At 46.4% G+C, this 124,292-nt stretch overlaps 4 protein-coding genes across 11 annotated transcripts; 3 read left to right on the top strand and 1 right to left on the bottom strand.

Moving 5' to 3' along the window:
* Positions 1-18,570: 18,570 nt before the first annotated feature.
* NQO2 (N-ribosyldihydronicotinamide:quinone dehydrogenase 2) lies at positions 18,571-26,346 on the top strand (the record flags this gene model as incomplete). Of its 3 annotated transcripts, none has more annotated exons than XM_080710023.1 (5): positions 18,571-18,625; positions 21,031-21,131; positions 22,482-22,595; positions 23,855-23,956; positions 26,054-26,346. In XM_080710023.1, 5 exons carry the CDS (start codon positions 18,586-18,588, stop codon positions 26,228-26,230), a joined length of 534 nt encoding a protein of 177 aa, XP_080566149.1. In that variant the 3' UTR covers positions 26,231-26,346. The 3 variants fall into 3 exon arrangements, with proteins under 3 accessions (XP_080566149.1, XP_080566148.1, XP_080566147.1); XM_080710022.1 differs by having other exon boundaries at positions 21,031-21,161; XM_080710021.1 differs by lacking the exons at positions 22,482-22,595; positions 23,855-23,956 and having other exon boundaries at positions 18,586-18,625; positions 21,031-21,161.
* Positions 26,347-50,588: 24,242 nt separating this feature from the next.
* On the top strand, positions 50,589-73,228 carry RIPK1 (receptor interacting serine/threonine kinase 1; the record flags this gene model as incomplete). The annotated part of the gene is made up of 10 exons (XM_080710320.1): positions 50,589-50,740; positions 52,045-52,201; positions 54,107-54,244; positions 56,140-56,368; positions 58,523-58,672; positions 61,408-61,484; positions 63,685-63,775; positions 65,437-65,991; positions 70,149-70,301; positions 72,918-73,228. 10 exons carry the CDS (start codon positions 50,589-50,591, stop codon positions 73,226-73,228), a joined length of 2,013 nt encoding a protein of 670 aa, XP_080566446.1.
* Positions 73,229-76,395: 3,167 nt separating this feature from the next.
* Positions 76,396-110,192, top strand: BPHL (biphenyl hydrolase like; the record flags this gene model as incomplete). 2 transcript variants are annotated; one of them, XM_080710724.1, is made up of 7 exons in its annotated part: positions 76,396-76,493; positions 83,425-83,528; positions 86,480-86,646; positions 89,831-89,984; positions 97,151-97,282; positions 102,171-102,294; positions 110,105-110,192. In XM_080710724.1, 7 exons carry the CDS (start codon positions 76,396-76,398, stop codon positions 110,190-110,192), a joined length of 867 nt encoding a protein of 288 aa, XP_080566850.1. The 2 variants fall into 2 exon arrangements, with proteins under 2 accessions (XP_080566850.1, XP_080566849.1); XM_080710723.1 differs by having other exon boundaries at positions 83,425-83,537.
* Positions 110,193-111,551: 1,359 nt separating this feature from the next.
* LOC308273009 (tubulin beta-2A chain) lies at positions 111,552-115,198 on the bottom strand (the record flags this gene model as incomplete). Of its 5 annotated transcripts, none has more annotated exons than XM_080710092.1 (4): positions 111,552-112,612; positions 113,393-113,503; positions 113,829-113,937; positions 115,142-115,198. In XM_080710092.1, the coding sequence occupies 4 exons, from the start codon at positions 115,196-115,198 to the stop codon at positions 111,552-111,554; spliced, it is 1,338 nt and encodes a 445-aa protein (XP_080566218.1). The 5 variants fall into 5 exon arrangements, with proteins under 5 accessions (XP_080566218.1, XP_080566219.1, XP_080566220.1 ...); XM_080710093.1 differs by having other exon boundaries at positions 113,892-113,937; XM_080710094.1 differs by lacking the exon at positions 113,393-113,503.
* Positions 115,199-124,292: the final 9,094 nt, after the last annotated feature.

The raw sequence follows: 124,292 nt of genomic DNA, 5'->3' as shown, positions 1-124,292 counted from the left end.
TTCCATGGGAAGAGACCGGCAGAGCCAGTCTTGTAGAGCACTGGAGAAACAACCGGGAAGAAGGAGAGCGAGACGGCTAGCCAGAGCTGGGCTGGAAGCAGGATTGAGTTTCAAGGACACCATTTGCCTTTTCAAGAGTGACAATCGGAAACAGCAAAATAACAGGGAGTGAGGAAATTGTAGGATTTGAAGGAAAACCTAAACTGAAAAAAAAAAACAATTATTTTCTCAGAAGACAATAATAAAGCAGAGCCATGCTACTTATTTCTACCCAGATTTTTGTTTTTGTTATCATTGATCTTTTCTTTCCTTTATTTATTAGCCATGCTGGAAATCAAACTCGGGGCCTTTCACAGGCTTGGCAAGTGCTGCGCCTCTGAGCTACATCCCCAGCCCCTCCCCGCTTTGTTTGTTATTCTAGATCACCTGGACCGCAAAGGCTCAGGTAACATTTGTGCTGGTCAACCCAGCATTGTCACCGAGCCCCCGGAAGCCAGGTGCTCAGAAGAGGGGCCACTCACAGGTGGCAATTCACATCCAAACAGCGATGCCACAAATATGTACTGTGGTTTTTCATGATGTGGGTTTCAGTTCTTTCTCTTCCTTTCAAATTATGCTCTTCCATTTAAAATCTAAATTAAGCTAGGCGTGGTGGCGCACGCCGGTGCTTGGGAGGCGGAGACAGGAGGATAGCGCAGGTCCGAAGCCAGCCGCGCGCTGGCTTAGGAGACCCTGTTTCCAAATAAAAATGTAAAAATAGGTCTGGGAGTGTAGCCCAGAGGTAGAAGGGCTTCCACAAACTCCAGTACCACAAAAAAATTAATAATAATAAATAAAATAAAATCTAAATTAAATTAAGGGAATTTTGTTACAGTTTTTTTTAAAAAATCTCTCTATTTATATTTAAGAAACAGCTAAATAAAGAGGTTGCATACAGCCTCTGGGTTCGCTTGCTTTTAGCTACTTGCTTTCAATTGGCTTTAAAAACCATGAATTTTGAAGGTCACATAGCTGAGTGATACACTATTATATATTGCTAGGTGTAGTTAGCACATCCTACAGGTGGGTTTTGTCATTGTAACATTGAAATTGAGTTGGGGGTCGCAAAGGAGGCAAGAACCAGCCAAGTTATTAATGGCCTCTAATCAACCGGCACCTTTGGGCGAGGTTTGCCTACCGTCGGGGGAAAGGACCGATGACTGGGCAGCAGAGTCAGGGTCAGCAAAGTCACACCACAGAGAGGAAGTGAGGGTATTTAAGTAGCTTGGTCTTGGGGTATGGCTATAATGGCCAGTCCTCTCGTGACCTCTGGATGTCTCCATTTCTGGCTTCTGGTGTTTCACCTCCTGTCCCCTGTGTGGGGGTCCCTTGTGGGGAAAGGAGGGACCTGACCTATCAAGTCATGTTGATAAAAGTTGTTTGGGTTGCTTTTCAGTGACTTGAAGGATGCTTTTGTTGAAACCACTGACCTTTCACGTTATCCCAAACAGGTGGTTAGTGGACAAATTCTCTTTCTTTCTTTCTTTCTTTCTTTCTTTCTTTCTTTCTTTCTTTCTTTTTGTGGTACTGAGGATGGAACCCAGGGGCCTTCTACCTCTGAGCTATACCCCTAGACCTATTTTAATTTTTATTTGGAAACAGGATCTCACTAAGTTGCTGAGAGCCTCATAAATAACTGAAGCTGGCCTTGAACCTGTGATCCTCCTGTCTCAGCCTTCCAAGTACTGGGATTATAAGTGTGTGCCACCATACCCAGCTAGTGGGCAACTTTTTTGATGTCCGGGACTGAAACCCCACCCTCAGGTCATGCTAACGCCACCATCTTCTGAATATGCATCCCGTGCAAAGCCGTGAAGTTTGATTGTGCATGCTCAGACCACTGGTTACCTCAAGTCACCTCTCCCCATGCTTCAAGCCACCCTGTTTCTTTGTCCCAGATACCCCTAAACTCTATCCCCAGGAAGGCAGATTTGAAACGTGGGTCTTCCTGTCTAGCATTCTACCTCCTAGCTACATCCTCAGCCTATTTCCCTTTTTGTTTAGAAACGGGGTCTCACTGTGTGGCTGAGTCTCGTTACTTGCTGAGGCTGCGATCCTCCTGCCTCTGCCTCCCAAGTCCTAGTATTTCAGGCCTGTGCCACCACGCCCGGCTCAACCACTTTTTGAACAAACTCTCTTTTGCCAAACTCATTGTCTCGATAGTTGGCATATTGTACAGCAAGGCAAACACCGGACCTGGTTCAGTAACGTGCTTCTCCATTGCTTTGTTTTTTCCATAACAAAAGAAGCCCGTTTTCTTATCGGATCTAGAATCACTAGGTGATCTATTTCAAAGTGCAAATGAAGAACCATGTGAGCAGGTGTCCCTGGTGTTGTGACAGGGACTGGGCACAGCTGACTCTGGCCAGCCTGCCCTGAGGTCCCAGGTTCTTGCCAAAGGGAATGGGGGCAATTTGCAGGAGGAGCTGGAGCTCTTTGCGAGAGAGATCTAGCATGCTGGACTAGAGCACAGCGTCCTGTGACAATCCCACTCCTAGAGCTAAACATGATGGTAATGATAAAGGAAGCAAAACTGTTGCGAACAGGGCTCAAGGAGTCTGAGGCTGATTTCCAGCAGCCTGTGTCTGGTGCCAGGAGCACCAGCTGGTTCAGACCTTGCTGTTCTGGCGCTGGGGTGCTCTGGGAGGCAGGAGCTAAAACTGGGGTTTGCATTTCAGCAAGGCGGCCTTGGAGAAACCTAAGGGTGCCTCCTTGGTCAAACTTAATGCTCCTCTGGCAGGAATTTTCTCTAAGTCTCTTCTGGATTTACACAAAAGGCAAGCTATTTAATTCCAAAATTATTACATTTCATATTTAATATTCCATCTAAAATATTAAATTTTATATTCAATAGAGGAGTGCATATTCTGTTTAAAATGATCACATTTTATATTTAATATTCCAAAAATATTACGGAGTGGAAGCAGAAGGGAGCACAAGATATAACGCGTTCCTTGTTCCTCCCTGGTGGGGAGCGGTCAGAATATTTTCATTCTTTTAAACAAAGGTGGATAGCTCACTTTCTCAGTGCCTACCTATCCTCGCCCACCATTTTCTATTGCTATAACTAAACGTCTGAGTCTGGGTATTTCATAAAGAATAGCTCAGAGTTCTTTAGGCTGAGAGGTCAAGGTCAAGGGTCTTCGTGAGGGTGGGGGCTCTGCAGAGCCCTGATGAGGCCCAGGACATCACATGGTAAGAGGAGTGTATGAGACAGACAGACAGACAGATTGGCTTTTAGAACAGATAACCCATCAGCTCATCAATTCAAGAGTCAATGAATCCATTTATGGTAGATCCTCATGATGCCCTTAAAGGTTCCACTTTTTTTTTTTTTTTTTTTTTTTTTTTTGCGGTACTGGAACCCAGGGGGATTGATTCTACCTCTGAGCTATACCCCCAGCCCCATTTTTTTATTCTTTATTTTGAAGCAGGGTCTCACTGAGTCGGAAAGGGCCTCACTAAATAGCCGAGGCTGTCTGCGAACCATGATCCTCATGGTTTAGCCCCCCAAATACTGGAATTATAAGCGTGCGCCACTATGCTCGGCTGGAGTTCCACGCCTTAATACCTCACATTGTGGATTCACTTTCAGCCTAAGTCTTGGTGGGGGCATTCCAAGCACAGCACCACCCCACCCTAAAGTAGAGAGCCCCAGCTCCTCATCGGGAAGGTCTCTGTTCCCTGATTTCCAGGACACAATGGTTAGGGTAGAGCGAGGGCTCTGTTGTCTGGCCACCACTTGATCGTTCTTCCCCGGCGCCCCACCCTCAAGCATCCCCCCCCAGTACACAGTGTCTTCTGTTCGCCAGGGCTATGGCCACTTCCAAAGGCAATAGAAGATCTTAAGAGGAACTGGGGAGTTTCTATCCTGTGAGTCATCCAAGTAATCCGACGGGCAAAGTCCTTTAGCTCATTGCAATTGTTTTCTGTGGGTAACCTGGCGTTTGCTCGGGGGCATTAATAACTTCATTATGTGAACTACCTGGCACGGGGCCATGGTACCCATGACTCACTGAACGTCATCTCACAAGGTGCCATTCATTCCATAGGCTTTTAATGAGCATTTGCTACGTGAACCAGGAACCAGAGTAAGAGCTGGCAGAGGACGAGAGAAGACACAGTCGCTGGCCTCAGGATAGCAGACAAAAGAGATGGGATGACGTGGTGTGTGCAGTCAGGGTGTTGAAACCAGGGGGCAAAAACGGGAGTCAGAGCATCAGTAAACCTGACTGGGGGATCAGGGTCCCAAACACTCGAGCTGAGGCCTGAAGAATGAGCGTGAGCTGGCCGGGGACACACTGCAGGGAGGTGTCCCAACCCAGGGGACTGGGAAGCAGGCAACCGCATAGGTGTGCTTAAGGAGACAAATACCTCTCACTCCGCACCAGGAGCAGTTTAGACTGGACAGCTGTAAAGAGCCTGGCAGTCGATAAGCCATACCAGTAGACTTTTGCTTTATCTTACAGGTAGTGGAGGGTCTCTGCAGAGCTGGGTGGTCACATCGCCGGAGTTAGGGATTGCAATAAAAGATGGCGCTGCAGGAAAGTGGACGCGGTGGGCTGGGAGCAGATGGGGGAGCAGGGAGAGCAGAGCTGAGATGCTTCAGATGAAAGGCACCAAGAACCAGGCAGTGGCGGAGAGATGAAGGGCATGGATGGAAGACTGTTTAGAAAGAAGGATAAAGCAGGCATGGTGGCGCACACCTGTGATACCAGTGCTTGGGAGGCTGAGACAGGAGGATCACGGGTTCAAGGCCAGTCTTAGCAACTTAGTGAGACCCTTAGCAACTTATGGAGATCCTGTTTGAAAATAAAAAGGGCAGGAAATGTAGCTTGGAGGAAGAATGCCCCTGGTTCAATCTCTAGTATGAGAGAGAGAGAGAGGGGAGAGAGAGAGAGAGAGAGAGAGAGAGAGAGAGAGAGAGAGAGAGAGAGAATGAGAATGAAATGAATTGAGCAGGGCGTGTTGGCACAAATCTGTATCCCCAGTACTTGGGAGGCTGAGACAGGAGAATTGCAGGTTCAATACCAGCATGGTAACTTAGTGAGACCATGTTTTAAAATAAAAAGGGGGGATATGAATGGGGATGGGGGTGTAACTCAGTGGTAGAATGCCCCTGGGTCATCCAATCCCCAGGACTACAAAAAGTAAATAAATGAATACAATTTAAAAATAAAAGGAGGGTAGAGAGGCTTAGGGATCCTTAGATGAGCAGGTAAGGAAGAGATCCTGCGTGTGCGTGTGTGCGTGTGTGTGTGCGTGTGTGTGCGTGTGTACATACTTTATGTATATATGCCTCATATATTATATATAAACATATATAGATGTATACATCTATATATACATATATAGATATATACATTTATATGTGTATATCTTTATATGTTATATATTTATATTATATTATTTTATATATTATTTTATTTTTAAGGGCGGGGGGCAAGGTGTAGCTTGGAGGTAAAATGCCTCTGGGTTTGATCCCCAGTACCAAAAAGAGAAAAGAAGGAAAAAGGCGAGAAAAGGACAGAATGAGGAGGGAGAGTGTTAAAGGAGGGGCCGAGCAGTTTGGCCTCTGAAGCTCAAGCGAGCAGGAGCGGGAGAGCTGCCCGGGCTTTTGAATGGAGGGCTGGAGTTACTGTGTGCCTCTCTGAGGACCTGGTGCATGGATGTTCCTGGAGCGAGAAACCGCACGAAGCTGAGTCAGAGGCTCAAAGTCTCCATCCATGGGTCTGAAACGCCGAGGCTTGGAGAAAGAAGGTGGAGAGGAGGGCGGAGGCCGCTGTCGCCAGGTGGCCGGGGAGCAGCAGAGACTGTGCCTGCGACCTGGATGACAGCGAGCAGATCAGGCTCCCGCACTGACAGCGCTGCCCCGAAGCGGGTGAGAGCGCGGGGTGCGGAGTGAGTCACTGGGAGGAGTCCCGGGAGGGCCGCAGCGGCCCTGCCAGGTGAGCCTGAGAGCAGAGCTCCCAGACACCGTGCGCCACGCCCTCCTCCCTGGGAGACTAACCCCATCCGGACCCCAGTCCCGGAGCCGCCCTGGGTGCGAGGAGCTGGGCGGAGACTCCAGAGCCGTCGGCCGACGCCCACTCCCAGAGGGCGTCCCTTCTCCCCGCGGTGCAGCCGCCCAGCCCCGCAGGAACCGCGCTCTGGCGCCACACCCGCAACTGCAGTGAGATGCGCTAGGGCGCGCTCCACGCGGTCAGCATCCGGTGGTCCCCGCGCAGGGCATCACCAGGACAGGAAGTACTCCCTCACCAGCCGGGGGGATGGGAAGGACCAAGGCAGACAGGGCTACGGACTGGGGAATCACTGGACTGAGGCCCGGGGTGGGGGGCAGGACTGGGAGCTGGAGAGGACATGGCTGGGGCCTTCAGGGATGGGGATGGGGTGCGCTTGGTGAGGGGACACTAGGCTGAGACCCAAGGCCTAGAGTTGGGTCCCTGGATAACTGGGCTGAGGCGAAGAGGGGATGAGGATGAGTCAGAGGTTCGTGAAGGCTGAGACTTACAGGAGGGGACTCTGACCCTGGGACACCGCCCTGGGGGATCCCTGGGCTGGGGGCTGGACCGTGGTGGGCGTGGTGATACTGAGCTACGCACTGTGGCTAGACCTGAGAGGATAGCTCGTGCTGAGTCACCCAGAGCCAGGTAGTGAAGAAGGGCATCAAGAGGCACCTAGTCCAGTCGAAGGCCCCATTCTTCTGGTTCCTAACCAAGCGCCCTGGGTTTCTTCACAATACTGGCTGTATCTATCAACATTTTTATCTGTTAATTATCGCTTTCCAAATAGATGAGTGATTTCCGGTAGAGGGGCCAAGGTTTCTGATGCAGTGTCTCTAGGGAGGGCAGAAGGTCAAGACCAGGAGAGAGAGCGGGGAACCCAAGGAAAAGCAGGGATTTGCACTCAGGGTGAGACCCTTTGCACAGCGCCTACCCAGGCCCAGGTCAGCGTGGGGTGCTGGCACCATGCCCATGGCCCAGCAAGAGGAAGGACTGCACCACGGCACGTCTGACCTGCTGGTCCACCCCAATGCCACTCAGACCACTCACTGCCAGAGACCCCCGGCTCTGCCGAGGTGATACCCTGGGATCCGCTAAAGTCTCACTGTGGGGAGTCTGTGCTCGCCTGTCCTGAAGCCCCACTCTCTATGCCACTTCAGATTTTCACCAGATATTTGAGATCTTTTCTTCCACTTGGGCCCCTCTTTTTTTTTTCAGCAGCAGTTTCCAAAATTATACAAGATATACACATAACCTATCTTCACCAGGAAGAGTTTTCATTATCCTATGCAGAGCCTTAAAACCCCATATGCATCCTGTGGTATGGCCAGCCAGTTACTAAAGTATACTCTTTTCAAAGTGGGCCAAATAAATATGGTAAAGTTTTAGTAGTCGTGATGGTGGGGAAGCAGAGCTCATATTCCAAAGCTGATCTTTCTGTCTTTACCTAACTTATCACCCTGAGTGCTAAGTGCTGTGGCCTGCAACCTGTACAGGCCCAAGGTTTCCCCAGAGCTGTTCTCATCTGTGTGTGCACGCACAAGTGTGCACACATTCCTGAGGACTGAACCCAGAAGAGTTTCCGTCTCTGAGCTTTATTTCCAAACAAGGTCTCGCTAAGTTGCTGTGTCTGGCCTCGAACCTGCCATCCTCCTGTTTCAGCCTCCCAAATATTGAAATTACAGGTGTGTGCCACCGGACCTTGCTGTCTTCCTATCTTTTATAGCAGTCTTCTCTTGTGAATGTTTGGATCAGTAGTACAATTCTTTGAGTTGATTCCAGCTTTTCATAAAAAAAAAAAGACTGTTCCTTCTTGAACAACCTTAGGTATCCAGGAAAATTAAGAAGGTTAAACAATTTTCCACACACACATACTTGGTCTCCATTGTCAATGTCCCCTGCCCCCGAGTGGCACATTTCTCACAATGGATGGACCTACACTGATACATCACTGTCCACCAGAGTTCGGAGTGGGCTGCCATAGTTTCAGTGCTCACTGAGTTTTCCTGGCCTACCAAAGTTTCCCTTCTTGCTTTCCAGTGGGATTAGCATTTGTCTGTGTTTAAAAATATTTTGTCTACTTCAAGGAACGTGGAAGGAAAGGCTTTGCAAGAGCTCAGTTGCCGCCTCGCAGCAGAGTGTTTTGATGCTTTTTTAATTCTATAGATGTAAGCCTCTCTCCTTCCGCTCCAAGCTCAGCCCAGAGGACCGCTCTGCATATATTTCCCTTTAAAAGTGTTGCAAACACAATATGCATCCTTGTAATAATTCCAAACAACCCAGAGTTATAGCAAGTAAAGACAGAAAAAGGCATCTTCTTTCTCCCCAAACAACCCTGTGTACCTGAAGATATGTGTATGGAGAAATATCTACATTTATATTATAGTTTATAAAAATAAGATGAAACTATCCATAAAGGAAAATTTGTAAACAAACAAAAACAAACCAAAAGAAACAACAACCAACAAGAACAGCTACAATAAGAATCCTGACACTAACCTGAAATAGTTTTATTTTTCTCTGACAAAAAAAAAAAATGAGGATAACAGACCATGACTATCATCTCTAAGAAAGGAGAAGAAGAAGAAGGAGGAGGAGGAGGAGGAGGAGGAGGAGGAGGAGGAGGAGGAGGAGGAGGAGGAGGAGAAAAGGGAATAAGAAGAGGAGGAGGAGGAGGAGAGGAGGGAAGGAAGGAAGGAAGGAAAGAAGGAAGGGAGGAAGAGAATAAGCCAGGTATGGTGGTATATGCCTGCAATCCAGTACTTGGGAGGCTGAGGCAGGAGGACTGCTGGTTCAAGGCCAGCCTTAGCAATTTAGCGAGATCCTTAGCAACTTAGCAAGACTCTGTTTTAAAATAAAAAATAAAATAGGGCATGGGGTGTAGCTCAGAAATAGAATGCTCCTGGGTTTCATCCCTAGTCTCTTCTCTCTCTCTCTCTCTCTCTCTCTCTCTCTCTCTCTCTCTCTCTCTCTCACACACACACACACACACACACACACACACACACACACAGCTAAAACCATAAAACCCTTAGAAGAAAAAGTTAAATTTAATTTCACTAAAATTTCATATTTTGAGTATCAAAGGACATTGCTGTAGTATGGTTCTTAAATGGCCCCAAGGGCCCATGTGTTAAAGACTAGGCCTCCAGAGTGGGGCTACTGGGAAGTGACAGAAAGCTGGCTAGTAGAGGCATTATCAAGAAAGTGAAGGACAATCTACAGAATGGGATAAAATATTGGAAGATTACATACCTGGCAATACCAGGGTAAGTAAGAAACTCCTGCAAATGACCAACAGACACTCAATCCAGTTCGGCATTGGGCAAGGAACTTGAATAGACCTTTCTCCAAATAAGGTATGCAAATAGCCAATAAGCATTGACAAAAAGATGCCTAGAATACCTAGTCCTGCCCCTGCATTTCTTCAGACCTAAAGACGAAACGAAAAGTGCGAATCAGGAAGTCTCTGGTGCCGCTATTTTATCTTATTTTAATAGCGTGACTTCCTCCTCAAACTCAGACTATAAAAGGGTCACGCCTCGTTTGTTTGCAGTAATTGCAACAATACCAGATTACCAGGAAGTTCAACGATTTCCTTTTGACTATGAGATTCTACTAAACTGTCCTAGAATCAGCCATCATTCAACGTACAGTGTACAAAAGACCGAGATAGTAGGCTTTCCAGCTTCCGGTCCATCCCAAGCACAGAACTACACGCCGGATCTACTGTTGCCATTTCTCCTGCCTGCCACCAGGTGGCGGTGTTGTGCCACCGTCGCGCGTGGTCCGCGCTCTCTGCAACTGCTCTTCAGTTCCAAAATCAAATTGCCTCTAGCATTTGGGCTCACAGGATGAGTCGGCCCTGTTTATTGACACCCCTCCCCCGCAACTTGAGATGGTGGGGTGCCATTGTAAACAAGCAGCCCAGACAAACGACAACAACCCCACAAACCATAAATCTAAGCAGGAAGTCCCAACAACCAACACGATGTGCAATCAGCAGCTCTGGTCATTTTCACTAGGAACGTTACAAACGCAGGCAAAAACTTCCTTCTGCTCTCCCTCTGAACAGGGCCTTCCAGACATCAAGGCACGCGCTTGGGGAGGTCGCATGGAAAGGCAGGTTCCCAATAAGGTGGCACAAACCAGAAAAAGCTGGAAAGGGGGAGCGATTAGACCAAACTGTTCCCCGGTACTCCGCTAACATTTCAAGACACCCTACCTTCTGGAGGGAGTCTTTAGGCTTTATCCTTTCTGTTTCAATTAAAAATATTTTTTTAACCCATATGGCTTGCTTTGTTGTTGTTGTTGTTGTTGTTGTTGTTGTTGTTGTTGTTGTTGTTTTGTACCGGGGATTGAATTCAGGGTCATTCTACCTCTGAGGAATACCCTCAGCCCTTTTTATTGATAATTTTGAAAGCCAGTCTCACTAAATTGCCGAGTGTCTCCCTAAATTACAGAGGCTAGACTTGAACCTGCGAGCCTCCTGCCTCAGCTTTTCAAGTACTGACCCATATACCTTTTATTGTTTCTCCCAGTGCAATAGCACAAGCAGTGGCTGACACTGACACAGTGGCACCTTACCATCAGCGCAGCCACCTCCCTCCCTAAGACCTGGCAGCTGCCATCTTTCCTTCTTTCTTACTCCACCCTTTTAAGAAATGGAATCATAAAGTACGTAGCCTTTGGGTTTTGGCTTTTTTCATGCAGTATAATCTGCAGATTCAAGCAGGCTGACGGCTGTATCCACAGCACATTCCTTTTTATTGCTAAATAGCATACTATGGGCCCGAGTTGTTTTTAACGTGTCTACACGCCAGGGATGTGGGAGCAGGCCTTAGGGCGGGGTTGGGGGGGTCACCTCTAGCACGGATTCCAGCTCAGCCTTCCGGCCTAGCTTTCATCTGTGTAGAGAGCCGGGGTCCTGAGCCAGGATCAGAACTACTGGCGGGTCACCGGGCGGAGCCAGGACTTGGGCGGGGCATCCGGGGCGGAGCCAGGGCTTGGGGAGAGCTGGGGGCGGAGCCAGGGCTTGGGGAGAGCTGGGGGCGGAGCCAGGGCTTGGGGAGAGCTGGGGGCGGAGCCAGAGCTTGGGCGGGGCGATCCGGGGCGGAGCCAGGGCTTGGGCGGGGCGATCCGGGGCGGAGCCAGGGCTTGGGGAGATATGGGGGCGGAGCCAGGTCTTGGGCGGGCGATCCGGGGCGGGGCCAGGGCTTGGGTGGTCGATCTGGGGCGGAGCCAGGGCTTGGGGCAAGCTGGGGGCGGAGCCAGGGCTTGGGGCGAGCTGGGGGCGGAGCCATGGCTTGGGTGAGCGATCCGGGGCGGAGCCATGGCTTGGGCGGGGCGACTCGGGGCGGAGCCAGGGCTTGAGGCGGGCGTGGGCGGGGCTTAAGCGCCAGGCAGGAGGAGCCCTCGGCCCTAAGGATCGCAGCTGCGCGCTGCAGCCCAGCCTCCCGCGTCCCGCGTCCCGCAGTGCGCGGCGCGCGGGCCCGAACCTGGCACCGGCGAGTCCTGCCCTGGGCACACGTGCTGGTCCTTCCGCTGCTCCTCCCGGCGGGCGGGCCCTGACCGGAGGGTGAGTGCTCCACAGTCCGGGGACCTGGGGGCTCGGGCGGGACTGCAGGGCCAGGGAGGTGTCCTTGGATTCTCTCTTGCCAGCCAGAGACCGAGGCCACGTGTCCTCGTGGTCTTCGCACCCTGGGCCGTGGCCCCGGTTGAAAATCGCCTCCTCGGCTCCCACCGAGCGCTACCGCCAGCCAGGCACCGCTAGCGCTTCATGAGAGGGCTCTCCTTAAATCTGCGAGCAACACTATCTGACAGATAAGGAGAGGGAGCCAGATTTTTGCAAATTTTGCAAAGGGGTGCCATCGTTTACCCAAGCGCCACCGCGCTGCTGTATGTTGGCTCTGCCTTCAAGGTAGTCTGGAGGGAAAAAAAAAAGGAAAATAAAAAATCTTTTCCCCAGCCATTAGTATCTCTGAAACTAAGTTTGTGTAACCTCTAATTTTTTGAAATCTCAGCCAAAGAAAATACATAAAAGTTTCTATACAGTCTTCTAGTGGTGCTGTAAAAGTTTCTATACAGTCTTCTAGTGGTGCTGTGTATACTTTTTTGGGGGGATAGTGGGAATAACCCAAGTGCCAAGAATAGGAAAATGGGCACAAAGAGACAGGCAGACAATGGTGTTGTAGCTACACAATAAAATGTCTAGCTGTCAGAATGACCCAACGTGGGGCCTAACTGTAGAAAGAGGCCCAAGCGTCTATGTGGTGGCACATGCTTGTAATCCCAGCATTCGGGAGGCTGAGACAGGATGATCCCGCTTTGCAGACAGCCTCAGCTACTAACTGGCCCTTTGCAACTCAGTGAAACCCTGATTCAAAATAAAGGGGAAAGAAATAGGACTAGGGGGTGACACTGGGAGGTTGAATTCTCCTGGGTTCCATCCCCAGTACCCCCCCAAAAAAAGAGGCACAGGAAATGATTAAGTGAAAACATCTTAAAAGAGTTTCTGGATGCTAAAATGAAATTATGTAGGTCAAAAAAATAGCCCAGCATGTTTACAGACCCATGCCTGTAATCCCAGTACTTGGGAGGCCAAGACAGGAAGGTTGCGGGTTCAGAGGCCAGCCTCAACAACTTAGCAAGGCTCTCAGCAACCTAGTGAGCCCCCGTTTCAAAATAGAATAGGTTGGGGGTGGGTCAGAGGTAGAATACTCCCGGAATTTAGTTCCCAGTACCAAATAATAACAACCATAACAACCACAGGCACCACGTGGTTCTCTTTTTCTTTGGACCTGGCCAGTGCACGGTTTCTAACAAGGGAATGCAGTTCCCGCTGCAGATGGGGTTCCAAGGCTCCTGCTTCAGGACGGAAAGCTCTAGACTGTGAGCAAGGAGCCTGCTTCTTGAGCCTCGGTTTCTTAGTTGGTACCACTAGGAGAATTGGATGAGATGGAGTCGGGAACTCAAAGGACTCACGTAACTATTGAGAGGATGAAGCCTGGGATGTAACTATGTAAAGTAGGCCAAGCAAGACAATAGGGAGTGGTGAGGCTTGGGGATGCTGGGGGTTCTGGTCCTGGAATTATTCAAATGAAAGCATTTGACCCAAACCAAATTGTGTCTGTGCCCTCACTTTGGGAGGCTCAGGGTGAGGATTCCTTGCATTTGCAGTGACACTGGGAACCTTTCAAAAAGTAAACCAAGCCATATTCCTCCCCTGCTTAAGAGGGCCCAGTGGCTTTCTTTGGGGTTTAGGATAAAATCTTCATCCCTGCCCAATGAGGTCAGCTTGGTTGAGCCCCATTCAGCCCACCACTGCTTCAAAAAACAGTAGCTGGGCATGGTGATGCATGCCTGTAATCCCGGTACCTGGGAGGCTGAGACAGGAGGATTGCAGGTTTGAGGCCAGCTTCGGTAACTTAGCAGGACCCCCAGCAACACAGCTAGAACGTTCAGAATAAAAAAATTAAATAGGGCTGGGGGTGTTGCTCAGATACAATGTTCCAGCCCGATCCTTCCAACACACACAGACACACACACAATGAAAATTCCACCATCCCCCAAAACAAAACAAAACAAAAAACACCACAGTCTGACCGAATTTCTTGTCTTGCCCTTTCTCAAATCCTTCAGGAGAGTTCCCACCTCAGTCTTTCCTTGCTATTCTCTCCGCCTGGACCCCAGATCTTTACCTAGAGGCCCCTTCTTGGCCTAAATCTAAAATAGCAAGCATACCCCACCCTTTAGTCCACTAGAGACGCTTCTTTTCTTAGTACCGTTGCTGTTGCATATCATCGCTGGCACCTGCCATCATCAGGAATTCCGTGCTCTCTTTGCCGGCTAGTTCAGTATCGATGGTCTCTACCCCCCTCCCCAGAGTAAGCAGTGCTGGTCGCCTCTCTGTTGTTCAACTCTGCAGCCTCGGCGCCCAGCCAGGGGGTTTCTTCCACCTTTTGGCTATTGTGAACAACACTGCTAGGAACACAGATGGACAAGGGCTCTTCAGACTCTGCTTCGGTTGTCTTGACAATACACCCAGAAATGAAGTTGCTGGGTCACATGGAAAGCTCCCGTTTAATTTTTTGAGTCACCTCTGTGAATGAGAGGGCCGAGGCACTGAGAGGTGCAGGGACCTGCTGCAGGTCCCATGGTTACACATAGCAGAACTGCGATCTGGACCAGGTACGTCTGATGTGGAAATCTCTATGGGCCTGGGCTCCCTCTTGGAGGCACTTTTGGGATCTCAGCTCTAAATCAACTCCCTCCAGCTGTACCACTCCTGAGTATGTCTCCAAAGGCACTGAAATCAGAGCGTTACAGTAATAGGTGCATATCCATGTCCGTAGCAGCACAATTCACAACAGCCTAATTATGGAACCAACCTAGGTGTCCATCAACAGATGAATGGATTACAGAATTGTGGGATATCCACACAATGGAATTCTACTCCCCACAAAAGGAGAACAGAATTATGTCATGTGCAGGAAAATGGAAGGACCTGGGGAACATTCTGTTAAGTGAGATTAGCCAGTCACCGAAAGCGAAGGGTCTTATGTTTTCTCTAATAAATGGTAGCTAGGGAGTAAGTGGGATGCCAGAGAGGCCTCAGTGGAGCCAGGGACGTGGTCTAGGGGGAAGGATCCACCTAGAGGGAGAGGGGGGATCAATGAAAGGATTACTTCCATGGACATTACGTATGGGTGTTAGAATACCAATGCCAGTCTCAATGTCTTGTATGGGGAAAGGATAGATGGGGAGGAAGCCCACCAAGTGTTGTGTGCATTATAATGCCACCATCACTATAATTTTTATTATGATGTGAGACCATAATGTACTAATAAAAGTATATAAAAAATTAAACAAAGCAGCCCCCTTTATCTCAAATAGGAAAAGACCCAGAATAGCACACAGTCCCACCCACACAGCATCCCTAACACCAGCTGGGAATTCAGCAGTGTGACGCCTACCTTAAGGGGCCCTCTTGGTGAGGCAGGGAGGCCAAGGAGGCCCAGCTCCGACTTCATTCCCCAGGTCTTCATCCTTTCAGCTCCCTTCCTGAAGGCCCTGAGTGCTTCAGGGAAAAAATGCCCCTAGGATGGATTTGACATTCCGCAGGACTCGTCCCCGAGGCCCGCTCTGCCTCTTTCCTTCTGATACATTTGCAGGTCCTTCCTGGAGCAGCAGTCGGACCTCCACTTTGTCCCTCTGCATTCTCCAGCTTCCCACACTTTCTTTTCTCTTCCAGATCGTTGGGCTCACCAAGGCGAGCCGCTGCGCCTGGAAGCCTGGGACCCCCGCACCAAACCACAGCGAGACTCGTCTCCCTCCAGAATGGCAGGTGACGACTCCTTGTGGGGAGTTAGACCTTGAATCAGAAATTGAATTTATGTCACTTGTTATAAAAAAGATCCAACATAGACGTGTATAAAACCCATTTGGATAACATGGGTTGTTATCTGTAATTGTCTTGTTTTGTGTTTTCTTATTTTTCTTGTTCACTGTGAGTAAGAACTCACCAAAGTGGCGGCCACGCCTACGTTAACTCTATCCTGCCTCCAGCTCCTGAAATCATCCCTGTGACACAGTAGGTCCTCCAGAAATAGTCATTGAGCAAATGAGCCACAGCTTAAAATGGTATATGATTCCATCTTTATTTTTTTATTTTATTTTTTGCTCCATGGAGGATTGAACCCAGGGCCTCGTGTGTGTTAAAGACCATGCTTTACCACCGAGTTACGCCGCCAGCCCCATCTTTATTTTTGTGTCTGCTTATCACACACACACACACACACACACACACACACACACACTCACTCACACACACTCACATACACACACACACAATTTTGCAACTTATTTTCACTCAACAATAAAACATGAAACTTTTTTTTTTGGTACTGGGGATTGAACCCAAGGACTTTACAACCCTGAGAGCTACAGTACCCCCCCCCCCAGCCCTACTTTCTCTTTTACTTTGAAACAGGTCTTAGTAAGTTGCCAGGGCTGGCCTTGATCCTGTGATTCTTCTGTCTCAGCCTCCCAAGTACAGGAATTATTGGCAGGCAATATCACACCTGGCTCTCCATTTTAGAATATACAGATTTACCTTATACTATAGATTGGGAGGTTTCAACCTTGGCATCATTTGGGATCTGATAGTGCTTTTGGGGAGGATCTGCCCTACCTTTTAAGATGTTTAGCAGAATCCCTGCACTTTACCATTGGATGTCAGTAGCAGCCCTGCCCCCACCAGTTCTGACAACTGGAAATGACTGTAGTGCTGGGAAACTTCCCCTAGTTAAGCAACACTGGTGTTGGTTTTTCATTAGCACCATTCTCCTTATAAGCCCTTAAGAAGAGTTCCTTTATAACACTGGGGCCTGAGAAAGAAAAATAAATTAAAATCAATAATTAACCTAACTCATGGAATTCAACCCTTACAGTCAGCTGAATACTTTGAAACTGTTTGCTGTGAGCAGCCAACATGTATATTTTTTTCTTTAAAATCCTAGATTGAGATTCTTAAATCAAGAGTTTGACATCACTAGGCATGGTGTTACATGCCTGTAATCCCAGAACTTGGGAGGCTGAGACAGGAGGATCACAGGTTCGAGACCAGCCTCAGTAACTTAGCGAAACTCTCAGCAAACTAGTGAAACCGTTTCAATACCAGAAATAAATAAATAAATAAATAAATAAATAAATAAATAAAAGCTGGGGGTATAGCTTGAAGATGGAATGCTCTTCGGTTCAATCTCTAGTACCACACACACATACACACACACAAAAAAACAGTTTTAATATTTTAGTCTTAGATGTTAGCAGGCAAATCATTAAGCTGCCTTCTAGAAGAATTCAGTGCCTAATGCCTGAGGCCCTTTTGAATGAGGACGACACCGCATGGGGCCTCTGGTGTTCATGAGAAGCCGGTGCCTGTGAGACCTACTCTTAGATCCTTTGTCCCAGCCTCACCACCAAAAGATGGCCTCGGGTACAGCCCTGCCTTCCTCAAGGGGCCAGGGGCCGGCTGGCTCCTCGGCTCCTCAAGCGCTTCCAGGGTTCCGAGGAAGATGGAAGCAGATGTGCCAGGCTAAAAGGTGGCATGCCAGTGTCTGTTTGGCACAAAAAGGTTAGTTCCAGTAGCTTTTTATTTTGATGTTAGGGAGGAAGGCTAAAAAATTTCTCATTTTAGCCGGGTGTGGTGGCGCACGCTTGTAATCCCCGCGCTTGGGAGGCAGAGACAGGAGGATCGCGCAGGTTCGAAGCCAGCCGTGCTGGCTGAAGAGACCCTGTTTCCAAATAAAAATATAAAATAGGTCTGGGAGTGTAGCCCGGAGGTAGAAGGGCTTCCAGGAACCCCAGTACCACCAAAAAAAATTTCTCATTTTAGAGGTTATCCAAGTTGGATCAGACTTATAATTAATTTAATTATGTCTTTAGGGTTGTTTTTTTGTTTTTTTTTTGAGGAGACATAATTTGGCCCATTGTCTTTGTGTATGCAAGTTGAGTATCTGTAATACAAAGATCCAAATCTTTTTTGAGCACCTGACTCCGAAATACTCCAAAGTCCAAGCGGCACGTGTCTGTAATCCCAGTACTTGGGAGGCTGAGACAGGAGGATCCCAGGTTTGAGGCCAGGCTCAGCAACTTAACAAAACCCTGTCTCCAAATAAAAACAAAATAGCGCTCAGGGTTGTTTAGCTCAGAGATAGAAGGGTCTTGCATTCAATCCTTAGTACGAAAGGAAGGAGAAGGAAGGGAGAAAAAGAGGGAGGCAGGCTGGCTCCACATTCTAAAATCCTTTGAGCATAAACCTTTAGATTTTGCAGTGTTTCTGATTTGGGATTTTCATATTAGGGGATGCTCTACCTATAATGTCTATCCACGTATTCCAAAATCTGAAAAAAATTAATCTGAATTCTAAAACACTTCTGGTCCCAAGCACTTAATGAGATAAAGGAGGCTCAACCCGTATTTGTAAACCCCGGTAATGATAAACTTTGATATAACTGGATAAAAATAATGTTCATTATTTTAAAACTCACCCACTAAGAATGTCGCTATTGCTTAGATTCAACAACATAATGCACCTAAACGGTTAATTTTCATCTTGGTCTACACTGATTTTGACAAAGGGTATGGTACCATTTCAGTCAGGTGTGATGGTGCACACCTTGTAATCCCAGTATTGGGGAAGTGGAGACAGGAGGATCACAGGTTTGAGACCAGCCTCAGCAACATAGCAAGATTCTCAGTAACCTAGCGAGACCCTGTTTCAAAACAAAAAAATAAAAAGAAAATAAAAAGAGCTTAGGAAAATAAAAAGAGCGTGGAGGTAGATACCCCTGTGTTCAGTCCCCAGTACCACCACCACCAAAAAAAAAAAGGTACCATTTCTTCTCCTGCTGTAGGCAAGAAAGTGCTCATTGTCTATGCGCACCAAGAACCCAGGTCTTTCAATGGATCCCTGAAGACAGCAGCCATGGATGAGCTGAGCAGGCAGGGCTGCACGGTCACCGTGTCTGATCTGTACGCCATGGACTTTGAGCCGAGGGCCACCAGGAAGGACATCACTGGTGAGTTACTGCATAAATGCTCTTTCTTTAGCTTACTTTTTTGTGTTTTCTAATTTTTTGTCTTAAAGCCCATCATGGCGCAAGTTATACGAGCGTCAACTCACAAGAGTCCACGGGCCGGTCTCCTCCCCGTCCCTGTCTTCAGCCAACCCAGTTTCTGGGCTTCTAGGGTCTCCAGGCTACGGTTTTCTCTAGATCCTTTCTGAGATGTCTGTGTTGTGTGAGCGATGATGAGGGTGCTCTCCATTTTATCTCTGTGTTTTACAAAAATGGTAACATTTTTGTTTTGCCTCTGTCTTTCTTCCTGTTGTAAAAGATATGCCGTTGCATGACTGTGTCCTGATTTAAGTAGCTCTCCACTAAAGGGCATTTAGGTGGGTTTTTTTTTGTTTTTTTTTTGTTTTTTTTTTGGTGGTACTGGGGTTCCTGGAAGCCCTCCTACCTCCGGGCTACACTCCCAGATCTATTTTATATTTTTATTTTGGAAACAGGGTCTCTTAAGCCAGCTCGTGCGGCTGGCTTCGAACCTGCGCGATCCTCCTGTCTCCGCCTCCCAAGCGCGGGGATGACAAGCGTGCCCACCACGCCCAGCAAGGGATTTGATCTTTTGATACCATTTTCTCAACAGTGCTGCAATGAATAACCACCGTCAGGTGCGTCTCCCCGGGCGTGCGAGTTGATGTAGAAGTGGAATTGCTGGCCCAAGGGAAGGTGCACTTCTGGTTTCCATAGAAACCATCAAGTTGCGTTCCCTTGATCTCATTCCTGCTCACTTTCCCTTCAGCAGTATTTGCCCAATGCCTATTTCGTCACTCTTAACAATGGCATTGCCAATTTTTGGATACTTGCCAATCTAACAGGCAAAAAACTAGTCGCCCTCTATAGTTCTATTTTGTCCTGCTCTGACTATAGGTATGTTTAATATCTTAATGCTTTATATTTATGTTAATATTTTAATAAAATACTAAACTTTATCTCCTGTGAATTCTTTCTTCACGGTCCTTGTTCATTTTTCTATTAGATGGTTTGTCTTTTTCTTATTGATTTTAAGGAGCTCTTTATATATTAAAATTTAGCCTATAGTATGGGATATGAATTGCAAATACTTTTTACCTAATTTTTTTTGTTTCTTTTTATTTATTTGACTTTGCTTATGGTGACTTCTTTTTCCAAGAAGGCTTTTATTTTATTTAGTTGATCTTTGACCATTCTTTCTCTTCTCTGACTTTGGTATTTTTCATCATACTTACATGCTCTAAGATTATTTTAAAAACTAAGTGGCCAGGCGTAGTGGTGTACACCTATAATCCCAGTACTTGGGAGGTTGAAACCGGAGGATCACAGGTTCGAGACCAACCTTGGCCATTTAGCAAGGCCCTCAACAATCTAGTGAGGCCCTCAGCAATGTACTGAGACCCTCTTTCTGAGGGGAAAACAAAAAGGGCCGGAGGGATGGCAGAATGCCCCGGGTTCAATCCCCAGTACCGTATACATAAAGTATACACATATATTGGGAAAAAATTGCATCTGTACTGAACATGTGCTGACTTTTCTATCTACATAGTTTTTACCTTGTATTAGGTATTAGAAGCAATATATAGGGATGACTTAAAGTAAGCAGGAGGATGTTTGTAAGCTCTATGCAGATCCTATATCATTTTATGTTAGGGATTTGAGCATCCGTGGGATTTTGGTATCCCAGGAACTCCTGGAACTGATCCCTGGATACTGAAGGACAATTATAGATGTAAAGGGCCCAAGGGGCCTGGGGTTGGACATAATTCGGTGGCCGCCACCCATCTGATTACCTCCCGGATGCAACACAGCCTCTTGCCGGCAGCAGTGAGCCTCTTAGACCTCCCGAGGAACAGGGTTTTCCACATAGAAGCACTCATTGTGTGCACCCTGTGAATGAAAATCAGATACAAGCGGGTTAAAAGAGGAAGCCAAGAGCACTCAGAAGTGACTGAGTGAAGGGCCGCCAGCCCCTCCCACTGAGGCCCTTCTCCCAGCAGCTTTGGGTTTGCACATGATAGAGCAGAGCTGGCCACACTCAATCCCCCGATCACCCCACCTCTGCCACTTACGACCCGTGTGGCACTGAACACACTGCCTAGCCTTGATTCCTCGCTATTAGAGAACTCAGCGACCTCGTGGGTTGTTCTAAAGATACGGAAGGCGATGGGTGTAGGGCACAGCTCTTGGTAGGTAGGCACTGCGCTGGCAGTGCGCTCCCAGGCTTTATCTCCTTCCCTAGCCTGGCCCAGCGCCCAGCTCCTGCTGGGCAGCAGCAGATGTCTTTGACTGGCCTCGAGGCGACCAGGCACACACAGGGCTGGTGGAAGGGCTGGGACAGGCCTGGCTGCCTACCTGGGAGTGAGAAGGCTTGGTTTGCTTCCCCCCAGGTCCCCTCTCCAGCCCTGAGGTCTTCAATTATGGGATGGAAGCCTATGAGGCCTTCAAGAAGAGGAGTCTGACCAGCGACATCGCAGATGAGCAGAAAAAGGTGCAGGAGGCGGATCTAGTGATATTTCAGGTTCGTTTTTCCTCTGATTCGGGTCCTGAGTGAGATCCATCCTGAGTCTAGAGTGCAGACTCTCCAGATACTGTGTTTGGGGTTCCTAGAAGTGATTTCAAGGTACACTTAGTGGGTAAGCGCTGTGACGTAGTTCTCCAACACTTAGTTACAGTACTTTATCTAGTTAAAACACTTAGTCGATTAAAGAGATGCATGCAGCCATTTTTACTCACTCACAATCCTGACCTGAGTAAGTAGGAATGAAGGGTTTTTTCTGTTAGCCTGGTGGCTCAAGAAACACGTGGATCACGCAGACCTGCTCTCCCAGTCCCCGCTGTCGTAGGTTCCAGGCCCCTTGAGGGCCAGATTTCTCTACACAAGAGTTTATCAAGGTAATTTGGGCCAAAGGCCTTAAATCCTCTGATCATTAAGGAGAAAATCTTTTGTTCTATCTTCTCAGTGTTTGCTACACACACACACACACACACACACACACACACACACACACACCTGCCACTTCACATATATTTGTCCCAAGGCGGTAGTAATGGTTCCTTCCTGGCACTGCAGAAAGAGCAGGCCCCACAGAACAGCCCCTAGGAGCATCAATTCATTAGGGCTTCTTCCTGCCACCTCTGGGTAGGTAGAGAAACGTGAATATACCTATAAACCCCGCAGCCAAGTAAACACCTGTGCTTTGGGGGAATTGACGGACTGACAGAAATCAAGTCAAAGCAGACAGAAAGCGGAGTTTGTCATAAGGATTCTGGCCACTTGGGTCTCCTGAACCACAGGCACGGAGCCGCGGCTGGGCTTCGGGGACACAGGGCCCCAGGTGGAGCACCTCATTTCGTCCCCAGAGTCCTCTCTGCATCTCTCTACACCTCAGGACTCGATTCCTTAGACCCAGAATTCCCAAGCAAGGAGTATCCACTGATTCTGATCGACTCCCAGATGCTCAAACTCACCCCAGATATGGAGAGGGCAAGCTCTGGTCCACAACCTTCCTCCTCGTCCCCTTGATCAGCTTGGTCACAGGGACTGCTGCCCCAAAGCCAGTGAGGTTTTCACCTCCTTCCTACCTGCCTGAGACCAGCCTCAGGGCTGTCACTGGGGGACACAAAGCCAGCATAACAGCAACTCAGAACATCATCCACTGTATCCCTGATCACTGTCACCACGCCTATCCTGCTCACTCGGGCTAAACTGTCGGTCACTCGCACCTGCCCAGCCATGTGGAAGGAGGACAGTGGGATTTGTTCCAAATATCCAGATAGACTAAAAGAGAATTCTGCAGCAAGCGCTAGCATCCATTTCTCCTTGATGTGCCACCTCCAGTTCCCGCTTTACTGGTTCAGCGTGCCAGCTATCCTGAAGGGCTGGATGGACCGGGTGCTGTGCCAGGGCTTTGCCTTCGACATCCCAGGATTCTATGATTCTGGTTTCCTCAAGGTATGTGTTCTGGGGGTCAGGGTTGATGCAGATTCTCAGAGTGGGAGGAAGGGGCAGTCATCTATCGAGTTATAGTTCTAGCTTGCTTCCTTTTTTTTTTTAATAAACCTTGAGAACCTACTGTGTGCACAACACTAAGTGCTAAACACAGATGAGAGAAGCATTATTTCTGAGCTGACAGAACGTTCTTTCTAGCAGGAGATGCAGATAGATTTGCAGCCAACTATAAAGAAGGGATCCCACCAAAGTGGGACAGCTACATTGCAGGGCAAGAAGTAGATGCATGATGTGTAGTGGCTGTGAACTTCTTACTAAGAGAATTTCCCATGAGCCAGGCATCATGGCACACGCTTGTGAATCCCAGTACTTGGGAGGCTGAGACAAGAGCATTGCAGGGTCAAGACAAGTTTCAGCAACTTAGCAAGACCCTATTTCAAAGCAAAAAATAATAAAATAGGCTGGAGGTGCAACTCACAGGTAGAATGTCCCTAGTACCACCACTGGGGGGAAAAAAAATCCCCAGTACCATCACTGGAAAAAAAAAAATGTCTCCTACTGAAATAAAGGTTTTTTGGTTTTTGTTTGTTTGTTTTTTTTTTTGCGGGTCTGGGGATGGCACCCAGGGGCACTGGACCTCCAAGCCACACCCCCTGCCCTATTTTTATTCTTTATTTTGAAACAGGGTCTCACTAAGTTGCCAAGGGCCTCACTAAGTAGCTGAGGCTTTCTGCGAACCACGATCCTCCAGTTTTCAGCCTCCCAAATGCTGGGATTACAAGCATGCGCCACCATACCTGGCTCACAAATGACTTTTTAAATTCTAAAAACCTCAGAAAATGAGTGCATGTGAGGAAAGTGGACCATGTAACCAAGATCTGTCTTGGACCGTGAGTGGCACTGCCATTTACCAGTGGCTGGAGTGGTGCTGAGCCCGCACACCTCCTCCTCCACCCTGGAGTCAGAGCCTCCGCCGAGTCCATTCACCCGTGGCATCTCCGGAACTTGGCTCCTGCCTGAAGTCTGGGCATGTCAGAGCCTGTGCATTCACTATTTGCCGATCGTCTCTTTCCCCCTCCTGTTGGGATGTGGCTGTTTCTGTGGATGGGCCAGCAGGAGGTGGGAGTAGACATTTATCTAACCCTGGAGGAGACTGACTGCAAACTCTCTCACTGTCCATTATGAGCACTTGAGCTGGTCTCATGGTAATACTTACACCTCTTCTGGCATCTGCACAAACGTATTTGCTTTCTGCCCTGCAGGACAAATTGGCCCTGCTGTCCTTGACCACAGGAAGCACCGCCGAGATGTACACGAAAGGAGGGGTCAGCGGAGATTTCCGGTACTTCCTGTGGCCACTCCAGGTGAGCAGGTGTCCGGAGACGTCCTTGCTGCACTGGCCCGTTGCACATCCCACACTTCCCCAAGGTGTAGGGCAGGATGGGACGCGAGCCTGACCCCCCATGCCGTTTTCCCTGCATCTGGACTCAGAAAATGAGAACTTTGCCCTGGTGAATTTTTTACTTGGGAGCCCTGAAAAGACTGTCCAGTAAGAAAACGTTTACTATAATTACAGCCTTTGAAGTCTGTTTGGCCCAAAGCTAAGCCAAATCTGAGTGGGGCCCTGAACTCAAACAGGCTGGAGTGTCCATGTTTAAACGGCTCCCTGGCGAGGACACGGCCCAGGGTCGGGATGGGGGTAGCAGGCTCCAGTGAGGGACCCTGAGGAGACCCAGAAACCTGAAGGGAACCGCTCTTCCAGAGTACGAGGGATGTCTGTTGAGGTTGGAAGTGCCAGCTTTTACTTCTATACTAGCCAAAAACAAGAACCCACAGTGATCCTAGTAACAGTAAGAGCACATGCTTAGCATGTGTGAGGCCCTGGGTTTCATCCCCAGCACCACACACACACACACACACACACACACACACACACGAAATTGTCCCTTTTCTGTGACTTCTCTCTAGGCTCACATGCTTTGCCCGTGTGTATGTTACGGCATTGCTATTTTTTTTATTTGTCTGCGTTCTATATGTTAGTGAAATTGTCTTTTCATAACATTAAGATTTTTCTTTTATCTAGATAGCACACATTTTTTAAAGTTCATCTCTTGCCTTTTTCTTTGCTATCATCTTTATGTCATCTAACACTTTTTTTGTATTTATGAAGGATATGGATTTCTGAATATTATTTTCTTCACCTAAACCACCTACTGATTTCTCCTACTAATCATAATGGTGTCTGTTGTTGTTTTTGATTTTTTATTTTTAGCTGATTTTCAATAATAAAATAATGTCATCTGAGAAAAAAATAATTGAAAAATAGTGTGTGGGCCGCTTACCCCCTACCTACACCTAATGGGGCAGACCTAGATCAGGGCATGGGTTTTAAAGAAAACCATAGAGGGCTGAGTATAACATTTTTAAGGGGTTTTAAAGAAAACCATAGCGGGCTGAGTGTGACATTTCTAAGGGGAAAAATTGATCGTTTTTGAAAGGAGAAAGTATGATGATTCCATTTTTAATGCTACACTAAAGAACACAACAGTTGCCGGGCGTGGTGGCGCACACTTGTAATCCCCCCGCTTGGGAGGCAGAGACAGGAGGATCGCACAGGTTCGAAGCCAGCCGCGCTGGCTTAAGAGACCCTGTTTCCAAATAAAAAGTATAAAATAGGTCTGGGAGTGTAGCCCGGAAGTAGAAGGGTTCCATCCCTAGTACCGCCCAAAAAAAAAAACAAAAAAAAAAACAGAACACAACAGTTAATAAGCCTGAACTTCCGTCTCCACAGGCCAACTGTCTCTTTTGTGTTATCAGCCAAGCTTAAATTCTTGATTTTTTAAAAGTCCTTTTCTTTTTTTAGTTTGCAAAAATATGTTAGAAGAAAAAGGGAAACAATGTGGAAAATAAAAATATAAAGATCATTTTAATTCTTACCCCCAAAATAATCACCTTTAATAAGTTGGCATATTTTTATGGCCCATATACATTTTATATTTAATTGCTATTATTAAATGTATGGTTATTATTCTTTTATGTAAATGGCATACCACTAAAACTGCTTAAAATTTATTATTTTCATTTAACAAATATATTTCACAGCCTTCTACATTTAATTTTCATTACAGTAGCACATGACAGCTAGAATAACTTTACTCTAGAATGTTCCATTTGAATGTTCCAGGTGAATGTACCATAATTTGCCTAATCAATCGAAAGCACAATGTTTAGAGTTGGACAGAGTAGCAGCGATCACAGATGAATATCAATCTGGAAATTCTAGCCTCTCCAAGTGTTTCCCTCACTTACAAAGCCCCACATCCTAGACTTAAAAAGGAAGCCAGGTGTTTTCAATTACCTCGTGGTATTAAAGTCATTTATAATTTTATTTCTTACTATTTCTCACCTTTAATTATCTAGATTATGTGCTTTCTGATTTTTTTTTTTCTTTGTGGCTTTAGCATGGCACCCTGCACTTCTGTGGATTTAAAGTCCTCGCCCCTCAGATCAGTTTTGCTCCTGAGTTTTCATCCGAAGAAGAAAGAAAAGCAATGTTGGCATCTTGGGCCCAGAGACTCAAGGGCATTTGGGAGGAAGAGCCCATCCAGTGCACGCCCCCTTGGTACTTCGGACAGTAACACTTCGTGCCCCATGGACATCATACTGAGCGACACACTGAGAGGCCCAAACACACGCGAGGAGAAGATGGTGCTGTCATAAAGTGAAATGATAACCGAGCGAACCAGACAGTCAACGATGCCTATGAACACGTGTCTTCAGAGCTTCCTCCAGCCAGAGCAGATATTTCAATAACCGGCTTATTTTACTAACCAGATATTTCAGTAATCAGCTGACTTTACTGAAGCCTGTGGACTTGATCAGTATTCACCCAAGTTTTCGTTCCTTTAATGTTTGTCTAATATCTGTCTCGCTGTGTTCAGATGGTTTTCTGGGCAGGGAGCTGAATTCCTTTTGTTTGGTTTTATTTTATGACTCTAATGAAGAGTTTGATTTTTTTTTCATAGAAAGTTTTTGTGTGTGTGTGGTACTGGGGTTCCTGGAAGCCCTACTTCCTCCGGGCTACACTCCCAGATCTATTTTTATATTTTTGAAACAGGGTCTCTTAAGCCATCGTGGCTGGCTACGAACCTGTGCGATCCTCCTGTCTCCACCTCCCAAGCGCGGGGATTACAAGCGTGCGCCACCACGCCCGGCTCATAGAAAGTTTTAATCCATTCATAGCTAATGTGTTAGTTCTGCGTTTGGACTAATTTCTTCTATCTTTTTTTGTTTAACTTAACATTGTGACTATGAAGTATTCATTGAACGGCTGGCTAACATGAATTTAAAATTATTAAGTGCTGGTTACAGTAAAAATTTCAAAGCATTAATCTAATGGCTGTGCCCATGGTCATGTCACACTAATACCCTGAAGCCTAGGTGAATGCAGATGAAAGATCTCCCTGAATGCAAGTTAAAGGGATCAGATATCATTGTCATCGTCCTCACTGGCATCACAACTGAGGACAGAGCTGCAGCTTTGCCCAGGGGCCCCTTTTCTGAACATTCCCAACACCCTCCCAGTGTCCCTCATCAGACTCCGCACACAGCTTCCTTATGTAACCATCGCCTCCATAGCTTTTCATCTGCATCTTCTTCATCTTCCTTTTCACCTGCACCCCCTTCTCTTCAGCAGCATCTTTGCTTTTCCCTCAACTATATTAACTTTCTGCATCCTCCTCTTCATGCAACTATCATCAAATGTTTTTCTGATATTTTCAGATATTTTTCTCTTTCTTTTCTTCTGAGTTTTCACTCTCCTCCAAGCCTTCCTCATCCAGGTTTTCTCAGAGCCATCATCTTCAAATTCTGATTTTTCAGAGCCATTTTCTTTTCCTTGTTTTCAAGACCTTTTTTTTTTCCTAATTATTTTTAAACCATTTTTAAGCTGCTTTTCAGAAGAGTCTTCAGAATCTCTGAGACATCTTTAGACTTTTTTCAAAGCCCGTCTCTGAATTGCCTTCATGACCCACTTTTTGGGGACTGACTTTTTTTTTTTTTTTTTGGTGGTGGTATTGGGGTTCCTGGAAGCCCTTTTACCTTAGGGCTACACTCCCAGACCTATTTTTATTTGGAAACAGGGTCTCTTAAAGCCAGCGCGGCTGGCTTCGAACCTGCGCGATCCTCCTGTCTCACCTCCCAAGCGCGGGGATTACAAGTGTGTGCCACCACACCCGGCTGGGACTGACTTCTTTAGTGTCTTTTTTAAAAGCATTTTCTTCAAAATCTCATCATTTTCTTCTTTTTTTTTTTTTTCATGTATAGGTTCTGTGTATGCCAGCTCTTTATCTCTGACCAAAATACCCAAAAAGAACCACTTAGAAGACAAAACGTTTATTTAGGATCAATACTTTTGAAGGTTCAGTCCATGGTTGGCTGGCTTCAAGGCAGAAATATCATAGTGGCAGAGCATGGTGGAGGAAAAGCTACCCAGCCCATGGCAGCTGGGAAGCAGAGAGAAAGAGAGAGAGAAAGGGACTTGGGACATAAATAGTCCCTGAGGCCACGCCCTCCAGCAAGCCTCCTCCTCCAGCCAGGCCACCTAGTATTTTCATTCAAATGATTAATCTGTCAAATGGATTTATCCACCATTGCGGTCAGAACTCTGATGATTCAACATAGCACGTGAAACTGTGCAACACAAAAGAGAAATGAGATTTCCGCGCATGGTGGCTCACGCTTGTCATCCCAGTATTTAGGAGGCTGAGACGGGAGGATTGCAGGTTCTCGACCAGCCTCAGCTACTCAGGCCCTCTGCAACTTAGTGAGACCCTGTTTCAAGTTTAATAATAATAATAATAATAATAATAATAATAATAAAGAACTGGGGGTATAGCTCAGAGGCAAAACACTCCTGGGTTTAATCCCTGGTGCCACCCCCTTCTACACACACACACACACACATGCACACACACACACAATAGGTGAAAAAAATAAAAGAGGTACAGAATATCCTTTAGACTAAGAATAAAACATGCCAAAGAAAAAGTCACTGAAGAATACATGCTCATGTTGTAAAATTATAATTTAATATTCAGAATAGTAATGTGATGGGAGGGAACTCCTGGGCCTTTCAAGTGTTATCAGTGCTCTGTTTCTTGAGCCAGGTGATGAGTACTCAGTATCCATTTTACTGTTCTTTGTGTCATCTTTTTATAACATTTACTTTATACCTGTGAAATCATTTGCAATAAGTAAAAATAATAATAAAATATAGATATACATGGCTTTTGTGTGTGTGTGTGTGTGTGTGTGTGTGTGTTACTGGGGTGGAACCCAGAGGCTTTCTACCTCCGGGCTATACTCCCAGACCTATTTTTTTATTTTTTTTTAATTTGGAAACAGGGTCTCACTAAGTTGCTGAGAGCCTCACTAAGTAGCTGAGGCTGGCTTCGAAACTGTGTGATCCTCCTGTCTCAGCCTCCCAAGCGCGGGGATTACAAGTGTGCGCCACCACGCCCGGCCTAATACACATGGCTTTTTTTAAAAAAAATTGTGGTACTGGGAATTGAACCCAGGGGTGTTTGGTTTTTTTTTTTGTTTGTTTGTTTTTTCTTTACCTCAGCCCTTTTCAAAACACATTTTTTATTTTAAAACAGAGGCTTGCTAAGTTGCTGAGGCTGGCCTTGAATTTGTGATTCTTTTGTCTTGGCCTCCCAAGCACTGGGATTATAGGCATTTGCTATTTCACCCAGCCCCATTCATCCATCCGTCTTTCTTTCTTTCTTTCTTTCTTTCTTTCTTTCTTTCTTTCCTTTTTCTTTCCTCCTCCTACTCCTCCTTCTTCTTTTCTTTCTTCTTATTTTTGCAGTACCTGAGATTGAACCCAGGGGCATCCTACCTCCAAACTACACCCCCAAGCCCTATTTTTAATTTTTTATTTTGCAACAGGGTCCCACTAAGTTGCAGGAGTCTCACTAAGTAGCTGAGACTGGCCACAAACCTGAGATCATCCTGTCTCAACCTCCCAAGTACTGGGATTACAAGTGTGCACCACCATACCAGGCTTTTTCTTTTTTCTTTCTTTCTCTTTTTTGGGGGGTAGAGGTGTATAGCCTCGAGCGTATGAAATATTCACACTAGCACTGATAAATATCTCCAGCCTTAGATGTGGTTAATTTTACTAAAACTCTCTAGGTGCCAAGGCAGGATTCTGTGCTTCCTGGACAAGGCTAAGTAAATGTGAGCTAAGAGTTACATTCCTGGGGTGCACAAGGGCGCCCTCTATGGGGTGGGAGGACTCTGAGCCACCTTGGCATCCGCATCCCTGTGGACAAATTACCTTGTAGCCAGGCAGGACTTAAACCCAACAGTGGCCCCAAGACAGCAGCGTCAGAAGAATGAGTACTAGTGAATAATCAGACCTTCCAATCACTTGAGGTTTTGAAAGTAAAATCCCTGAGAAAACCCCAAGGAGCAGAGGGGGGAGCCCAGGTAACGAGGGCATTTGGGGGATACATGGAATTAACTGGGGAGAGTAAAGGCTTTGATTCTTACACTGCTGCTGTCGATGACATCGGATGCTTTGATATGAGGTTGTCTTGGCTGTGCCACTGCCGAGGACAGGCTGCAGGTGGGAGCAGGGTCCTGTGATAACCCCAGGGGCACTGGCTCCTCCTCTGGAGGTGAGAACAAGCCTTGCCCCTACCAAAATGCATCCTGGGAGAAAGGGGATATGGGGGCGGGGGGGGGGGTGTCCAGAGCTATCAGAAGTTTCCTCTTGCAATCCTCTAAATTGGAGCCATAAATAAAATCTTCAGAGGGGGGAAAAAGAAAAGCAGAAGAAAACACTCTTCTTCCAATTCAAGAAACATGGGCTCTGGAGATTCGGATTTAAAACCATTAACATTGTGTGTACATGCTCGGGGTTTAGAGCGTTTCCGGTTTAGAATTTTCGGATTAAGAATACTCATGCATTGTGAGCCTGCAAAAATGGGGGTGGGCTCCCCAGGGCGCTCTGGAACCTAGACTGACCCAAAACGGGTCTAATCGGCCTGATTGGCTTGGGCCTGATTGCCTGGAGGAGGGGGCTGGGACTAGAGAGCAGGCGGCGTTTGCTGCCCTCTGGTGGCGGATTCTGGAAGGAGCCTACATTTCTGGATAGCCTTCTAATTATGGGTTGAATGGGGAATGCTTCCCTTTGCCTCCAAATCCACTCCTACAATGTTTCTAGACGCCCCGTGCTGAAGCCTACCTGATGTTTCACGGACCACTCATTATGACAACAGCTAATGTTGATAACATGCTTACTGTGTCCTCTGTGGCACGCTCTGTGTGAAGTGTGTCACTTAACCCTCACAAGGCTATAAAATAGGGGCCAGTGGCAGGTTAAACATCTCTAATCTGAAAATCCAAACTCTGAAATTCTCCAAAACCTGAAACTTTTTGAGCACCCGCATGACATCACAAGTGGGAAGTCCCACACTCAACCTCATGTGACAGGTCACGGTCAAAACGCAGATGCACTGAAAGTATTATGTGTATAAGATGTACAAGAGACATAAGTGAATGTACTGCTTAGACGTGGTCCTTCCCCCAGATATCCCTTTATTTCTATGCAAATATTCTAAAATCTGAGAACATCCCACATCTGAAATACTTCTGGTCCCCGGGCATCTTCGATGAGGGATCCTCAACCTGTGGTATCATTCCCGTTAGAAGAGCAAATGCAGGCGTGCCGGGAAGTGAGAACTGTGGGGTTATGGGTTAGCACTAAACCCCAGGTCCGCCTGCAATCAGAGCCCAGGCTCTTAACTTTTTTCTTTTCTTTTCTTTTTTTTTTTTTTTTTTTTTGCGGTACAGGGATGGAACCCAGGGACATTTTACCTCCTATTGACACCCCCAGCCCTATTTTTTTTTTATTCTTTCTAATTTCAAAACAGGGTCTCATTCAGTCTCGCAGGGCCTCGCTTAGTAGCAGAGGCTGTCTGTGACCCGCGATCCTCCGGTCTCAGCCACTCTTAACCTCAGCGTTGCACTGCCTCCCACGCTACGGTTGAGTTCCAGATCTGCTAAAATTGCACACACAAGGCTCCCCCTCGTGCTCGGTCTACTTTGGCACTGAAGCTGTTGGGCAGTGATAATAATACATAGGTGGAGGTGAGGAGGTAGAAAGGAAGTAGACAGATAGGGAAAAGGCCTAGGTAGAAAAAAAGCTAATTTCCTGAGTTTCCTGAGGGGCGACAAGTGCCTGAAACTCCAAAGGCTCAGAGATAAGAAGGCCAGAGCTTCACAAAGCCATCCTGAGTTTCCTAATCAACAAACCCACCGAGCAAGTCTGGCATTCCTGAAAGGAGACCCTTCAAAGGACTTACAAATGCCCTATGCAAATTCTCCTTGGAATCCCCAAAGTCACCCTAACCACAAACGGACTGGCATCGGCCAGTAAGATGGCAAAAGCGGGGACTTTCCCGCTCGGGACCCCCTCCCCTTCTGGGGAGCTGTTCTCTCTCTCTCTCTCTCTCTCTCTCTCTCTCTCTCTCTCTCTCTCTCTCGCAGGTCGTGTTGGCCCTGAGAGAAGGCAGAGTGCATCTGAGGGCACGTGGCTCGGGCGACTCTTGAGTAGTGACCCTGAAGGCAGCTACTGGACCCCGGAGTTCCGACCGCCCCTATGGGGTGTTCGGCCACTTCTCTATTCCCTTCTGGCAGATCGCGTGGACTCAGGAAGAAAGCAGCCTGCACCTGAAGGCAGTTCGGCTTGGGCTACTCTCAAGTATTGTCCTGAAGGCAGCTGCTGGACCCAGAGTTCCAGCCCCTTTGGGGGTGTTCAGCCACCCTTACTCCATTCCCTGCTGCTTCCAATAAACCTTTTACTCCCCTTCCTGAGGTCTGCGGGTGTCATTCTTCGCACACCGTAGACAAGAACTCGCCGGGGTTTTCTCTCAAGAAACCCCCGTTTCAGAGGCATCTCTGAACATTCAAACAAAATCTAATAAGCTACATAAAACCAGCATAAACCGGGCGTAGCAGCTTAAACATGATGCTGTGATGGTCCACGCCTGCATTCCCAGTACTTGGGAGGCTGAGACAGGAGGATTGCAGGCTCAAAGACAGCCTCAGCAATTTAGTGAGACCCTGTTTCAAAATTAAAAGAAAAAATCAGAGGTAGAATTCCCCTGAGTTCAATCCCAGTAACACACACACACGAACAGCACAGGAGCACAACCTTTAGCATGGGTTAAAATTCTTAACAACCCAGACCTTTACTCAGATCAAATCAAAGAGGGCCAACAGTCTACTGTTCCAAGCAGGAGACTTGGAAAAGCATAAAAAAGGCGAAGGGCGCTTCTATGCCTTGTCCTAGGTCTCCTTTGACTGGCTCCCCAATGTGGGCCCCGTGTGGGGAGGGGGCGACCCCAACAGGGCCCTGCCCAGCATAGCTAGCATCATTCCTGAGCACCAGTATAAAGAGCCCCTGGCCAGGGGATCCCATTACTGCATCCATATCAGGTACACCTCACAGAATGGGAGGAGGGACAGAAGCCCACTTTATGGACAACTGTCTAGCATTCTGGGTAAAAAGAGGATGGCTGAATTCATTCTGAGTAATTATCAGTTTGGCTTTTCATAGTAACTTATCAACTTAGCTACAAGATGAGCTCTGGGAACATATTTTCCCATCAAACTGAAGCATTTGTTTTATTTTATTTTTTGTTTATTTTTTTCATTTATTTCTTTTTTAATTAAAAATTTAAAATAATAATAATCCTTAACTGATACCTAAAGAGTGTACATATGTTTGGGGTACCATGTGATGCTTCAACATAGGTAGGCATTGTATCATGTTCAAATCGAGTTAAATGCATCTGTCTCCTCAAACATTTATCATTTCTTTAAGATGAAAATATTCAAAATGCTTCATTCCAACTTTTCTGAAGAGTTTGTTTTCTCTTTGGCTAACTGGGTCTCCTTGGTATGCCTTGCCACTGTACTGGTTAGGTGTGCTAACTACCACATGGGGTTGCTATGCCAACAGTTTGCTTTTAAGCGACAAAACTACTAGAAAACTGGTATTTCCTTCCAAATTGTGCTTGGGAACAGATTTCTTGGGCTTATCAAGAAAATTTCATGAAATTTTAGGCTTCCTATTTTTCCATCTTGTCAAGTTAGATTTCTAGTCTACTAGATATTAAGCAAATATGGGCAAAGCAGGGTACCTCAAATGGAAATACACAAGGAAAAACGTGTTCTAAATGCATTATTAAACTTAGAAGAGACACAAACTTAGAAGACACACAAATAACTGTAATACATGACAGGGGATATTAGTTTCTACCTCTCATTCATTGCTACTCAATGGCTTGAAGCTTCACTCCCAGGTTACCATGAGCACTTCCTAGGAGCGTCCCTCCTTCAGCTCCTCATCTGATTGGTCCCTGTTCCCAGGATAAATTAGCTCTCCTCTTGTCTACCATGAGGGTCACAGCAGAGATGTCTCCCCGAGCAGGACCCAGTGGAGATCACTGTTACATCCTGTGACCTCTGAACATATTTAAGCCAAGAATTTCCTTCGGCAGCTGTGTGTTCTGGAATCTGAATCTGGCCCTTTCTTGACCCTGGAGAACAGCAACCATGAGTGTGTCCTTGGTGACTATTGGGTAGGTGTTAAGAGCTATTTATGAACACAGAAATAAAACCAGGACTGGGAGACAATAGCATATGCTTTCCTAATTGTTCTCTCTAGAAAGATCTCCATACTATTGTGACAGTGTTTAATGACTGACAAGGACTTCTAGGGAAGCTGAGAGTTGCCTTCTAAGAAGACTCAAATCCTTAGAGTCAGAATCGAAGGCAAACCTCTTGCCTTGTGTTTCCTGCTCTATGGCAAATTATCACCTCAGCATTGGTGACAAATGCCAGGAAAGTTCTTTATCTCAGGGTCTGGGGGCACCTAGAATTGCTTCATGAAGGATGGGCTTGAAGGAACCCAAAGAAGAAGAAAGGCCTGTGGGAACAGGCATCTGCTTGGAAAATAAGCATGGCTCATGGTTCTAAGAAGTGATGTTCTGGAGGAAGTGAGGAGCTCCAGGCTTCCTCATCTCAGGAAATCCCCCTTTTTATGACCGCCAGGATGTGAACCTGGTAGACCATCGGAAAAGTTGTGTCTAGTTACAGGACACATTTTAATATCCTGTGCATTTTGCCCTTACGTAGAAGGGTTTGTTTTTTAGTTAAATGGTGCTTAATCCTCTCTTAAGAGACATCTGGAATTCCACCTACACATAGGGAGTGATTTCTAATTAACTCCAGAGCAGCTCCAGCCTGAGCAACACACTGTGGGCTGAGACACACCTTTCCCAACAGGTTGGATCTGTCCGCCCTTATCTTTTCATAGGTGCTTCCCCAGCCTGGGGAAACTTACAGACTTCTTTGTGTCTGATAGGTGCTCTCTCATCAGTTAATTTTTTACATTAAATCCTGTTGGAGCCGGGCATGGTGGCACATGCTTGTAATCCCAGTATTTGGGAGGCTGAAACAGGAGGATTGCAGGGTTGCAGCCAGGCTCAGCTACTTAGAGAGGCCCTCCGCAATTTAGTGAGACCCTGTTTCAAAATAAAGAATAAAAAATCAGCCTGGAGCTGGGCGTGGTGGCAGACGCTTGTAATTCCTGCGCTTGGGAGGCAGAGACAGGAGGATCACACAGGTTCGAAGCCAGGGTCGCTGGCTTAATAGACCAGACCCTGTTTAAAAAAAAATTATATATATACACACACACACACACACATATATATACATATACATACACACACACACACACACACACACACACACACACACACACACATATATCTGGGAGTATTCCATCCCCAGTACCACCAAAAAAAAAAAAAAAATCAGTCTGGGGATGTAGCTTGGAGGTAGAATGCTACTGGGTTCAATCACCAGCAAAACACACACACACACACACACACACACACACACACACACACATCTTGTTTAACTTTTGTTGGTTTCTATATCCTAATTGGATCCAAAGTGCTCCTTTCAGTGATTCATATCCCCATGACACAATCTGTGTTTTCATGAAGGGTATTTTCTACTTGTAATTATTTTATCATTGGTATGATTATAGAGCTATATTTCCTTCTACTATTACTTATTTTTCTTTCAGAAAGTACTGAGACAATTTACAAAAAAGTTTCATTACATACATTTAATATTTTAACTTCATTTCTGAAAATTTATCCTAAGCAAAATCACCAAGTCCCTGGCCATAGTGAAACATGCCTGTAATTCTAGTACTTGGAAGGCTGACACAGAAGGATCACAGGTCCAAGGACAGCCTCAGCAAGTAGTGAGACTCTCTGCAACCTAGTGAGCCCTGTTTCAAAATAAAAATTAAAAAATAGTCCTAGAGTTCTAGCTCAGAAGTAGAATGCCCCTGGGTTTAATCCTCAGCACCACACACACACACAAATAAAATAAATAAATAAATAAATAAAATCACCAAGTGATAGTTTTTCTTTAACAAAAAACTCCAAATATGGCAAAATTTACCAACATCAGGTAACAGTACAAACTTAATAGAAAAACAGTGTGGTTTATATGTAACGTATAAAATACTACCACAGAGAGGACACCGCCTAGTAGGGTATTTAGAACTACACAAGGACTATGCAGGTTCTAGGCTTCGATGCTACTTACAAGCTAGGCTGGTGCATCCTTTTTCATGGATACTAGTCGGAGTCAAGATTTCTGGCTTAGAGACAAAGGGCTTTAATACTGGGGGCCAGGTCATAGCTAGAGCTCGTCATATTCTCTTGTGTCGGTTCCCCAGGCTTCTCAAGCCAAAGGCTCATCCTAGACACATGTATAGGAGGATGACTGCATTTCAGGAAGAGGACATTGAGACTGTAGGGTCACTGCTTTTTGAGAAAGCAGGAGCAAGCTGCTATTTGCTGAGAAAAAAAAATGTTGACTCCTCCCTTGAAGTTGCCCTTTGCAAACCCACCCTGAGAAAAGGCCCAGGGAAAGCAGAGTCAAGTATTCCTGGCGTACCCAAAGCGCTTGCAGGGAGGCGCGGGGTTGTGAACTGTCTTCCCCCCAAACAACGTAAAACCTAGGTGGGAAATATGAAGGCTAAAAGTATGAAACAAAAACATAAATAATTTTGTCAATGTAATAAAACTAATTCTTTTTCTTTAGCCACTGTCTTGGTTTTTGTTTTGTTGTTGTGACAAAATACCTGCAGCTTGGTACTTAAAAAAAGACAAAATGGGTTTATTTAGATGCTAATTCGCGGGGCTAAAAGTTGAAGATTGGGTGGCTCCATCTGTTGGGCCTTCCGGTGAATGTCCTGTGGCCGATGGCATCACAGAAATGAGCACTGTGGGAGGAATCATACGGGATGACAGTAAGCCAGAGAGATTTAGGACCGGGCTCTTTTTCTAATGCTCAGCTTTTGAGGGAGCCGGGGCCCCGTGAGAACTCCTTGAATCCCTTCCAAGGGCAGCACCTCTGATGACTTGACCTAATTAGCTTGCACTAGGCCCCGCTTCTTGAAGATTCCCCCGCTTCAGCATCGCCGCACTGAGGATGAGGCTTCCGGCACGTGAACTTATGGGGGACACGCTCAAACCATAGCCCAAATAATGGTATCCCTGCTTTTTGCTCTCGTCGTCCAACAGAAGTAAATACAGACGCATTTATATTTACATCCAAGCTCTGGGCCGAGAACACTGTCCAATATCAGTGTTCAGACAACTAAGCACGGGAATTGTCTCTCTTCCCGCTGCTGCAATCTCTATACCCTTCCTTTGAGATGCCCCTGAGTGTCTCTATTTTTTTTTCTACAGATCATAGAAAGCTAAATTCAGCCCTGAATGTTCCATGAGACAGCTGCGGCTCTGTACTTCTCCACGGGGGTCCCTGAGACCTCCCAGCTCTGGGAACTTGCATGGCTGCTAAGTATTAATTGTGAATAATGATGGTTTTATTTCTTTGTATCTTACTCTTGCACTTTTTTTGTGGTTTTAGAACTTTGTGTACAATGGTGATGGGTAGCCTCATTTAGTTATCTGATCTTGTAGAAGTGAAAGCTTTTAAGAATCCACCATTAGCATGATGAATAGTTCCTGAACTTAATGAACAAATATTTGAAAGGCTATATCTAGGTAGTCATGTTTCTAACTTTAATCTGTTGGTATAATAAATTTTATTGACCTTACTAATTTAATTGTGGCACTGCGGATTGAACCCAGGGCATCCTACCACTTAGTTACACCCCCAGCCTACTTTATTTTTTAACTTTTGAGACAGAGTATCACTAAGTTGCTGAGGCTGGCCCCAAACTTGAGATCCTCCCATCTCAGCCTCTCAAGTTCTGGGATTATAGGCATGCACCAGCATGCCCAGATGCTTTACTGATTATAAATGAACCTGTGTTCCTGGGAAGCATACTTTGGTCATTTTATCTTTCCTACATCCTGGTGAATTCTATTTTCTAACAGCTGGGCTAAGAGTTTTATATGGATGCTGAGGTAGATTGGCCGCCTATAATTGTCTCTTGCTGTCCTTGTAAAATTGTAATGTGAAGTTTAACCTCAAGCAATGAGTCGAGGGGCATGGCCTCATTCTCTATACTCCCGGTTAACTTGAGAGTGAACCCAATCACTTGTTTCTTAAATGCTTGGTAGCACTCACAAGCAAAAGTATCAAAGTATCTGGAAGTAAAGTCTTGATTGATTTTACAGAAATAAAAACAAAGTCCCGGTTCTGGTTCTGGATTAGGTGGGTAAGTATGATTCCTCCTGTCTAAAAGCAGACCCTGAAAGCAGCTATAACATCTGGACGAAATGCTTAGAGCAGCTATTTCAGGAGTCTGCAAAGTAAATATCTGCAGGTACACTGTGCGAGAACACCAGAATTCAGGGTATTGACCTGGCAATGAGCTTACCATATTTTTTCCTCTCCAGTATCCCTTAACCGAATGAATTCAGCCTTGCCCCAAATTCAGAAGCACATGGACCGAGGAAGGAAAGAACTCCATGAAAAGCCCTCTAGTTCTGGCCTGAGCGGCAAGAATGCAATCCTAATTACTATGGAGAATGCAGGACACTCCAGTTTTTCTTTGTTTTTTTCTCTCCCACTCCAATCTGCAAAGAACCCTGCAGTGGCAACGAATGGAGTCTGCTAGAACCGAAACCCTAAAGAAGGAAAACCTTCCTGTCCACTCAGGGTCACTCATCCCACGGGGTGGATCCAGATGGTGATGCTTGCCCCCCATCCTCCCATCTCTTGGCTCCAGGTGGAGGCGCTCTCCTGGAGGTATGCGACCAGCAAGCAGGTAAAGTCCAAGCTTTCTGTCTGCAGACTGAGAAGTACACAGAACTGGAATGCACTGGGGAGACCATAAAGGGGAGAGAGGGAGCCCAGGGAAAGAACACCAGAAAGCTGTGAACACACCACCTGGGCTGACAGCCTCACACGTGTGGCCCTCATCCCACGCAAGGAGGTCTAAGCCAAAAGAAAGACTGCTGCTGAGCGACACACGGGGCAGATGCAAACAGCACGGCTTTGTGAACCCCAGCCTACAGTGAATGCATGCTGGAACTTAGAGCATCGACTCACCAGGTTGGTGGTTCAGGCCATCACAGGTGTGGAGGCACACGCCTGTAGGTCCAGGACTTGGGAGGCTGACATAGAAGGTTTGCAGGCTTGAGGCCAGCCTCAGCAACTTAGTGAGACCCTCTTTCAAAATTTAAAAAAATAAAAATAAAAAGGGATGGGGGTATAGCTCAGAGAAAGAATCCCTAGTACCCTAGTACTACAAAAGCAAACAAACACCCCTGAAAACGGAATAGAAAGCCTAACTGAGTTCTTTGGAAAGATCAATAAAATTAATAAATCTTTAGATAGACTAACAAAGCAGAGAGAGAGAGAGAGAGAGAGAGAGAGAGAGAGAGAGAGAGGAAGAAGAAGAAGAAGGAGGAGGAGGAGGAGGAGGAGGAGGAGGAGGAGGAGGAGAAGGAGGAGGAGGGAAGAGAAGAGAAGAGAAGAGAAGAGAAGAGAAGAGAAGAGAAGAGAAGAGAAGAGGAGAGGAGAGGAGAGGAGAGAAGTCACATTTTTGGGGGGAAGGGCAGTACTGGGGATGGAAACCAGGGGCATTCTACCTCTGAGCTATGTCCCCAGCCCTATTTCTCATTCTTTATTTGGAAACAAGGTCTCACTGAGTTGTGGAGGGCCTCACTAAGTAGTTGAGGCTGACCGAAAACCTGGGATCCTTCAGTCTCAGCCTCCCAAGTTTTGAGATTACAAGCATCCGCCACCACACCCCACTGGGTCTGAGGTCATATGTTATTAATACATTAGTCCCTCCTTATCCATGGGGAATACATTTCAAGACCCCCTTGGGGATGTCTGAAATTGCAACACAGACCTCTATAGATACCATGCTTTTCCCTACATAGTCCATAAATATCTATGACAAAGTTTAGCCTATAATTAATAAATCAGGCACGGTAACAGATTAGCAACAATAATATAATACAGCAAATTACACCATCAGGCTCCCTAGTTTTGAGGCCTGGAGACATGGACAGAATCGTGTTACCAGCATCCCAATGTCCATGGTTTGTAGCCAGAGTGGGACTTAGCCTCCATAACCACAGGAGGCAATTCCCCTAGCAAATCTTGTCTCATACGTCTCTCTTTATATATGTGTCCTACTAGTTCTGTCTCATGTGAAAGATTGGCTTCTTTCACTTAGAAACAAGCAGTTGCTTCCTCCATGTTTTTTAGAGACTTAACAACTCATTCCTTTTCTAGGGCTGAATAGTATTGTTCCATTGCGTGGAGGTGCCACCGCTTTTTTATTTTCCACCCATTCACCTACTGACAGACATCTCTATTGCTTGTAGGTTGTAGCAATTATGAGTAAAGCTGCTGTAAGAATTCCTGTACAGGTGTCTGTATGGATGTGAGCTCTCAATTCATTTGAGTAAATACTATGTGTGCAATTGTGGAGTCATACAGTAAGACTATTTAGTTTTGTAAGAAACTGCAAAACTCTTTCCTAAAATGGCTGCAACATTTTGTTTTCCTACGAGGAATAGGTACATTTGTGTTCCTTCACTTCCTCATCGGCATTGATTGCCAGTTTTTTAGATTTTAGCCCTTCTAGTAAGTATGTAGTATTGGTTCAAAGTTGGTTGCTATTGTTGCTTTGGTACTAGGATTGAATGTAGGGGCACTATCTCCAAGTACACCCCAGGACCTTTTTTGTTTCCTTTTCTTTTCTTTTCTTTCTTTCTTTCTTTCTTTCTTCCTTTCCTTCTTTCTTTTTAAGCAGGGTCTTGCTCAATTGCTGTGGCTGGCCTGGAACTTCCCATTCTCCCTCTCAGCCTCTGAAGTACTGAGATTACAGGCACGTGCCACCACTCCCTAATGCCTTATGATGTTGAGCATCTCTTTGTGTGCTTATCTGTAGAGCAAGGTGTCTGTTCAGATCTTTTTTTCACTTTAAATCAGATTGTGCATTTTCTTCTTGCTTTAAACAGTCCCCCCCTTATCAGATGCCTTTTGTAAATACATCTCCCCAACCTGTAGCTTATCTCATTCTCTTAACATATCTGTACGAGATACTGTATTCTTTTACGGTATGTAATAATTGTGCACACAACGGTATAACACGTGTTTGCCAATGGGGATCCAATCCAAGGCCCAGGGCATACTAGGTAAATGCTCTACCATGAGCTGCAGCCCAGCCCTTATAAATTTTTAATTTAACACTAATAGCAAGCATTTCCTATTTTGCTCAACACTTCGCAATTACTATTCTAAAGGGCTACAAAATAATTATTTCTTCCTCGACAGCCCCACTTTGCAGACGAATGGTAATTTGCCCACGGTTCTAGCACCGCTGCTAACCAACACCGCTAAGAAGCCCCCCGTGTGGGGTAACCTACTTAGTACTTTCCTCTCTAAGAGTCTAGGCCCAAACGTCTCTGCAGTGGCAGAGGTTCCGATTTCACACTTTCTTTTAGGTGTCTCTCCCCAGCTAGCCTGCAAACGAAGTGAATTCGCGGTGCTTTGGCTGGCAACCCGCCAGGACTTCGGTTCTGGGAACAGGGCCGGCCAGCGGCTGGGCAGGCGCTCTCCCTGCGCGGGACGGGGCTGGGGGCGGAGGCTCGGAGCCGTCCACGCCCTCGCGCGGCTCACTTGCAGCCGGGACTGCGCGGCCATCGGAGCTGTCACGGGCACGGCCGCCCGGAGCGCGGCTGTCAGGCCGGCCCTGGGCTCGGGCGTCGGAGCAGGACGGGACCGGGGAGTGCGGCTGGGCTCAGCGGGACGGCGGAACCCTCGGCCGGGGCGCGGGCACCGGGGACGCTGCGCTCCCGACCGCCGGGCACTCGGTCCCGGCCGTCTTCCTCGTCGCGGCTCGGGTGCCCGGCCTGGCCCTCCGCGGAGAGGCCGCGGCCAAATCAGAGTAACTCCGGACTCTCCCACCGCCGCTGCCCGCCGCTCTCGGGCCTGCAGAAATTTGCCGCGGAAACGAAAGTCAGTAACAGGTACGGCTGCGCAGCGGCCCCGCCGCCACTAGGATGCGCGGAACCGGCTTTCCCGGAAGGGGCGTGGCCTCTGCCCGGGCCGGAGGGGGCGTGGCCTATGACAAGGCTCAGACGGGGCGGGGCCACGAGCGCTCCCGGAAGTCGGTTGCGGGGCTGATCCCGGAACCCAGCGGGTGTGGCTGCTGGAGCCTGTGTTCTCACCGGAGTTTCACTCTAAATCGCTGTGGCCCCAGAGCTCTGCTCTGGGTCTACGACTGTGGGAGAGTCGTGGAATAGAGGCGGCGTTGTTATCGTTTAGTAGGGGTGGGAGGTGTTGCAGTATTATAAAATCTTGTCGTCAAAATAAGGTTGGGGCTTCTTACCAACCCTTCCTAGAGGGCCTTTCACTGCGGTGCTTAGGGTCGTAGCAGGTTGCGAAGGCAAAAGCCATCAGAAGCATTTTTTTGTGTTCTCTCAGACGTGAGCTGTCAAGTGGGTGAGAGGAGCGGTCAACAACCTCAACCACAAAAGGGACAAATGTCATAACTTTCGTTGGCTGCTCTGGTCGTCGGTGCCCTTGGCTTTTATGAAGTGCTCCAGGCGCTCTCCCGGCTTTGGAAAGGACCGGCTGCGTCCTCCGAAGCATTTGACGGAGCCTCGGGAGAACGAGGGAGGGGTGTCCGGTGTGACTCATTCTTTGTTTCTTGCTGATCGCTGGACTCTGCTCAGAAGTCGTGTTTTTCTGGGGCAATGCATAAAGCTGCTTTTTTTTTTTTTTTGTGGTACTGGGGTTCCTGGAAGCCCTCCTACCTCCGGGCTACACTCCCAGACCCATTTTTACATTTTTATTTGGAAACAGGGTCTCCTAAGGCAGCGCACGCGGCTGGCTTCGAACCTGCGCGATCCTCCTGTCTCTGCCTCCCAAGCGCGGGGATTACAAGCGTGCGCCACCACGCCCGGCCTAAAGCTGCTTTAATCAAGGAATCTTGCAGATATTCTTTAGGCCACTATTGATTCTTCCCTGATTTACACCAAGGCAGCGAGTGAACTTTCAAATGTAGAGCGACTTGGTATCTATTGGCATTTTGTAATCGCTAGAAAGGCACCTTGTGCTAGAGCAAGGGGGAGATAGTGATGAGTTAGAAGTGTGGGATACTGTAGCTCTTCTCTCCACAAAAAGCGAAGACTGGGCTTGTTTAGAATGAAATTTGAAGCCGGGCTTGGTGGCGCACACTTGTAATCCCCGCTCTTGGGAGTCGGAGACAGGAGGATCGCGCAGGTGCGAAGCCAGCCGCTCGCGCTGGCTTAAGAGACCCTGTTTCCAAATAAAAATGTAAAAATAGGTTTGGGAGTGTAGCCCGGAGGTAGAAGGGCTTCCAGAAACCCCAGTACCACCAAATAAATAAATAAATAATAAAAATAAAATGAAATTTGGAGTGTTTCATCATTGTTAATACTGGTAAAACAGAAAAAAAAAAAAAAAACAATAATGTTTGCCTTCCTCTATCTGCACTATACTGAGCTCCAGATTTATACTTTCAGGATTGTGAACACCGAGTATTAAGAAAGTGCCTAAAATATCAACTTCCAAACTGGGAGGGGTACTATTTGGTGCCTATAAATCCATAATTTGTTAATAGCACCGATATAACCTGGGAATTTGAAAGAAATTATAGCTTCCCATACTTTGTTTGGATATTATATTTGGCAGACATGGTTAACTGTATTACTGTGTGGAATACTGACTTTTGAACCCTATTTTTCATACCTTTTTGAAATTTAGTCTGTACATTCCCTTTATTTTTAACTGTAGCACACTCATTTAATATAGGCAATATAAAATATAGGCATATAATATATAATATAGTCATATAAAAAGGTTGTAAGATTGGATCTTTGCATTTGGTGTTTTCCAAAGAAATTATTGTTTGCCTGTCTAGGGTAGTAGCAAGCTTTGAGAACTGATAATGGAAGTTTGAGAGAAGGGACAAGGTTTGGTTCCCGGTTCTGCTACTCCAGGGGCATCCTGGAGTCCTTCAGTCGTAAACGTGTAACCCGATTTCTTCATTTGTAAATTGAAGCGATGATGATAATAAAATTCACTTCTTGCGTCCTAAGGTGCTAATGAGATGATCGTGCATGATTAAACTATTTCAGTCTTGTTTCCTCATGGTCACTTGGCTCTTTCTTTCTCAGAGTTCTGTTTCTAGGCAACACAGAGAACCTTGGAGACATCCTCTGCCCAGGTGGAATGCCTGAGTAGATTCAGAGTCCTGTGAACAGAGAGGGTGCTGGCAGGTAGCCTTTTCCATCACTCTGCATTACGGATGACCATCACTGAAAAGTAGGAGGGAGTTAACTAGATTCATACAGTGGCCCAATCATTAAAAAGCAAATATGCAAATTTTGTTAGACTTATTCTGCCTTAGAAAGTAAGTTGTTTGAGAAATTTCTGGGGAATTTCCATTCAGTTCCCTGAATTTCTGGATTAATATGCTTTTCTCTAAATACATTAACAAATCCCCTAAAAGGACACAATTATACGATTAGTTGAAATTATAATATGATATGACAGACCAGTTTGCCTTCATTAATTACTTTTTTTTTTTTTTTTTTTTTTGGTGGTACTGGGGTTTCTGGAAGCCCTTCTACCTCCCGGCTACACTCCCAGACCTATTTTATATTTCTTTTATTTGGAAACAGGGTCTCTTAAGCCAGTGAGGCTGGCTCCGAACCAGCGCGATCCTCCTGTCTCAGCCTCCCAAGCGCGGGGATTACAAGCGTGCGCCACCACGCCCGGCCATTAATTACTTTTTAATATGACTTTCCATCCTAAATTGTGTTTTTGTGGCCCTTAAGTGTCCCTGACTATACTGCTTATAAGGCTTTTATAAATATTTGATGCTTATAAACTTGAATCAGGGTAGAGGGTATGGCTCAGTGGTAGTGTACTTGCCTAGCATGTGTGAGATCCTGGATTTAATCCCAAGCATTGCAAGAAAACAACAAAGTATAAAATTGAATCATTCATGGACCAGAGAGGGGTGGGGGGGGGACAGTAAAAAGAAAATCAACCAGGTGTGGTGGCACACACTTGTAATCCTAGTACTTCAGAAGCTGAGACAGGAGGATCTCAGATTCAAGGCTAGCCTCAGCAAATGAGTGAGAGCCTGTTTCAAAATAAAAATTAAAAAGTGCTAGGGGTATAACTTGGAGGGTGAAATGCTGCTGAATTCAATCCATAATACATGAAAGAAAGAGAGAGAGAAAGACCCAGCAAAAGATGCTTAAGATTAAGATCATGTTGAACTAGCAAACCACAGGACTAAGGAGAATGACTTGGGCCAGGGGCCAGGCTCACAAAGTGCAGTGGGCCAGCCTGGAGGCCATCCCCAGCTCTACTGTGCATACAGGAGGCCCTGGAGATCCTAGGCAGTACTGGCAAGTTTAAGGAAAAATGGCCTAGGTTGAAGGAGAGATGACAAGTAGAACTCATAAAGCTGAAATCTTACACCAAAGCGGATATACCTTAGAACATGATTGCAGTTTCTTTACTGTCTCTGAACATTTTTTCAGTTAGACTTTCTTATACAGCATGGTTTTGAAAAGTGTTAGAAATATTTCAGAGTGTGGGTACATTTATAGATATATTATTATATAGTATAGATATAATGCATATATTTATTATGGATATATTTCAGAGTGAGGAGTGTTCTCTCCCCGGTACATATAAATTGCTTTGCACGCTTGTATATAATTTTATCAGCATCTCAGAATTGATTCCTCAGAGTCAGTAACTACTGAGTCAAGGAATTATTCCTTTTAAAGGATCATTTTATTATAAATGTAATTTGTGTTTATTGTAAAAAATACTATAAGAGAAATACTATAAAGGTAGAAAGTAAAAAATTGCCCTACCATTCAGATACAATTCTTGTTAATATTTTGGGGTGTGTGTGTGTGTGTGTGTGTGTGTGTGTGTGTGTGTGTGTGTTTACAGATTTACGTATTGAAGCCAGGTATGGTGGCACACACCAGTAATCCCAATACTTAGGAGACTGAGACAGGAGGACTGTAGGTTGGAGGCCATCCTCAGCAACTTAGTGACACCCTGTTTCAAAATAAAAAATAAAATCTGTCTGGGATTTAGCTCAGGGATAGAATGCTCTTTGGGTTCAATTCCTGGTCTGTCTCTGTCTCTCTGTGCCTGTCTGTCTGTCTGTCTCTCTCTGCAGGGAGTTAGGTTTTACTGCCAGATGAGCAAGTCAGGCAAGAGCCGGGGAGAATGCACCTGAAAGGTGTAGCCCAAACAAGGTTTTTTCTGTTCAGTTTCCATCTCCGCACCCCTCACCCCCAGTCTCATTTTCACCAGGCCTGGCCAGCAGGGACCTGTGAGCGGCACCTGGTGTCAAGCTGCCATTCTCAAATCCCAGCAGAAGGGAGCCATGCGGATGGACCTATGTGGGCAGCCATGCTAGCCAGACCCAGAGGCATAACACAGGCGCCAGATGCGTTTCTGCACATTAGTTCTCCTGTCAACCTTACCAGCCCTGCCGGGGTGTCATGATTTCCTTCTGCAGATGAGGAAGTGGGGCTGAAATTCCCCAAGGTCACCTGACTAACAAATTAAGGAGCCGGAGTTCACAGAAGAGGGAGGTCCCTGCTGCGAGCCTCACCTCACCATGGCTCCTGCTCCCTTACCTTGGGCCTCACCCCTTCCGCTCACCCTGCATGCTCCTTCTGGGCATCTTCCCCTCCTCCCTCCCGTCCCCGCTCCACCCGTGTGCTCTTTTGCCCCCGGACATTTCCTCCTGCTTGGCAAGCCAAGGAGACGATGCCCCTACTGTTAGTCTAATGTACCGATATGCGGGCATCCTTTGGGTGGCCTTTGTACAAGGTGTAAAAGGTCACCTGCCTGAGCTGTGTGCAGCAGGCCACTGGACAAGACTGTAGGCAGGCTGGGCATTTTTAGAATGCCCCTCTCCCCAGCTCCTGCTCTCCAGCATTCTATTTTGAAAAACATCAAAGTGCAAAGATTTTACCGTGTACTCCCGTACGTGGCCATCAGTACAGGTTTGCTCTTCTTGCTTTATCAAAGGGCCGACCATCTTCCATCCTCTGCCTCTATTGTCCACCAGTCTGATATTTGGTTTTTTGAGACATGGTCTTGCTATGTTGCCCAGGCTGGCCTTGAACTCACGATCCTCCCCTACCTAGTCCCCTGAATTGCTGAGATTTCAGGAGCATGCCACCATGCCCAACTCTATGATTTTTTTTTGGGGGGGATGCATTTTATTTATTTTATTTTATTGATATGGCACTGGAGGTTGAACCCAGGGGCATTCTAACTCTGAGCTATATTCCCAACCCTGTTTTATTTTTATTTGGAAACAGAGTCTCGCTAGGTTAATGAGAGTCTCCCTACTTGCTGAGACTGTCCTTGAACCTGAGATCCTCCTGTCTCCGCCTCCTAAGTACTGGGATTATTACTGTGAGCCACCATGCCTGGCTGGGGATGCATTTTAAAGTAAATTGCAGGTGTCAGTACACCTCTCCTTACATACTTCAGCATGCATACCACAAACTAGAGTTCAATATATTTTTAGATTTTTCTTCTCTCTCTCCCTCTCTCTCTCCCTCTCCCTTTCCCTCTCCTCTCCTCTCCCCCTCTCCCCTTTCTTTCTTTCTTTCTTTCTTTCTTTCTTTCTTTTTTTTTGTGTGTGTGTGAGTGGAAGGGTACTGGAGATTGAACTCAGGGGCATTCTATCTCTGAGCTATACCTCCATTTTTTTTATTTTTTGAAACAGGGTCTTGCTAAATTACTATGCACTGCTGGTCTCAAACCTGTGACCCTCCTGTCTTAGCCTCCCAAATAACTAGGATTATAGGCATATGCCACTGTGCCCAGCTGATTTTTTCTTTTGATATAAAAGTCATCTGCAATTTTTAAAACTACAGTCATCTCTAAGTATCCTCAAATGCCAGGTGTGGTGGTGCATGACTATAATCCCAGTACCTGGGAGGTTGAGACAGGAGGATCGCAGGTTTGAGGCCAGCTTCAGCAACCTCGAGATACCTCAGTATCCTCAGGGAACTGGTTCCAGGAACCACTTGGATCCAAAATCTGCAGATGCTCCGAGTCCTTTTTATAAAATAGCAGAGTATTTACATAGAACCTGTGGAACCCTCCAGTATACTATCAATCATTTCTAGATTCCTTATAATACCTAATATAATCTAAATTATATGTAAATCATTGCTATATTGTTTAAGGAGTAATGATAAGAAAAAAAAATGCCTGTACGTGTTTAGCACATTTGCAGGCTTTTTAAGAATATTTTCTTTTGGCAGAAACATCCATGGCTGTTACATCGATGGATATTCCATCCATGGATGCAGAACTCATGAACATGGAGGGCCGAGTACATGTGCTGAGTACATGTATTGGCAAATACCTATTCCCATGCCCCTCTAACCTTGTCAATATACTAGAACATTACCATCACCCAAGAGACTTCTTTTACGCCCTGTCCCACTCACTCCCCAACCTACCCCAGGCAACAAGTGTTCTTTTCCACCGTAGACTAGCTTTGATCGTTCTAGAACCTTCTGTAAAGGGAATTGCACAGTATTTAGTCTTCTTTTACTCAGCATCATGTTTTTGCATTTCACCCGTGTCCCCTTGTATATTAGTGGTTCAGCTCCTTTGTTTTGGTACCGGGTATTGATTGACACAGGGGCATTCTACTTCTGAGCTACACCCCCAGCCCCTTTTTAAAAATTTTTTATTTTGAAACAGGTTCTTGCTAAGTTGCTGAGACTGGCCTCGAACTTGCAATCCTCCTGTCTCAGCCTCTCAAGTCATTGGATTGCAGGAAAGGGTCACTGTGCCTGGCCAGTAGTACAAGTCCTTTTAATGCTGAGTAAAACATTACATTGTGAACATACCACAGTTTGTCTCCCACTCTTGTCTTGGTCCTCTTGGAATAAATCTGCTAGGGACATTACACAAGTCTTTTTGGACATGTGTTTTCATTTCTCTTGGGATAGGATCGCTTGGTCATAGTATAGAGGTGTGTCTTTAATTCTATAAGAAACTACCAGACCTTTTTCTGAAACGTTTATGCTGATGTTTACCCCCACCAACGTATTGGTGGAATTCCAGCTGCTTCACATCAGCTGGTATTTCGGCAGTGTTAGGCTTTTGAGTTTTGGATGTGCCCGTAGGGATGTATTAGTATCTCACTTATCCTCTGTGGAATTTGATTCTTCATGTCAGTCCAGGGATGAAGGGAAGAAAAGGGAAGATGGATGAAGCCAATTGTTCTGCGTTGACACCTGACCGAGCACTGGTGGACACGTTCCCGAAATCCCGATTCTTTTCCACCTCTTTCTCTTCAAGCAAATGAATACAATCGCCTTTTTCTTTGTAGAGTCGCCCAGTTCCTTCTTTTGCTCATAATTACATTAAGCCTCTTTATTTTCAGTGATTTTCAATAGTTTAGCTACCTGAACTTGCCTAAGTCTTGTATTGCTGTTTGTTGTACTTCAAGATCTGGCTCATAGAGGATTTCTTCTTCTGTGATTTATAATTTTGGAACTGGAGCTCCTGATAAATTAAGCTTTTCTTGTGGGGATCCTATCTGGCCCGCCTTTGGGGTGTTTCATCGGCTTTAGTCATACCTGAGGATGTCATCAGCCTGTGACCACTTTCTACAGAAAAGATCTTTGTTTGGGGGATCCTGACCTGAGAAGATGGCCAGGATCCTCTAAATTTAAAGCCCCAGACTTTTGGAAGACAAGCCCAAGGTTATGGATTCACATAGAGACTTTTTACATACCCATGCCTGGTGCTAGCCAGTTGTATCCATTTATTAGTGGGCTGTTTTTTCTCCATCCTTCCCTGAGGAGGTCAGATTAAGGGGGAATCTTCATTCCAGCCCTCTTTTTTACATGCCCCCGTCTCAACTCCAGTCCCTGTGGGACTTTGAACTCCAGCGACTGGATGGTGAGCTTGGCAGTGCACAGCCTGCAGGACCACGGTGGGGGCCACTGCCCCCAATCCAGGGCTCCTTTTTATGCTGGCCCTGAATTTCTTTTCCTTTCCACTAAGCTCAGTTATACATTTGAATGGATCTTTGAATTGCATCACAAAGCATAAGTTTTTTTGTAGCCAGCAGCTTTTTTTTTCCAGTCTTCCATTATTGCCAGAAATGAAAAGTCTGAGGGAATAAAAATTATGTTCTTCTGTGATTCTTAGAAAAACAGCTCATTTTACAGGTTTATGTCTGTTTCCCAAAAAACAAAAGCACACCCAGCGTGTCATTTTTTGAATTATGATCTTTTTCTCCTGAGATGTCTTCTCTGTTTTCGTTACAGGGCACGACACTGAGAATTAAGCAGATTGGTGTATTTTGGGATATTCTGAGCATTCAGAAGGCAACCAGACATGTCGCTGGATGATATTAAGATGAACTCCAGTGACTTCCTGGAGAAGGAAGATCTAGACAGCGGAGGCTTCGGGAAGGTGTCCTTGTGTTTTCATCGAACCCATGGATTTGTGATCCTGAAAAAGGTGTACACAGGGCCCAACCGCAACGAGTAGGTTAGGGGCAGAGGTGGGTGGGTCACACTCCCCACTGGCCACAGAGAAAGGTTATCATGGACCGGGCGTGGTAGCACATGCTTGTAATCCCAACATTTGGGAGGCTGAGACAGGATGATCAGGGTTCTTGGCCAGCCTCAGCTACTTAGTGAGGTACTTTGCAACTCAGTGAGACCCTGTTTCAAAATAAAGAATAACCCGGGCATGGTGGCACATGCTTGTAATCCCCGCGCTTGGGAGGCGGAGACAGGAGGATCACACAGGTTCGAAGCCAGCCGTGTGCCCTGGCTTAAGAGACCCTGTTCCAAATAAAAATATAAAATAGGTCTGGGAGTGTAGCCTGGAGGTAGAAGGGCTTCCAGGAACCCCAGTACCACACACACACAAAAAAAAAAAAAGAATAAAAAATAGTGCTGAAGGTGTATCTCAGAGGTAGAATGCCCCTGGGTTCTATCCCCAGTACAGAAAGAAAGGAAGAAAGAAAGAAAGAAAGAAAGAAAGAAAGAAAGAAAGAAGAAAGAAAAAGAGAAAGAAAGGGTCACGGACCCTGTGTAAATAGGAGCAGCCCAAGTTTCAGGCTGAGGCAGAACCTGGTGGAAGTCTCAGTATACTAACTATGTCAAGGTTAATGATCACTCTTATTAGGGTCATTTTTTTCTAATAAGGATTATGAAGCTAGTTCATGAAAAGTTAGAAAATAACGGGAGAGAAATGCAGGTGAAGGAAATTGAGAGAGAGAGAGGGAGATGAGAGTGATGAGGGACATAATGTATATGGTAGATGTGTTAGTCAGCTTTCTGAACTGTATCAAAATACCCAAGAAAAGTAAACTTAAAGGAGAGAAGATTTATTTTGGTTTTCGGGGTTTCAGTCCAGTGTCAGCTGGCTCCTTTAAGAGTTCCAAGGACCCTTTCATTAGAGCAACTGGTGGAGTGGATTCACCTCTTTCTTTCTTGAAGTAGTTATACGAGGGCTCCCCCTTCTTTTTTCCATTGCAGCAGCCAGCACGGTCTTTTTTTCTAGGCTGTGTTGCTGTTTCTCATGTACTTTCCCTTCATTGCTTCCCATGCCTTGGGTACCACGTGCAGTTACTGGGAAGGAAGGGTATAAAGATGAAGGAGGAGTCCCTCTGCCTTCTACGACTCATGGTCGATGCCCGAAAGACAGGTGTCAGTGGGGTTCCAAGTGTGACAAAGGCGTCTGAGATGTGACGTGTTGCAGGTTCACGTGAGGCCCCTGGGCTCCGAGGGAGAAGGGCCTGGCTCTGCCCCCCTCAGCATAGCGCCTTCCATGCCCACAGGTACAACGAGGCCCTCCTTGAGGAGGGCAAGATAATGCACAGACTGAAGCACAGCCGGGTGGTGAAGCTCTTGGGCATCATCATGGAAGAGGGGAACTACGCCCTGGTGATGGAATACATGGAGAAGGGTAACTTGATGCAGGTGCTCAAGACCCAGGTAGGCACAACTTTGCCACCGCCAGGGTGTTCATGCGCGGCTTTCTGACATAAAATAGTCCCTTTGTGAATTGCTCCGCGGTTTGGATTAGCTGAAGTCATTCCCTGCCCAAAGCCTTGTCCTCTCAGTCCTCCCCAGAGGACTCAGAAGGCCCCTCTGTGTCTTGGCGATGGGATTGGCGTTTTATCAGACCTGCCAGCCTCTCTGTGAGCCACAGCCCCTGGGGTTTTAGTGCGACAGATGACAAGTATGGGGTGGTGGATGAAAGCACGCACCCTCTGACTGTTAAAAAAGATAGAATATTCACAACTGTACTCTGAGACCATTTAAGATACATTTCTTACGGGTTAAATATAGAAGATAAACCACAGCAACAATGGAGAAAGATTTAAAACAGGAAAATAAAAACTTGTTTACCAAACCCTTATACTCACACTGATATTGATATGTCCAGAATATAATTTGAAGAGTGGCCTGAGGCTCTGCATAGACCTGGAGCGCCTGATCCCAGATCACCGAATAGACGTTAATTCTCCAGCATAGTCTTAGAGTTACGTGGATCACGTAGATTTTTTTTTTCATGGTTGTAACCCGCGTGAGCAAACTTCTTTTCCTTTTATCTGTTAACGTTATTTCACACACACACTTTCATGCCACCATTCATGTATTCGGTGTAAGTAACAGTAGGACATCATATTATATGCAGTAAAAAATGTTAGTGACGTGTACTTGTTGATTCATTTAGACATTCTAGGCACTGGTCTAACAATCTTAAGTAACTGTATAAGGATCCAATCCTGAATGTAAGAACATGCCTTTTTCTCAAGGAGTTCAATCTAGACTTGCTTCCTCTACCAGATTGGCATGGATATTCATTTATTTATTTATTTTGGCATGTGTGTGGTAGTGTTGGGGATCGAACCAGGGGCATTCTACCTCCCAGCTACACCCCGAGTCCTGTTTCATTTTTATTTGGAAACAGGGTTTCCTGTTGAGAGTTCTCACTACTTACTCAGGTTGTCTTCAAACCAGACATCTTTCTATCTCAGCCTCCCAAGTACTGGGATGTGCTACCATTCCTGGATTGGTTTGGTTTTGGTTTTGGGGTTTATTTTTGTTTGTTTGTTTGTTTGTTTGTTTTTTTTTGGTGGTACTGGGATTCCTGGAAGCCCTTCTACCTCCGGGCTACACTCCCAGACCTATTTTTACATTTTTATTTGGAAACAGGGTCTCCTAAGCCAGCGCGCGCGGCTGGCTTCGAACCTGCGCGATCCTCCTGTCTCTGCCTCCCAAGCACGGGGATTACAAGCGTGCGCCACCACTCCCGGCTTGTTTTTGTTTTTGAAAACAGTGTTGCTAAGTTGCTGAGGCTAGCCTTGAACCTGCAATCCAACTGTTTCAGCCTCCCAAGTGATGGGATTACAGGGGAACACAATCATGCCCAGCTGGAATTTTTGCTTTTGCACTGCCATAAGACATTAAGCCAGGCATGGTAATGCATGCCTGTAATCCTGGTACTTGGCAGGCTGAGACAGTAGGGTTGCAGGTTTGAGGCCAGCCTCAGCAATTTAGTGAAACCCTCAGGAATTTAAGAAGACCCTGTTTCAAAATAACAAAGGGCTGTGGGTATAGCTTGGAGGTAGAATGCTCTTGGATTCAATCCCCAATACCACATCACACACACACACACACACACACACACACACCCCGAAAATTCTTTCTTCCCGGAATGGAATCTTTCTTGAAAGGAAGTTTGTGTCACAGTGACAGCAGTACTGCGGAGCATCTGCTAGGAGGAGACCCAGTGACTGTCCTTAGGCTCAGATCCCTCCACTCTTAATGGAATAGTTGTCTTGGCCGGCTTGATTACCTTCCACCCCAAAGACTTAATATCACTTGTTTCAGATCAGTATCCCCCTTTCCATAAAAGGAAGGATCATTGTGGAGACCATTGAAGGAATGTGCTACTTACATGGAGAAGGTGTGATACACAAGGACCTGAAGCCTGAAAATATCCTTGTTGACAACGACTTTCACATCAAGGTAAACCGCAATCTCTAGGCCTCAAAAGGTTGAGTAATTTCACTTCCCATTATCCACTGTAAATCCCTTCTTGTTAATGGAAAAAGGAAGTCGAGTTTTTTTTTTTTTTTAAGGCAGATGTAAGTAAACAAACAATAAATTAAGCTGAATTTCAAAGAAAATGTTTTGATGCCCCAGGGGCCAATTTGCTGCTGGTCCGACTCTCGGGCCTTGTCTGAGTTCTAAGGATTTTCCACAAACACCTCCACATCCTACTGCATTTCCAGAGAAAAAGATTCCAGGTCACACAGATGTCATGGGGAAAATGAGGAGGCACCTTGTTCCTAGGTGAACAAGGGTGAAAGTTCCCATCTCAGAGTCTAACAGAGGGAGAAAGCAGAACCTAGGAGGGCAGTAGAGGAAGGCTGGCTCAGCCTGGTGCTCCTGCGGGCGCTTCCAGACGTCTCCACCAGGGATTGAAGGACGGATGCGGCGTGATGGGGTTGGGGGAACAACTGTAAGGGAGTAACTGATGTTGTTGGGAGTAATGTCATTCAATGATGAGAAAAACTCATCCCGGGGTTTTGCTTTCTTCCTCTGTTGGACTTTGAGATGCACACGTTCATTCACCCTTGGATGGGCCTTCAGCCTCATTTTTCCAGGAAATCCATGTGACGGAGACTCCGCTCCTCTGACGATACAGGAATGTGGAGGCGTGGTGGAGAATACCTATGACTCAGACATGGCCTGAGAGATCAGTAGCAAATCGACCATTTGGTCATCAAAGCCCTCTGCTTTGAATTTAGCTGTTTTACATTTTTTATCTATTTGTTTGCTTCTATCTGCATTAATTTTCTTTTGATTCCTCTAAGTAAAGGGAAGAACGAAAGGGATCTTTGTTATGATCAAAATTTAACTAAGGAATCTGCACATCTGATTGGTTTTGGCAACTGGAATCCGAGTGCAAGAACCTGAAAGGGGTCTGATGGTGTCGCTCAGTGGTAGAGCATTTGCCTGGCATGTGTAAATCCATGGGTTCGACCCCCAGAACACCACCAGAACAAAACCCAAAGAACCTGGGAGGGAATGCAATAGTGGGAAAAGAACTTAATGCCCACAGCATCCTGCTTTTGATACTGTGAATCTTGGACAGATTTTTATTTCAATGTCTTTAAGGTTTTTTGAAATTAATAGCTGATCTCTTATATCATGGATTAAAAATCTGTGAGGTTTGGGTAAGCCCATGCCATGATCTACCCCCAAGTACTTGCTTGTATTTATAGAGACGAAAGTGAAACTGTCCCCTATGAGTCTCCGATTCTTTCTTGCGTGTAATGTTCTGTTATTTGCCCTGTCACTTCCTGCTTTGCTGTGTCTCACCATGGTGTTTTTCTCTGCTTTTCTGTCTTTTTTTCCCCCTCTCCTACTTCCTCTATCATCTCCTCTTAGGTTCAGGCTACCAACTCAGAACAAGACCACAGTGCTTCTCAGTACGCCTTTGGATCCTAGGAAGCTCACATCCATGGGAAACAGAAGGTGCAGTAACTAGTTTCCATCTGCTACCTAAGTCCACTAAGAAGAAAATAACATTATTTTTCCCTCTAGCCCCAGAAACAGCTGAAAACATATGCAGACTAATGCAATTAGGTGTTGTCAGAAGTGTCTTCTGCTTTTCTCTTCCCTTTCATTGCATAAGAATCAAGAGACCATGATTTCGTGTGAACATTTCATGGGACAGATTTTCTAGATGAATGAGGAAATACTTAGTTTCTGAGTCTGTTCAGAAGCTCTTTTCAACCTGTGCAGAGCAACCACTCTGTGCCTCACATCTGTTGGATAAGCCCCAGGTTTCAAGCCAAGTCGGATTTGCCCGCAGCCTTGATACAGCGATCTCACTGGTATAATCTCTTTTGCAGATAGCTGACCTTGGTGTCGCTTCCTTTAAGACGTGGAGCAAACTGACTAAAGAGGAACATAACGAGCAGAGGAAAGCGAACAGCACCTCGAAGAAAAATGGGGGCACGCTGTACTACATGGCCCCCGAGCACCTGCACAACATCAACGTGAAGCCCACGGAGAAGTCGGATGTCTACAGCTTTGGCATACTACTCTGGGCCATATTTGCAAATAAGGAGCCGTATGAGAGTAAGACGTCTGTAGACGACTGGGGTTTTGATAATAGTCAAAATGGGGAAATGAAATATGGCCTTCAGGGAGATGAGTTAAGATTTAGAATTGTTTGTTTATTTAATGGCAGACTCACCTGCTAGACTTCAGTAAGTTTCATGAAGGTTAGTGCCACGTCTGATTTATCCACTACCATCTTGTCGGCAGCTCCACACACCCTTCCTGGAACGTAGTGAATACTCAGCAGATTTTTGTGGAATGAGTGAGCTATTCCCGTTTAGGAATCAGAGATCCTCAGGTGACTAGGAGTCTTGATAGTGTCTCTAACCATGGCTAGTGCTGTACAATTCCAGGTTCCTTCCTGGACAGGAAACTCTGTTCATTTCTGCTTCTGAGGACTTAGCCTTTCATACTATAAGGCATGCAATTCATGCTTTAGTCCATCCACTTACTGCTCACTCAGTACCCACCCTGGGTACTTGAGTCAGCGCCGGGAACACAAAGATGGGTGCATCGTGGTCCCTGCAGGAGAACAGTTACATACGCAGTCATCCTTCAGTTTGTTAAGGAGGTGAAATGGACATTTTCACACACATTCTTCCTGGGCGGTTATTGGCGTCCATGGCTTAATGATCATTTCTTTTGATCGTGCCTCTGAAATGTCTTTCTCCGGCTGTGGCGTAGGTATCCATCTGCTTGTTATGGAAATCCATTAAATATGCCACAGGAACTTCTAAATTAACATTCCACAAAACAGATCCCTAAGTTCACAGATTTTTCCCCCTGTAGCTCTCCTACCTTTGCTCTTCCTATAAAGCCAGAGAGTGGTGACGCTGCCTGTCTGCTGAGTCCCCCACCGGCAACCTCAGAGTCCTCCCAGACCCAGCTTGCCCCTCGGCTCACATTCAGTAAGACTTCAGAAGCTATGAATTTGAGATACACACATGAGCTGAGATATATCTATTGGGGGGGATATTTCTTTGTTTGGTACTGAAAATTAGACCCAGGGGTATTGTACCTTCAAGCTATTGGTACTGTATACCCCTGATTTTTATTTTTTCTTTTGAAATAGGACCTTGCTAAGTTGCTTCAGTTCAGACCCTACTCATCTCTGATGCAGGTTCCTCATGCATCCCTTCAGCCACATGGCAGCCAAAATAGTAACCCTAACAGGCAAAAAATTTAAATATTTAAAAATCCTCTGACACCCCCCCCCCGCCATGGCCTTCAAGATAAAGCTCAGATTCCTCAGTAGAGAACCTGAGGCCTTTACGAGCTGACCTTTGCGTCTCTCCCTCACCTCATGCCCTGCCTCTCCCTTCTTTGGCAGTCTGCCCAGTTGTACCCAACTAGGAACTGCAGGCATGCATCATGATTTTTGTAACCCCCATTCTTTTCAGAGCCTTCTTCCTGGTCCCGGAATTCTCCTCCCCTATTCTTTCCTGGATAGCTCTTGCTTCGTTCTCTGGGCTTAACAAAACCTTCTCAGATCTTCTAGTCATGACTGTGTTACCAGAACCCTCTTGTCCTACTTTGAGAATATCAACTATTGCTCTATTTTTTAACTTGCCCTCATTAAACTAGGCTTTGTAAAGGCAAGGCTGTTCTGTATTTGCCTTTGCGTTAAAATCTGGGGACTGTCATTGACTTTATGCAGCATATAATCCTTTTTTTTTTTTTTTCCCAAGAAAGTAGCTTTAATTTAATTTTTTTTTTTTTTTTTTTTTTTTTTTGCAGTACTGGGGATTGAACCCAGGGGCATTCTACCTCCAAGCTATCCCTCCAGCCCTATTTTTTTATTCTTTATTTTGAAATAGGGTCTCACTAAGGTGTGGATGGCTTCACTAAGTAGCTGAGGCTGGCCATGAACCCGCAATCCTCCTTTCTCAGCCTCCCCAGTACTAGGATTACAAGCGTGTGCCATCACACCTGGCTTTTGACTTGAATTTCATCGTTCAGAGGCAGAAAGTAAAATGTTCGATCACTGCTACAGTGACATACGTCGCCTCCTTGTCATAGGCCGTCAGGCCCCTACGGAATGAGGCAGCTATGCTCAGAGCATACCCTAGGCAGAGACCAATTAGCAGTATTGCCCACGTTCTGTTGTCTTCCTGCCTGAGAGAAGAGCAGGACCAGAAAGGCCCAGCTGAAGGGCTCCTCTTGGTTTTATAGATGCCATCTGTATGGAGCAGATTTTAATATGCATAAAAGCTGGGAACAGACCAAATGTGGATGACATCATTGAGCACTGCCCAAAGGAGATCATCAACCTGATGGAGCGCTGCTGGGAGGCCAGCCCGGAAGCGCGGCCAACGTTTCCTGGTAAGAGCATCTTTTATGACTCCGTAGGACACAACCCACGGGGTGACTTTCCCCAGTAAGAGGATCTCAGGAATATGCCGGAGGTTTCAGAAGACCACGCACATTGTACTTGTGGTTGCAAACTGACTTTCTAGATTTCAAATATTTTGTCCAATGAAAAGATGCAGCCTGTGACCCCACTACCTGGGAGGCTGAGACCAGAGGATGGCAGGTTTTAAGCCTCCTTCAGCCATATAGTGAGGTCCTCAGCAACTTAATGAGAATTTTTTTTTTAATTTTAAAAATAATAAGCCGGCCGTGGTAGTGCACGCTTGTAATCCCGGCATTTGGGAGGCTGAAAGCGGAGGATCGCTGTTTGTGGACAGCCTCAGCTGCTTAGAGAGGCCCTTCGCAACTCAGTGAGACCCTATTTCAAAAAATAAAAAAAACTAAAAAATAGGACTGGAGGGGGTGTGGCTCGGAGGTACAATGCCCCTGGGTTCCATCCCCAGTACCCCAGTACCACAAAATAAATAAATACATAAAATAAAATAATAAAAAGACAAAAAAATAAGGCTGAGAGTGTAGCTCGGAGGTACAGTGCCCCTGGGTTCCATCCCTGGTACTACAAAATAAATAAATAAATAAATAAATAAATAAATAAATAAATAAAACAAAAAATAAAAAAGCACAAGGACATATAAGATCTTCTCGTTTGTTTGTTTGTTGTTGTTGACCTTCTTCTTTTTCTCCTCCTCCTTCTTTTTAATTTATTATTTTGTTGTGTTATAATTTGCATAACGCCGGGTGTGGTGGTGCACATTTGTAATCCCAGCGCTTGGGAGGCTGAGACAGGAGGATCGCCCAGGTTCAAAGCCAGCCTCAGCTACATAGTGAGGCTCTCAGCAACTTAGTGAGACCCTGTTTCCAAATAAAGTATAAAATAGGTCTGAGAATATAGCCTGGAGGTAGAAAAACTCCTGGGTTCCACCCCCGGTATCACCAAAAAAAAAAAAAAAAAAAAAAATTTGCATAACATGAAGTTTAACATCTCAGCTCTTTTTAGTGCAATGGCGTTAAGTCCATTCACACTGTTGTGTAGCCGCCGCCACCATCATCCATCTCCAGGAATTTTTTTTATCTTTCCAATGGAAGTATAGCACTAACTCAACGTTCCCCTCTGTAAACCCTGGCAACTGCCATTCTGCTTTCCGTTTCTGTGAATTTGACTAGTCTGGCTACCTCATACAAGTGGAATCCTAGAGTATTTGTCCTTTGTGTCTGGCTTATTTCACTGAGCAAGATGTCTTCAAGTTTCATCCGTGTCGTAGCACGTGTGTGCTCCACACTGTGTTTGTCCAGACAGCTGGTGGTGTAGCTCAGAGGAAAAACACCCTGAGGCTCAGTCTTCCAGGAGAACAGAGTAGAATAGTGGTCACTAGAGTCTGGAAAGAAAGGAGAGATGGGAGACAAAAAGTATTTTAAGATGGAGAGGAGGAATTAGTTCCAGTTTTTTATAGCACAGGAGGGTAACTATGAGTTAAAATGATCAATAATATATTTCCAAAGGACCAGAAAAGAAGAATATGAAATTCCCAATATATAAAAATGACTAGTATTTAAAGAGATGAAAGTTCTTATTGCCCTGATTTGCAATACTATATTCATGTACCCCATAAATACATATAGATATTATATCTCAATACAAATTTAAAACAAAGTTCTTATTTTGGGATAACTGTAAATTCATACACAGTCATAAAAAGTAAGAATGAAGAGATCCCATATATACTTTGCTCGTTTCCCCCCAATGATAACATCTCACACAACTACAGCACTGCATTTCCCGAGATCTCAGCACAGACGCTGTTAGATTCAAAGCATCTCTATCACAAGGCGTGGCCTTTCTACAGCCACACCTGTTTCTCCCCAGCCCCACTTCTTTCTGCACCTCTGGCAAACCCTAATCTATCCTCCATTCTTAAATTTTTTTTTGTTTCAAGAATGATATAAATATAACCACATATATAGCCTTTGGGGACACCTGTTCTCCACTTGGCATAATTCTCTAGAGATTCATCCATGTCTTTGTGAGTATCAACAGCTCATTCCGTTTTTACTGTGGGGGAGTTTTCCCCAGTGTGATTCACTACAATTTAATTATTCACTCTTTGTAAGACTTGCTTCCACTTTTCGACTATCGGGACTAAAGCTGCTGTCATGTTTTCTCAAGCCCCGAGGTCCCCAGCTGGTCTACCTTTCTCTCTCCTCCTTCCAGAGGATCCATATATTTGTCTTCCATATAATAGCCAGGGTTTTTTGTTATACTCAGCAGAAGAAATAAGAAAAGGAATATCTACTCTGTTTTTCTAGAATTGGAAGTTAAATTTTCTTTTAAGGCTAACAGCTTTAAGCCTTTACCCCCAACTCTTATTCTGAGAATCCCATCTTATCAGAGGGACAGAAAGATGGAGTTCACTCATTCCGGTCAACTTGGAGGTCAGCACCAGCCCGGGCAGGTGCTCGCCATCAGGAGGAGACCGTGCTAGTGTTGTTCTAACTCTTGTTTCTGTCTGCTGGTGTTTGCTCATTTTTGTAGTATCTTTGTTAGAGTCAGTGGTTTGGAGTTTCTATTTTTATTTTACCACTTTGCCCACAGATGGAGGTAAGTAATTCAAAGACAATAGATGGCTAATATTTTGGTTATATTTCAGAAAATGCTTAAGAAATTTAAAGGACTATTTTTTTTCATATAGGCATTGAAGAATTGTTCAGGCCTTTTTATGTAAGTCAATTAGAAGAACGTGTAGAAGAAGATGTGAAGAATTTAAAGGTAGGTAATATAGTCGATGCTCAACCTATTAGCATATCGATATATTATCAGTCACGAAAACCAAAGCAGTGTGATTTATTAATGAGGTTTGGGGTAAAGTAGGTTATTGAACACATTATTAGCTCTATGCAGATATTATGTTGGCAAACGGGACCCATTCTTCCATTAAAACTCATGAAATGAGAGAAAATATGTATAAGAATATCGAAACAAAAATACATCACTCGAAGAGAAAAGAAAGTACCATAAGTGGGTCAGACATTTTGAGGAATTCTTAGAAAGCAGAAAAGCAGCAGAATTTATCTGCTGAGTCATATAACAGGAAAAAGCAAATTCCAACCCCAAACATAATGCTGAGGGAGGAGTGTGGGAGGAGCAGGTGGACACTGATGGGAGAGTCATTTGGGAACCATATTTCTGCTCTCTAGAAAAGCTGGCTCCTCCCTGTCCTCCCTTGTGCTGAGTGACAGACGGCAGCGCGTCGAACGCTGCAGGAGTGCTTGGTGCCTGGGGTCAGAGAGGTGTGTGCAAGTATAGATCCTCACATAACTCACAGAGATGGTTTGAAGGTTCATCCATTTTCTAGCATATATCAAAATGTTATTTCTTTTATGGCTGAATAATATTCCATCGTATGGACACAATGCACCTTGTTTATCCAGTCATCTGTTCGTAGATGTTTGGGTTGTTTCTGCCTTTTGGCTCTTGTGATAATGCTGTGAACATTGTCATACAAATGTCTGAGTTGCTGCTTTCAATTCTTTGGGGTATATACCTAGGAGTAGAAATGATGGCCCATATGTAATTATATGTATAACTTTTTTTGTGGTACTGGGGTTCCTGGAAGCCCTTCTACCTCCGGGCTACACTCCCAGACCTGTTTTATATTTTTGAAACAGGGTATCTTACACCAGCGCAGCTGGCTTCGAACCTGCGCGATCCTCCTGTCTCCGTCTCCCAAGCGCGGGGATTACAAGCGTGCGCCACCACGCCCGGCCCTATGTATAACTTTTTAGGAGCCATCAAACAATTTTCTAGAGCAGCTGCACCATTTAACCCTCTGTACCAGCAATGCACAAGGATTCTAACACTTGTATTTTTCATTTGTTTTATTTTGGCCATTCTAGTAAGTGTAAAGTGGTATCTCGTTCGGGTTTTATTTACATTTCCCTAATAATGATGTTGAGCATTCTCATGTTCTTAGTAGTCATTTGTACACATTCTTTGGAGAAATGTCTATTCAAGTGCTTTTCCCATTTTTGAACTGGATTGCTTGTTCTTTGTTATTGAATTGTAAACGTTCTTTAGAGAGTCTGTAGGTTCATCTCTGATCAATTATATATGATTTGCAAAAATTTCCCCTATCTCTGGATTGATTGTCCTTTCACTTTCTAGACATTATCTAGAAAGTGAAAAGGTTTAATTTTGGTGTGGTCAAATTTATCAATTTTCACTTGTGGTGCCTGTGGTTTGGGTGTCTCATTCAAGAAGTCACTGCCAAAACCGACATCATGAAGCTTTCTAGGAGTTCTCCTCTTCTTTTCCCGACCCCCAACCCTGGGTACTGGAGACTGAACCCAGCATGCTCTACTCCTGAGCTACAGCCCCAGCCCCTTTTATTTTATCTTGAGATAATACCTCACTAAGCAGCCCAGCCTGGCCTTGAACCTGTAATACTCCTGCCTCAGCTTACCAAGTAGATGGGATTCAAGCAATGTCATGGAGCCTCTTGGTTTTTCTCTAAGAGTTTTTAGTTCTCACATCTCAGTTTAGGTCTCTGATCTATTTTGAGTTAATTTTTGCATATGGTATAAGGTAAGGATATATATATATCCTCTTTGAATAGTCCTGGAATTCTTGTTCCAAATCAATTGTCTATATATGAGAGGGTTTATTTCTGGACTCCCTAATCAGTTCCATTGATTTTTATGTCTGTGTTTATGCCAGTATCACACTGTTCTAACTACGAAAGCTTTGTAGTAAGTTTAGAAGTCAGGAAATGTGAGTCTTCCAACTTTGTTCTTTTGCAGGGTCATCCTGGCTATTTGGAAAAAAATGTTCATTTTTTAAAAAAATGTCTATTGTTAATAAGATTTGTGTGAAATTTCTGTCCTCTGAAAAGTTCCACTTTTCTCATAATTATTTTCTGGAACTGAGTATTTTCTGCTGTTTAAGTGTGTATTTGTGCTCTTGATTATAGAAAGAGTATCCACACAAAAATAAAATTTTGGAGAGAATGCAGTCTCTCCAGCTTGACTGTACGGCAGAACCTCCAAGCAGGTCCAATTCAGGTAACTTACCTTGTGGCTGAAATATCTATTTATGTGTTTATTTGTTTACTCATTCATTCATTCTGTTCTCTAAAATACTGCACAGACCATGTAGGGAAGAGGAGAAAGTATACAATTAAATACCTGCCTTAAGGGAATTTATAATATATCTGGGGGTCTAATTACATATCTTTGAAATGTTAAGCAACATTGTGCTTGCCAAAATCATAGAATGTTCTGAACACAAGAAGCCTGATAGGTCTGATAGGAGGAATATGACAGTTCAGGAGAAAGAAAGGGACACGAGTGGGAGAAAAGACAAACTGATTTAGAGTACGGAGAGGCTGGTCTCAGGTGGCACCTGCCCGTAAGCCCAGTACTTGGGAGGCCGAGACAGGAGGATCGCAGGTTCCAGGCCAGCCTCAGCAACTTGGTGAGTTCCTCAGCAACTCGGACCCTGTTTCAAACTACAAAATCAAATGGGCTGGAGGTGTAGTTCAGAGATAGAATGTCCCTGGGTCTAATCCCCAGCACCAATAAAAGCAAAGGGCGGGGGGGGGGGGGAGAAGAGAGGAAGGCCTCAGATTCAAGCAGGAATACTTCTCCCATGATGCCAAAAAAGAAGGCAGAATATAGTAAAGCAGGGTATGAAACTTCTGTCTCTTCTGGGGCAAATTATTTAACCTTGTATAAACCTTATCCATCAAATAATAATAATTGCTCCTATTTCCATGGGGCTTTTACATAATGACAGAATCCATGGGGAGAATTCAGGACAAAGCTGCCATCGGTCTCCACCCTCACTTGGTCTATGGCGGCCACTGCGTTCTCTCTCCAACCCGAGTCCCTTTCATCCCAAGATTATGGCTTTCTTGTTTTGCTATAATATCCATGTTGATCACCTGTAAAACTTACAGAGAGAGGACAATCCACCAAATGTTTGTTTGTTTTCCCAGTACTAGGGATGGAACCCAGGGGCATTTGCCTCAGAGCTACACCCCCAGTCCTATTTTTTAGTCTTTTTTTTTTTTTTTGGTGGTACTGGGGTTCCTGGAAGCCCTTCTACCTCCGGGCTACACTCCCAGACCTATTTTTACATTTTTATTTGGAAACAGGGTCTCCTAAGCCAGCGCGCGCGGCTGGCTTCGAACCTGCGCGATCCTGTCTCTGCCTCCCAAGCGCAGGGATTACAAGCGTGCGCCACCACGCCCGGCTTTAGTCTTTATTTTAAAATAGAGTCTCACTAAGTTGCAAAGGGCCTCACTAAGTAGCTGAGGCTGTCCACAAACCACAATCCTCCTGTCTCAGCCTCCCAGATGCTGGATTACAGACGTGCACCACCATTCTCGGCTTACCAAATGCTTTTTACTTTTCTCTCCCTGGTTTTTAGTTTCTTTTGTTGCTGTTGTTTTGTTTTTTGTTTTGTTTTTGTTTTACTTTTTTTTTTTTTTTTTTTTTTTTTTAGTGGTACTGGGGTTCCTGGAAGCCCTTCTACCTCTGGGCTACACTCCCAGACCTATTTTTTATATTTTTGAAACAGGGTCTCTTAAGCCAGCGCAGCTGGCCTCGATCCTCCTGCCTCTGCCTCCCAAGCGCAGGGATTACAAGCGTGCGCCACCACACCCAGCTTGTTTTACTTTTTAATGTTTCATGAAACTCGCATTGATTCTTCTCTGCTATAGAACAGCCTGGTTCGCTGCACAGTTCCCAGGGACTCGACATGGGTCCTGTGGAGGAGTCCTGGTTTTTTTCCTCCCTGGAACACCAAGAAGAGAATGAGCACATCTTGGAGCGCAAACTGCAGGAGGAAGCCAACTACCATGCTTTTGGCAGCCGTATGGACAAGCAGGTGAAACAGCAGCTCTCACGGAATGTGGCTTACAACAGAGAGGAGGAAAGGAAACGGAGGGTCTCTCATGACCCCTTTGCACAGCCGAGACCCCAGGAGAATCTCCAGAATATGGGGATAAAAGGTCCTGCTTACCCCAGCACGGCCAGTCGTGATAATGGAGTACACCAACCAGTGGGTCTAACCAGCCACCCCCAAGTACCACTCTGGGACAGTGTATTACATCATCTGCCTGGGTTTGGAGTGAGATCATTGGACCCAGGAGCAGCAAGGGTTCAGTATGGGTCGAATCCAAGCCAAACCCCAAGTTTCTACAAAACTCCAGTGCCTGAGACCAGCCTGCCAATAGGCATGAGCACCCTTCCGTTCTGCTCCTTACCGTCAACAGGTAAGCAGATCTTTAACACTCACAGTCTGCTGGGCGTGGTGGCTCACGCTTGTAATCCCCGCGCTGGGGAGGCGGAGACAGGAGGATCACGCTGGTTTGGAGCCAGCCTCACTGGCTTAAGAGACCCTGTTTCCAGATAAAAATATAAAGTAGGTCTGGGAGTGTAGCCCTAAGGTAGAAGGGCTTCCAGGAACCCCAGTACCACAAAAATAAATAAATAAAATAAATAGCACTCACAATCTTACCTTTTTTACTTTTCTGAAAATGAAATCGCCATTGTTAGCTTTGTTGAAGACTGTAAGTTATTGATGGGGATGAAGGACTCTTCAGCTGCCAAATACAACTTGCCACCTCTGGTCTCTTCAGAACACTTGGTCTGGAAATATTTCATTTTGAGCTTGGGGATATAGGTCAGTGTATAAAGTGTTTGTTCAGAGTGCATGAGTCCCTGGGTACAATCCCTGACATGAAAGAAAGAAAGAGAGAAAGAGAAAAAGGAAAGACAGGGAGAGACAGAAATAAAGAGAGAAAGAAAGAGAAGGAAGGATGGAAAGAGGGAGGGAAGGAGGGAAAGGAAAGGGAGGGATAGACACACATAGAGCCTTGTTATATTTTCTTTCAAAAGGACAGAGTCTCTAAAAATTTCCTATGGAAACATCCTAGGTTTTTTTTCTTCCATGGGTTTTATTCATGGAATATAAAGTCTATGGAATTCAAAATACTGGATTAAGCATTAATTGGGATGTATGTCATATATAATTATATAAGTGACATATATTTGCTTCCTTTGTATCTGCAACGAAAATATTTCATAAGTATCTCCTTATCACTTCATTCACTCATAATTAATTCAATAAAAATTTCTAAAGCACTTCCCACTTGGCCTGGCAGTTTTCTAGGAGCTGGAGAGGGCTGACAGCTCACAGACAGCTTGCGCCCCTCCTCTCAGGGAGCTCCAGCCCTGTGATGGAGGAAGGCAGGCCGGAAGCCAGCATTTCATGCGTCTCTGTTTGAGTAACCCAACCTCACCAGCTTGGTGCCAGAAAGCCCTTTCTGCTGTCACATCTGGTCCTGGTTCTGGAGCAGTAGGCTCCGGCTCCGCAATGGCTCTGAGCTGCTCTTGAGCAGGGGAGGAGGACCTCGGTCTGCAGTCAGGAATGCAAAGACCTGCACTGCTGCCCCTGAGGATGATCCCACAAAGTACTGACTTAGTCCACTGCAAAGTTAACTGATTATTCTATTTGCATTTGTTATCACCCAGTAGACTTAACTCTGCACCAAATCTGAGTTTTCCAATTTGCCTTGCCATATAAGGAGGGCATGTCTGAACCATTAAGTGCAAGAGGAGAATAAGTATTTCTTCATTTTGAGGATAGTTCTCAGGACCTTTTTATTCAGCGTACTACGTGTGTGTGTGTGTGTGTGTGTGTGTGTGTGTGTGTGTGTAGGGGGGTGGTACTTGGGATTGAACCCAGGGGCATTCTACCTCTCTACCTCCGAGCTATACCCCCAGCCTTTTTTATATTATTTTTTATCACTAAGGTCTCCCTCTGTTGCTGAGGCTGTCCTTGAACCTATAGTCCTCCTGTCTCAGCCTCCCACGTACTGGGATTACAGGCATGCAGCACCCCACCAGCTTCGGAGCGCCGCTTTAAGTGAGGTTAGGAAAGGCCTGCTCGACTCAGGGGCCCCGCGCTCTCGCCCTGTCGGTGCCACTCACCGTCTATGCGACTTTGGACAAGTCGTACAAGTCGTTTTGCCTCTCCAGGGCTCGTGACCCTCAATTGAAAATGAAAATGCTGCTTTGGGAAGTCCACCTAATGCCTGCTCTCCTGTGTCTCTAATAGCACATCAGTGCTGCATTTGCGACTTTTATGGGTTTTCTAGTAGCCAGACTTGGGCAGGAAAGCAGCAGAGAGCTGATTCAAAAACAGGCTCCAGGGTGGATAAGTGCAGGGTAAAATGCTGGCACTGAGGGTTCACAGGCCCTCTGACTTAGCCTCTCTGGAAGTCAGAGGTTCATACAGGCCGTTAGTTACCAGAGTGTCCACGTAAATTGGGACAGTGTGCTCCGAGGACCGAGTGAGATGAGACAGTTTAACACTGTGCCTGATATTGTATACAATAAGCGGCCAGTAAATGGTAGCTGCCATCAGCAGCACCATGGCTATCATTACTAGTAAACATCACTTATGCTTGGAGTGGTGGCACGCAGTGCTTGGGAGGCCGAGAGGAGGATCGCAGGTTTGAGGCCAACCTCAGCAACTTAGTGAGACCCTTTAGCAACTTGGTGAGGCCCTGTCTCAAAATGAAAAGGGCTAGGAACGTGGCCTGGAGGTAGCCTGCATCCAATCTCCAGTACCAAATAAATAAACAAATAAATAACTATAAACATGATTTACAAAAGATGCCGCCTTTAATACAGCAGAGACGGTAGCCACGGATCATTTAGTAGGATCCCAAGAACCTCAGCCTCAGTACCTTCCAAATGCCTGGCAGGTACCGGGCGTGTACGCCATATGTTCCTTTCATCCGTCAGTAGAGAAGATGTCTAGTTTCCTTGGTTTCACTGGACAAATAACAGTGGATTGGCGCCTCCCTCAGTGTTGGGCCAGATCGCTGTGTGAGGTGCCTGGAGCTAAGGTGCACTGACCTCCGTCCTTAGCAGGTGCTCCCCAGCAGCGAGGGCGGGGTGCTGAGGCTGGGTTGGGATTGCGGGACAGGCTCACGGAAGGGTCTTTGTTACAGTAGAGAGAACAGGGTGGGAGACGGCGGAACAGGCAGAGACAACTGGAGCAAAGGCAGGATGGCCAGGATGGGGGCGGGGAGCTGGCAGGACTGGACTCCAGACTGGAGCGAGGGAGGAGGAGACGCGGAGAGCTTGGGTCAGGGCCAGCGCGCCTGGAACGCTGAGCCAGAGGTTTGAAATTGTTGTAGGAAGGAGCAGGAGGAGCCCTTACGGATGTTTGGGTGGCGGCCATTCCCCTGGGAGCGTGGCGGAGCCTTGTTCTGTTCTGCACCCGCCTCTGCCTTCTGTTGTGGTGGTCCCACATTGTTTTTAATTGTGGCAGAATTCCTCAGATTCCTAATACATCCAATTCACCCTCTTAGTGGTTTCGAGGTGGGCAGTTCAGAGACACTGAGGATGTCACGCTGTTGACAGCCTTCCCGACCACCCGCCCCCAGAAGATTCGCATCCTCCCAAGCTCCCCATTAAGCTCTAACTCCCACTCCCCACCGCCATCCCCGGCAACCAGCCGACTACTTTCTATTTCTGTGAATTCCACTAGATATCTTTTATTTCCTTTTTTTTGGGGGGGTACTGGGAATTGAACCCAGGGTCATTCTAGCTCTGATCTACACCCTCCGGCCCTTTTTATTTTGAAACAGGGTATCCATAAGTTGCGGAGGCTGACCTCAAACCTGCATGATCCTCCTGTCTCAGCCTCCCAAACACTGGGATTACAGGCGTGTGCTACTGCATCTGGTGGCGAGTTGCCTCTTAAAGTGGAGCCTTATGTTGTTTGCCTCCTTGTGACTGTATACTTAACTTAGCAAATGTCTTCAAGGTTCCTGTAGTCCCAGCATTCAGGACTTTGATAACAGCCTGGGTAACATAGCAAGACCTTGCCTCATTAAAAAAAAAATTACTTTTATTAAAGCTAAGAGTCTGATGAATGTATATATTGTATTCTGTTTATCCATGCCTATGTTGATAGGCATTTGGGTTGCTTCTATCTTTTAGCTATTGTGAATAATGCTGCTATGGGTATAAAATATTTTTGCATTTAATCCTTTTAGGATAAATATCCAGAAATGGAATGACTGGGTCATATGGTAATTCTACATTTCGATTTTTGTGGAAACTCCATACCGCTTTCCACTGTAGCTGTGCTATTTTATGATCCTCCCCAACAGTTTACAAGGGCTCCATTTTCTCCACATTTGTATCGACATTAGTTTGTTTGTTTGTGGTAACCATCCTAATGGTATGAGGTAGAGTAGCCACATTTTAAAGAATAAAATGTTGAAGCGTAGCATAGGACAACTAGTTTAACTTAACATTTGGAGTAAAGCCCTGTTCCTTTACCATTGCCGTATTTTTTTCTCTTGCTCTCAGTCCTGAGGTACTTACCTGCGTGTTTCTCTCTCTTCAGATGAGCCTATTAAATATGTCATACACAATAGTACTGGTGTTCAGCTTGGAGAATACAATTATATGGATGTCGGTGGAATGAGTTCACAACTTCTAGATCACACACGCACACATCTGAAAGAAGAGTTGCCTTCCAAGTACCAAGCTATCTTTGGTAAGATGCTCTTTAAGGACCCTGTGTTGGGCTGGATATATAGTTCAGGGTAGAGTGCTTGCCTGACATGCACAAGGGCCTGGTTCAATGCCTAACACATGTGCATGTGCACACACACACACACACACACACACACACACACACCCCAGTGTCTAGCAACCTTGGATTTTCTTACTTGAGAGATGCAGTAGAATCTTAAAATTTGTCTGATGATTCTCCCCGAATGTCTACTGTAATTGCCACATAATTCCTTTGTTATTTATTTGTTTCTTCATATGGGGTTAATCACAGTATCTAACCCGTGGCTTTGTTATGCAGATTACATGAATCAATATGTGTAAAGAGCTTAGAATACTGACTGGCTCATAGGAAGGTCTATAAAAGTGTTAAACTTTGATCATCGTTAAATATCACTGTTCCACCTAAGAGAAGCAGCTTCCTGGGGTCCTGCATTAAAGGAGATTTTGTAAAAAACAGAAGCCTATGCCCTTCACAGCACCTCTAGATCAAAACAAGAGGGCCTTTTCTCATTGGGGTCTACTATCCAGGCCCTAAGGTTAACCCTAAGGGTACAGCTGGGACCACAGCCGTGAGGGTAGACAGTGAATAAGAACCCAACTTCCTGACTAACTTTGTGGTTGTCAGGTGTTGTTTTTTTCTATAAAGGGCCAGAGAAGCCAGGCATGGTAGTGCTACCTATAATCCCAGTACTTGGGAGGCTGAGACAGGAAAATCACAGGTTCAAGGAAAGCCTCAGAAACCCAACAAGGTCTGTTTTCAAAACAAAATATAAAAAGGGCCAAGGGTGTAGCTTGGAGGTAGAATGGCTGTGGGTTCAGTCCCCAGTACCACAATAAAATAAATAAAAGGGCCAGATAGTAAATATGTTAAGCTCTCTTGGCCCTGAGGTTTCTCTTGGAACTATTAAATTCTATTACTATACTACACAAAAGCAGCCACCGACAATACATGAATGATCATGGCTGTTTTTCAATAAAACTTTATTTATAGCTGGTTGTGGTGACACACACTTGTAATCCCAGTACTTGGGAGGCTGAGACAGGAGGATCACAGGTCCACAGCCAGCCTCAGCCACTTAGTGAGGCCCTTTGCAGCTTAATGAGACCCTGTTTCAAAATAAAGAATTAAAAAAAAATAGGGCTGGGAATGTAGCTTGAAGCCCAAATACCTTTGGGTTCCATCCCCAGTAACACACACACACACACACACACACACACACACACACACACACACACTTTATTTATAAAAACTAAAAACAAAAATATCTACAGAGATTCTTACCCTTTTTTTTTTTTTTTGGTGGAACTGGGGCTTGAACCCAGGGACATTCTACTTCCAAGCTATACCCCTAGCCCAACTTTGTATTCTTTACTTTGAAACAGGGTCTCACGAAGTTGCAGAGGGTCTCACTAAGTAGCTGAGGCTGGCTGCGAACCTGCGATCATCCTGTCTCAGCCTCCCAAATGCTGGGATTACAAGCGTGTGCCACCATGCCTGGCCTTAGAGGTTCTTAACTTTTGAGGGCCAAAGGTACCTTCGAGAATCTGCTGAAATCCAGGGTTCCTCTCCTAAGAGATTGACAAGATTTGCCAAATATCTTGGGAGGTTCTTGAACTGCTGACATCCAGTGGCGGGAACGGGAACCACATTGCTGTGAGCTGTGAAAAGAACGGAGGATGAGGGGGAAAAACGCGATGACTTTTTCTTTGTTTTCAGCTTCCTGAGGTAGGGTGAGGATCCAGAATATGGTTTGCTTATGATGGTGATGGTATATTTTTGTTTCCTTGATTATTTTTTGTGAAGGAGTCATGAGATGAAACCAGTAGAAAGAGAGAGTTAATAACTATAGGAGAAGAAGGAAAATAAAGGCAGAGATGGGTCTAAAAATGGATCTTGAAGAGTATAGATACTTGCTAGGCGTGGTGGCGCACACTGGTAATCCCAGCGTTTGGGAGGCTGAGACAGGAGGATTGCGGTGCACAGACAGCCTCAGCTACTTAGGGAGGCCCTTTGCAACTCAGTGAGACCCTATTTCAAAATAAAGGATAAAAAATAGGGCTGGAGGTGTAGCTTACAGGTAGAATGCCCCTGGGTTCCATCCCCAGTACTGCAGAAAAAGAAAAAAGAATATAGATACTTCATCCCTGGAGAAATCAGGAGAGGCACTGTAACTGAGAGAGAGCTTCAAGGACACTTGAAGGTCTCAGTGTCCTTAAAGAAAGTGTTGAGTGAGGAGGGCCAGGAGTGGAGTGGCCTTGAAAACCTCCCAAAGGAACAAAAATTTTTCTCTCCCCATTATATCCAGTCTATCTTAAACAGGGCTGTGGTCTAGGGTTGACTTGAATACCCTGCCTGGTAGGCACTTAAGGGTTTGGTTCACAAAGCCACGAGCTGTGGCTTGGATGCACCTGCCTCAAGGAAGGGGTGCCCTACTCTAAGTCACTCAGAGACTCCACCCGGGCCAGCAGGCATGGCAGGTGTCACTCAGTGAGTCAGTAACTCTGTAATTAAGAAGTCATTGTTACCTTCACTTTACCTGGGGTTTTCAGCAAATGGGTGATAGCCTGATCCCGTCTTCTCTTTTCCATTTGGCAGATAATACCTCTAGTCTGACTGAGAAACACTTGAACCCAGTCAGGGAAAACCTGGGAAAGCAGTGGAAAAGCTGCGCCCGTAGGTTGGGCTTCACCGAGTCACAGATCGACGAAATCGACCACGACTATGAGCGGGACGGACTCAAAGAAAAGGTCTACCAGATGCTTCAAAAGTGGCTGATGAGGAAAGGCATCAGGGCGGCCACCGTGGGGAAGCTGGCCCAGGCGCTTTACCTGTGCTCCAGAATAGACCTTCTCAACGAATTGATACGCATCAGCCAGAATAACCCCGGAGGGGCTTCGGCACCATGACACAAACCCCTGGCTTAGCAAGCTGCCCCCCGCAGCGTTCAGAACCCAGCCCTCGCCAGGATGGGTTCCGGGTCTGCCTCAGTATTATCTTCTACATTCCAGAGCTGGAGAATGCAAGAGAAATACCTGCAGCCAACAACCCGCTTTCGGGAAAGTGTAAGCAGAAAGACCTCTTAAAGCCCAAAAAATCAGTCCAAAAGAAATCCTAACTGGTTCAAAAATGGGAGAAGAGAGGTATTCTCATCTCAGAAGATCATTTTCTTACCACTCATACCATCACCTTCCTTCATGCTGTTTATTCAGTTTTCTCAGGTTTGTGCTCAGTGAGGAAAACAAAGAGAGAAATAAAGTAAAACAATTTTCTTATTTTGTGTTCTCTTCGACAGATAGGCTTGTAACCAAAGTACAGAAAAAATTTAAGTTCTGTTCTTTTTTTTTTTTCTTTCCTTTTTTGTGATACTGGGATTTGAACCCAGGGCAGTTTACTTCTGAGCTACACTCTCAGCTCTATTTTATTATTATTTTTGTTTTGTTTTTGGTCGTACTGGGGTTTCTGGAAGCCCTTCTACCTCCGGTCTACACTCCCAAACCTATTTTATACTTTTTTATATTTGAAAACAGAATCTCTTAAGCCAGCGTGGCTGGCTTCGAACTTGTGGGATCCTCCTGTCTCTGCCTCCCAAGCGCAGGGATTACAAGCGTGCACCACCACGCCTGGCTTATTTAATTAATTTTGAAACAGGATCTCACTAAGTTGCAGAGGCCTCACTAGGTTGCTGAGGCTGGCTGTGAACCCCTGATCCTTCTCTGTTTCAGCCTCCCAAGTACTAGGATGACAAGCGTATGCCACCACACCTGGCTCAGATAGACTTTTTTGTAAGACAAATAAATTGTCCCATAGTTAGGGGATCTGGTAACTCCACTATTGAATACTATATCAGTCAGCTATGGGCTGAGAATTATGTGCAATCCCACTCTATTATATTAGACTAAAAATTAATTTAAGAGACTTTAAGGGATGCTAAAAACGAGCAAATAAATAAAAGGAAAAAAAAATCACTAGATTTTCCTGGCAGTTGTTACAAGGAACTGCTACTAATTATAACTGCTATAAAACTTGTTTAATTTTTTAAAAAGTACTTTCCTACCATTCTGGTACTTGCTGCATGCAGTTTCCCATCCTGTGTGCCGTAAAGAGGGAACAGGAAAGTAGGAAACATCGATCCCTTCAGCCCCACGTACGACTAACCCTCGGTGCTGATCACTGCCAAGTCGTTTCCTCAGTTTACCCTGTGTGCCCTAGTGTAGAGATATGTTCATTTGTTTATATGTGCCACAGTGTTAAAGAGAGAAACAGAGAACAAACCTCAGAGCCCGATCATTGTCCTTCTGGCACACAGCCTTCCAAAGCCCACCTGAAATGCAGGAACAAATGAATGGACCCTGGAACAGGACACTGAAGCCCACGCCAGCCATTGGTCATCCTGCAGGCACTTTGCTTCCTGCAGGATTGTCATTACACTTAACTCTCCAAGTAGGGAGGGAGAGAAGGGCACAGTCATGGTCTGTCAGGGGTCAGAGAATCCGGTGTCTAGGTCTGATAACAGTATTAACGGTTCTGATCTCGACTTTCCTCCAGCCTCAGCAGACAGATAACACAACACAAAGTGAAGCCGCAAACCAGGGCTGGTCAGCTTGGGGTCTATTGGCATCTTGAGCCAGCCAATATGGGGCCTGGGGGTTGCTGTCCTGTGCCTTGTAGGATGTGTGGAAGCATCCCTGGCCCCCAACCACTGAGGGCCAGTAAGTACTAGTTTCCCTCTCCTCTTGCCCCCGCCCCAGGCTTGATAAAATGTCCCTAGACACTGTCACCACTTCCCTGGACGGGCAGTCAGTTGTGAATAGTACAGATATGAAGTGCCATGATCTCTGGCCAAATGTGCCCAGGCTCTCTACTGAGCCGCCACACAGCATTAACTCATGAAGACTATCAGGGAAGGGTGTGGGATGATTTCTAAATGGGGTTTTGTGCTTCCTTTCTAACGCTATTCTAAATTCTCTTAATTTCCAAAGAAATTTCATGATGGGTGTTCAGAGATAAAAATAAAATGCAGTTTGATTTTTAAATAAAATGTGACTGTTTGACTCTTAACAATGCTGACTCATAACAATGCTGTTACGAGCACTGATGTACAAATATCTGGAGACCTTCCTTTCTATTCTTTTGGATGCATATAAAAAATCAATTGTGGGATCACAGGGTAATTCTATATTTAACTTTTTTTTGGGGGGTGGGTAACTGGGGATTGAACCTAGAAGCTTTTTACCTCTGATCTACACCCTCAGCCCCTGTTTCTTTTTTGAAACAGGGTCCCACTAAGTTTCCCAGGCTGGCCTTGAACCTGTGATCCTCCTGTCTCAGCCTCCCAATTACTAGGATTACAGGTGCACCACCACACCTTGCTTATTTTTAACGTTTTTTAGGAACCAACATGCATTTATCCACAGTAGCTGTGTCATTATTATTCCCACTAACAGTACAGAAGAATTCTAATTTCTCAACAGCTTGACCAATACTAATTTCTGGGTCTTTAAATAGTAACTATCCTAAATGGGTATAAAGGGTATAAAGAAGAAAAAATAGATTCCACTGCCCCTAAATGAGAATGTACTTCATCCCAATCAGCCACAGAGCACGAATTTCACTTATCCCTTGGAGGCCCCACCTGAATGCCCACCCAGTGAGGGCAGGATGCCCCTCCCCAGTCTCACCTCCCCAGGGGCTTTGGTCACCATGGTAACCTGCAAAGACTGGTCGGTGCTGGCTGGAATTTCTGCCCTGGAAGCCAGAGCTATCACTAAGAGGATGCGATCTCCCCAGGGTGCTGGCGGGTTTCAAGGCGAGATGGGCCTGGGGGTCAGCGGTCCAAGCGGTGAGAAGTGACGTCTAGAGTGGCGAGAGGTGGTTTCCAAGCTGGGAAGGTCTGGGGCAGGGCCTGAGCCAAGACTAGGCTGGACCTCGGGGGCGGGGCTTTGACGCGAGGCGGAGTGGGCGTGGCTTTGATGAAGGCGGGGCTTGTGGTGGAGGCGGGGCGGGGTGGGGCGAGCCTGGAAGGACGCGTAGTCCGGCGCATGCGCGTCCCCGGCTGCAGCAGCAACCTGGGACCATGGCGTCGGTGCTGTGCGGCCGAGGCGGGCTGCTCCCGCGGCTGCTCCTCTCGCCTCTGAAGCCCGGGATTCCCGTCACCCTCGCGGCCGCGATCGGGTAATGGCGCCCTCCCGCGATCGCGGAGCCTCAGCGTGGTGCGCTTGGGGACCCAGGAGGGGCGTGCTGCCCCAGGTGGGCCGGGCGGTGGGCGCGGCCTGGCCCTCATCCCCCAGACCCCGCACTGGGAGCTCCTCCGCCAATCCTGCGCCCCAGCTCTGTGACTCCAGAGCCTTAGGGGATTGGGGCAGCCAGTGTGATCTGAGTCATAGCTCAAATCAATGATGGAACACAAAGTGTAAGCCCAAGTCCTTTATTTCTAGCGAGTTTCTCTGTCCGGACTCTTCACACCATAAGGACGTGAGAACAATAATCACTCCAGCTTCTTATACCAGAAACCAGCCTGACAGTGCCCGTGGCCCATGAGCTGTCACAGAACTGATCAGGCATAATGTCGAACTTTAATGTTTTCTAATGTTCATCTTGGGCCTCTGCACCAGAGGTTCTGAGCTAGGTGTGTGGAGATATTCAGGAATCTGCACGTTCCGATTCTGCATTCTCCTCCCTCCTTCCAGATTAAACAGTAACTATCCTAACAACAAAAACCTGGATGAGTCTTGGACCTGCTGTCTTGAAAATAAGTGCTCATGGTCCCAAAGAGATTCTGGGCAGAAAATGTGGTTCAAGCAGCCTGAAGTTTTCTTTACTGTATTCTTGGCATAAGGTGCCTACCCAGATATGTGCACACGCATATACACAAACATATACAATGCATGTAATCAATTAACTGTTGATGGTGGATCCCATTAATGGCTAGGGGAGAAAAAATGAAATCCTAGTTAGGTACCTGCCATTTAGAACTTTACTTGCTCTAATGTGGAAACTACTAATTTGAAAACTTAATCTGGAAGAAGAAAAAGGAGGGCAAATCTGAGCTGCTGTTTGCCTTTTCATAGTGTCATTGGCTTTTGAGTCTCATATTTGATTTAGGTTTATTATTTCAGAATTATTAGATTTGCAGCGCTATTTTGATACGGATGGAAAGAACAGGGCAGCAACTGCAGCTACATAAATCAGCAGTGAAAAGTGGGCATTTTATCCAGATTCCTGTTTACAGAAAGGGCTTGAGATGAGGCTATTGGGATTACACCAGTATCATAGCTCTGATAGGTTATATAGTGGTTGCAAGAAGGCCTTACCCACCTAGCTTCTCTGTGGGTTATTCTTCTTAAAATAACTGAAGAACAGGTTCCCCTAGATTTTGTAGTGACATTATATAAATGTAGCTGCAACCCGATATGAACAAACAAGCAGTGATCTAGGTTAATCTAGAAATGAGGTTGCACCCCCATGGAAATCAATAAAAACATTCCTATAAGAAACTGCTTCAAGCCGGGCGTGGTGGCGCACGCTTGTAATCCCCGCGCTTGGGAGGCGGAGACAGGAGGATCGCGCTGGTTCGGAGCCAGCCTCGCTGGCTTAAGAGACCCTGTTTCCACATAAAGTTAAAAAATAGGTCTGGGAGTGTAGCCCGTGGGAGTGTAGCCCGGAGGTAGAAGGGCTTCCAGGAACCCCAGTACCACCAAAAAAAAAAAAAAAAAGAAACTGCTTCAGAACAGGCAGTGTCCACCCTCTAACTGAGTTACGTGCCAACACTTGCCTACAAGTCTGTTTGGAACCTTGACCTGTATTTTATAATCTCTGAGTTCCTGGGTCAGGTAAAAAAAAAAAGTATTTTCTATCTGAATTGTATGTTACATACAGTTACAATATTAATCATTTACAACACCTAAAATTTGCCTGAAGATAAGTATTTTTTTGAGTTCTGCATTGGGATGCTGCCCCGGAGCCCACCCTCCCTCTGACGTCTGCCACTGTCCCCTCTCTATCTGACAGCCATACTGGCTGTGGCCCCCGTGCCTGAGCCCTGCAGGTGACTCTGTTCCAACATGAAATTAGAAAGTTTAGCCTCTGGAGTTCAAATAGGTGCATTGCTACCACTTCCAAATTATTTTTTAATGGGGGTTGGGTACTGAACCCAGGAGCATTCTTCCTCCTGAGCTACAGCACCAGTCCCGTTTTTTGTCTGTGTGTGTGATAGCGTGAATTGAACCTAGGGGCATTCTACCTTTGAGCTACACCTCCCAGTCCCGATTATTATTATTTTTTTTGAGACAGTTTCAGTAAATTGCCGAGGGCCTAGCTAAGTGCTGAGGCTGGTCTTGAACCTGTGATCCTCCTGTCTCAGCCTCCCAAGTACTGGGATTAGAGGCGTGCGTCATTGTTTTTTGAAGCAGAGGCTCACTAAGTTACTGAGGCTGACCTTGAGTTTGCAATCATACTGTCTCAGCGTCCCAAAGTACTAGAATTACAGGAATGTGCCACTCTGCCCAGTAAGCATAAGTAGGACTTTTGAAATGAGGTTCTTATTAAGTGCCTCCCACTCGCAAAGTGCTGAGGCCAAGGTTCTGGGGTCAGACCTGCAGACATTCATGTTTGGCTTGGCGGATCACGAACAGCGCGAGTGGGGAACATTACCTTCTCTGCTAATCCTCAAATTCCTCAATGGTAAGATTAGGTTAAGTGTAATGGTGCCTCAGAATGAAATGGGGATATAGGCAAAGCTCTTAGCAGACAGAATGCTGACCACATACATTTAGTTTAATTATCTGCCTTCCGGGACAGTAATCTTCCCTCCAACCCTCTCAGTTCGGTTACTATTTCTTTACCTCCTTACCTTTCACAGAATTGCCTGTCTGGCCTCTCAGAAATGGGAGTCCAAGACAAATAAGAGGCGGAAGGGATGCTCTGAGAAGGAGACGTAGGATTTTTGCCCCTTCAGTAACTCACTGTACTTGTTCTCGCTCTTAGTTGCCTGTTGGAATCTCCTGGGGAAATTACAAAATAGAGTCGCCTAGCTCCCACTCCAGAGGTTTTGATGTAATGTAGCCTAAAGGTCAGAGGTTTAGAAGCTTCATAGATGGTTCAAGTTGCAGCCTGAGTCCCACTAAAGTAGTGGGAGGCAGGAAGTGTTCTTGTAAGAAGGCGCCGAGTGGGCAGCCAAGGATAAGTTGGTCTGGGGGGTTGACCTCGGTGACTTGCCCCACACCCCGGCGTCTCCCCCAGCCTCTCTTCCACATGACCCCCACACTGCAGAGTAAAGGCCTGTATTGGTTATTACCTGCCTCCCGCCGCCCTCCAAGCCACATGAGGGCCTCAGTGCCCAGCACGGAGCGCATCAGCGAATCTTACAGTAGATGTTGGTGTTTCTGAAAGAAGTTACCAAAACTCTGCTGCAGGTATTGAACGTTTCTCAGGATTGTCCTAGGCATGTGTGATTTTAAATCTCCAGAGGTGATTCTAATAAACAGTCCCGCTTCAGAACATCTGGTGTAGAGAAGAGATTATTAGGAGGGAAGGGGGGTAGAAGAGATCAATTGACAGCCAGAGGGAAAGTGATTCGATTTTTGCTATTTATTTGTTTATTTATTCTGCAACGCCAGGGGTTGAACCCAGCGTCTTGTGCATGCTCGGCGAGCACTCTGTCACAGAGCTACACCCCCAGCCCCTTAATTTTTATTTGTTGCCATTTTCTAAAGTTTTCTGAGAGTTTGGGATTTGGTACCTCAAACATGGTTCAAGGGATAAGCACTTGGTAGTGCCACTGAAGGCCTGATTTTCTTAGAGCATACATGTAACTATTTTTTTTTTCAGTACTGGGGATGGGACCCAGGGGCATTCTACCTCCAAGCTACACCTCCTGCCCTATTTTTAATTCTTTATTTTGAAACAGGGTCTCACTGAGTTGCAAAGGGCCTCACTAAGTAGCTGAGGCTGGCCGCGAACCACAATTTCCTGTCTCAGCCTCCTGAATGCTGGGATTACACGTGTGCCACCACGCCTGGCTTTGCATGTAGTTATTAATCCAGGGACTGAACGTTGTTCTAAGACCTCTTGATAAGCTGGAGTAAAAGCATTCTACTCACTCCAGTTAGTTACCTTGTCTTTCTTTTCTTTTTTGATAGTGGAGATTAAACCCAGGGGTATTCTATTCCCTAAGCTATACCCCTAACCTTTTTTTTAGTTTTTATTTTGAAACAGGGTCATGGTAAGACGCTGAGGGTCTCACTAAATTGCTGACACCAGCCTCAAACCTGCAATCCTCCTACCTCAGCCTCCCAAGTCCCTGGATCACAGCTTTGCACCACCACACCCTGATTCAGTTGTCTTGTACTGTGAAGATGAATCAACATACAATCACTCTGTAATAACTCTAAAAAAATGCTTTCCCTTACATCCAAAGTCAACTTGCTTTGTTCATAAATGGTCCCCTGTCTTTTTCCCCCTACATGGAGATTTATGGTAGGTCCTCAGTGGCTTCCATCAGCCCCACGGGGGGGCCGGATGTGACAGTGCAGGACGTGTGGTGTGACGCTGAGGACAAAGCTCTCGGGCCACTTTCTTTTCTTTGAGCCCAGCTGCAGAACTTCACCATTTAGCCTCTCCGCAGCTCACTCTGCCTCCGTATTCTGCTGGGCTGAACACCTGTGTGTCCCCGGCTGTTCCTAGCTCCTGGGCCCCAGTCATTCTATTTTGTCTTTCAGAAATGCCCTTCCCACCACATTCTTCTTTTTTCTTTTTTTTTTTTTAGAATCTTCCTCATCTCTGGAAGTTCATCTCCAGAGCTGCTCTTTCTCTTCTCTCAGATACCTCTCCCCAGCCCTGATACGGTCCCTCTCTGTCTCCCCTCTGAAGCCAAGTGTTCTGCCTGTGAAAATCCTCCCCTGACACTGAGTTTTGCTGAACTCAAGACTGCCTGGTTTGGTCTCTGTATTCCTTTTAGGCAATCAAGAGAATAGGAGATGATGGTAATTAGGGGGAAAATATCTGAAAGAAGAAATTAAAGCATACAGCTAAGTGCAGAAGGAAGTTGTTGGGTTGTTTGTTTGTTTGTTTGTTTTTGCAGAAGAGACTTAGAACAGTCAGGGAAGCTGAAGGGAAGAGGAGGCCTGCGTGAGTGGGGTGCCCTGCAGAGGTGCTGGGGACTCAAGGCAGCCACGCTAGGCCCGCCAACCCTCTGGCCTAGCACGTTGGGAAAGATGGGGAGGGATCTTCCCATCACACAGGACAGCCTCACACTGCACAATGACTGTGAGCATGTTCTTGGCACTGCAGGAAAGGGAGCCCTACCGGCTCTTTAGGGCACCAGAGGAATCATGAGAGGTGACGGTACTGCACACTCCATTGCCACTGTGGGCCGTGTGAATGGTAGCCATTTCTACCCAGGGGCGGCCTCGTTTAATTTAGGAAACAGGAAACACCAAGGAGAACTTCTTTCCCATCCGGGTGCTTCAGGCTGTCCTCAGTCATAACTCAGCCCTCCCTGAGGGTTTGCAAAGCAACTCCTTTGCTTCTTCATTGGCCAGCTAGATCGTGAGCCAAGTGCATGCACCAGTAAGTTAATATTTGCTGAAACGAGTCTCCATTAGGAGAGCACATTCATTTGCTTTTATCTTGATAGATTAAAAAAAATTAACTTACTTCTGCCCTTCACGGTATCTATGGTTTGATTTCCTTTTTCCCAATGCTGTATTATAATTTTCAGAAAATTGTGTGTTAAGAATCAGTATAGCCAGGCATGATGGCACCTGCCTGCAATCTCAGTGCTTGGGAGGCTGAGACAGGAAGATGCAGATTCATGACAGCCGGGACAGTGTAAGCAACTCGGCAACCTAGGGAGACCCTGCTTCAGCCCCAAATATAGGAAGATATGGGAGTATTAGCTCAGAGGCAGAATGCCCCTGAGTTTAATCCCTCTGTCCGTCTGTCTGTGTCTCTTTCTCTCTCTCACACACACACAATTGTTGTACTGTTATTCAACACATTTTTTTCTGTGTTCTTTCTTGAAGTTAGCAAATCAGATGAAACCAAAGAGGAAACAGGACCTTATTTTATTCAAAACTTCCATGTTTCAATAATCATTTTGGCCAAAGGCTGAGGTAGGAATGGGGGCATATTAAAGAAAAAGGAAGTTTGTGGTTTACTTGAGTTTATCGACAGTCCACTAGGAGAAGACAGGTTCATCCTAGTGTCTGTCTTGTCCTGTCACCATGTCCTTTCTGTGTGTCACTCAGTCATCTGTCTGGCAAGTTGGTGGGGAGGCTGCCGGAGCCCGGCGTGGGCCCTCGTATGAGCCGTACTGATGTATTTCCTGGACAGTCTGTTCTGAGCCTCTTAGGCACGGCCAGCGAGAACACCTGTCCAGCTCACACAGACAATGGCAGTATCACTGTCCTGTGCCTGACAGTGTCCAGTTAGATGCTAGGTCACAGGAGACTCTGAGATGGGGGCTAATGGATGTGGCTCCTTCACAGTCAGCACAAGAATATTGCAGCATCTTAAAACCCAGCAAGGCCATGTCAGCACAGATGGATGTTCCTGAGCAGAGCTCCCCTGCCTCTGGACACAAGAAGCCCTGCACCTAGTGGAGGGCCTGAGACCAGGCCCTTACCTTGGGCCCCCTGGGCTCAGCCTTGTCCTCAGAAATATCACCCAGGCTGCTGAGCATCCAGGTAGCTGCTCTCACCCGTGGACGCAGCGACCAGTGGCTGCAGGCTCTGTGCTCCTATGCCCTCCACTGGGTGGAGCTGCACATCAGCCCGCTCGGAGCGCACTGGCCCCCGCCCCTGGGCACGTGCTCTGGCGCTTATATGTGGCCGCTGACTTCGGCAAACCTCAGTGCACGGTGAGCCCAGGCTGGTGCACAGCTTATCCCAACCTAATGGCACCATTCAGACTGCAGTCTGCTAAGAAAGATACAGACTCCTGTCCGTTTAGGATGGAAAAACTGAGGCACGAATTGAAATAACACCAAAAAGCCTTAGAGGGGCGCGGGAGCTGACCCCAGTGTGTGTAAAAGTTCAGTGTGTCATGGTGAGCTTGGCATGTTAAAATGACTTCCTCTGGGGATTTTTTTCTTCTTTTCTCTTAGGACCTCAGTCACCTCTGCCAAAGTATCTGTGAACGGCGTTAACCTGCATTATCGGCGGACTGGAGAAGGCGAGCACGCGCTCTTGCTGCTGCCTGGGATGCTGGGTCTGGACATTTCTTAATGCAATCCGCTGACATGCTGGACAGTGTCTGTGATACAGTCGAGATACTAGACGCCAAGTATTGGTTATTAACTGTAGTGCTGTGCCAACATGGTTTAAAGGTTATTTGCTACAATCAAATGAGTGGCTTAGCAGAGTAGATCACTTTCTGTTGTATGTATTTATTATTCCTTTAAGTTCTCAGTTTTTTTCCAAGTGGGCTGACCACGGTTACTTACGGGTTTCGAGGGCAGATTCAAGGGAAGAGGTGTGGGAAGAAGGGGAGAGGGAGTGAGGTGTGACCTGCCATTCCAGTTTACCAGCACCAAGGGGATTCCCTGTGGGACTTACAGTGCCAGTCAGGTCGGATTCCTCACTGTTGTGTTGATATGTTTAATTAAAACAAGAGGTAAGGGAGGTGGGGCGTGGTGGCACACACTTGTAATCCTAGTGCTTGGGAGGCTGAGACAGGAGGACCACAGGTCCCCTGCCAGCTTCAGCAACTTAGTGAGGCCTTCCACAACTCAGTGAGACCCTGTTTCAAAATAAAAATAAAATAATGCTTGGGATGTAGCTAAGATATAGAAGGCCCCTGAGTCCCATCCTCGGTACCACACAAAGTAAGTAAATAAATAAATATTAAGAGAGAAAACGTAAAGGCTTTTTCAAAGCCAAAATCAGATTAGTGTATCATTCTTTCTCTCTCAGTGAATGGAGTGGAGTAAAGACCACTGGCTCTCAGCCTCAGTGTACAGAACAGCAGTCCAGATGTGGTGTGGGAAAATGAACGGTGAGCCCAGGACATCGCAGTTTAGCTTTAAGGAGCTTAGGACTGTTGCTTTATTCTTAATTTACTTAAAATATATCCTTACTTCCATGTGAATTTATTCTTTCTCCTAGAAGGAAAGTACTAAAATTTTCCAATTTATTGATGGCTCTGCTTGACCAAGCCCCAGCCCGCAGGGCGCCGTGGTAGCTGGTTAGGTGCCCTGTCCAGATGGCACTTGCTACCTTTTTTCCTTTAAGCTATTGTAAGGAAGGAAGGCGTTTACTCCTTCAAATCAAAATAATCCAAAAACCCTGAGAGGGCTACTGGAGCTGAAGTCATCTGTAACAAGCTTACCACGTTAGGTCTTCATTATTTCAGTCATTAACCAGATATGAAGACTTATGCCAGTTCAGTTTTATGTAAACCATTGGCATGGTTCCAAAATTTAAAAATGGAACAGTGAGAGCTCTCTCCTATCTGTCCCTCATTACCCTACCCCCAATGCCCACGGATTCCTTAAACACTTGTTTGAGGTTTACTATTGTTGTTTCTGGTCTTCAAATGTATACACGTATGCCAGAAAGCCAATGGGTCATTGTTTCTGAAACTGATCTTTCAGCCTGTTCCCTTTCCCACCTCCTACCTCCCACACCTCCTTAAGGGTGGTTCCTCCTGAAAGCCCTCCAGTGCAGAGAGAAGCCCGTGAGTCCGCACTGCGGACAGGGCTGGGGTTGCACTGATTTGCTTTGGCTTGGGTTTCCTGATCTTGAGAAAGGGCTACCTTGCAGGAAGGATGATGGACCGCGCTAGTGTTCAACGGTCCTGCGCCATCTGGAAGACACTCTCCAGTTAAAGGCCAGTGCACCAGGCAGGCACTGAGTGTTCATCCGCGGCCTGGGCTCCGAGGCTAGAAATCAAGCAGACTTTACAGAAAATGTTGACCTGCGCCGGAACTCGGCTCTTAGGCCCGCCATGCTGCGCGGCAGGTGTGAGCGCACCACACGCTGCGTGGCTCTGTGGAGAGCTGGGGACCGCCGTCAAGGCCACCCAGGCTGGAGAGCGCACGTCCACTTGTTAGACGACTTAGGTTCCTTTGTACTGCTTTGATGGAACAAACGAAATTTTATTTCTTCCATCACCACTGACTGCATTTTAGTATTTTTCTTCAGTTTTCTGGTTTTGAATTATAACTAGATAATGAAATCTCCATGGCTATTCACATTAACGTAGTTAAAAACAAACAACGATAAAAACAAAACGGAAGCCAGGTGGCTCATGCTCACAATCCCAGTACGTGGGAGGCTGAGACAGGAGGATTGTGGTTCATGGCCAGCCTCGGCTATTTAGTGAAGTCTTCTGCAACTTAGTGAGACCTTGTTTCAAAATAAAGAATAAAAAAATAGGGCTGGGGGTGTAGCTCGGATGTAGAAAGCCCCTGGGTTCCATCTGTAGTCCCCCCCCCCCCAAATCTGAAATTTTAGAATTCTTTGAAGAAATTGGACCTCGTTTCATAAATCTGTTTACCTACACATCTGGAGATCTATCTCATTTGTAAAATTCTTTATTAAAAAAAAAAAAAAAGAATCTGGGCGTGGTGGCACATGCTTGTAATCCCAGCATTTGGGAGGCTGAGCCAAGAGGATCGCAGTTCGCAACCAGCCTCAGCTAATTAGTGAGGCCCCCAGCAAATCAGTGAGACCTTGTTTCAAAATAAAGAATAAAAAATAGGGCTCGGGATGGAGCTTGGCGATAGAATGGCCCTGGGTTTCATCCGTAGTACGGCAAAAATAAATAAAACACAAAGTATATTTTAACTTTATTTCTACACAGCTCAATTAATTCTTAATAGAAGAAGGAAAGAAAGGAAGAAGGAAGGATGGAAGGAAGGAAGGAAGGAAGGAAGGAAGGAAGGAAGGAAGGAAGGAAGGAAAGAAAGTGCGGTGGGTTTGAGCTGGAGATCCACAATTCAGAGCCCGCTCCCTTCTCAGAACGACCGCTAGGGGGAGATAGGAGGCAGGTTTGAACTTCAGGAAAGGAGTGGCCTCTTGGCGAACGGATTTGATCAGGGCAAGACTACTTTCTTGCTTGTGCTCTGATGGCTCACTTTGAGTAGAAACCGCCTGTTTCATTCTAAGATTGTTTTCCTCTGATGTGTTTGATACAATGAAGACATTTGCTGTTTTCAGGGAGTGGAGAGACTGACTTTGCGCCCCAGCTTAAGAGCCTGAATAGGAAGCTCTTCACGGTGGTCGCCTGGGACCCTCGAGGCTATGGACACTCCAGACCCCCGGATCGAGATTTCCCAGTGGACTTTTTCGAAAGGGATGCAAAAGATGCTGTTGATTTGATGAAGGTGAGTCCCAGAGAAGGTCAGGACGGCTGGACTTGTCTTCATTTATTTTGTTTAATTTTTGCAGTTTTTCCTTTCTACAACAGTATTATACCATGTAATTTCTATAGAAAAATCCCAAGAGTTCAAATAAATCTAAAGAAGAAAGCAGCCGGGCGTGGTGGCGCACGCTTGTAATCCCCACGCTTGGGAGGCGGAGACAGGAGGATGGCGCAGGTTCGAAGTCAGCTGCGCTGGCTTAGGAGACCCTGTTTCCAAATAAAAAAGTATAAAATAGGCCTGGGAGTGTAGCCTGGAGGTTGAAGGGTTTCCAGGGACCCCAGTACCACACAAAAAAAGAAAGCAAATATTTTTATCCCACAATCTCCGATACCACAACTGAGACTTTAAGGGTCTGCGTTTCTGGCCAGTCTCATGACATGTATAAATACAGTTATTTATTTATTTATTTATTTATTTATTTATATATAAGTGAAACATATTGAAAATGGTGTACATTTAGATTGTGCTTCGTGCCCTCTCCTCCCCCCCCATTTCCCTTCCCCCCTTCCAATAAAGAGTGTCCAGGCTAATCGTGTTGTATTTATGCTATTACACATATTCAGATGTAGCTCCTCCATTGAAAAATCTCAGCTTTCTTCCTCTCCTATCCTTCCATTCTAGCTTTGCTGAGATTTCCCCTCCATCATCTGGAGTCCCTCTGGTATTATTATTACTCCCTAGCTTGGACATATTAGAGAAAACACATGTCCCTTCTCTTTCTGTGCTTGACTAATCTCACTTAACATAATGTTCTCCAGCTCCTTCCATCTTCTGGCAAATGCTATTATTTTATTCTTCTTTATAGCTAAATAGAATTCCATTGTGTGTATTTCCCATAATTTTGCAATCCATTCATCTGTTGAAGGAGATCTAGGTTGGTTCCATATTTTGGCTATTACAAACTGTGCTGCTATGAACATGGATATGCATATGTTACTGTAGTTCTCTGATTTCAACCCCATTGGAAAGATACCCAGGAGAGGTATATCCAGATCAAATGGTGGATCTATTCCCAGTTTTCTAAGGAATCTCCAAACTGATCTCCATAGTGGCTGAACTACTCTGCACTCCCACCAACAGTGTAAGAGAGTTCCTCTTTCCCCACGTCCTCTCCAGCAATTGTGGTTGTTTGATTTCTTTATGCTTGCTAATCTGACTGGGGTTAGATGAAATCTCAGTGTAGTTTTGATTTGCATCTCCCTGATGGCTAATGATGAAGAACATCTTTTCATGTATCTATTGGCCCTTTGTATCTCTTCTTTTGTGAAGTGGCTATTCGTTTCAGTTGCCCATTTCTTGATTGGGTTCTTTGTTTTGCTAGTGTAGAGTCTTTTGAGCTCTTTGTATATTCTGGATATTAACCCCCTATCGGAGTGGTGACTGGTAAAGATCTCCTATTCTGTAGGCTTCCTCATTAGGTTCTTGATGGTTTCCTTTGATGAGAAGAAACTTTTTAGTTTGAAGAGATCCCACTTGTTAATTCTTGCTTTAATTTCCTGCACAGTTTTATACTGATGGCATTATGCTGTGCCTAATATTCTTCAAAAGAATAGTTTCGTTAAGCAATTTGGCAAGGGGATACTTTTATGTCAACAAATATGCTTTTACATCTATTTTATAATAGGTGCATTGGACAGTTGTGCCCTTTATCTATGGCTTTGCTTTCTAAGGTTTAAAATCTGGTCAGCTGTGGTCTGAAAACACTGAACAGAAAATTCCAGAAATAAACAAGTCATAAGGGTTTTTTTTTTACTCTTTTTTTAAATTTATTTTTAACTGACATATATAAATTGTATATTTGGCTGGGGATGGTAGCTCAGTGGTAGAGCACTTGCCTAGCATGTGCCAGGCCTGGCATTTGATCTCCAGTACCACACACACACACACACACACACACACACACACATACACAGAATGCACTTATTAATGGGGAAGCATGTGATGTTCCAATACACATACACATTGTGTGTTATTTAAATTACATTAAACATATGTCACCTCAAACACCTCACTTCTTTATGGTAAAAACTTTCAAAATACTTTCTTCTAGCTTTTTGAAATGTACGTTTATTATTGTTGCCTATTGACCCCCTACTGTCTTAAGTCTGAAGTCTTTGTAACAGGATGAAATGTCCCACTGCCCTCCTCTGTCCCCTCTATCCCGCCTGGGATGTGAATCAGCCCTTTATTTAGTATATTCACTCTGCTCTATGTGTGTATAGGAAAAAGCGGAGTGTATATAGATCTTGGTACTATCTGTGTTTTCAGGCATCTTTGGGGGTTAGGAACATATCCCCCACAGGTAAGAGGAACTACTGTTTTTCATTGATTGGATATACTATATCTTATTTCACCTGTCATCGAATGGTAGATAATTAACTTAAAAATTAAGTTGCTTTTTATTACAAATAGGAGTACAGTAAACAGTCTGTTGCTCATGGGTGTTCTAGTTCTTTTTTTTTTTGCTATTATAAACAATGTTGTTGCAGACATCTTGAGCTTATCTCTGGGCATACATGTGTGAGGATGACATACAAATTTAGGAGACAATGTGCTGGGTTATGGAAAATACAAATATTTACTTTACAAAATAGTGACAAATTATTTTCCATAGTAATTACACCAATATTTAATTCCATAGCAAGAACCTTGGACTTCCATTTGTGAATTCTTTAACTTTAATCTCGCCAGTCATGCTGCTTTTATTTCTAGGCAGCATCTCCCAGATATAATGGCTGTTAGTTTTCTCTGCCAATTACATTTTCAGGCCCTCGTGGTTCACCCAAGGACCCACAGCCTCCCGTGCCACCGATCTCTTCCAACCAGTCTCTGGCGGGCTCTTCCCACTCACAGTTCCACTCAGCTGATTTCCATTGATTCTATTCTGTGACAGTGTTTCCAACCAGAAGGTGTAAGTCCCTCATACTTCCAAACAATACTGTGTTCTCCAGTTTTTATGACAGTTATATTTGCACCAAGGCTAATTGAGAGAAACCAACGTGTCCTTGGGTGAAAGAATCTAGGATTTCTCGCTAGTTGGTATTCCAGCCCCCACCTGGATTGCTTCAGGTCATTGACTCTCGGGCTTTTTGTTTTAGCAGAGAAGAGTAGTAACTTAGCTATGCATGTGCTGTGTTTATCGCAGACGCTGAAGTTTAAGAAGGTCTCGCTGCTGGGATGGAGCGACGGTGGTATAACTGCACTCGTTGCTGCTGCGAAGTATCCGTCTTACATCCACAAGATGGTGATTTGGGGAGCTAATGCCTACGTCACCGACGAAGACGACAGGATTTATCAGGGTAGGTTCTGCCAGCCAGAGGCACGGTGATGGAGGATCTTCCTCTCACGCTCCTTCTCGTCTCTTGTTCTGAGATGCACTGACAGGTCAGATCATCCACTTCCAGTTCTTGCTCTGAGACTGGAGAAAAAGCAGTCACTTCTCAGAAAAGTAGCACAATTCAATCAGTTCAAAATTAGAAAGCGTTCTATTTTCAGAAGTGAAACTCTGACTCATGAAAAAGCTAAGGGAAAGCAGTATTTACGTTTGCTGCCACAGACGGTGAACTTGAAGGAAGGAGTGGTGGGAAGTGTTATTCGTAACCTCATTTCCAGTAAGGTGAGTCTGTGCCAGGTGTGGCTTACGCTGTATCCCAGTACTGAGGAGGCGAGACCGGAGGATCACAGGTTCAGAGGCAGCCTTGGCTACTTAGTGAGGCCCTTTGCAACTCAGTGAGACACTGTTTCAAAATAAAGAATAAAAAGTAGAGCTGTGGGTGTAGCTTGGAGGTAGAATGCCCATGGGTTCTGTTCAGCACTACCAAAAGGAAAAAAAAATTAATCTCAGACAGAAGCAGCAAATGCTAGCTCTCCACCTCTACATTTTTCAAATTTATACTCTGGGTTGAAAGCAAATACATCACCTGATTTTACTTCTTTTGAGGTTTTTACTCAAGTAGGGGCATTTGATCTAATCTAGCCTCCTCCTTCCGTGAGGCCTAGCCCCCTGTCAAGGTGGCGGATGCTGTGTGAGTCGTGGACACTACGCTGGGTCTCCCTGGGACCCTCCCCATTTCTCTTCTCCCTCAGCATTGCTGCCCCGGCCTGCACTGGTGGCCTTGGCACACAGAGGTGTGTGTGGGGGGGCTGTTGGTAATTACTGGACACCCAGACATGGAATTGCTCGGCTGTCAGAGGGATGCTCAGATAACCAGGGTCTCAGGAGGAGAGAAGGGTGCTCCAGGGTCTGGGGGCTTAAGAGGCAAAAAGTGAAACTACCAGGACCCTCCCTTCAGGCTGGAAGCTTTTTGTCCCAAGTGTGTTTTTATTGAACCCCAGGTGGCCCACTCCCGCCGTGTCGAGGGGCTTTTTCTCTCCTCTTGTAGAAGTGTCTACACAACGTCTTCCATCTTGCCTCTTGGCCTGCAGAGCCTGAAATATTTACTCTCTAGCTCTGTACAGAGAAAGTTTGCAGCCTTTCAGCTGTTGTGGAATTCATAGGACTTAGTTACTCAGTTGCAATGTCTCTTGTAGAGTCATGGTTCTTAATAGTGTTTCTTTTTTTTTTAAACAAAAGTTGTTTGTTGGGCTTAGTGATGATCCTAATGCCTCCTCTTGCTCATCATTGCTGTGCTCCAGGGCCCGGCTGGGAATGCTGCCTCATGCAGAGCGCGCCCCAGCAAGGAGGCCCTCGGCGCTCCTCTACCGCTGCCTTGCTCCACTGGACCGCTCCGCTGGACCCTCCTCTGGCCACAGGAGGCCTGGTCCACCCCAAGCTCGCCCTTGGGCAGCTGTAGTTACTACCCGACCATTCTCTACCCCTCCACCCACTTGTTCACAGAGGCAGCTGTGCTCCTTGCTACAGACATACTCAGTCGTTCCTTCTTCAGTCCCCTGTGACTCCAGATCCACTCTACTGAATGGTTCTTACTGGGTATGGCCCGTAAGCCTCATAATTTAAGAGATTGAGACAGGAGGATCGCAGGTTTAAGGCCGGCCTCAGCAACTTGGCGAGCCCCTGTTTGTTTCAAAATAAAAAATAAAATAGTGTTGGGAGCATAGCTCAAAGTCAGAATGCCCCTGGGTTCAATCCCCAGCACCATGCGCATGCGTGTACACACACACACACACACACACACACGCACACACACACACGCACACGCACACACACACACCAATATAAAACAATTATAATCTCATTGTCAAAGACAGTGACTACTTTTAGAATTTTATTTGTATTGCCTCATTGCGCAGTTAATAGTTTGCAGGGTCTACAGTGATGCCCCTCGTTTTCCTGTTTATTGTGAGTCTGTGTCCTCTGTCCTCCCTCCCTCCTGGCCAGTCTGGCTGGAGAGTCTGGGTCTCCCTGGCCCCTTCTCAAGGAGCGTTTGAGCCCCTTGACTCGAGTCCTCTGTTTCCTGTTTGCATCTAAAAACTCTGATGCATTGTATTTTTATTCTGTTCAGATGATCAGATCCATTCAGACCTCCTCTTTTACCCAGAGTTATTTAGAAGTGTATTATCTAGCTGCTGAATACTGGAGTCTTCCCAGATACTTTTTCTGCTATAGGCATTTAGTTTGTTCCATTAGGTTCAGAAAACATACCTTGTATGATTTCAGTTCTTTTAAGTTTGTTAATGTTTCTTTGTGTTTTGCCCAAGAACGTGGCCTTTGTCGGTCTGAAGCTGAGTTGTGTCATGGCGGTTCCTGTACCTCACCGTGCTCACGTGTTCTCTCCCATAATCACTCTCTCAGCTAATGGCGCGTGGCCTAGCCAGGCATAGGAGCCTCAGAGTTGGCCCTCGAAGGCGAGTCCTCTACCCTCTCCTCTTGCTAGTCCCCTCCTCTCCCCTCCCCCATGCTCCTGGCTCAGGCCCTCAGCCTCTTGTGGAAGTTTGGCCTTCTAAAAGAGCATCCTTTCTAAGACAATAATCTGCTGACTTCAGTCTCCTACTTAACATCCTTCAATAAAGTCCACGCAGCTTGGCTGGCCGCGTGGTCTGGCCCCACCCAGCTTTCTAGCCTCATCTCCTCCTGTCTCCTCCTCCTTCCTATACAGCTCTTGCATCAAATAAATTGCCATTCCTGAAATGAGCTTCCCCTGGGCCTGATGCTGCTAATATGGCAGCTTGTGCTGGCCTTCCCCTCCAGCCACAGCCTACTGTGCAGAGAGGTCTGTACCCTAGCTCCCAGCTCCAGGGGCCCCACGTCTGTGGAGGGATCCCAAAGTCCCTGGGCCTGGTGCTTTTCCCCTGGGCCACTGTAACACTGGGCATACGCTGCTCAGTGGCCTCTTGTCCTGGGCGCCAGCAGCCTTTCCCTTGGCCTCGGACACTCATCGTGAGGTCACCATTGCCATGGCTCTGACTTCCATGAACACAGAACACCAGCCTCTCAACCTCACACCACTCTTTCCTGTCTAGTATATCTCTGCTTCCCTTCCTGGCTGTCACTGCCACGTCCTCATCCTCCTGTCCCCACTTAGCTCGTGACAAGGTGACTTCTGACCCATCTGTCCAGTGTGGAGGGTGCCGCACAGGTGGCGAAACCCACTGGACACCGGCTGCCCTTTCTTCCTTGGTCATTCTGCAGTTTGAATAGGCTCGTGAAGCTTGCAGCATCAATTATGCCCCTTTTCTTGGAGCTTCCACTTATTTTTAGTTGGGGGGACGGGTGTCTCTCTGTGTTGTCCAGGCTGGTCTCGAACTCCTGGACTCAAGTCATTCTCCTGCCTCAGCCTCCTGAGTAGCTTGAACTATAGGTGGACACTACTGCATAGGGCTTCTTATTATTATACCCACTCCCTGTCTTCATGTAAGGCCCAAATTGTAGATATTCAGTTTGTCATTCAATTTTCTTATCTAATTGCCCCATACATACCTCATATTTGGCACATCTAAAAATTGAACTCATAACCACTTCTCTGCTAAGTTTCTTATCTCAGTAAGAGATACACACTGAAATACAGTAGTCCTCTTATCTGCAGTTTTACTTTACACAGTTTTAATTACCCTCAGTCAACTATACTATGAAAATACTAAATGGAAAATTTTAGAAATAAACAATGCATACGTTTTTGATTGTGCACCATTCTGAGTAGAATGATGAAATCTCAGGCTCTCCTGCTCCATCCCGCTGTATCCCTCCAGGAACATGAATTCTCCCTTTGTCCAGTGTATCCACGCTGTATACACTACCTGCCTGCCAGGCTCTTGGCAGCAGTCTCAGTTATCAGATCCTCTGCCCATGGTTTCAGCACTCGCTCAGCTCTCACACATGTCTCCTGTGGATAAGGGAGAACTGCTGTTTTATAATCGTTGATAACAAGTTTTCAAATGGACTATGGGGCCCTTGAAAACAGAGCTCATATCTCATTCAAGTTTATATTGGCAGAAGCTAACACATAGTCGACACCAAATAAAGTTTACTGGATTAATTCACTAATTAATGATGAGTGAACAGTTTTCTTCACTACAGTTCCAGTATTTTACACAAGCTTATGTGCTCAAAAAAAAAAAAAAAGGAAAAAAAGAAATACATCCGTTTCTTTTGGAATCCAAATTTGTTCTGTTTTAGATTAGCAAACAGTTTGATTCAAGGGGTAATTTGGAGAACTTAACTATGAAACATAATTACTACTTTATTTTTGGTGGATAATTACGCTTTGGGGCAAAACTGGCTTCCTCTTGAAATAAATTAGCAGAAGTGAGTATATAAATGCAAAGAATATTTTTGAGAGTGTGTTACATGCTAGACACTTGGTCACATTTCACATATTGACTTATTTATTCTAGCATGTTATTATAATTCTTATTTTCCTGGTGAGGACACTGGCATGAGGGTTAAGCAACTTGCTCGGTGTCACAGAGCTAGTACGCGCTGGAGCTGGGGCTCACACCCGGCTGGTCGGCTCCCGAGCCAGCCATGGTTCTGACCACAGGGCGGGCTAGATTGTCAGCCGGGTGTCCCTGACCCTCGAGATTTAGCTGCTGTTTCCTGTGGGAGCGTGAAGACTCCCCACAGTTGACATTTCCAGATACCTCTCACTCCACATGTACGCTTTTTAAAAGGGCCTCTTCTATCCATGTTTCAGCAGGAAAAACATCTTCACGTTGAACATTGATCTGCTTGGTTCTTAAAAGATGTGGCCTTAGCCAAGCATGGTGGTACAGGCCTGTAATTTCAGTACTTGGGAGGCTGAGACAGGATGATCACAGGTTCGGTTCATGGCCAGCCTCAGCAACTTAACAAGGCCTCGTGCCACTTAGTGAGATCCTGTTTCAAAATAAAAAAATAAGGTGGGGAGTGTAGCTCAAAGGTAGAATGCCCCAAGTTCAAACTCTAGCACCACACACACACACACACACACACACACACACACACAGGTCTGGTCTTCATATCACAGGGAACTTTTTCTCGTTATGTAACATTTGATAGGTAGAATTCAACCCATGTGATATGTATGAATCATGACACCGTGATCTCGGTTTGTGGCCCCGCCCTGATCACTGCTAATAGCTTGTTCTACTCATGGGCTTCCACCTCTTTCACCCTCCGCCTGAGCCCTACAGATCCCTGCTCTGTCTCTGTGAAAATAGTTTTGTCACATATACTTATATTCCTAAACAAGGTGTGGTTTAATTTGTGTCTGAGCCTTGCAGAATGATTTCATGCTATTTGTTGTCTTCTGTGACTTGCGTTTTTTCCCTGCACTTTGCATATTTTGAAACAGGGTCTCACTAGGTTGCGGAGGGCCTCACTTAAGTAGCTGAGGCTGTCTGTGAACCACAATCCTCCAGTCTCAGCCTCCCAAATGCTGTGATTACAAGCATGCGCCACCACGCCCAGCGGTACATTTGCTTTGACTGCTGTTTCCAGTTCCAGAGACACCGTTGGACTGACGGCAGGTGTATCTGTCCATTCTTTCTTCTGATGGGCAGCTGGTTGATCTCCAGTGTTGCCGTGGACAACTGTCCTGCTACTGTCTCCTGGCTACAGGAGCAAAGGTGTCTCTCTCATCACAGTGTTTAAAGAGTGATGGGAAAGACTGAATTAAGTAATTGTATTTGTTGATTGTTTTAAGGTAGTTCTTAGCTACAATGGCTTTCCTACTTGTAAATCATCTATAATATAGTTTGGAGTTAGTAGTTAGCTCTTTCATCCTACTTTTCCTTTTCTTCTCTCTCTCTCTCTCTCTCTCTCTCTCTCTCTCTCTCTCTCTCTCTCTCTCCATCTCTCCATCTCTGTATATGTGTGGAACTGGGGATTGAACTCAGGGGCATCTTACCTCTGAGCTGTGTTCCCAGCCCTTTATATTTTGTTATTTGGAAGCAGGGCCTCACTAAGTTTCTGACAGCCTCACTAAGTTGCTGAGGCTGAATTCAAACCTGCAATCCTCCTGTCTCATCCTCCCAAGTACTTGGATTACAAGCATGTACCACCACACCCAGCTTTTACATCCTATTTCTTCAGTAGCAGAAATTAACATGAATAACCTGCATATATTTCTCACTGTACCAGAAAGAACATTTATAAATATAGCTCGCTCTCTGTATCTGAATCCATGGGTTCTGCATCTATGTATTCAAGCAACTGCCATTGAAATATTTTTTAAAATGTGCTTAACAGGCTGTACAGACTCCTTTCCTTGTCATTGTTCCCAAATAGTAGAACATTTATTTACAATTGATTTAAGTTGTATTTGACATTACAAACAATGTGGAGATGATTTAAAGTATATGGGAGGGTCGAGGGATAGTGGCATACACTTGCAGTCCCAGTCCTGGGGAGGCTGACATGAGGATCGCAGGTTCAAGGCCATCCTCAGCAACAGACCCTGCTTCAAAATAAAGGGGGTTAAGGGTTGAGCTTGGAGATAGAATGCCCATGGGTTCAATTCCCAGTATCAAAATAAATAAAGTATATGTGAGGATTTGTCCAGGTCCTATGCAAATATACTAATTTAATTAAGGGACATGAGTATCCACAGATTTTGGAGTCCCTGTAGAGTCCTGGAGCCAATTTCCCCAGTTACCTAGGAATGACTGCAATGTCACTCCTACCCATGGGACTCTCATTAGAGGACTATTTTATACCTTTAACAGAAAGCATTCAGCGCAGGTCTGATTTCACTCACTTGGTGTTTACCGTGGGTCTGTTTGCGGGCGGCATGGAACATGCCCTGGTGTACATCAGGCACAGAGCCAATGCTCTTACACTGGAGCTCACCCTGAGGGGGACAGATCCAACCACAAGTGCAGAAAACACTGCCAGGCATAAGTACTGAGCAGGGAGAACGGAGAAGAGGGGTGCGGGAGGGAGTCAGGGGAGGCCTGGAGGACTGAGCCGGGCAGGTACTGGGGAGGCAGGTGGACAGCGTGTGGGGCTCAGGGTGGCCTGCACTCAGGCTGTTTAACGATAACCTCAGCAGGAGACCGAAGCCATCCTGTGCACGCTTCTGTTTTTCAGGTATCCGAGACGTTTCTAAGTGGAGTGAGAAAGCAAGGAAGCCGCTAGAAGCCCTGTATGGGTATGACTACTTTGCCAAAACCTGTGAAAAGTGGGTGGACGGCATCCTGCAGTTTAAACATCTACCAGAGGGTAGGTTGCACGGATTGGTTAATGGTTCCTTTGCCAACTAGAAGACGTTTGAGTTCCTCCCCGAGATCCCAGCATTCCTCAGGGATTACTGAATCCACCCATTATTCTTACACACTGATGTGTGAACAGAGAACACTAGATATTCTGTACAGTACGAGTTGTTGGGTAATAAATCTGCCTTAAATGTGAGCCCGGGCTGCGTGCATAAAGGTTCACATTGTCGAGCCCGTGGTAGCAGACTGCTCTCGTTTCCTTAATCCTTTGTGTGCGTGGTGACAAACATCCTCCAGAAGCCTCGCTTTCTACTTTCTAACTCCAGAATAGTCATTAGAAAACAAAGAAGCTGCCACATAGTGTTTTTTTCTTTCCTTTTTGTCCATTTGGATGTGCAGACCACTACATGTCCTGTTACCAGCTTTAAAAAAGGAGGAAGCTTCTGTCCCAATCTTCATCCCCAGCAGAATTAGTGTGGAAGAGAGGGTATTCGGTTCTTTGCCCATCTTCAAAGACAAGTTATGCGACCGTAAGCACGAACAAGTGTCTCCCTTCTTTATCTGAAGAATTAACCAGATTTCCACAAACAGTAAGAATTGACATCTTTAAGATGAATTCTGGGCTAGGCGCAGTGACACATGGCTATAAACCCAAGGCCAAGACAGGTTCAGGTTCAAGGCTAGCATGTGGTGTCATGGTTTGGAAATAGAATGGCCTATACCCCCCACCCAAACAAGGCAGCGGTGTTGGGAGTGGGCTGGGTTATAATCTCAGTGGTGGCCTGGCTGGTAGGGTAAGTCCCTGGGGCTGCTGCCATGGGCATTATACATGATTTCTTCTCCTCTCCCTTTCTCTCTTGCTTCTGAGGCCTTGTGCACGCCTCTCTCCATTTTCCACTGCTGCGCCCTGACATCGCAGTCCTTGGCCTTGTGTGGATTGAACCCCCAAAGCCCCAGAGAAACCATGAGCAAATAAGTCTTCCTTCCTCTAGGTTACATGGCCAGGTCTTTGGATTATAGCAGTGAGAATACTGACCAAGATATGTGGCAACTTGGTAAGACCCTGTTTCAGAATAAAATAGGAAGAGAGAGTAGCTCAGAGGTCAATTCCTAGTACCAAGAAAAGGTGGATTCTAAATTAAAATCTTTTTTTTTTTTTTTTTTTTTTTTTGGTGGTACTGGATTCCTGGAAACCCTTTTACCTCCGGGCTACACTCCCAGACCTTTTTTATATTTTTTTTATTTGGAAACAGTGTCTCTTAAGCCAGCGAGGCTGGCTTCGAACTGCCTGATCCTCCTGTCTCCGCCTCCCAAGTGCGTGGATTACAAGCGTGCACCACCATGCCCGGCAAAATCTATTTTTATACAGCTAGATGTTAGCTTTATGTTACTATAACAAATATCTCTTATCATCAACCTACTAAGAGGAAAGGTTTATTTGGGCTCACAGTTTTGGAGGTTTCAGTCCAGGGTCAGTTGGCCCCATTGCTTTTGGGCCTGTGGCAAGGAAGCATACTATGGCAGGAACATGTGGTGCAGCAAACCCATTGCCTCATGGCAGGGAATGAGAAAGAAAAAGAGGAACACACTGGTGTCCCACAGCCCCCTTTGAGGTACTCCACCAGTTACCCAAAGACCTTCCATTACACCCTGCCTCTTAAAGGCACCACAACCTCCACAAGCACCGCTCCAGGGAGCAGTCCTGCAACACAGGACTGTAAGATCCAAACTGTAGCAAGCAGGAAAGTAAGATCCAAACTGTAGCAAGCAGCTGGGGTTGGGGTCTCCCAGTTCTTTCCCCCTTCCTCCCTCCCTCCCTCCCTTCCTCTTTCCTTCCCAAAAACATGACTTTGGGAAATGTCATGTTTCTAGTTTAAGTTCAAAACAGCAAATATGTGCCTTATAAAGATCCTGTTCAGCCGGGCGTGGTGGTGCACGCTTGTAATCCCAGCATTCGGAGGCTGAGACAGGAGGATCGCGGTTCACGGACAGCCTCAGCTACTTAGTGAGGCCCTCCACAACTTAGTGAGACCTTGTTTCAAAATAAAGAATAAAAAATAGGTTGGGGGTGTAGCTCAGAGGTCAGATGCCCCTGGGTTCTGTCCCCAGTCCCCCCCAAAAAAATCCTGTTCAAATATAGTATCTACCCATAGAAACAGGTCCTTGAAATGTGTTTCCCTCTGTTCTTAAAACTGCCATAAAACGCTGTCTGAGACTGTTCTCCATTGGAGTTCACATCCTGATCTCGCTTTTAAGCTTTACTGATGAGGGCAATGGAAAGAAAGAAGATCTAAAGGCAGATGTAGAGTTAGATCAGCAGGTCAGACACATCTCATGACAGCGCTGGGGTTCAGATCGTAAGTGTCCCCAGAGCTCTTGCGTTGAATGCTTGGTTCCCCCCGGCAGTACTGTTGAGGGGATGGAAACTTCAGGAAGTGGGGTCTAGAGGAGGAAGTAGGTCATGGGGACGACCTTGAAGGTGTCTCAGGACCCTGAGCCCCTCCTTTCCTGGCAGCCCCGAGGTGAGTGGCTTCTTTGGTCTGCCGCATCCTCCTGCCGTGATGCAGCGCCCGCTCCAGGCCTGAGAGCAATGGAGGCAGCTGACCACGGGCTAAATTGTGAGCAAAAGAAACCTTCTCTAAGTTGATTCTCAGGTATTACAGCACCGCAATGAAAAGCTGACTAACGCATAGAGAACCTAGCAGTACAGAAATCAGCTCAGAGTGAGACCAGTGATAAGGCATCTCCCTGATTTGCTGGTGAATTTGACAGGAGCCCTTTTAACTCTGTTGTACGCTCAGGTTCATGGCTGCTCAGTTTAGCAGGGTGTAATCGCACATCTCTGGCTCAGGGGTTTGGGTCTGAGCTCTGGCTCTGCCACTTGGCTTGTTATTACGATGGACGTGGGCAGATCACTTCTCTAAGTCTCAGTTTCCTGTCGGTGACCTGGACTAATACCTACCTCATAAAGCTGTGGGGGTTGAGGTAATACACCTGCATCTCTGGTATGGTGCCCATGTACAGTGGTATATCATGAAAGGTTATTCCTATTGCTATGAAAATACTTTATTTACAAATTATGGTTCATACTACACAAGTTAAAACATGCAACTACCATAGGTTTTATTGTTGACTGAACCCAAGGGCTTTCTACCTCTGAGTGACACTCTCAACTCTATTTTAATTTTTATTTTGAAACAGGGTCTCACTAAGTTGTAAGACCTGGCCTGGAGCCTGCTCTCCTCCTGTCTGAGACTCACACAACTAGGATTAAAGGCGTGTGCCACCACGCCCAGCCCAACATACTGTAACATTTTAACAAGCATGCGGTGGTTTAAGCAGCGTGCTGGGTGCTGGCTTTCATCAGGGTCATTTGATCACACGGTTGTAGGTGCAGTCATCCCACGGATAGAAAAGGGAAGCTACAGCGACCTGGAGAGAGCTTCCCCCACCAACAGTCGCACTGTTCTTTGGTGGCAGCCACCTCCAGCTGAAGAGAGGGCATAGGCTTGGTGTCAGGAGAGCACCGCACGGGCTGCCCCCGGCTCGCTCAGAGCTGCAGCACTTTTCTTTTGGCACAGTCGGAGAAGAAAGGGAGGAGGAGGGAGGAGTTAGCTTGATGGATGCTCAGAACCTTTAATATGGCTTGCTTTCTAGCTTCACAACAACCTCAGAGAACTATGATTATTCCTGTTTAAGCCGGAAGCTCAAAGAGGTTGAGAGCCATCAACATTTCAAAAGCATGCCACAGCAGGGCGGGAAATCAGAACCCAGGCTGTCCATCATCGTCAGTGATGTTGTTATAAGCAGAGGCTAGGTCCTCATACTCTCTCAGAGGCGTGGTGGTCAGGAGTGTCCTGAGGCATGAGCATGAGGAGCTTATCCCCGCATGCAGATGCAGATGCAAGTTCACCGTGGGGCCCACACACTTTGAGACAGACTTCAAGGGAGACACTTCCCTGAGCTGTCCCTATGTAATGCCGAGTTATGGGGCTTCCACTTGTTTGACCTTCCTACCATTTTATATGAATTGTGAACTTAAATTAGGCAGAGCTGTTTGTTTACTAGTAGAGCTTAAAACCAAACAAAAGAGAACAAACAGAAGAAGAAAGCTCGAGAATGTTAGACCTGGAAGGAACCCCAAATCCAGGCCACTGTTTTTACGGAAGGGAACTAAGATCCAAAGAGGGTCGTGTGTATTCGTCAGCTTTCTGTCACTATAACAAAGCACCCAAGGTAATTAGTTTATAGACAAAGGGTTTGTTTGGGCTCACAGTTCTGAAGGTTTAGCCCATGACCCAGTGGCCCCATTGTTTTGGGGTTTTGATGAACTAGCATATCATGGTGGTAGCACAGGACCAAACAAAACTGCTTATATCATAAGTCACAGAGCAGAAGGGAAGAGAGGATGAACTGGGGTCCCACAGACCCCTTCGAGGGTACATCCCAGTGACCTAGGATACTTCCCACAAGGTTCCAACTCCTAATGGTGCCTTTCATGGGCCTTTAACATGGACTTTGGGAGCATTCCAGATCCAAACCATGGCAGCATGACTCTGTGAGTTCTCTTTTTTCGTGTGTGTGTGTGTGTGTGTGTGTGTGTGTGTGTGTGTGTGTGTGCGTGTGTGTATGAGAGAGAGAGAGAGAGAGAGAGAGAGAGAGAGAGAGAGAGAGAGAATATCAGAGAATCAGGAGAGACTGGGGATTGAACCTAGGGGCATTCTACCTCTGAGCTACACCCCCAGTCCTATTTTATTTTTTATTTTGAAACAAGCTCTCACTAGGTTGCTGAGGCTGGCCTCAAACCCTCAATCCTCCTGCCTCACTTCTGTCCTATTTCTCACCTTGCAGAATGGGCACACTAAGAGAGATTCCTTGTGCTCGCTGTCTTTCAGGGAACATCTGTCGGCACTTGCTGCCCCTGGTTCAGTGTCCCACCCTGATTGTGCATGGGGAGAAGGATCCTCTGGTCCCGCGTTTTCATGCCGACTTCATACATAAGCACGTGAAAGGGTCACGGTGAGTGCAGTAACCCTGTCAGCACCTCCTGCCTAAGGCTCAGAGTAAATGAGAGAAGCCACAGGAAGGAAAAGAAGCAGAAGTTGGAGTTTTAGGGTGCACTTCCCATACCCCGCTTAGCAGTAAGTAATACTGCTATGCCCCTGGCTTCCGTCCCCAATACCAGGATGCCGCAGAGACAAGAAGGACAAGAGCCCTGGTCTGTGGGAAAATGGTGATCACAACAGGAAGACTTCCCTGATAAATATCTCTTATTAATTGAGAAGGGCCACTGTGTTACGAGGTACTAAGTTCTATAACATGGTGACAGCTTTGATTTATACCCATCATTGGTAATTGAAATAATTTTCCTAGAATTTGGAACTTTTTAGTTTAGTTTTTATCATTATAAAAGCCCTACCTATCCAGTTTTTTGAATTATAAAATTAAAAGAAGAAAACCAACTGCCATTGCTTGCCGCCCATTGAAATGGCTATTATAGCATTTTACGTGGCTATAATCATCTTCTATATTCAACTCTGAATGCTGCTTTTTTCCTACTTAAAGTATGTTTAAACTTTCCCTGTTATTTCAGCCTTTTATGTGTATGCACCAAAAGGAGCACTAGCTATTGTTTAGAATAGGAAGTATAACCGATCCTGAGCCGTGATGATGGCTCCCCTGACACATGGCTGGTAGATATCACTTGTCCTTTTGACCCTTGAACACCAGAGCACCAGCAGACTTCTGTTCTTCATTCCCATCCAATGTGGCATAGACTAGAAATTTATGTTGCTGACACTTTTACCAAGGTGAAAGTGCAGAGTTGAATAATTCCATTGTTTCCCTCACATGCAGTTGGTTAGTAAATATCCTCAACATAGCAATGAAGTGTTACAAAACCCCCTGGTTTGGGGGTTTTGGGGGGGTTTTTTGTTTGTTTGTTTGTTTGTTTGTTTAGTTGGTTGGTTTTTTTCTTTTTTGGTATGGAACCTTTGAGCTACACCCCCAGCCCTCTTTTTTATTCTCTATTTTGAAACAGGGTCTCACTGAGTTGCAAAGGGTTTCACAAAGTAGCTGAGGCTGGCTGTGAACCATGATCCTCCTGTCTCTGCCTCCCAAATGCTGAGATTAAAAGTGTGCACCACCACGCCCGGCTTGGTTTTTGTTTTTAAATAAATCAACATCCAACTGAGCCCCAGTTTCTTTGGAGACTACGTGTTAATCTCACATATCTCTGGATTACTCAGGGTATCTCTGGGGTTCTATGAATTCTTTTGAAAATGGACGTATTAGCCTAAGAATTTCTCCCTCCCTCCTTCACCCCCATGTGCCTGTCCCCGATGCTTGCTGAGGGCCAGCACCGCTCAGTATGGTTAGTGGTGGTCCCTGTCCTCAAGGCCCCTGCCATCCAGCAAGAAAGCCGTCATGAAAACAGTTCCACTGCCTCTTCACACTCAACTCAGTAGTGCATCTTAACAGTAGATAGCTCTGAGAGTTTTTAATGTGGAAACTGTTCCTTGTTCTGTAGTATAATATGATTACCATAATTACTATAAACCTTCACAATTCCTGTATCTATATAGCATTCTTTGCATTAAAAGAAGGCATCTTTTTATTCCATGCATTTCTTCCTATACCAATTCAACCGTAAATCAAAAGAAAAAATTACATGAGTATGTGCAGTGAGTATTTGTCTAGAACATACAGATTAGATTAAGATTATATTTGGAGCTAGGCACAGTGTTGCATGCCTGCAATTCCAGTACTTTGGGAAGCTAAGACAAGAGGATTGAAAGTTCAAGGCCCGCCTTGGCAACTTAGACTCTGTCTCAAAATAAGAAAAATAAAAGGGCTGGGGATGTAGCTCGGTGGTCTAGCACTCCTGGATTCAATTTCAGTATCTCTCTCTCTCTCTCTCTCTCTCTCTCTCTCTCTCTCTCTCTCACACACACACACACACACACACACACACACACACACACAAGATTATATTTGGAGTGGACATAAAGGTTTAGCAGAAAAGTTTACAAATTGATTTAGTGGGCACTAACATTTTCAAACAAGACTTTTATGAAATTATAATACTAAGACTTGGTTGTGTTACAAAATTCAATTAGTATATTTTCTTATTAATCATTTCAAAAGTTTTCTATACAATCTCAGTCTTTGTGTTTTATTTTAATTATATATATTTGCATATATATGCATATATATTGCATACAATATGATATTTCTATATAGCATTTTGTATTTTAAAAGACAGTTTGCATACAATTTCTAATTATACTACATGACAAACTTAGGAGAAAATATCCATATACAGATGAGAAGTCAAGGCTAAGCCATATTTTAAGCAGCCTTTTGAAGTCACATAGCTAGTAAATAACAAATCATAGATTCTTTTCCTCCTAATGCAGTGCTTTTCCACCACGGTACAGTTGCCTCTCGTAAGTGTCCTTTTACTAAGACAGTAAGCTGCTTGGAATAATACACTGGGTGCCTGGTTAATTGTCTTCCAGCTTCAGGGGTGACAGGTATTTACACACTGACACATAGTAAATGTTCCCTATGGAGCCAGGTTCAATAAAAGTCAGTCTGCCGAAAAGTTTAGTTTAGGAATTCTGTTCCAGACCCATCGCTTAGCAACAGAATGTGTCAATAGGGGAGAAAAATACACCCTTGCTGGGCATATGTTATTTCAGTAGACTGTTTTTGTGAAAGATCATTTTCTAACAGCAATAGTCTTTGAAACGAATGAGTTGAAGGTAAAGTTAGTTATTGCAATGATTGTCTAAAACTGGCCTGTACTGTCTACGTCCTCCACTAAAAGAGCCCTTCACATTGGTCATGAACCTACCAGGAACACGGTTGGTTCTTTGGGAGCTGACGGATTCATTGAGTACCAACATCCTGCTGTGATTCTGTGCACCAGCCCAACTGGCCACAGGCAAGCAGCTTGACACAACAAGCGTCTGATGAACTCGATATTTCATTCGCTTGCTAGAGGCATCTGTCATTAAACTTAAAGGCACAGTCCGTCCAGTCAATGATTTTTGGCCAGGAACCCATATCATCTGTGAAGCAAACACCAAGTTGCCTTTGCCTCCTCCAAAGGAGGCCTGCTTCCAGCTTTTGCTAATTTGTCTCTTTCTCCTTCTCTTTTCTCTCTTTGTGGGAGAGAAACCCTGGAGTCTCGTGGAAGCAAAGAGCCTTAAGAGTCATTCAAGTTCAGTGGTTCTAAAGGTTTGTTTCCAGGCACCTGAATTCCTCCCCCTGACAAACTCTTCTGCCAACGCCCAAGATACAAACCCACAGTGTGAGCTGCTCTGCTTGCAGCAGTGGTGGGAACAGACCCTGCCCTTCGTATCCCCCTGAGCTGGCCCAGTCCCTGGCTCCCCGCGTGTCCTGGCCTCTTTCCTAGACTGAAAAGCACTGGCATTGCTCCCCCACCTGTCTGATCTGCTAGCTCCTGCGTGGCCACCTTCTGTTACCAGGCATGGCATCGCCCACGAGGCCAGCCCAGCTGGCTGGCACCAATCAGACTCGGATCGGGGTGGGCCAATACCTGAGCTGGCTCAGAAGAGGATGTGATGGGCTATCGGGATGTCTGTTAGCCAGGGCTGCCATAATTACAAAGATATAGAGTCTCTGGTCCATGCATGGTTCAGCTTACAACTTTTCCACTATACAATGATGTTGAAACATACCTATACAAATATTCTTGTTTTTTACTTTTTTTTTTTTTTTGCAGTACTGGGAGTGGAACCCAGGGGCATTGTACCTCCGAGCTACAAGCCCAGCCCCATTTTTTGGTCTTTTTATTGTTTTGGAACAGGGTCTCACTGAGTTGCGAAGGGCCTTGCTAAGTAGCTGAGGCTGTCTAAAAACCATGGTCCTCTGGTCTCTACCTCCCGAATGCTGGGATTACAAGCGTGCGTCACCATGCTTGGCCCAATTTTTACTTTCAATACAGTATTTAATAAGTTACACGAGAGACTCAATACTCTGTTGTAAAATAGGTTTCATGTTGGATGATTTTGCCCAACTGTAGACTATGTAAATGTTGTACGCACTAAAATTTTTTTAATATATTTTTTTGTGGTCCTGGGGATGGAACCCATAGGCTTCCTACCTCCAGGCTACACTCTCAGACCTATTTTATATTTTGTTTGGAAACAGGGTCTCACTAAGTTGCTGAGAGCCTCACTAAGTACCTGAGGCTGGCTTTGAACCTGTGCGATCCTCCTGTCTCAGCCTCCCAAGCACGGGGATTACTAAGCATGGGCCACCACGCCCAGCTGTGCGCACTAAATTTAAGGCAGGCTAGGCTAAGCTGTGATGTAGGACAAGATAGGTATGTATGAAATCTTTTTATTGATACTATTTTCTTTGCATGTGTGCTTACCCCATTGACAGCGCCTCCAGCTGCCAGAGGCAAGCTTTCGCTGAGTGTAGATGCTTAGGGTCCCGCAGGCCTGGAAGGGCTTTGTCCTCCATGCACCGTGCAAGAGCATCCACCGGCAGACCCAGCAGAAGTGTTCCACTCCCAGCTGCAGCATCAACAAAAAAGCAGCCTCGGCAGCAGTTTCAGTTCTTTCTAATTCTGAAGCAGGATTGCATCTGAGAAAAGAACTCCTCAGTGGGATGTCCTTGCCCCATCCTCAAATGTCGGGTTGGGTAAAGCTTGGCCATGCTTTACCAGCTGGAGGAAGCTCGCAGCCACCCGCTATTGTCTTTTTCTCAGAGCATTCCAAAGGAGCAAGGCAAAAATAGAAAGGTTTTGTTTCGGAATAAAAAGTAGCTGTTTCAGATGACCAGGTCTGCACGGCCTTGGGAGGAGAGGCTGGCAGCGAAAGGCCGGCCTGGAGCCATGTTGCTGTCTACTTCATAGCGGAAGATCCTGGTGCAAAGAGCCAGCAGCTCCTGTGTTTCCCAATGGAAACTAGTGTCCGTGCTCTTTCGGGCAGTTGTATAGGCTCACAAACGATTGAGAGTGTTATCACACTGAGCCCGCAACACATTCTTATGACTTGGTCACCATCTGTAGTTCTCTGAGTTTAACTTGAGAGCTGTGGAGGGGGAGAGAAAGTTGACGTGGTGAGGCTGTGTCTCGCCGAGCCCACCTTGACCCAGAGGGCTGCACTGAGCACAAGGAAGGTGGCCTCCGGAGTTGCCCCCATTGGATTAGACAAATTCGAATTCCCCAAAGATCTAGAACTGTGAGAACCTGCCCTGGCAAAGAGGAACTTGCTTACACAGCCCACTGAGGCCCCCACCGTTCCCACTGAGCCATGTGCTGGGGTGGGGGGCTATTAATTTTCCTGGAGAATGTGATTGTTTGAAAACCACTTTCCGTAGGGCATGTGACTAGCTCCTTTTGTTGTCTGGGTGAGGAGCAGACTTGCCACATGTCCTTGACAGCCAGGATTTATACCTGTCTGCTGTGGGAGGAACAGATGACAGCTTTCATGTTCAGTGAGTCCCCCAATATCAGACCACAAGGAAGAATGTCAGATAACCCCCAAAAGTCATCAAGGAGGAGAACTTTCTTCATGGTCCACCTTTCTGTCTGTCCTTCTCTCCATCCACCTACCTATCCACTCACCTGTCCATCCACCTACCCACTCACTCGTATGGCATCTAGAGGAGGTGCGCATATTTGTTTTGTTTTATTGTAGTACTGGCAATTAAACCCAGGGGCATTCTACCTCTGAGCTATACCCCCAGCCCTATTTTATTTCTTATTTTGAAATAAGGTCTCACTAAGTTGCTGAGGCTGGCTTTGAACCTGCAGTCTTCCCGTTTCAGCTTCCCAAGTACTAGGATTTCAGGCATGTACCACCATGCCTGGCTCTTCCTTTTTTTTTTTTTTATGTGTGTGTGTGTGTGTGTGTGTGTGTGTGTGTGTGTGTGTGTGGTACTGGGATTCCTGGAAGCCCTTCTACCTCCAGGCTATATTCCCAGACCTATTTTATACTTTTTTATTTTTGGAAACAGGGTCTCCTAAGCCACCATGGCTGGCTTCGAACCTGCGCGATCCTCCTGTCTTCACCTCCCAAGTGCAGGGATTACAAGCGTGCACCACCACGCCCGGCTTCCATATTTTTTTTAATCAAGAGAACCTAGTTTTCATTTCCTCAAGATCTAGAGATTTAGTAGAAAGACCACATATAGTACAGAATGGCTAAAAAGAGGGGATTCGCAGCTGGTGTCTCTTTCCTTCTTTACAAGAACAAGCAAATTGTAGAGAAAAAGGGGTAGAGCATTGACAGCCAGATTAGTTATCTCCAGAGAAGAACTTTAAGATTGGCAGGTCAGGGCTTCTCTCGCTCAGAATCCAGTTTAGCTCATGTCAGGGGATGCAGTTCAGTCTCTGCAGGCCTTTCTGTTACCTTTCAACATCCTTGGGAGCTGATTCTTTTCTGTTTCCTGAAAACGGAGGCCTTGAGCATCCCTGAAGGCCCTGTTTCCTGTGTAGGGCAACTGGGATCTTATCTGCAGTATTGGTGCAGCTCATCTTTCTCTGAGCAGCATTATAATTGAATTTAGAATGCTGTCCTTATTAATAGCATTATTAACCTTCCAAAGGCCTCCAAAAGATGTCAACAGTATATCTTACTGTTACACCTTCCAACGGCCCCCAAAAGATGTCAACAGTATATCTTACTTTCAGACAATTATCTTGGGCTCCCAGCCACACCCCTGACACATGGACGAGTTACCAGAGGGCTGACATCTTCCAGGGATAGCTCCTTTCGCCACAAGGCAGTGCCCACTGAGGTTCTGAGAATTCTCAGCCTTTCAATGTGAAAGATCAGAGAAGTAGACAATATGGTTACTAGAATTTTTCTCCGATATAGTCTTTTAAATATCTGATTGTCATAGCAAACAAAATGGCTTAGGCTTCTGCTTGCATACTAGAAGCTTTAAAATTTTTACTAGTTCTGTATTTTGGTAGCTAATAAATATAAACCTCAGGGGATGTTGTCTTAAGGAATTGCAAGCCAGTCTCCCTTGACCAAAATCCTTTTGGAAGGAAAAGGCCTTACAAGGACAGAGGGTGGCCGCCCGGATGAGCCCCGCTGGCAGCTGCAGAAGCAACCAGCACAGGGCTGCTGGCACAGACCCTGCCGTCCTGGCGTTTTTAAGGAGCTCTGCCCTTTGTCTGGTAGCGGGGTTCAGGCTTACTCAGTCATTACTCCAGAAATGATAGGCTAATTTGGAACTTTATAATGGTAGGCTGGTTGTAGCTGTGAATTGTGATTTTTGTTTTACTAAGAGCCCCAGAAACTCACTTGCCCTAACCCTGTGGGTTCTGGACATTTTAAAAAATCATTTTTCCAAACTTCTCTCTTAAAATCAACTTGATTAAAATGAATTTTATGTATTTTGTGATGCTGGGATCAAACCCAGGGCCTCACACATGCTGGCAAGTGCTCGACCACTAAACTATATCCCCAGCCCTTCTGCATTATTAAATATTTTAAGTAACCACCAAATCACCTTCTTGGCTAGTTTTCTAGTCCAACTGTCTGTTCCTCAATGTAGTTCCAAATACAATGTGTCTGTCACTGTTAAGCGACCACCCTACAGTCAGCCTTCAGGATGGTGGGAATCTGGAGGGGTTTGCCCTTGCACCCATACTTAGGGAAAATCTATACAGTTACCTTACATTCCTCCCTGAACGTTTATACAGGTACTGTATAAACTCCCCAGTAGCAGTCAGGAGTGGCCGTATTTCACTCTAGAGTTTCATGAAATGTTTGGGAGGGGAAGGCGTTTATGTATGGTATGCCATGATCAGAAGCTTTTTTTTTTCCCCATCCAGGTTGCATCTGATGCCAGAAGGCAAACACAACCTGCATTTACGTTTTGCAAATGAATTCAACAAGTTAGCAGAAGACTTCCTACAATGAAAAACGCCCCCGAGAACCTCTGTGTCCTGGTGGTTCCCTAGCGTGGGACTTGATCATGTTTTTTGCCTGTTTCCATGAAGCCCAGAAGCCTGGGAAACTCCCTCCCTTACCTCAGACCTCAGTCCACCAGCCTCTCCAGGCTTCCTACCCTCCCTACCATGTGGGCCTAATCACCGAGATAACGGCATGTTGAGAGCAGCCTCTGGCCTTAATAGCTACAAAGATGAAATCTAATTTTTTTTTAACATTGAGTTTCTATCATTGTCTTAACAATAAATTCCTGAAATAATTTATTTTCCAATAAACAGTAAGTGGAAATTCCGTACTGTGCATGCCTGCTATTTTCAGGCATTTTGAATTGCTAGCATACCTCTTGCGTGAAAGAAAAAGCTACATTTTTCTTTGTATTTATCACATTGTTCAAGAAGAAGAAGCAGAAAAAAATCTTCAGTTCTACAGATTAATGGTGAATCTGAAGCAAGAGCAAAAAAGGGAAGGTTTGTTTTATCCCCAAACGGCTTTTTATTCCTTCGTCACATTATGAGCTTTATTTTACTACTTTGGGCCAGCAAAAATGAAAAAAAATATTTATTTTCATCTCTTTACTAAAACAGTAGGAATACTATTAATTAAAAGCACTGAGTCAAGCCGGGCATGGTGGCACACACCTATAATCTCAGTACTTAGGAAGCTGAGACAGGAGCATTGCAGGTTTGAGGCCAGATTCAACTATTTAGTGAGAGCCTGTTTTAAAATAACAAGGACCGCCGGGCGTGGTGGCGCACGCTTGTAATCCCCGCGCTTGGGCGGCAGAGACAGGAGGATCCCGCAGGTTTGAAGCCAGCCGCGTACACTGGCTTAGGAGACCCTGTTTCCAAATAAAAATGTAAAAATAGGTCTGGGAGTGTAGCCCAGAGGTAGAAGGGCTTCCAGGAACCCCAGTACCACCAAAAAAATAATAATAATAATAATAAATAAATAAAATAAGAAGGACCAGGAGTATATCTAGGAGGTAAAATGCCCAGGTTCAATCCCCAGAACAAAAACACAAGCAACACTGCGTCAGGAGTCCTACATGGCCATTAAGATAAAACTTTGAAACCTTATATCTCAAAAATACTGAGAGAGTATAAAAATTATCTGCAGGGACAATAAGGGCCACAGGTTTTAATACATGCTTTTTTATTAGTATAGATATCTTAACAGACAATACTGTCATCTTTAGAGGAGATCCACATTATTACATCAACAGTGAATTTCTGACGGAGGCAAAACTGAGCACCATAGTATACAAATAGAAAGACCATGCTGGAGGACAACAGAAGGTCACTAAGGATGCACGATTCACTGGAGAAGTTCCTAAGCCTCATCCTCGCCCTCCTCCTCCTCGAACTCCCCCTGTTCATCGGCCGTGGCGTCCTGGTACTGCTGGTACTCGGACACCAGGTCGTTCATGTTGCTCTCGGCCTCGGTGAACTCCATCTCGTCCATGCCCTCGCCCGTGTACCAGTGCAGGAAGGCCTTGCGCCGGAACATGGCCGTGAACTGCTCCGAGATGCGCTTGAACAGCTCCTGGATGGCCGTGCTGTTGCCGATGAAGGTGGCCGACATCTTGAGGCCGCGGGGCGGGATGTCGCACACGGCCGTCTTCACGTTGTTGGGGATCCACTCCACGAAGTAGCTGCTGTTCTTGTTCTGCACGTTCAGCATCTGCTCGTCCACCTCCTTCATGGACATGCGGCCCCGGAAGATGGCGGCCACGGTCAGGTAGCGGCCGTGGCGGGGGTCGCAGGCGGCCATCATGTTCTTGGAGTCGAACATCTGCTGGGTGAGCTCGGGCACGGTCAGGGCGCGGTACTGCTGGCTGCCCCGGCTGGTCAGGGGCGCGAAGCCGGGCATGAAGAAGTGCAGGCGTGGGAAGGGCACCATGTTGACGGCCAGCTTGCGCAGGTCGGCGTTGAGCTGGCCCGGGAAGCGCAGGCAGGTGGTGACCCCGCTCATGGTGGCCGACACCAGGTGGTTGAGGTCGCCGTATGTGGGGGTGGTCAGCTTGAGCGTGCGGAAGCAGATGTCATACAGGGCCTCATTGTCAATGGAGTAGGTCTCGTCTGTGTTCTCCACCAGCTGGTGGACGGACAGGGTGGCGTTGTAGGGCTCCACCACGGTGTCCGACACCTTGGGTGAGGGCATGACGCTGAAGGTGTTCATGATGCGGTCTGGGTACTCCTCGCGGATCTTGCTGATGAGCAGGGTGCCCATGCCCGAGCCCGTGCCGCCGCCCAGCGAGTGGGTCAGCTGGAAGCCCTGCAGGCAGTCACAGCTCTCTGACTCTTTCCGCACCACGTCCAGGACCGAGTCCACCAGCTCGGCCCCCTCCGTGTAGTGGCCCTTGGCCCAGTTGTTTCCCGCACCGCTCTGGCCTGCCGGGGGCAAAGAGAAGGTAAGACAGAGGCACATAAGGAATTCTGGACTCTGTTATTTGCACTGTGGGGGAGAAGATGGGACTGGTCTTTGAGCAGCAGATTCTTCTCTTTTAGATATACTTTTGTTACCTAAAAAATTTCAATGTATCAGAGACCCTCAAAAACCCAGGGGAATTATACTAAATGAAAAGAAGCAAACTGAGGAAGAGGAGACAATTAAAACCCAGCTGCTTCTAAAATTAAGAGCACAGAACATTCTGTGACTACTCTAATTAGGTGCAATTAAGCAGGCCAAAAGGAAGGCATGAGATGATCAGAAGAGAGGAGGGAATCTGACCAGCTGTCTACACCTCTGGCCTGTCATGCCTTGAAGTGGTTACCTGGTCGCTGGACCTTTGAAATCACCCGCAGCCTATGAGCCCCTGTTGGAAGCGTTCCTTGATCTTTTGTGTGTGTGCGCGCACACGCATGCGCGCACAATACTGGGGATGGGACCCAGGGGCGTCTACCCCCAGCCCTACTTTTTAAACTTTTATTTTGTAACAGGGTCTCCCTGAGTTGCAAAGGGCTTCTTCTTTCCTTTCACAGGCTGCTCTAGGATGGGGTGCTGCCGTAGCCTTGCAGGCTGCCCTTGACCCCTGGGCCATCCAGAGACAGACAGAGATGCCGCTGTCTGTGGGCAGGGTCTCCCCTGGGCACTGGACACCGAGAACTGGGGAGTGCGTGGCTGTCGGGAAGGTGAGTCTCGTGGCTAGCTCCCAGGGCCTGAGCACATACCGAACACAAAGTTGTCTGGCCTGAAGATCTGGCCGAAGGGTCCCGACCTCACCGAGTCCATCGTGCCGGGCTCCAGGTCCACCAGGATGGCCCGAGGCACGTACTTGTTGCCTGTGGAAACAAGAGCTCACTCAGACCTGCGCTTGGCAAAGAAATCCTGGGCCGGCCATGCCCTGAGCGGCTCTCACGACAGAACTCAGCGCAGAAAACTCAGCATTTGAGACAAAGGGAGGAAAAAGAAAATGGAGATACGGAGCACGCTTAGTCATGTCGACATGCAAGAGGATTAAGGAATCTTTAACTGCATTTTTTTTTTTTTTGCAGCTGGTGCTTTAAATGTGTATGTAGAAAGCATTATTTTTGTTTTTGACCTGGGCATGCTCTTAGGGCACTTCTGTGCCCTGCCAGGCACAGCAAGGCTGACATCCACACTCACCCGCTGCTTCATTATAGTACACGTTGATTCTCTCCAGCTGCAAGTCACTGTCTCCATGGTAACTGCCGGTGGGGTCGATGCCATGCTCATCACTGATGACCTCCCAAAACTGAAACGGAAAAGGAATCATGTGGCCTGGAATGCTAATTGTCACAAAGGATGGCCTTGGAACGGCAGCCATCTGGTCAGACACTTGAGTCCTAGACAGACCAGAGAGCTGTTGGCTTCTTATTTATTGAAGGTGGGGCAGAGGGGCTTGGGAATCCGCAGAGCATCAGCCATCTTATGGTCAGGGACTGAAGGGCTGGGAGGGGCTCTGGAGGAGGGCACACCAGGTCCCCTTCTAGCAAGCAGTGTGGGGAGGCTGACCCCGTGGGCAAGGCTGAATGTCACTGCATCCTGATGGATGGACCCGGCAGGACCCAGGATCAGGTGGCCCCGCCCCTGTGGCTGCCTCCAGGGATCCTGGGCTCCTGGCATAGACCCCGGAAAGCTTTCAACAGCGCAGGTTCATGCCACTGACCTACATATTGGCCTCCGGGCACGGACCCTGGCAAGAATGTGTGGGCAGTGGTAAAAGGCACGACCCAGGGAGGGCGCCTGGGCGGCAGAGGAAGAAGCTGGCCATCAATGGATACGGTAGAATCCATTGTGAATTTGCAGCAGGAAAGGGGGCGGGGAGGCCTGGGTGGGCAATATGGCGGTTTTGAAAGAGACCATGTCCTTGTAGGGGCGCCCACCCACAGCTACGCGCCAGGCCCCTGCTGCCTCCCCGAGATGTGCAGCCCCCTCCCGACGCAGTCACCTGCCGCATGGCAGACGCAAAATCCCATCCTGTTCTATGTCATCATGTCTAGACAGAGCCCGTATTAATAGAATTTATCTAACATCCTCCTCTGTATGACCCAAAGAAAAGCCTCTGTAGCATCTGTCAGCCCAATGACACTGCAATTTTTTTTCATTCAAACAAAAATATACAAATGACATTTCACAAGGAGCTACGGATGGAAGCGTATGACCATAGTCCCGATCCAAATTTCAGAAGCGAATATACTCAGGGGAATGCCAACTGCGCCCTTTAGAAGACTCGGGTCCCAAGGAAACTGAAAAGGCCTTAATCAATGGCACACTCAGCTGCGTCTCCGCGAGCATCGTGGCCGGTTTGGGGCTCCCCGCCCCGCCCGGCAGCCTGGTCGCAGAACGCCCCAGCTGACCAGCCGGGGAACAGAAGGCCCCCCAGTTCCCACCCTGGTCCCCGCCCGCCCCCTCCAGGCCCGCGGCCCCGCCCGTCCCCTCCCCGGCAGCGCGCCCACCTTGGCGCCGATCTGGTTGCCGCACTGGCCCGCCTGGATGTGCACGATCTCGCGCATGGTGCCGGCTGCGAAGCGGGTGGAGGCGCTGGCCCTCGGAGCGGTACGCGCGGCGTGGACCGAAGGGCAGAGCAGCGCAGAGACCTGCGGCGGTCCCGGGGCAGCGGCTTTTATATGCCGGGCCCCCGCCCAGCCCGCGGTGACGTCATGGTGGGCGGGGCGGCGGCGGCGCGGCGGAGACTGCGGCACCGCGAGGGGGAGCTGGGGCGCGGTGCGAGGTGCGGGGGCGCTCCGGCTCGGTGCTCCCGCCGCCGGGGCGGGGAGGGTGCCCAGCGCTGGCGTCCGGTGGACAAGGGCGGTGCCCTGGCCTCGGGCCCAGCCGCCGGCCGTAGCTTCCCCACCCAGGGGCGCCTCGCACCCCTGTCTGGGTCCTTCAGCCTTACTGCAGCACCGCAGCACCCCGCCCACTCTGGACCTGGGCTGGAGACCTGGGTCCCGGAATCTCTGGGAAGAGCTGCCCCGCCCACTGTCTCGCCTCGGCTGGGCGGGGAACAGACCTGGAGTTCCCTTTTGGACTTGGGAGCCCAGAACTGAAGACCTGTTTCTTTGGGGTTATTTTCTCCAGCTGCTTGCCTTGGGCTTCTGCATCCTGGGTCCTGGACTCTCTGCCCCTTGCTCTGGGTGGGAATTGGTGGTTAATATAAATTCCCCGAAGGGAGCAGTGTAGGGAGGGAGAGGGGCTCCGGGGGGAGGTGATGGGCAGATGTCAAGAATAGAAAGGATGGCAGAGTGGGCGGCTTTTCATCTCTACAAGTAAGGACGATACGATGGTCGGTCGGGGAGGGGCTAGGAAACGTGTAGGGCTTGTCACGCGTCTGCTCTAGGCTCTTGGGTCCTTGTAAAGGCCTCTTACACGTGAAAATCCTGCGTGTGTATGCATGTGTGTGTTTAAGGGAGAGTCAAAGGGACGAGAGGAGGTTTATAAGAGCCACATTGATGTGTCAGCCCGTGTCGTCTTGCGTCTTACATACCTTACAGATGTGAGATGAAGTCACCTAAACCTTACAGACTGCACCGCCCAGTTCGGTAGCCACTAGCACCTGAAGGTAAGGCGTCTGAATTGAGATGGCTATAAATTTTTAAATAGTGATTACAAATCAAAATGATGGTGTTTGGATTTATTGTGCAGAATGAAAACTTTTGGCCATCCATTTCACATCTTTTAACTTGTGAAAACTAGATTGATTGATTGATTGATTGATTGATTGATTTTTAGTGGTGGTACTGGGGTTCCTGGAAGCCCTTCTACCTCCGGACAACACTCCCAGACCTATTTTTATATTTTTATTTGGAAACAGGGTCTCTTAAGCCAGAGAGGCTGGCTTCAAACCTGCGGGGGGGGGGGGGGGTTTACAAGTGTGCCCCACCACGCCTGGCTGAAAACTAGAGAAATTTAAAGTTGCAGACATGGCTCCTGATCACCCCTCACATCACGTTTCTATTGACCACAGCTGTTCTGGGATACACATTATTACCACCCTAATTTCACAGGTTAGAAAGTGAGGCTGAAAGACCTGGCTGGCCACAAAGCTAGTAAGTGAAGGAATCTGTCTTCTTTCCACTCACCTGGCAATGGCCCAGATGAGTTTCAAAGCTTTGTGCAGGATGAGGTCAGCCCCAACCTTAATTAGTCTCCAAGATTATCATTACCCATGAGCAGGTGAACAGGGGCCTCCACCTTTTCCTCTCTGGAGTCAGTTTCTCCAAATATAAAAATGATAATAATTATAGGTGCCCCAGAGCCAGCATTGTGAACAGGAAATGAGAAGCTCTCTATGCAAGGGGGTTTATGGAGCAAAAATGCTTCCATAAAGCCCAGGGTGATGCGGTCATTATAAATATGAATCCAACTTGCCATATTTAAAGTCGGTCTGTATCAAAGGTGGGACTACAAAGCAGTCATGGTCATCCATGAGCAGTCTCTTGGCCTTCCGTATATTTTCATCAGCCCTGCTTTAGGAAGCCAAGCCTCCAGGGTCCCCCCGCATGTAGACAGGCCTGGTCCTCCTGTCCAGGTGGCCATGGCTGTGCTGGACCTCTCCTCTGCCTCTCTCCCTCCACAGGCTGCTGGGCCCCTGCCTCATGGATGGCCTGTCACACCGAGGCTCTTCCCAGGACCCCAGGGCTTGGCCTCCACCTTCTCCCCATTTCTGCCTCCAGTTCCACACCTTAGCTCTCCACCATCAGCCGGGGCCTTCTAGCACCTCCCCAGAAATGGCCCCGCTCCAGGTCAGGTCTCTGATTCCAGGTTCACAAAGATTCTTCTGGGGGTAATTGCCTGTGCCCTTTGTTGACTCATTCACAGTGGAAATTTAAGTTCAATAGGAGCAGAGGATGGGACCACCTGGAAGGAGGGATACTAGGGACAGGGACCCCCCTAGCAGGAGCCCTTAGATTGCTTGCCCTTATAGCACTTGGTCACCCCATGGAGGGAGCCGCTCTGAGGCCTTCTAACTGACCTTTAATGAGTCACCTCACCTCTCTGAGCCTGCATTACCATATCTGAAAAAGAGGAAAGCTCTTTGTGTTACATTGTGAGAAAGAGGGCACTGGATACACTCTAGATGTTGAGTGTACACACAGTGAATGGGTAAACGGTGGTATTTCCTAGGGCGGGCGCGGGCACCGAGGACCACGGGCAGCAAGTGCTCTTCCGGTTCTGCCTGCTCCTGGATCCAGGTCTCCCTCCCCACGGCGCCCGCCCCAATGTCTAAGAGTATATAATCAGAGAAACACACACGCAGATGTTCAAATAATGCCTGCCCTGCCCAAGGTGACTCATCTGAGGGCTGTGTGTTCCTGTTCTCCTCTCCAGGATAAATTCCCAAACCCACCGCGCTGTCACAAAGCAGTGCTGTTGTGTACAGCGCGGAGCCGATAATAACCAGAGGAAACGCAGCCAGCTACTTCTCCCCCTTCCCTTCAATAGGCCTCAGAAGAGCTTTGGAGAGAGACATTTGCTTTTCCTCCCCACGTGCTCTCCCGTATTTATTTTTCTTTGCCTCTGAAAGGGAGCAGTTTTGCACTGCAGTTGAGCAGATGATGCCAAGGGGCACAGATGCCCTACAGCCACATGTCATTCTGCTTTAGACGTGAGGCCAGCCATACAGTCTGTTTGGGCGTCATCACCCTAGCCCTAAAAGCATTGTGGGTGGCGATGACAGAATCCAGGCTGGAGGGCTGTGGATATAGCTCAGTGGTAGAGCGCTTGCTTAGCACACACAAGGTCCTGGGTTTGATCCCAGCGCGCGCGCGCGCACACACACACACACACACACACACACACACACACACACCAGTCTAGAGAGTGCGTGCCCTCGGAGAACTCCAACAGGAAGTGTTCTTGTTGAGAATGTTCTAGTGAAAACATGGCCAGTAAAGGAGTAGTGTTAATTGACAACCTCTCTATAGGCGACTGATACAATCTTGTTTAAATAGACTTCCCCAATCTGATTACCAGGGTCCTGAAATTTTGCAGAATAATGAAAACCCAAGAACACTCCTGGAAATCAGATTGCCGTGTGTGTGTGTGTGTGTGTGTGTGTGTGTGTGTGTGTGTGTGTGTTATGTGCTACTGGGGATTAAACTCAAGGGTGCTCTACCTCTGAATTACACTCCACCTTTTTTTTAAATTATTATTTTGAGACAGGGTCTCACTAAATTACCACACAGAGGCCCTGAACCTGTGATCCTCCTGCCTCCGCCTCTGAAGTACCAGGACTACAGGTGTTCGCCATCACGCCTGTAATCCTAGTCTCTGTTTTTTATGGGACAGTTTTACATCCTTTGTTGAGGCCCTTAAAAAAGGCCCAAGTAACTAGTCACCCACAATTTCTCTTTCCCATAAATCCATCCAATGCAACCTCACCTGTTACTGCCTAATAAAAGCATCTATGAAGATGAAGGAATTGTGTTTAAAGCACATGTTTAAAAAGATTACCTAGCCGGGCGTGGTGGCGCACGCTTGTAATCCCCGCGCTTGGGAGGCAGAGACAGGAGGATCGCGCAGGTTCGAAGCCAGCCGTGCTGGCTTAGGAGACCCTGTTTCCAAAAATAAAAAAATAGGTCTGGGAGTGTAGTCCGGAGATAGACGGGCTTCCAGGAACCCCAGTACCACCAAAAAAAAAAAAAAAAGATTACCTAAAGTATAAACCCGGACTCAATTTAATTGGCTTTTAGAATATCAACCCCGGCCAGGCATGGTGCAGCACGGCTATAATCCCAGTACTTGGGAGGCTGAGACAGGAGACTCAGAGGCTCAGGACCAACTTCAACAACCTAGCGAGACCCTGTTTCAAAACATAAACGAGCAGCATCACTCCTCAGCGATGAGTAGAGGAATCATTTGACTGTTCCTTCCCAAACCCAAGCCCCGAGCATCTGTGGGTCCATGGGTGGCTCTGGCACCACACAGGGCAGATCTGGCCCCCACACTCCCGGGGCAGGAGCCTGGCTGATTCCAGGAGGTGCTGCTTCCCACACTTTCCAACCTTCTGACTCCCTATTTTTTTTTAACACAGGCTTTTTTTCTTTTCTACCTTTCACCAACATCTGTGTTGCCAAGGAATTTGGGTGGAGCTGACCACACTGCCGTCCATTGGGCCGAACCAATACCAGAAGAGCACAGATCATTTCTCCCAGAAACTCCAGGCCCACAAACTGTCCGGTTTTATTTTCAGGACAAATGGCAATCACAGAAAGGTTGATGTCAACTTTTTCCTCCCGTGGCAAAGAAGCCAGCTAGATTGTGCAGAGACTGATAATTCTACCCTCTGCTGAAAGTGTGTGGGGAGGAGGTTTGCAGCAAATGGCTACAAATGGAAAGGGGAGAGCTGGGCCCTGGGGGGGGGGGTCTTCAATGGAGTCCCTTCCCAGGCATTCTGGACGCTGCCAGCGCCCCGCCCATGATGCCAGTGTTTTAGCCTCTGCTGCAAGCATTGCCCCACCATGCCCGTCACTACTAGCAAGACCTAAAGTGTTCTCTCTAGAACAGTCTTTGCACTAAGAAGAATAAACAAACACCACCAAACTCAGGAAATGCCAAGGGGAAGATGTGCTTGAAATATAGAGAGCCATGCCGGGCGTGGTGGCGCACACTTGTAATCCCCGTGCTTGGGAGGCGGAGACAGGAGGATCCTGCAGGTTCGAAGCCAGCCTCGCTGGCTTAAGAGACCCTGTTTCCAAAAATAAAATAGGTCTGGGAGTGTAGCCCAGAGGTAGAAGGGCTTCCAGGAACCCCAGTACCACCAAAAAAAAAAAAAAAAATTAAAAAATTTAAAAGAACCAGGGAAGTAGTTCAGACATAAAATGCCTTTGGGTTTAATGCCCAAATATTGAACTAAAATAAATAAATAAATAAAGAGTGGGAACAGCCTCTCAAATAGCCAACAAGAAAATAGGGACCTCACACCTACAACTGTGAAGAACTGTGACTCTCATAGAGCACACACAGGCAAGAGAGCAGCCCCCGAGCTTCAGACGACCATGTGGCCCCAGCTGGCCAGCCATGGGAGGCCCAGGGCAGAGGGTACTCCATGCCCACCCGACTCCTGGTCCCCAAACACTGCCAAATGAGATTTTTGGCTGCTGATTTTTATTTGAGGGACTGGGGATAGAACCCAGGAACATTCTACCTCCAAGCGACACCCCCAGCCCTATTTTATGCTTTACTTTAAAACAGAGTCTCACTGAGTTGCAAGGGGCCCCACTAAGTAGCTGAGGCTGCCCGCGAACCCAGATCCTCCTGTCTCAGCCTCCCAAATGCTGGATTACAAGAGTGCACCACCACACCTGGCTTTTGTTGCTGGTTTTGCTGTGACATGTTACACAGCAATAGAAAACTAGTAGTCGTCCCTTAAAATCCATGGGGAACTGGTTCCAGGGCCCCCACGAATATCCTAAGCTGCAGATGTTCAAGTCCCTTATATAGAATGGTGTAATATCTCTGAACCATATTATGATGTGAGACTACAGTGCACCAATAAAAGTACATAAAAATACTTATTTGGAACTTAACACAATTTTTGGTATACTTTAAGTGATTTCAGGATTGCTTAAAATACATCATATGGTGTGGAAGTTGTGTAAAGAGTTGTTCTGTTGGGGGTGGGGGGCTAGGAATTGAGCCCAGGGACATTCTACCTCTCTGAGCTACACCCCCAGGCTATTTTTTTTTTTTTTTTTTGAAACAAGGTCTCGCTAAGTTGCTGAGAGCCTTGCTAAATTGCTGAGGCTGGCTTTGAACCTGTGATCCTCCTGTCTCAGCCCTCCAAGTACTGGGATTACAGGTGTGTGCCACCAGGCCTGGCTTACTACATTATTTAGGAAGTAATGACAAGAAGAGAGTCCGTCCGTGTTGAATACAGATGAGATGCTTTCCTCAAATATTTTTGATCTGAGGTTGGGTGAATCCTCTGATGGATCGGGAGGTTGGCTGTACTTGAGTTCTTCTTTGGTCAGTGACTTAGTTCGGGTCCCCTAGAAGCAGCCCCTGAGATGAGGATTTGAGGCTGTGAGGATGGTGTAGATCCTGGGAGGGCCCAGAAGGATTGTGGGTAATGGAGCCGGGAAGGAAAAAAGGTCTGGCGGCTGCGTGAAAGGCGCTTGCGCTGCGGGAGGCGAGGGAACCCAGGGGGACCTGAAAGAGACCAGGTGAGGCACGTACTTGTTGCCTGTGGAAACAAGAGCTCACTCAGACCTGCGCTTGGCAAAGAAATCCTGGGCTGGCCATGCCCTGAGCGGCTCTCACGACAGAACTCAGCGCAGAAAACTCAGCATTTGAGACAAAGGGAGGAAAAAGAAAATGGAGATACGGAGCACGCTTAGTCATGTCGACATGCAAGAGGATTAAGGAATCTTTAACTGCATTTTTTTTTTTTTTTTTTTTTGCAGCTGGTGCTTTAAATGTGTATGTAGAAAGCATTATTTTTGTTTTTGACCTGGGCATGCTCTTAGGGCACTTCTGTGCCCTGCCAGGCACAGCAAGGCTGACATCCACACTCACCCGCTGCTTCATTATAGTACACGTTGATTCTCTCCAGCTGCAAGTCACTGTCTCCATGGTAACTGCCGGTGGGGTCGATGCCATGCTCATCACTGATGACCTCCCAAAACTGAACCGGAAAAGGAGTCACATGGCCTGGAGTGCTTTCACGAAGCCATCTGGTCAGTTGATTCCTAGACAGAGACCAGAGAGCTGCTGGGCCCTATTTGCTGCAGCTAGAGCGCCAAAGGGGCTTGAAAATCCACAAAGGATCAGCCATCTTATGGCCAGGAACTGAAGGGCTGGGAGGGGCCCTGGAGGAGGGGTAAGGGGGGCTGACACGGTGGGCAAGGCTAAAGGTCACTGCATCCTGATGGATGGACCCGGCAGGACCCAGGCTCAGGTGGCCCCGCCCCTGTGGCTGCCTCCAGGACTCCTGGGCTCCTGGCACAGACCCCGGAAAACTTTCAACAGCCAACACAGGTTTATGCCATGGAACTCCAGGTACTGACCCTGCAATGTGGGCAGGCGATGGTAGTAGGCAGGGTCCTGGGGGCGGGGGCTCTTGGATAGTCCTGGGAGACCTGGGTATACAGTGTAAATTCCATTGTGAACCTGCGGCAGGAAAGGGGGTGGAGAGACAGGCTTGAACAGGTGCCTGTCCACAACCAGGTGCCATATCTGCTACTCTCTCTTTTTCCCCCCGCAGCCTGGATTTCTAGCTCCCCCCGAGCCTGTCACCTGCTGACTCAGAGATGGAAAAAAGACCAGGCATGTCGCCTATCATCATACCTAGATGGTGCCCACATTAAGAGAATTTACCTAAGACCCTTGTGTCCCTGACCCTATGACCAGATAAAAACAAATCTAGACTTAGATAAGGAGAAACTAACTAAAAAGACTCTTGCAACTGGGAGAATGCTGTGGTCTCAATAATCCGCAAGCATCCAAAATCCAGGGATTTTGAGCAGGACTTACATGACTTGTGTGGTCAGGGGAGCCAAACCTATGGAGAAGCAAGTTGGAAGATCAGGCCACTTCCACGGGGAATATTGTTCTCTGTAGACAGCAGATTCTGAAAGGGAGCTGTTAGGACGGACAGTGTGCCCTGGAGTGCAAGCCAAAGTGCGGGGGTTTTCAGTAGGGTAAAGACCGACTAAGGTTTGGCAAGGCCAGAGTAGTGGGTATGGAGGAGTGTCTGTGAACACCTGGTCGTTCCTCCCTTGTTGCAGACCCATAGAAATCTTGTGTGCAGTGCTCTCACAGATGGAGTAGCCTTCATCGCCAGGCTGAGAGTAGCTTGAGGGGGCTGGCCCTCATGGCCTGGCTGTGCCTACAGAGCCATCGACACCACATGTTAAGCATGTGGTTAGACTGACGGGTATTCGCGGTCCTTAATGATAAGACATTTACAGAGAGGTGTACATAGAATATAACAGAATAATACTAAGCACAGGCCTATAATCCCAATACTTGGGAAGCTGGGACAGGAGGATTGCAGGTTCAAGGACAGCCTCAGCAATGTAGAAAGATCCCCAGGAACTTAGTGAGACTCTGTTTCATAAGATAAAAATAAGAAGGGCTAGGATGTAGTTCAGAGATAGAATGCCCTGTATTCTATCTCTAATACAATAATAATTGTGCCAATATTAGGAATGGCCTAGGAAGATTTGAGAATGAAGCTCTGATTATTCATATTTTTTTTCAAAAATTGGGTCACAGAAGATGAAACTCAGAGTTGTAAGAGGAAAGGGCAAGTCAGGACTTGGTCATGGCAAGTACCCTCGCTAAAAGCAATTAGCTAGTGGAAAGAGGAGGGGAGCTAGGACTTTCACATTCTAAACACAGGTTTACATAATAGCTGATATCTAGTTAAGAGGATGGGAGGAGGGAATTGACCTTCGTGAAAGGAGAAACCTGGGCATAAACCGAGAGTTAGGCGGGAAAATTAAGGGGACGGACTCAGCTATGTTATAAAATTACGTAGGACAGCAAGATGGAGGATTTCGTATCTATAAAAGCTGTTTCGTGTTTTGTATTCTGGTGACTTCATTCGGGCCACCCCCTCATGCTATCCCTGGGTAGCATGGGGCTGTAACTGTCTTCTGTATT

The sequence above is a fragment of the Muscardinus avellanarius genome (genome assembly GCF_963383645.1).
Source record: "Muscardinus avellanarius genome assembly, chromosome: 14".
In the NCBI taxonomy this organism is placed as follows: domain Eukaryota; kingdom Metazoa; phylum Chordata; class Mammalia; order Rodentia; family Gliridae; genus Muscardinus; species Muscardinus avellanarius.
This window is presented reverse-complemented; position numbering and strand designations above follow the sequence as displayed.